General features: G+C 39.5%; 2 protein-coding genes and 1 long non-coding RNA gene across 4 annotated transcripts; 2 read left to right on the forward strand and 1 right to left on the reverse strand.

Annotated features, from left to right (window-relative positions):
• Positions 1-4,248: 4,248 nt before the first annotated feature.
• On the forward strand, positions 4,249-37,719 carry LOC143029707 (uncharacterized). Its single transcript, XR_012966867.1, has 3 exons — positions 4,249-5,133; positions 36,147-36,257; positions 36,684-37,719. It is a non-coding gene; the product is annotated as an uncharacterized LOC143029707 (long non-coding RNA).
• LOC143029706 (mitochondrial proton/calcium exchanger protein-like) lies at positions 24,534-98,265 on the reverse strand. Of its 2 annotated transcripts, none has more exons than XM_076192555.1 (12): positions 98,118-98,265; positions 82,873-83,408; positions 78,719-78,862; positions 72,323-72,460; positions 71,471-71,674; positions 68,530-68,778; positions 68,250-68,426; positions 62,929-63,045; positions 44,864-44,992; positions 43,888-44,034; positions 31,594-31,769; positions 24,534-25,420 (listed from the first exon to the last, which is right to left on the reverse strand). In XM_076192555.1, exons 1-12 carry the CDS (start codon positions 98,176-98,178, stop codon positions 24,937-24,939), a joined length of 2,562 nt encoding a protein of 853 aa, XP_076048670.1. In that variant the 5' UTR covers positions 98,179-98,265; the 3' UTR covers positions 24,534-24,936. The 2 variants fall into 2 exon arrangements, with proteins under 2 accessions (XP_076048670.1, XP_076048669.1); XM_076192554.1 differs by having other exon boundaries at positions 62,884-63,045.
• LOC143029473 (uncharacterized) lies at positions 79,390-81,222 on the forward strand. The gene is made up of 2 exons (XM_076192121.1): positions 79,390-80,504; positions 80,864-81,222. Exons 1-2 carry the CDS (start codon positions 79,917-79,919, stop codon positions 81,032-81,034), a joined length of 759 nt encoding a protein of 252 aa, XP_076048236.1. The 5' UTR covers positions 79,390-79,916; the 3' UTR covers positions 81,035-81,222.
• Positions 98,266-112,500: the final 14,235 nt, after the last annotated feature.

Genomic DNA, 112,500 nt, shown 5'->3' on the forward strand with positions numbered 1-112,500 from the left:
AACTTGGGCTTGGCGGTACTAAAACAATAACTCTAGTTAAGACAACAATTTCGTTTACTAAAAAACTACAAATCACATATAAATATGACAACTAAACCATCACAACCCTAATTCGTGGCACATAACTCTTAAAAAATAATGTATCTAATTTCTAAGTAAACGTGAATTAGCTCAACACTTAATCAATCAATCAACCAATCAATCAAATCAGCCATCCTGAGTCCACTGCTGAACAAAGGCCTCTTTCGTAGCATTCCAGGAAGACCGTGACAATTCGGCGAAACGGAAAGCGTGACCACATTTCCATTGATCGGGTCAAACCGGCCTACCTTTTTGACCCCACGGACACTCCCGTCAACAGCACTCCCATTCCTACTCCTCCCAAGCGCCCCCGGACCTCCAAGACTGTCTCGTTTCACCAGTCATTCGGGGAAGTAATGTGGCAACACGCCACTACTGCAGTGTCCCCTTAACGCATATAGCATTTTTGTAAAATAAAATTACTAATCTTAGTCAAACCATTATATGTGTCCATTATAATCAAATTATATATTGTAAATAATATTGCCACATGCAAGGATAGCCCTTATAATGTGAAAAGCATCTAAATGTAACATTGTTCTATAAATTGTACAAAGTAATAAAATATTGATTGTATATAATTTATGTCATGGCGGACGGGAAATTCAGTAAGTTAAAAAAAGAAATCTAAAAACTAGTTATATCCTTCTCTTATGGGCAATATCCATTTACCATGATATGGTAACTGATTTCCTCACTACCTATGTCGACTTTATTTATTACCGTATCATTGCTAACGCTCTTGCTCTCATCTCCTAATATGAACTCCACTTCGTTCTTTGTTGTTCCATTTGGACTTCTCCAGGTTCATTTACGACCTACACGCCTTTGGAAGAAAGTATTAATTTTCCTCATGTTGTAGTTCTCTGCAAAATTTACTAACATCTCGTCTCTGTCATTTCTTTCACCTACTCCAAACTTACCAATGCACGACTCATCTCCCATCTTCTTCCCAACTTTAGCGTTAAAGTCGCCTATTACCAATGTGTACTTGCCTTTTTCTTGATCCATTACCTGCCTTAAATCATCATAGAACGACTCAATTTCATCTTCTGAACTCTGTGAAGTTGGTGCATATACCTAAACTATTTTTAGAGTGTACCTCTTACATAGCGTAATCACAATCCAAGCTACCCTGTCTGATAAACTACTGAACTTGACTACGTTACCAACAACCTCTCAGTTTATCAAGAATCCTACTGCACTAGATCTTTCTTTGTCCTTACCTCTATAGTAGAACAGGCGGTGACAATTTTGTAATTGTATCAGCTTTTCTTCCGCTCTTCGGGCTTCGCTTAGTCCTACAATGTCCCACTAGATGTTGTGTAGTTCTTCCATTAAACTCTTCAGCCTGTGGTCTTCTGAGAGAGTTCTTATGCTGTAAGTATAGATTTTAATTTTCTTCATATTGTTTAATGTCCAAGACTTGGATCTGCTTGGACAGTGCTTACTCACATTCGATGGCACACTGCCCGTAAGCACACGAGGCAATGCGGTTGGATCTTCAAGAGACGATGATCCAACGGGAACGCCCGGTTTTGTTTTGGTTCTGCGATTCATTGTGCTATGAAGGGATTTTGGCACCTCACTTTCGTGCTAACTGGTTTCTAGTGAGATATTTTCCTGGTGTCACCTTATTCTTTATATTCGGTGAAGCCCTATATATCTATAGGGTACCCAATGGTCCACGCCTTCCAGGGTATCCCATAATATCTATGAGGAATTTCCCTGTTCGCCATCAAAGACGTGTTAGTAGTGAGGCCTGCGACTGTGTGTATTTACCTAGTTGTATTTTACGGGAAGGGGAGCTATGCTCGTGGTGTCCCGTCTGTGTGTGTGTGTGTGTGTGTATTCACCTCGAATCTGCTGCAGTCTCTGTCGAGACAGCCAGACACCACCCTACGGCAGTGAGCTCAGAGCTCATTATTTGCCGATCTCTGGGTAGGTCTGAGACCACTCACACACCACACACCGGGACAGCAAGGTCACAACTCCTTGACTAACGTCCCGTACCTACTCACTGCTAGGTGAACAGGGGTTACACGTGAAAGGAGACAAACCCAACTTATCTCCGCCCGGCCGGGGAATCGAACCTCGGTTCTCTGGCTTGTGAGGCCAGTGCTTTACCAATCCGCCACCGAGCCGTGTATGTGTGTGTGTGTGTGTGTGTGTGTGTGTGTGTGTGTGTGTGTGTGTGTATTCACTTGGTCTTTGGATCACGTGTTGGACTCGTGATCGACAGCTATTTCCCTCCTGGAAGAGAGCTCAGAGCTCGTAGGTCCGATCTATGGGTAATGCTATGACCTTGCACCCCCCCCCCCAACTCCCCGCCCACGAGAGTCAGAGTAACGACCCGAGGCACAGCGATACCGAAAAAAAATTCGGCCCTGGGCAGGATTCGAACTGGTTACTGGGAGCCCTTCTGCTTCCCAGTTCAGCGCTCTACCAACTGTGCCACCGAGTCGGTATGTGTGTGTGTGTGTGTGTGTGTGTGTGTGTGTGTGTGTGTGTGTGTGTGTGTGTGTGTGTGTGTGTGTGTGTGTGTGTGTGTGTGTGTGTGTGTGTGTGTGTGTGTGTGTGTGTGTGTGTGTGTGTGTGTGTGTGTGTGTGTGCGAGTTGCTCTTTGTCTCATCTTTCATACAAAAACTGTTCGATATGGGTGACCCTGCAGAGATTTCCTCTCTATCGACATAGCTTTTATAATCATTAAGATTCTCAAGCCTATCCACCTCGTCAAGGTGTCAACTCTTGGATAGGTGATACATATATAAGGAATAAATATCATAGAAAAATATATTTGAAATAAGCAGCTACATACACACAGTTACTCCTTTTAGTAATCGTACGTAATCTACTACCACTTGAAATTTAATACAGTTTCAGGATAATTTTGATGATTACGCAATCACCTAAGTGTCAAAACCACGCTTGAAACCTTGCTTATCCCAGCTCAATCTTTTGAAAATCTATTCCAGGCAAGCTGTAAATAGTTTGGGTGAAATTCTATCGTCTTGCCGTACTCCTTACTCGATCTTTTTCTTGTCTGTATCTATGTGTAGTTGAATTCAAACACATTTCGCATAATGTCCATAAGAACACTTACAATGAATTCGTTTGCCTAGCGAGTCATTGCTAGATATATAGTATTCTGTCGTTTCCTCATTTAATTGATTCATCATCTGCAAATGGTTTATGGACAAACAGCCGCTTCTAAAACCTTGTAGTTGCCTAGGGGCGTGCATCTGATTGCGGTGCAACGCGTCGTATCACGTTGCCCTTTCCCATCAACATCGTTGCCTGGTGGCTGGACTGTCTCTACCATGGATTCCATATCAACTCTTCCATGTTGAATGAGACTTAACTTTTCATACAGGATGCTCCGAGGCAACTAAATTCATCTTTATGGCTCCTTCCGGTAAAGAAGAGGTTGTCGTCACTGACTGGAGCAAGAAGGATGAGTGTGGGTGGGTGTTTACTTGTTGTCAGTTCACATTGATCGATGAAACACACTAAGGTCGTTGCTGTAATAATATCCGGGAGTTAATAGAACTGATTTTCCTGATGTACCTTACCTGTCTATGCATTTGTTATTGACTGGTAAAATGCAAAACGGAACAAGGGAAATAGTGGGCCCCCCTTTTTTCAAATTTTCCATTAGTCTAAATAAAATGTTTGCTTTGACTCAGCCACCCCCCTTGAACGGAAGATTAAAGCTTTTGTATGTGCATGGTATGTACCGTGCCAGTGCCACCATTACAAATATTACTGTTCCCGATATGTTCAATCACCTGCCATTTCGTGTAGACTATTTTACAGTATAGTATTGTCATCCGGTACCACGAAAGAATCTAACCATGTATTAGTAAAATGATGACATGTTAGTGAGTCCCAGTTGCCGATGGCATAGTTTGACGTTCTGGCACGTAACTCAAACGGTAACATCACGACATGTATTTACATGCCGATGACGTGGTAATATGAAGACCCTAACCCGCAGACCGTAGACAGTGTAGCTGCCTAGCAGACGCAAACAAAACCCTCCTCCTGCCCACTCTGCCGCCTATAACTGCTGAGTATTGAGCGGCGGTGTACTGCATGACCAGCCCGAGAGGGTACTCCGGCTGCCTGCTGCAGACAGTACAGCACGCCGCGCCATGCTGTGTGCATGATTGATCTCCTATACGTCGCGGTCTGGTCTCGGGGCCACAGCGTGGGTTCGACTGTATCTTTTTGGAGATCAGCGTTTAGTCTGAAACTGGTGTGTGTCGCTACTGGGTCTCGCACGTCTTTGAAGGAATGACTTGGCTAGCACACTACATTCTGACTCCAAGCTCTGCAGAATTTCAAAATAGACATTCTAAGTGATGTATGTATCTATCGCTCACTCTGTAGCGATGTTAATCACGAACTGTGTTACTAGTCACGGCCGCTCTACGCCACATGCTACGCTATACGCTGCATGATGCACTGCTACTTGCTATGAAACACGGACTTCAACACAGACCTACGCAATATTCTACATCCCTGTGATATCCCCCACCCATGAATCAATCTTCCATTTCTAACATTGATTATAATTCCTTTATTCCAATGAATCCGGATAAGGAAAAAAGTATTAAGGTTTTGGTAGGATAAAAATATACACCTATGCACTACCTGCAATCTGATCGAGTCTTCCACTGATCCTCACGTATTATGCAGTCGTGAAAACGCACTTTTGGGTGGAAACAAAATGGAGACTTAAAATGAAAGAATAACTAGTATAATCACAGGTAAAGATAATGGGGTCTCGGGCGTATGGCGTGTGAAATGTGAAAATAAAAAGAAATCGGAAATTAAACTAAAAGTCACCGGAAACGGCCACCGGGTTGGTCTCACAAGTGAAAGAGGAGATATTGCATTGCAGTCTGGGTAAATTTAGAGTGGGGCAGTGTAAGATGAAGTGTTCGGTGTCCTCTGCGTGATGATTGCATCTAGGACATTGTTTCTGTGGCCAAGCCTATTCTGTGTTGGCACCAACCCCTCTCCACAACGGCGGACATCTGAGATCCGGTAAATCAGTGTCGCATATATGCATTAGCCTCTAATCAGTATGGTCGAGCTGATTATATTGATTTCAGACTTCATTCACAACCACACAGTGGCGGATCAAGGATCAAAATTTGTGTGTGTGTTTGGGGGGGGAGCTAACCTGAATTATGTAGATATAGATGACTCCTTGGGGGCGGGGCTAACTTGAATTTTGTAAATATAGATGACGCTATTAAATAGATACTATGTAGAGCAAATATGATAATTTTGAATATAAACTGAAGTATATGTTTTCACTTTATTTTTTCAGAATATTGGGCAAAAGTAATACTTAATCTTACAATTTAAAGATTTACCCTCAATAATGTATTGAATATATTTTCCACTGTAATACTGCTCTCTGTTATGTACCGGTGTACACGTGGCAGGTCATTCGACCACTACCATAAGGTAATGAAAGAACAAATTTAGGGAGGGGGGCTTCAGCCCCCTCCCCTGGATCCACCACAGCCATTCCAACGTACCAAAACTCCACACTCGCTTCTCACCATACATACAACTTTACCAAGTCGGATTAAGCCATCGTGGTGAGGTACAGAAGCTGTATCGTTGCTCAGGGGAGTTTGGTCATGTAATAGACCAAAGGCCGACCTACTGTTTTTAAGGTGCTGAACTCAGTCGTGCCAGTGTGGCTCCCGTTTGTCTTGAGAAGAACCCCTTTTTTGGTTCCATGTCTTGGGGAGTTGGGTAGAGGTAGGACAATAATTCTCTGTCAGCTATGTGGCTTGATCGAATGTTTTTACCAATTCATTTATTGCTTGAAGAGTAGTTTTGGCAGCATTATCAGATGTTAATGTCAAATAGCACCGATTAAAAAGACCATCACTGTCATATTTGAGACGGAAACGGAGAACTGTCGAAAGGCTTAAAAGCAGAGTGGATGGCACGGTACAAGGATGTATATATATATATATATATATATATATATATATATATATATATATATATATATATATATATATATATATTATATATATATATATATATATATATATATATATATATATATATATATATATATATATATATATATATGTATATATATATATATATATATATATATTATATATATATGAATATATTATATATATATATATATATATATATATATATATATATATATATTATATATATATACAGTATATTATATATATATATATATATGTATTATATATATATATATTATATATAATATATATATATAACTTCAGTGTCAATATGACTCCACAGGTGAACTGCAAAGTCTTCCAGTATGAGAAACAGCAACAGGGGGAGTACAAACTCCAGTCTACACATTCGTAGCATCATCATTACAACCAGAGGTTGACCTCTTGAGGGCCTGGTCGACCGCCCCTCGAGGACCAGAGTTTTTATGTGTATCCATAAAGATATAATAAATAAATAAATGGCTCCAGGTAGCGAGCGCTGGTCTCCGCGAGCAGGATACCTCGTCCCCATGTGAGTCACTCACGATTCGAAAGTTTGTCCACGACGGATCTAAGGCATCCCACCACAACGAATCTTATCCCAGACACAGGAACCATTTCGTTTGACCCCTCTCCCCCTTGGATAGAACTCGGGCCGAAGCCCCTTCTAACCTCGCTCGCCACGTCATAACGATACACAAGACCACCTACCTCCCCCATACACCATGGCATGGTGGTTCCTGTTAGGAGGGAAAAACGGAGGAAAATGCGCAGAGACAGGAGAAAGCGAGAGGGGAGGGTGGAAAAAGAGGGAGAGGGAGGAAGGAGACAGTCGAAGGAGAAAGAGGGAGAGAGACGAAGGAGAGGAGAAAAAGGAGAGACAGGAGAGGAAAGAGAGTGGGAGAAATTGTGAGAGTTGGAGAGACAGATAAATAGACAAGCAAAAAGAGTGCAAAAGAGGGAGTCAGGACTAGTTTAACAGTATCTTCAAGATATTCTAGTTAAGTGCACTGCAATTTTCCTATTCTGTATTATAGTTATACAAATTTAAGGATAAATAAAATTATTATAAATGTCTATAATATGTAATTTGGCAATGACTAAGTTCTTTTATTTCATTTTTGGTAGTTACTAAAAGTGTCTTTTTATATAATAACAACAAAATATATATAGGCAAAATGATGCTCACAAAACTTTCATAGAATTATATGGCAGCCATGGAGCACTTATTACTTTTGAATGTATGTAACAGTTTACACTTGAAAGTAATTTAATGCTGCTCACATATTCTTTCTTACATGAGAGAAGGAAAACAGAACAGAGTTATTAGTCATGAATAAATAGTTTCACTGGTTATGTTATGTTTTCAACTGCTGTCACCTAAATGCTAACAAAAATAGGTTATACTACATAAGTTTGCAAATATTTACAATTTCATACATTTAACCTAAAGAAATACATTAGAACTTTATAAATACAAATCATGCATAAAATGAAAATAAATATAATACACATTCTTCTGGTGCAACTATGTGTTCACATATTCTATTTACATACAAAAAGGTCTGTCTGGAAAGTATCCACCAATGTAATATTGAAAAACAGCCTATGGACAACAGCTATTTAATTGCCCTTGAATTACTCTTCTGAGAACATCACACATTTTCTCTTTTCACAACAGGCTGTGAAGTCCTCTTTTAGGATTGCCATCAAATGCTTCATTGTGTTAATTTCATTTATGGTCAAATTTATTTCCTCCTAACGAAGGGAAAGCCAGAATTTGCAGGTAATGCTATGTCTTGCTTTTCTCTCTCTCTAACACATCACAGAGCCAAGTTCGACATGGCAGACAATAACAATCATAACCAGCGGCAGCTCGTAGCTAAAATTACTGGCGGTGCTGCTTCAGAAAAAAATGTAACCATTGTTTTAATACTGTATAAAACTAAACAAATGAAAATAAATTTTATACATAACCTTGACAATTCTGATTTTTTCTTTTGCTTACTAATAGACTAAACATACATAAAGTCAAAGAGAGGCACTACCTTACTCTTGCACAATTGGGATCCCACTGCATGAGCAACAATACTCTATCTAAAGTGCAGCTTCTTATCTCAGACATGTGTGCATGCACACAACAGCCAAACACCATGTAGCTGTGTAATGCACAGTTCCATACCAGGATTTGTGTATATATATATTTAATGAACTAGGGGATGGCTACTGACATTTAACTTTAAGTATCATATAATGTACAAGTATAAGGAAAGATTGAAAGAAAAACCTCATTATGTTGAATGTTATCAATAATATCAAGTCAAAATAATGGGTGTTGATGTTCCACGGTGCCTAAACACGAGCCACCACTGATGATAACAGAAAACTCCAGACTGTTTTGAAAAGTGGATAGGATGTACGCGGTCCTACGGGATATGGAACTAAGGCACCATTCCCCTAAGAAAGCTACACCTTTCTTATCCTCTGGCTGGACACTTCCAGAACATACCTTGAATCCATATGTTTGTGTGTGTGTGATGTTATTTCAAAATATGTGTTCTTTTCATTATCTGCACTTCATGTATATTGATTCATTGCTGAATACAACAGACGCTCATTTACTTACGTTTATTCGTTTTACGTTTTTTTTCGATTTTACGTTTGAACTGACTGTAAAAAAAATGCAAAAAAGTGAAATTTTGAGTTTAGCGCGCTCTCCGTAGTACGAGACGTTCAAACGATACTTACGCATGACGCTGCGTCCATTGTTTACATCGCACAAACGACAGACTGAATGTGCCTTGCCTTCTCCTTCTCCTCCTCCCCCTCCTCCTTCTCCACCATCTCACTTTATGTTGCTTGAATTTAATCTATTTGAAATTAATGTTATTATTTTACAATGTTATGTTTATGATTAATGATTTAGAGGTGTTTTATAAGATACGGTAATAGAATTTGTGGATGTATAGTACAGTATGAACGGTCATACATTACTGGAACGTACAGTAACAACTTACGTTCATTTTCACGTTACGTTCGGCCGTTCGGAACGTAACTAAAACGTAAGTTGAGGAGCGTCTGTATATATATATATATATATATATATATATATATAATGTATATATATACTGTATATATGTATATATATACACACATACATATACACATGTACACACACACACGTCGGACTAACAGCGAAGATTGAAACTTCGGAAAGAAACAATTTTCGTGGATTACAGCGACGAGGGAGTACCTATGTTCTATTAGTGGGGAAGGGAAAAGCTCGTGGTGTAGTGGGCAGGTGAAGATAAAGGAGAAGAGGAGACATTATTGAGGAAAATGGAAGGAAATGAGGAAGGGGACGAATGGGCCCCGGACATCACAAGGGGTGTCACCAAAAGGTGTGCAGAACACACAGACGAGGTAGAACAGGGGAGCAGAGGTATCAAAAGCAGAAATATAGATAATAACAGCTCAATGGAAAGAGAAGATAACTGCTTTTATGGATTTAATGAGGGAGATGACAACCTCCTCCGACTAGTAAATCTAAAGGAGAAAAAAAAAATGAATGAAGCATAGGAGGTTAGGTTTAATCAATTAACACTAGTTACACAGAATTGATAAACTGGAATAACTAAAGGAGAATCAAAACCTAACTAAAGAAATAGAATTAAAAAGACAGTTAAGAGAAGTAAAGGATGAGAATGAGGAATTAAAGAGGAATAATAAAGAGAATAAAGAGTTCATAGCAAAAGAGGTAAGTGGTTGGAAAAAAGTACAAGAGAACAATAAAATTTAATTTAGAGATATAGTGAAACAACAGATGAAAGATCAAACTAAGGACACAGTTATTAAAGTGATGAGAGAGAAGTAGAATATATTAAGAGACTTAGTGGATAAAAAGAAATATATTAGGGATGGAAGAGAAGCATAGTCCAAAGAGGACTACTAGAGTAAAGGAGAAGGAAAGAGTAAGATATTAGAAGTAGTTCAAGAAGATGAACCAGAAACAGGGAAAGAAATAGAAGAAATATATAGACTAGGGAAATACAATACAGATAAGACCAGACCAATTAAGGTTAAATTCAGGTCACAAACGGCAGCAGAGAAAATCTTAGCAAAAACAGGGAAACCAACAAAAAGTGATCAATATAAACAGGTATGGATAAAAAGAGAGATGAATAAAGAGGAAAGAGAGAATGAGAGAGCAAAAAGACTAGAAGCTAAAAAAAATTCTATTGGAGAGTAGGGGATATGAAAGTGAGGAAATAGTTCATACCAGAGAAAAATGGAAGGGAAACAGAAAACAGGATGGAAGTAGCAGAAATTTAAAAGTGTCCTGCACAAATATAGATGGCTTAATAACAGGCTTGAATGAACTGAATGATTACCTGACGGAAAAAAACGGACATAATGGGAATTGTAGAGACAAAATTGAAAGGTCCACTACCACCCAACAGTGTAGGACATGGTGCATATAATTGTTGGATTAAATACAGAGAAGTAAAACAAGGGGGTGGAGTTGCGTTCCTGACTAAGGATATAAATGTGAGGAATGTCACATATGGAAAGAATAGAGATGATTATGATGGAAGTGGAGGACAGGGATGGAAAGAGCAGGAAGTTTGTGGTAAATTAGGTGCCTCCTAAGACGGCTTCATGGGAAGAGAGAGAACACAAAAGTATGTTAGAAGACACAAGGATAACACTAAATAAGATAATGGAAGATGGAGGAAGAATAGTTATAATGGGTGACTTTAATTGTAAAGAAATCTGCTGGGAAGAGATGATAGTGAAGGGTGGAGACGACCTATGGGGAAATGTACTACTTGATATGATTATAGAACATACAATGACGCAATGGATACAAGAGAATACCAAGTATAGAAATGAAGAAGAACCATCGAGACTGGACTTAATAATCACATCAGAACCCGAAATAGTGGACAAGAATGAATATAAGACACTACTAAGTAAAAGTGACCACATATTGGTTGATCTGGAACTAAATGAAGAAAAATACATGGAGAAAAAACGAACAATATAGAAAGGGAACATTGATGTATGGATTTTTTATTTATTTTTTTATATAAAATAAATGAAATCTTTCAAAAAGAAGATTGGGAAAGAATGCACAAAGAGGAAACAACAGAAGAGAAATGGAATATTTTGACAAAAATTTATGAAGGAGTGGAAAAGTATGTTCCAAGACAAAAACAAGAAAAAGGATATGTAAAGTGCTGGTACAACAAAATATGTAGGGAGTTAAAAGACAAAAGGGATAAAGCTTGGATAAAATGGAAAAAAGACAAAAAACCTGAAAAATGGAAAATATATAGTAGTTATAGAAATGAATATGTACAAGTGTGCAGAGAAGAAAAGAGAAAATACGAAAAAGATGTCATAGAAAAATGTAAAGATCAACCAAAACTATTTTATAGATTTGTAAACAACTAAAAAACAAACAAGAATTAGAGAAACTACGACAAGGTGTTGAATACACAGAGGAAATAGAAATGGGAGAAATTATGAACAAACATTTTAAATCGGTGTTTACGAGGGAGAACATACAACCTAGAGATGTTGAGTGGGAGGAGGAAGTTCCCCCTATGAAAGAGATAGAAGTAACAAGGAAAGAAATAATGAACAACTTGAGTAATCTCGATGGTAGAAAATCGTATGGACGGACCAGATGAAATGGCAAACTGGATTTTGAGAGAATGTAGGAAAGAACTAACAGACAAAATACATACATAGTCTAATAAGCAGTTCATTGAAAGAAGGAAAAGTTCCAGAAGATTGGAAATGAGCAAATATAGTACCAATATATAAAGGGGGAAACAAGGAAGACCCTACTAACTATAGATCGGTCTCTCTTACAAGTACGATAGCTAAAATTTGTGAAAGGATGATAAAAATCAAATGGGTAAGGCATTTGGAAAAAACAACGTACTAAATCCAAGACAATTTGGATTTAGACAATGATAATGCGTCACAAACTTAATGTGTTTCTATTCAAGGCTAATAGATGTAATACAAGAGATAAATGGGCTGATTGTGCATTTCTAGACCTGAAAAAAGCTTTTGATAAGGTACCACATAAGAAATTTATAAAGAAATTAGAAACTGCAGGAGGAATACAGGGCAAACTGCTTAAGTGGATGGAAGATTTCTTGCATGAAAGAAAAATGAGAGTGGTGATAAGAGACAAACATTCTAATTGGGATGAAGTGATAAGTGGAGTTCCACAAGGAACAGTTCTGGCCCCAATAATGTTTGCTATATATATTAATGATTTAGATAAAGGAATTGAAGGTTGTATGAGCTTCTTTGCAGACGATGCAAAATTATTGAAAAAAGTGAACACTGAAGAAGATTGTGAGTCGCTGCAGAGTGATCTCAATAAAGTATGGGAATGGAGTAGGAAGTGGGAGATGGAATTCAATATTAAGAAGTGTAGTATAATGGAATTTGGAAGAAGCAAATAAAGAATAGTGGGATCATATAAATTGGGAGAGGAAGAAATTAAAAAAGTAGAAAATGAGAAGGACATGGGAGTCATTATTATGAATATGTCCCCTGAGAAACATATAAACAAGATTTTTTTTGGAGAAACTTATAATATAATAAGATCAATCAAAGTGGCATTTACATACCTGGATGAAGAAATGGTGAAGAAAATACTAGTCACTTTGATAAGACCAAGATTGGAGTATGCAGCAACGACGTGGTCACCAAGTACAAAAAATGTATAACAAAACTTTAAAGAATACAAAGAGCAATTAAGAAATTGGCACCAACACACTCAGAAATATCATATGAGAAGAGACTAGCAAAACTTGAGCTACAGACATTAGAGTAAAGAAGAGAGGAGACTTAATAACTATTCAAAGAATCATGAAAGGCATAGAAACTATTGATAGAGAGGATCTAATAAAATGGAATAGTAGAGATACAAGAGGACACAGAAAGAAAATCAAGAAAGACCGTTATAGAAGAGACCTGAAAAAGAACAGCTTTCCCCACAGGGTAATAGATGTTTGGAACAAGTTAGATGAAAATGTGGTGTGTGCAAAAACGATACATGAATTTAAAAACAGTCTAAATAAAATGAGATATGAAGACGGGACACCACGAGCATAGCTCCCCTTCCCGTAAAATACAACTAGGTAAATACACACACACACACATATGTATACATATATATATATATATATATATATACACACACATATATATATGGTTCTAATAAAAATAATAATAATGGAAAAAAAAAAAAAAAAAAATCTGGTACTCAACCAAAACAGAGAAACATGGAAAATGGGGGAAAATCAAAATTTTTGTGGAAATATATCACCCTGATAAACCTGGATCCTGCAGATCAGTAAACTTATTTTGATCCTCAACCAAATTGGTTCTAGAACACTTTTCTAGGACTGATTGTGGTCAAGAACAGAGGTTCTACTATATATATATATATATGCATGTGTATTTTACCTAGTTGTATTTTACAGGAAGAGAGTTATGCCCATAGTGACTTGTTTTTGTATGTTTCATTATAAATTTTGTTCTTAAATTCTTGTATAGTTTTTGCACTGTTTCCTCATCCAATTTATTCCAGATATCCACCACTCTGTGTGGGAAACTATTCTTTTTCAGATCTCTTCTATAACTATCCTTTTTAAGTTTTTCATGTCCTCGTTTTTCTTTTATTGCACTTTAGTAAATCATATCTATCGAGGACTTCCATCCCTTTCATAATTCTGTAGATGGTCAGTAGATCTCCTTTTTCTCTCCTTTGTTCCAGGGTTGGTAGTTTGAATGTGGACAATCTTTATTCATACATCAGTTTGGAGTGTGTTGGTGCCATCTTTGTCAGTGCTCTTTAAATTCTTTCTAATTTCTTTATATTCTTTTTACTACTAGGTGTCCATAGTGTTGCAGCATACTCCAATCTTGGTTTTATCAATGTAACTAATATTTTCTTTACCATTTCTTCATCCAAGTAGTCAAAGGCCACTTTCATTGATCTTAGCAAATTGAAAGTTTCACCATATATTTTGTTGATATGTTTGTCTAGTGCCATGTCATTGCTGATAATTACTCCTAGGTCCCTTTCGGAGTTATTTATTTATTTATTTTTTCTTTGTACAGTACCAATTCTATATTTACTTTTTCCAAGTTCCATTATACATTTCTTAATGTTAAAGTTCATTTCACACTTTTGACTCCATTTCCAGACTTTATCCAGGTCTTTTTGCAGTGATTTACAATCTTTCTCTGTACTTATTCTCTTTAGTTGTTTTGCATCATCTGCAAAGAATTTCATATAACATTCCACACCATCATCCATGGCATTTATATATATGGCAAATATTATCGGAGCCAATACAGAACCTTGTGGGACTCCACTTACCATTTCTTCCCAGGTAGATTTTTTGTCCCCAGGTACCACTCTAATTTTTCTACCGTTCAAGAAATCTTCCATTCGTTCCAATAATTTTTATTGTACTCCGCCTATTATTTCAATTTTTCTTCGTAGCTTTTTGTGTGGTACTTTATCAAATACTATTTGTAGATCTAAGAAGGCACAATCTGCCCATCCGTCCCTTTCTTGCATTATTTTTTATTAGCCTCTAGTAAAAGCAAATAAAGTTTGTGGCACATGATCTTCCATGTCTAAATCCAAATTGTTTTGTATTTAGTATATTATTCTCTTCCAAATGTTTAATCCATTTATTTTGATAACTTTTCCACATATTTTTGCTATTGTGCTTTTAAGGGAGACCGGTCTATAGTTAGTTGGATTTTCTTTGTCTTCTCCTTTGTAAATTATATTGGTACAATATTTACATTTTTCCAATCTTGTGGTACTTTTCCTTCTTTGAGTGAGAAATCAATTATCCTGAGTAATTTGTCCACTAGTTCATCTATACATTCTTTTAATATCCAATTTGCAATTCCATTGGGCCAGGTGATTTTCTAATGTCAAGGTCTCTTAATTGGTCCCTTGTTTCCTTCTGTGTCAGTTATTTCTTTCATTGGGGGGGATCTTTCTGTCTTTCCTCCTAATTTTGTGTACTTGAGTACTTCAGCTATCATTCGATACCTTACTTTGATTTTTAGTGGTGAATACGGTTTTTCTCTAGAGTACCGTCTCACTCTATGTACTTCTATCTCTTTCACCATTACCTGTCCCTCCTCTTGTATTTCTTTCAGAATTGCTTTCTCTTTTTCTTTTTGGTATCTGTGTACATTGTTCTTTAATATCATAAACTACAATGCACTTTTTTATCCACTGTGTCCTTTAATTACTTTACCATTTCTTTAGCATTTTCCTCTACCTGATGTACTATTTTCTAATTTTCTTGTTCTAGCTTCCATTGATTCTTTATTTCTAGATCTGTCTCCTTAATTGTTTCTCCTACCTTCTTGGTTGTATTTGTTCTGACTTTTTTCAATGCCTCATTTTTACTTTTCTCTTCATTTTTCATTCTTTCATTGTCACTTCTGACCATATATAATTCGTTTTTTAGACCATTAAGGTCTCTCTAGTTGGTGTACCTCTCTGAACGTTGCCCTATATTCATCTTTCAAATCTATTAATTCCTCCATCAAATCAGCAATATCCCAATTTCTTAGTACATTTTTATACCTAGTTTCTCTTTCCACATCCAAACCTCTGCCTAATAATCCTCTTTCTTTTGGATTTTGGGGTATCAATCATACACAAATTTTTTTGTATTACCCCCTGCAGTGACTCGACTCTGCTCATATCCAAACCTCTCTTCCTTGGTTCACTTTTTCTTTCTCCATTTTGTGTATTTAACACTACACTATTTACTTGAAACTTAATTTACCATTTCAGTCACTCGATAAACACAACTGCTTCTCTTTCGTAATTACAACTAGGTGTTTCCTTTTGTTGTTAGAGAAAAAGCACTGTACAAGAGCTCGTTTTCTAGCCATTCGCCCATGTCCGTTCACGTCTGTGTGTATGTGTAATAATATATATATATATATATGGCTACCTCCCTTGTAAGGGAGAGGAAGCCCTTGGTACATACATGATATACATATATACAAATATATATTTAAACATATATATATCCAAGTGAGTTTAAATGTTCTAACACATTTGTAAAACAAATTATAAATCCCACTTTTGGAGAAAAGAATATTGTAAGATGATGCATACTGTATATTGCAATCACTGATCCTTTTCAGCATGGCTGTACTTACAGTATAGATTTGTGAGTTTATATACTTGTTAGGGGAACAGAATGGTGAAGTAGAAAGGCAAGCATGCTAACATGTGGTCCTTAATTATGGTAGCAAGAGAAATTAAGGTATGCAGAAAGACTATATGCTGCTGAACGGTTCTAATTGAAATGCCTTTCAATAGTTCCGAGTGTTTTTCCTTCACTGCAGAAACTGTCACAGTTGGATTATCAGTTTTCTCTTGAAAATCTTGTCGGTCCTTGGTGTAATCCTCTGTGCTGCTCCTGATCCCTATTTCCTTGCTGGAACTGCACTGGCTGATAATGCTGCCTCTGTGTTTCAGCTTGTAGTCTTTCTGCGTACTTTAATTTCTCTTGCTACACAAATGACCGACATTCCCTGTTCTATGAGCTAAAGCACATTTTTTTTCTGTAATATAAGCCTTGTCTAATCCATTTTGATGAGGTGAAAGCAGTTACAAGATGACATACTTTTCATATCTGTGAGAATGACAGCTGGCAGAGAGGTACAACAACCTCTCCTAATCAGAGCATGCTACTCAGTGATGCACATCTCCCATTGTGTCAGTCATCCAAACACAGGTACCAACCACACAGTCATCACTAGCTCCTACTCCTTTTGGGTGCAATGAACTACGGTTAATGGATTTAGCCAAAATGCTATGTAGATTTTTTTTATTACATTTTGCATGTAGACTTTTCAATTGTGGCCTTATCTATATATATATATTATATATATATGTACAACACTGAATGGGTCCCAGTGAATAGTGATACATTTTTATCAACCACAATGCACATTAATTCTAAGCCATCAACATCGGGAGACCCGATGGAGGTCAACATGCAGAAATTGAAACACAGTACGACCAAGGACTCAAACCCTGGCTAGCATGTGACATTGATGGAGCAATCGGTTAAGTCCCTAGCACTTGTCACATGCTAGCCAGGGTTCGAGTCCTTGGCCGTACTGCGTTTCAATTTCTGCATGCTGACCTCCATCAGGTCTCCCGATGTTGATGGCTTATAATTAAAGTGCATTGTGGTTGATAAAAATGTATATTATATATATATATATACACATATGTATATATATATATATATACACATATGTATATATATACACACACATACATATATACACAAATATATAATATATATATATATACATATATATATATACACATACATATATATACTTATGTATATATATATATACACACATACACATATATATACACACACACACATATATATATATATATGTACATGTATATATAATATATATATATATTTTTTTCATCATCTCTTCATACAATTAATCAACTGTTCCCTTAAGTTTCATAGTAGAAAACCCACGAACCCACAGTGGTTGCAACGGTTCTTGGAACCTACCACAGATCTCTTTGGGAAGAAACTTTGGATTTATCTGTGTTGTATCAGTGTGGGACAGCTTAACCTCTTGATTGCAATGACGCCTACAAAGGCGTCATGAGGCATGATTGAGTACATGAGGATACCAGCATTGGCTTCCTGACTATATTTTGTAGTTGTAGCTGAGTGACCCTTTTATTTTGTGAACTGGCTTGATCACTTTTTCAGTGGTTACATTCTGGGTGAAAGAGAATGAGTATAACAGCTGTAACTTTATATTTTATGATGCACATATTGTGATGCATCATCATATGTCAGGCAGCTAATGTGTGCATGAATATTTGACTTGTATTGAAGAGGTTAAAGTGGTGGGGAGGGAAGATCTTTAGCCTGTTGTCAGCCCTCTAAGTGTGGAAAAGTTTAAGAAACACAACTGAAGTTGATAAAGAAAGATCTTGGGCCCAGTCCAGGGACTGAGTGCCATCCCCTCAGGGCTATTCCTCCTGGTAGACATAAAGGAATTGACTGGTTTTGAAAATGGGCAGCTTTGCTTTGTAGGTACCTGTCTTGGTCCTGACTGAATCTTATTATAGATGATCTATTGCCAGAAAGTCATAAGGAGAAAATCATGTAGGGGACCTATAATATTGTAAAAAATATAAGAGTGGCATTTCACTAAATTGAAGAGAACATGAAAATTATTCCAGACCTCATATTCCACAACTAGGTCACTACATAGTCCAAGAACTTCCTACATAAACCACTACATCCCACTTGCTAGCATCACTAGGACTCACAACTCAATCACACCAACCCATCTGAAGTACAAGAAGGAAAGGGTTAAAAGGATTGGAACCTGCTAAAATCTATAGGCTAGGAAGCTATGCTAACTGCACCTACACCTCATTCATCTGAACTTTTACCCGACCCCCAATCCTATCTTATGTAGCATGATGCTAGAGGACTGGACTCTTAATGTTGAGGTCATGTGGTCGAGGCACTGTAACTGCTGGATTTTATTATTTGAAAGACTTCACTGCAACTAGTGATCTGTTCTATAATAGTGACCACAGCAAAGTGAATAAAAGTCTCATTTAAGTGCTACCATGCCCACTGATGGGATTGGCGATAATGTAAATGTTCAGGTGGATAAACCACAGATGCAGGCAGCACCACTTCCTAACCTACAGTTTGTAGTAGATTTTGATCCTTTTATTCCTTCCTGTAGCAAGATGAAACAATGTAATTTCTTCTGACCCAGGGCAGTGGACAGGATACAGGTATGACTAATCATCCATTAAGAGCTAAGATGGGTCAGAAGTAGTGTTGAAAAGAAAAAGAAAGAAAAAAGAAAAAATTCATACTACTCATATAATTTTGGAATGCTAGTTTTTGTAATCTGAGTGTCAATGTGTATGTAAGAATGTGTTGTATGGTGCAGATGGTAGGTTATTGGAGGTGTATTGTACAATTAGGTAAATAAATACGCACTGACATTCTGAATGCAAAAAGCTAGCACTTCAAAACTGACCACCAAACATTGCATCAAATCCCTGCAGGCATTAGTTCTACAGAAAAACTCTCCAAAGAGAAAGAGGAACAGAAAAGAAGTGCCCCAAATTCAATAATCACACAGAATACAGTGAATACATCATCCTACATTGATCCACTCTAGACATACCCAGAAAAGACAATGTTTCTTCCTTGAGTGACTTATGGGCCAACCTGGTGGATGACGCCAGTTGCCTAGGAGCCATGGGTCTCCTACAAAGGACTTCGGGCAACAGACCAATAATTAGACCTTCCATCTATGTTCTCATCCCTTACCTATACACAGTGAAACTATTCTTGCTCTTTCTTTAGTTTTCTGGAACTTTACTTGCCCTCGCATATATCTCGAAAACCTTCAGCAACCAAAATCACATGCTATCCAGTTATATTCATTATACATTAACATGAATGCATAAGAAATGCCAATAAATTATACATATCTAATTTTACTACTCTGTATTTCTAGAAATTTCCTACGTGGCAGCAAAAATGACTGATTAAATACATATGAAGTGCTGCCTTGAATCTGCCTTGCATGAGACCTACTTTAGGATCTGTTGGTGTGTCTGACTGAGGAAGACCCATAATAAAGAAGAAAAGAAGGTGGGACAGGAATGCATAACAAAGGGTTGCCAATCATCACTTTTTTGTCCATATGTTTGGCAAATACTAAACCCTCACCCATAGGTGTGGCCCTGAGTGATCTACAGATGTATTTCATGCAGTATATTTTTAGAGGTGGGTGTCCAAGATGAATGCAGGAGGTAGAACTGTCCAGGAAGGTTGTGCTGGCAGCACTGTGAAGGGCAGAGGGTTTGAATTTAAGGAAGGCAGGAGTTTAAATGCACTTGAGATGAAGTGGGGTTTAAGAGGATGTATAAAGTAAGAAATGAGGTGAGGTGAGGTGTGTGGTATAGTGTAATACAGTGTTGACATAATCACAAATTCATGGTGTGGTATTAGTTACTATGGTGCAGTACATAGCAAGATGCGTAATCCATGCAAGAGAACAATGGCACCCTTGCAACATGCATACTCAGGGTAGTGACACATGAATTCATACCATCATGCTGAAGAGATACACCTAGTAGGATAATGACATTTGTAGGGGTATGGGAGGGTCAGGGAGTGGTTATGTGTGAATGATATTTTGATGCAGCCCAAACTGATTTCTCCCCATCTTCTCTTTTTCTGCATGAAGGGACGGAAAGGGGGGGTCACTAATTAATTGAAGTGGCTTTGCTGTGGATGTGCTGTATCTTGCTGCATTGCTTCTGACCCAGGGCGGTGGGCGAGATGCAGGGATGACCTGTCATCCAGGAAGAGCCAAAAAAAGAGGGAGGGAGGGGTGGTGAATGGGAGTGGAGTGGGTGGGGATGAAATGGGTAGGAGTGGAATTATGTCTTTTGACTTTGACTATCTCCCTAGTAAGGGGGAAAAACCCCATGGAGTGCAGACATTGAAGTATGCTGATGTCACATGCATATAATTACAGCCAGAGCAGAGATACTAGGTATATTTGTAAATGAACTAATTAATACCTGGCGACGTCACACTCCCTGCGGGCCTGGGCACACCCCACAGCCACCCATATTGCCAGATTCCCATTAACCTTCTCACACACCACATGCGCCCTTGCATTGATCGCTGAATAAATTAGCCACTCTAAAATAACACGTGCCCTTTAACTGTCATTCCAACACATCATGGCATAGTGATGTAGAATCCAGGAATACATGACAGTAACAGTAACAAGTGATGATATATTATTTGGTAGGCACCACAAGAACGAGGTGATGATGGTGCCATGCATCAGAGTGCTTGCTAGACTGTAAGCACAGTGCCATCCAACAATGTGTGCAACACCACACCATGCTAGTTCAGTGAAGTGCTATGTAAGCATGGTGACACTGTAGGATCTTGCAAAAGTACTGATGCATGACCCTATTGACCCTCTTGCCAGGCATCACCTTCCCAATGTCATGATCTACATACAGTGACCCTGATTCACACACCCAGGAAGATACCATTTGCATTTCAGGATTAAGTGGAGGAAGAATTTGACTCAATGGTATCATCATGGCTGTCCATGACTTTGTATGGTACTAACCAACGGTCTTTGTGGCCATGAAGAACAGCGTACACATCATGGTGGACCTGACCAAACTCCCAGGTGTCATGCCCCACCCATTCCTCACCCTTGTAACATGCATACCCAGGGTAGTGCCACATGGACCCATACCATCACACTAAAGAGACACACCTAGTAGGATAATGACATTTGTATGCAGTACAGACATTGAAGGATGCTGATGTCACATGCATGTAATTACGGCCAGACCACAGGGTTACTAGGTATATTTATGACCTAATTAAAACCTGATAACACTGCATACTGTGTGGAGCTGGGCACACCCTACAGATGCCCACATTGCCAAGGTCCCATTAGCCTCCTCATGCGCCACACATACCCTTGTAATGATCACTGAATAAATTAGCTACTCTAAAATAACACGTGCCCTTTAATTGTCACCCCAACAACATGGTACAGTGATGTTGGTTCCGAGATGCTGTGACACTGACAGTAACAAGAGATGATATATTATTTGGTAGGCGCAGCATGAATGAGGTGTTGACAGAAATGTTCACAGTGCCATACATCAGTGTGTGTACTAGACTGTGAGCAGTGTCATTCAACAATGTGTGCAACACCACACCACGAGAGTTCAATGAAGTGCTATGTAGACATAGCAGCACCATTAGATATTACAAAGATACTCATGCATAATCCTATTGAGCTTCTCACCAGGGCATCGCCCGCCCCATGCCATGACCTATATATGGAGTGACACTGATTTGCACACTCAGGCTGATACCAATCACATTTCAGAATCAAGTGAAAGAAGAACTTGATTCAATGGTGCAGGAAGGTATCATCATGCCTTTCAGTGAGGATCCTTCAGTGGTACCACCTGATGGTCTTTCTGGCCAAGAATAATGGTGTAAGGATCACAGTGGTCCTAACCAAACTCAACTCCCACATGTCAAAACCACACCCATCCCTCACTCGAGGTGTAATATAATGTAATGTAGTGTTGATGTAATCAAAGAATCATACTGCAGTATTAGTTGCTATGGTGCACTATGTAGCAAGATGTGTAATCCATGCAAGAGTACAATGGCACCCTTGTAACATGTATACCCAGGGTGCCACATGAATCCATACCATCGTGTCAAAGAGACGCACCTAATAGGATAATGACATTTGTATGTAGGAATACAGACATTGAAGCATACTGATGTCATACATACGTATACATATACCAAAGGCTCTTCCCCCCAAACAAGGGAGGTAGCCAAAAAACAAAGGCATAAAATCCACTCCCACCTATTCCATCCCCACATATTCCACTCCTATTCACACCCCTCCCTCCCTCTCATCTTGGCTCCTCCCTGATGATGGTCCATCCCTGCATCTTTAATCAACCCTATCTCCCAATTCCCTTTCCACCCCTGTTCTCCTCCTCACCTTCTCATTTCTCACTCTTTCTAGCCTAGTAACCCCTATTATACTTCTCAGACATTTCATCTCAAACACATTCAAACTCCTCCTCTCTTCCTCTTGTGTTCCATGTTTCTGCCCATTCCCAGATGTCTATTTCTCATTACATTTTTAAATCCACCAAGGCTTTTACTCGCTTCTCTCAATCTACGTTCTACCTCCACCCCCACTCCTCCCTTTCCTGCCACATTCACACCCAAGTATTTAAAACTATCCACTTCCTCCAGTCTCTCTCCCTTAATGCTCATTTCCAGTCTGGTGTCACTTTCTCCCCTTGTACATCTCATCACTTACTTTAGCCCACATTTATCTTCAGCTTCCTTCTTTCACACACCTTCTCAAACTAACTTCCTCAATCCCTCCTCTGATCCTGCTACAAGCGCAGTGTTGCCAGCAAACAACTACTGGCTTATTTCCCACTTTTCTCCATTTTCTTTAACCATCTCCAACCCCTGACCCATTACCCTTGCATTCACCTCTCGCACCACCCCATCCATGTATAGATTGAACAGCCAGAGACATAACACATCCCTGACGAAGTCCCACCTTTACCTCAAACCATTCACTCTCTTCATTTCTAATCCTAACACAAGCTCCACTACTCTTGCAAAAACTCTTGACTGCTCTTAACAGTTTTCCTTCTATCCCATATATCTGCAATACCTCCCACAGTGCCTTCCTGTCTACCCTGTCGCAAGCTTTTCCAAATCCATAAAAGCCCAAAAAACATCCTTACCTTTTCCCATAGCTTTCTCATATATCTGTCTTACCACTAGTGCTACTAGGTGTATTTGTAAACAACCTAATTAACACCTGGTAACATCACACCCTGTGGGGCTGAGGACACCCCAGAGGTGCCTGTATCTTCAGAGTCCTGTTATTTCCCTCACACGCCACATGTGCCCTTGTATTGATCACTGAATAAATTGGCTACTCTAAAATAACACTTGCCCTTTAACTGTCACATCAAGGTGGAAAGCAGATAAGACTGATCAAAGAATACTGAGATGGCTAGAGCATATGTAAAGAATGAGTGAAGAAAGATTAGCAAGAAGAGTGAGGAAAGCAAAGGTGGGTGAAGTCAACTTGAGGGGAAAACTGAGAATAGGATGGATGAATGGGGTGAAGTGGGCCTTGGCTAGAAAGGGAATGTCATGCAAGGAAGGGAGAGGACAAGAGATCGGTGTGGATGGAGAGTAGTTGTAAATGAATGATAAACTGATGTAGCCCAAAGGGATTTCTTATTGTCTGCTCAATAAATTCTTGAGTGAATCAGGATGGAAGGCTGCCAAGTAATAGAACAGAGGGGATAAATCAGCTTTGGTTGTTGGGCCCTGCTGTGGAGGTGCTGTGTCTTGCTGCATTGCATCTAACCCAGGCAGTGGGAGATGGGTAGGGATGATTCTTCATCCATAAGAGTCATATGAATGGGAAAACAAGTAGGTGTTGGATAGGTGTGAGATGGGTGAAGGCAGGGCACATGCCTTGGCTTGCTACCCTCCTTATAAGGGGGAAAGGACATTTGGGCATATGTATATATGAATGTAAGTATATTTTCAAGTTCACTCTACAGCAAAGGTTGGGCTTGAATGTAATCACCCATTTAAGACATTATAATCACAAGCATATCCATGCATTCACATCTAATCACAGATACAATTCCCCTTCATATCAGAGAGAAAGGTCAATGCAAGATGAACACTTGCAAATAATTTACCCCTTTATTTCCAAAACTATTTACCTGTGTATAGATGTACATATGATGGGCATCTTCATTTTTACACAAAAGGGGGAACGGTTACATATCTGAATTACCTGTCGAATACACATACACGTCACAATATCAAGACTTCTCTGTATTTTAGAGATACTTTGCAGCTTGACATAACTACGTTACCTGGCACCTAGGTTTTGCAAGGAGAGAACCTCTCCCCATAACCTTATATACACATGATGTTACTTGCTTATAATCAAGAAATGAAAAATAAAATAGACATCAATCCTTCTTTATATAAGCTTTCTATATATATTCCATTAACAACAAATACAACAATAAAACAAATCACACAAAATGAGCCTTAATTTATTGTACTTGTTTCTACTGTTTTGGTCATTGAGTTTGAGATGCCTTTTTCTTATCCTCTTTAGTGTCATGGAGGGATTTGTTCTTTTCCATGACCTTGCTGCTGTCACACAATTTGTCTCCCAAAATGGGAGCAGTATCAACCAAAACCTCAGCATCTCTGATCTTGCTCTCAGCTGTGGCCTTGACTGCTTCCTCCTCCTTGCTGGCTGCTTGTGCATGATCCAAAGAGGATTTAAGAGCCCTCTGAATCAATGTTGCAGTTTCCAACTTTTCCTCTTTAGAAACCATATCAATAACATCTTCTACTAAATGTTGTGATACTCCAACAACCTGTTCTTCTGTAATAAGCTCAAGAACCTTAAGCACATGTTCAATCTTGACAGCTCCATCCTGATCATCATCCATTTTGTCCAGCACTGCACGGATCATTTCTACCTTGGATATATCTGGGGTGTGGCAGATATATGACAGTGACTTGACGAGATCATCAATGCTCACCAGCTCTTCCCTGTAATTGAACAACTACGTATAAAAATGTGATACATTACAAAGGAAACCAAAAGATAATAGGATAATCTAAAAAAATTGAGATGGTCTCAAGTAATTTGGAATACCTCAAAAAAATTGGAAAATAGTTTTGTCAGTACAGGTAACCTGCCTATAATGCGGGTCTTCTTATCACAGTTTTCATGGCATTAATGATTTTATCATGCGAGCTGACTGGCTGATAATATATTATTTTGTCAATAACACAAATACATCTGAATTCTCATCAATTCCACATTCCTGCCAATCACATTAGTACTTCTATGAGGCATCTAGAGAAGAAAGGGGGAAATGCCACACCTCCACAGTACAAAAAAATGGATCTTTGAGCATTTCATGTTAAGAGGCAATATAGATTATGCATGACATCAGCATTTTTCCCTCTCTAGTCTAGATGCCTCATATGTCAAGTATGGGGATGGGGGGTGAGGAAGTATGTATGAGAAATTTGATGCAGCTCGAAGGGATTTCTCCTCGTCTTCTCCTTTTCTGCATGAGTGGACGGCGAGGGGGGGGGGGGCGCCAAATTAATGAAGTGGCCTTGCTGTGGATGTGCTGTGTCTTGTGACACTGCTTCTGACCCAGGGCAGTGGACAGGATGCAGGGATGAACTGTCATCCAGGAGGTGCCAAGATAAGAGGGAGGGAGGGTGGAGGGGAGTGGAATATGTACAGAATGGAATGGGTGGGAATGGTTTCTATGCCTTTTTCTTTTTGGCTACCCCCCGTGTAAGGGGGAAAAAGCCTTTGGTATATGTATGTACATATACCAAGGGCTTTTTTCCCCTTGCAAGGGAGGTGGCCAAAGTCAAAAGCAACCCACTCCCACCCATTTCATCCCCACATACTTCACTCCCATTCACCTCTCCTCCTTCCCTCTTCTCTTGGCTCCTCCAGGATGATGGGTCATCCTTACATCTTGCCTTCTGCCCTGGATCAGAACCAATGCAACAAGACACAGCACATCCACAGCAAGGTTGTTTCATTTAATCAGCAACCCCCATCTCTGTCCCTTCATGTAGAAAAAGAGATGGGGAGAAATCCGTTTGGGCTGTGTCAAAATATCTTTTACACATACTCCCTAACCCTCCACCTCCATCCATGCATCACAGCGTCATCCATATATAACCATTCTCCTCTCATCTTTACCTTCTGTATTCTCCCTTCTTCAAAAGACATCCCCCTCTTTTCAAATACCCCTTTAACTCCATCCATCTTGTAATGATACCATTAAACATTCCTTGTATATTATGAATACATACTTGTAGTATTGTATATTTACTATTGTATACTGACAACTTCTCTTTGAAGGATCTGGCCACAGCTCAGCATGAGAACCCTGTTTAGTCTGCTGTTATCTATGCTTTGGAGTATGGTGATGATACCAGATTTACCTGTTCCCCTGTCCCAATTTTCCTTGCAGGACAAGGTTCTCATTTGTAATGTGGAAGTGTTTGAGCAGGATGTGGCACAACTAGTGATCCCTGACTCCCTGGTTCCTGTTGTTTTGTCCCTTGCTTATGATGTCCCTCAGGCTGGTCACCCAAGTGATGACAAAACTCTGGCTATGGCAAGTAAGAAGTATTACTGGCCAAAAATACAACTGGACATTACCTCTCATGTAGCCCAGTGTAGCTCTTGTGCCTAGAACAAAGGTTCTACGCACACTGCTCCCATCTTTTTGTAGGAGAACCAAGATGAATTGTGTATGATTTCCCATGCTAAGTAAGCTTGGCATCAGTTAGTCTTGGTCTCATCTCTAACGTGAGCGCACGTATTGTCTTTGTAGTGCAGTACAATTACTAATTTATTCATATTCAGCGTTTCATTGGCCACCCTTATTACAATCCATCTCATCCATGTTTACCTCTTCATGTTCACTTCATCCACCTCTGCCTTCCACACTTCTTTCACTAATTTTTCTTCACTCACTTTCAGTGTCCAAACCATCCCAATATTCTTTCATCAACCCTATCTCTCAACTCCTTTTTCCACCCGTTTTACAGTGCTGTCAGCACAATCAACTCTTCATACAATCTCCTCTTAACATCCATTCCCAAATGTCTATTTCTCATTACACTTTTCAATCCCCCAAGGCATTTACTTGCTTCTGTCAATCTACATTCCACCTCAGTAAAATAATACTTACATATATATACCCACAGCTTTTTCCCTCTTATCAGGGAGGCACCCAAAGTCAAAGCCATAAATTCATTCCTACCCATTTCATCCCTCTATATTCCACTCCCATTCACCACCTTCACTCCCTCTTTCCTTGGCTCCTCCTGGATAACAGGTCATCTTTGCATCTTGCCCACTGCACTGCACATCCACAGCAAGGCTGTTTCATTTAATCAGTGACCCCCCCTCTCTGTCCCTTCATGTAAAAAAAGAAAGACAGGGAGAAATCCTATCAGGCTGCATCAAGATATCATTCCTACTCCCTCACCCCTTCCATCCCCCATCCACTCCCATGCATCACAGCATCATCCATACACAACCATTCTCTACTAACCCCTATCTTTTGCTTTCTCCCTTCCTTCCTCAAGACATTCCCCCTTTCCCAATGCCCCTTTTACACCATCCATCCATCTCATCCTTTGTCACTCCCTCCACCTCTGTCTTCCAGACTTCTTTTACTAATCTTTCTTCACTCATTCTTTCCATAAATCCAAACATCTCAGTACTCTTTCATCAACTCTACCTTGCAACTCCCTTTCCAACCCCGCTCTCCTCCTCACCTCCTTTTGTTTCTCTCTCTATCTAGCCTAGTAACCCATCATACTTCTAAGACATTTCACCTCAAACACATTTAAACTCTTCCTCTCTTATGTTCCATTCCATGTTTCTGCCACATACAGTGCTATCAGCACAATCACTCCTTCATACAATATCCTCCTAACATCCATTCCCAAATGTCTATTTCTCATTGCACTTTTTAATCGCCCTAGTCATTTACTTGCTTCTCTCAATCTACGTTCTACCTCCACATCCACTCCTCAATTTAACGTCACATTTGCACCCAATTATCCAAAACTATCCACTTCCTCCTGTCTCTCTCCCTTAATACTCACTTCCAATTTGATGCCACCTTCTCCCCTTGTACATCTTATCACCTTACAGTTACCCACATTTATTTTCAACTTCTTTCTTTCACACACCTTCCCAAACTCTGTCACTAACTTCCTTAATCCCTCCTCTGATCCTCCTGGATGACTTATCATCCCTGCTTCTCACCCATTGTCCTAGGTCAGAATCAATGCAGCAAAACACAGCACATCCACAGCAAGGCAGCTTCATTTAATTGGCAACCCCCCTCCTCTTTGTCCCCTCATGCAGAAAAAGGGAAGATGGGAAGAAATCAGTTCAGGTTGCATCAAAATATCATTCACACTTAACCATCCTATAACCCCCATCCCCCACCCACTCTTTTCCATGCATTACAGCATCATCCATATATAACCATTCTCCAATCCCCCTATCTTCTATCTTCTCCCTTCCTCAACAAACATACTCCCTCTTTCTCAACACCCCTTTACACCATCCATCTACCTCATCCTCCCTCACCCCTCATGTTCACTCCATCCACCTTTGCCTTCCACACACCTTTTACTAATCTTTCTTCACTCATTCTTTCTGTGTGTCCAAACCATTCCATTACTCTTTCATCAACCCTATCTCCCATCTCCTTTTCCACCTTTCTCCTCTTCACCTCCTTGTTTCTCATTCTATCCATTCTAGTAACCCCTACCATACTTCTCAGACATTTCATCTCAAACACATTTAAACTACTCTCTTATGTTCCATGTTTCTGCCCCATACAGTGCTGTCGGCACAATCACTCCTTCATGCAATCTCCTCTTCGCATCTATTCCCAAATGTCTATTTCTCATTACACTTTTTAATCCCTCAAGGCACTTACAGTCGACGCCATGGGTATTGGCGCGAAAAATGTGCGCCAATACCTGTGACAAATTATTAACCTCTTCAGTACGGGCCTTAAATCTCGCGGGCAGCAACCAATGCCAGCCATACGACGTGTCATAATAATACCGCATCATAAAATATAGTCACCGCTTATATCGATCGTTCTCTCTTTCACCTGTGAATTTTGATAACCATAGAAAATGTGATTACATTCAGTTTAGAAAGTATGTCATTACGGAGGGGCAACTACAATAAATATAATCAAGACGCCGATATGGCAGCCTTGCGTGTCCACTTGCTCCTCATGACGCCTACGTATGCGGCACTGTATGGAAGGGGTTAAGGACCCCCATTATACACCTAAGAAAACCGACACAGGTATTGGCGTGAAAGCACATGGTAGAGTAGGCGGAGCTTAAGTCCCACATGCAGACAATAAAGATTTCAATTGCCTATTGAATAACTCAGTTGCTTTTTGTGATTAGTCGTGACCGCATCAATTGTTTTTTTCCGCTCTGACATGCTGTGTTTTTGTGGAATTTTTGTAATAATGCCACGAGGCCCAGAGCTCACAAGGGAGAAAATTGCAGCAATAAGCTCACTTTATAAGGCAGGAAAGTCTAACAAGGATATATCAATCCAGACCAGATTATTGTTGCGCAGTGTCCAGAGATGGACAAAGAAATGCAAGACAGCGGGAGGTGATTATCCCCGACTCCAAGTCAAGAGGACTGGACCAGCTAAAAAGACATCAAAAAGGACTCTGAAGGTTATCCAAAGACAGGTGGAAGCTGAACCAAGGATAACAGCTAAAGTATTGAAAGAAAAAAATCCAAAACTCCTGCAAGATGTGTCTGTTAGGACAATACAACGCTGCCTCAGGGACGATTTGTCTTATGAGCATCGGGCACCACGATGCAAACCTCTTCTGACGGAGAAACAGAAACACAATTGTGTGAAATTTTGTAAGAAATATCTGAATTGGGACAATGAAAAGTGGGAGAAGGTTTTGTGGACTGATGAGGCTACATTTAATGTTACTGGGAACCGAGGAGGTAAGGTTAGGCTCCATACGGGCACCTTGATAGTGTCATGGTATGGGGTGCGTTTGGGTACTATGGTGTGGGCAAGCTAGTTATATTACCTAAAAACACAACAGTGAACAAGGAATTGTATTTGGAACTGTTGTGTGACCATCTCGAGAATTGCTTTGATGCCTGTAAGAGTGAGGTGTTCATGCAGGATGGTGCCCCTGCACACACAGCAAAACTAGTCAAAGAATGGTTTGAAGTTGTAGGAGTGGATTACATTAACGATTGGCCTGGTAATAGTCCAGATTTCAATCCAATTGAAAATGTGTGGGCACTGATAAAATGAAGACTACGAGGACGTAACACAGCAACTATGGAAAAGCTTGTGAAGGAGATTAAGGACATTTGGGACAACTTAGAACCCTCAATGCTCCAAAGACTGGCTGAATCTGTTCCTCGACGCCTTGAGAGCTGTCTGAAAAGGAAAGGACTACCCACAAAGTATTAGAGGCTGGTAGGTTCTACATATATGTTAGTATTGCACTTGTTTTAGTGCTACAGATGAAAAAAAAAAAGCATCGCGCCAATACCCGTGGCGCCGACTGTAGTTGCTTCTCTCAATCTACTTTCTACATCCACCTCACACTCCTTCCTTTCCTGCCACATGTGCTCCCAAGCATCTAAAGTGCTATCCATCTACTTCCTCCAGCCTCTCTCCCTTAATACTCACTTCCAATTTGCTGCCATCCTCAACCTTTGTATATCTCATCATCTTACTTTTACCCACATTTAACCTTCAACTTTCTCCTTCCACACATTTTCACAAACTCCATCGCTAACTTCCTTAATCCTTCCTCTGATCCTGCTACAAGTGTAAGGTCATCAGGAAACAACAACTGGCCTATCTCCCATTTTCTCCATTTTCTTTAACCATCACCAATCCTTGCATTTACCTCCAGCACCTTCACATACAAGTAAAGAATTTTATTAAAGAGCAGTTCATCAGAGTAAGAAAGAAAACAAGCAAACACACACTAACACCATACAAAGAGAGAGATTTCCAGCCTTCACTGCCCTGTATCCCTTCTATTAGGATTCTAATGGCAACAATCCCAAAAGTAGAAGTGGAATAATGCAGCAAAGAAATTGAAGTAAATTCACAATAGATACAGACTTACTTTTCTTTGCCCTTGTCTTCTCCAGCATCAACAATCTTCTGTTTTTTAGCTTTCTCTTCTTTCAGTGAAGTCATGATACCATCCAAGCGGTTAATCATCTTGTTTACGCGAGAGAACAAGCGCCGAGCTGCCTTGCTTTCACGCAATTCTTTCTCTTGTTTGGTGCCCTCAATGACCTGTAAGCAGATTCAGTAAATACATAAGCATTTTCACTATTGGAATTCCATCAACAATCAGAAAATAATGTGCAATGCCTCTTAGATAATAAAAATTTTGAGTTATAGTTAATTTTCAACACCCAGTTATGGCGTCAACATCTTAAACAACAAAATTAACCATGTGCATAGCAAACTTAGCCTATGTATGCCAAATTAAGTTCTATCTGTTCTGTTCAGCAGGACCTCCACTTTTTATTAATGATGATAATGATTTGGTTTAACATCACAAACTCCCCCCTATCAGGAGGCTAGGATGGTGCCCTTTACAGTGGATTTTGTAGTTTATTATTAAATGTTTAAAACTGGTCAACTTTCAATCATTGTGTGTTTACCATTCATGATTTGGTTTAATGTTGCAGATTCTCTCCTATCAGGGGGCTAGGATGGTGCACCTTAAAGTGGACTTTGTAGCAACTCACTGGCACCTGGTTTAAACTGCTATCACCTCAAACTCTAACCCCTTGGCCAGCAAGCTTCTGTTTACCATTCATAGCTTCATCTAATTATGGGACCAACCCCCCAGTACTTTATCAAGCATCCCTTAAATATTCACCTATAATTCACTCCAAAGACATACTGTATGAAGATGACACTAGTATGCTTATGATCAGGTACCCAGCATAAACACAATACCAATACAACTGATCTGGTACACTTACGAATTAACATCCTACAACAAGTGACCTTTCTGCACCTAAAAAGATAGGTGTTTAACAATTTAGCTACAAGGTAATGTACTCATGGATCCAGAAGATCTTCTAAATATATGGGAGGAATATATAACAGCATTATATGGTGACATTTGAAGAAATAGATAGAACCTGGAGGGAAAAATGAAGATGGAATGACCTGTAATTTTGAAGGAAGAAGTAGAAAGAGCGATTAAAGACATGTAGAAGGGAAAGGCTGTTGGGGATAAAATCTCAGTCGAGCTCTTGGAGTGGAGAGCATGACTACATACATAAATGGCTTTTTCTCCCTTATAAGGGAGGTAGCCATAGTCAAAGGAATAAATCCACACCCATCCATTTCATCCCCACTTCCTCTTTTCTTGGCTCCTCCTGGATAATTAGTCATCCCTGCATCTTGCCCACTGCCCTGGGTCAGAAGCAATGTGGCAAGAAACAGCACATCCAAAGCAAGGCTGCTTTATCTAATCGGTAATCCCCCCCTCTCTGTCCCCTCATGCAGAAAGAGAAATGACAGGGAGAAACCTTTTTGGGCTGCATCAAAATATCATTCACACATACTCCCTCACCCTCCCCATCCCCTGCCCACTCCTTTCCATGCATAACATCATCATCCATACACAACCATTCTCCACTCACCCCTATCTTCAGTCTTCTCCCTTCCTTACTCACTAGACATTCCTCTCTTTCCCAGTGCCCCTTTTACCCCATCCATCCATCTCATCCTTGGTCTTCCTTACCATACTTCTCAGTCATTTCATCTCAAACACATTTAAACACTTTCTTATGTTCCATGTTTCTGCCCCATACAGTGGTGTCGGCACAATCACTCCTTCACTACAAAAAGACCTAGATAAAATCTGGAAATGGATTCAAAAGTGGGAAGTGAACTTTAAAATCAAGAAACATATTATAATGGAGTTTAGAAAAAGTAAAAATAGAATATAAAGGAATTATAAAATTGGTGAAGTAGTCAAAAAAGTGAGCTCGGAAAGGGGCCTAGAAGTAATTATCAGCAAAGAAATGTCACCAGACAAACATCAATAAAATAGTTGGAGAAACCTTCAACTTACTAAGGTTGATAGAAGTGACTTTTGACTATATGGATGAGGAAATGGTAAAAAACATATTAGTTACACTGGTAACACCAAAATTGGAGTATGCTGTGACACTATGGACACCCAGTACTTAAAAAAATATAAAGAACTTAGAAAGACGACACTGCGCTTGTGGCAGGGTCGGAGGAGGGATTGAGGAAGCTGGTGGCAGAGTTTGGGAGAGTATGTGATAGAAGAAAGCTAAAGATAAATGTGGGTAAAAGTAAGGTGATGAGATGTACAAGGGGTGAAAGTGGCAGTAGACTGGAAGTGAACATTAAGGGAGAGCGACTGGTGGAAGTGGATAGTTTTAGATACTTGGGTGCAAGTGTAGCAGGAAAAGGTGGAGTGAAGGTGGAGGTAGAATGTAGATTGAGAGAAGCGAGTAAATGCCTTGGTGGATTAAAGAGTGTAATGAGGAATAGACATTTAGGAATGGATGCGAAGAGGAGACTGTATGAAGGAGTGATTGTGCCAACAGCACTGTATGGGGCAGAAACGTGGAACATAAGAGAAGAAGAGAGAAGGAGTTTGAATGTGTTTGAGATGAGGTGTCTGAGAAGTATGGTGGGGGTTACTAGGCTGGATAGAGTGAGAAATGAGGAGGTGAGGAGGAGAACAGGGGTGAAAAAGGAGCTGGGAGATAGGGTTGATGAAAGAATATTAGGATGGTTTGGACACATGGAAAGAATGAGTGAAGAAAGACTAGTAAAAGAGGTATGGAAGGCAGATGTGGAGGGAGTGAACATGAGGGGACGTCCTAGGATGAGGTGGATGGATGGGGTGAAGGGGGCTTTGGGGAAGAGGGGAATGTCTGTTGAGGAAGGAAGGGAGAGGACGGAAGACAGAGGTGAGTGGAGAATGGTTGTATATGGATAATGTTGTGATTGCATGAGGAGGAATGGGGGGGTGGGGGGTGGGGGGGGTAGTATGTGCGAGTAAATTTTGACGCAGCCCGAAGGGATTTCTCCCCGTCCTCTCCTTATATGCAAGGGGGGACGGAGAGGGGGGGTCGCCGATTAAATGAAGCGGCCTTGCTGTGGATGTGCTGTGTCTTGCGACACTGCTTCTGACCCAGGGCGGTGGGCAAGGTGCAGGGATGACCCGTCATCCAGGAGGTGCTCAGATGAGAGGGAGGGTGGGAGGGGTGTGGAGTGTATTTAGGGATGAAATGGGTGGAAGTGTTTTTATGCCTTTCCCTTTTTGGCTACCTCCCTTGAAAGGGGGAAAAAGCCTTGGTATATGTATGTATGTATGTAGAAAGAATACAAAGAGCAAAGACAAAGATGGCACCAACCCTCTCCAAATTGACATACAAACAAAGATTGTCCAAATTGGAACTACCAACTCTTGAACAAAGAAGAGAAAGAGGAGATCTACTGACATTTTTATAGAATCATGAAATGAATGGAAGTCCTAGATAGAGATGATTTATTAAAGTGGGACAAGAGAAAAAGAAGAGGACATGAAAAGAAACTCAAAAAGGATAATCATAGCAGATATCTGAAAAAGAATAGCTTCCCACAGTGGTGGTGGATATCTGGAATAAATTAGATAAGGCAACAGTGTGTGCAAATACTATTCAAGAATTTAAGAACAAACTTGATGCTGACATACAAAGATGGGTCACTACGAGCATAGCTCCCTTCCCGTATAATACAATTAGGTAAATACAATCTCCTCTTCGCATCCATTCCCAACTGTCCATTTCTCATTACATTTTTAATTCCCCTAGTCATTTACTTGCTTCTCTCAATCTATATTCTACTTCCACCTCCACCCAAATATCTAAAGTATCTCCCTCCAATCTGTCTCCCTTAACCCCTTCCATACGGTGCCGCACACGTAGGCGTCATGAGGAGCAAGTGGATTCGCGACGCTGCCATATCGGCGTCTTGATTATATTTATTGTAGTCGCCCCTGTGTTTTTACATTCTCCCAAATGCGCCCTTAATCCCATTCTCTGTGGTTTTCAAAATTCGCGGGTGAAAGAGAGAATGATCGATATAAGCGGCGACTATATTTTATGATGCGAATATTATTTCGTTACGTCGTACGGCTGGCATTGGCTGCTGCCCGCGAGATTTAAGTCCCGTATTGAAGTGGTTAATACTCACTCCTAATTTGATGCCATCCTCTCCCATTGTACATTTCTTCACCTTACTTTTACATACATACATGTACCAAAGGCTCCTTCCCCCTTACAAGGGAGATAGCCAAAAAACAAAGGCATAAAATCTATTCCCACCCATTCCATCCCCACATACTCCACTCCCATCCACCCCCCTCCCTTCCTCATATCTTGGCTCCTCCTGGATGACTGTTCATCCCTGCATCTCGTCCACTGCCCTGGGTCAGAAACAGTGTCACAAGACACAGCACATCCACAGCAAGACCACTTCATTAACCCTATTTCATGTTTCTCATCAATATTGGTACATTTCATGGCTACAAGTGTTAGCCATAGAAAATTGTTTTCCCTCGTGAAGTATGTTAATTTTCTTTGTTTATGTCCTGGTAACTGAAAAATTTAAAGTATTTCTCAATAGATGGTGTTCGCTTCAACTCTACGGATCTTGAATATCAGTGCATGGTGTTGTGCTACTGGGGCCGAGTGCATTGCACATCCTTCCACAATATGGTTCAACCCTCAACCTCAGGTAAGTTGTATTGATACCAAATATTTTTTTATTTGCTAGTGCATGATGAATTATTCAATTAATGTACTGGCATTTTAGTGAAGATATTCAGGAAATGATACATCAATTATTAAATGTTACAATATCAGTGACTTGTGTACACAATCCACATTGATGTGATTTTCGAACGCTCTAATGTCGATGCTGTTTTGAGTAAAGTGTGGCAAAGTGTGGCACTCACCAAAAGCATCTCCAATAATAACAACTCTGAAATGTGACGATATCTGTGACTTGTGTATAAGACACATTATTACCTTCTGATGTGTGTTGATATCAATGAGGAGTGTAATATGTTGCTATAAGATTCCTGACTAATCTTGTTTATCACTACGATAATTTTAGTGAAATAGTATGCTGTTGTTTTAATTTCATGTCTATTTCTTCCAGGTGGCATGAAACCTAGACATTTTTATGGGGACAGTTTTCCAGTGTGCCTTAAGCCTTGTCCACACGGAGCATCATGCATCAGCGACTTGATGCAGTAGTGGTGTTGAAAACTTGACACTAGCATCCAGACGGGCTGCATCACTGCGAATACCTTGCACGAGCAACCAGATCTCAGTCATCATTTGGCTTTCACGGGAGGAGGATGTCTGCCAACGCTCTACTCGTTAAATCATTAAACCACCACAGCTTTGGAGTGTATATATCTTTCATGCCAGCACCAGACTTCTTCGATGCATTGATGGCAGTCATTTCCCTGTGAAACTGTTTTCAGTGTATGAAGTTTTTGGTAATGTCTTCATTCCACACATTACATTTTGTTAAAGAATATAAGTCAGCTTTCAATGCTTGTACTTTTTATATTTCTCATCTTAAATTCTTTGCACTTGATATTCCAAATGGCTGGGTGCTGCTTTAGTAGCTCAATGAAATGTAATAGTCTTCGTCCACTCAAATGGCTTTGCGGAAGTTGCTTGTGCCATTGCATGAAAATGGAAGAGTGAAGCAGAGCGCGCGCGTCCTCTCCCTTCAACTGTCATTGACACACTGCTCAGCGATTTGAAATGGCTTCGCCCCATAACTGCTTTCATGATGCTGTGACGAATTGAAAGTCATGTTTTTCAACTCATTGCTTCAATACATTGCGCATCAAAATGCTCCATGTGGACAGGGCCTTAGGTGCATAGATTATACCTGTAGAGAGGAGCCCTGGTCTGACTCAGAATATTCACATAATGAGGATGTGGAAGATAGTGCTGATGGAAAAAATATATATATATATATATATATATTGCTGTTGTTTTAAGAAATGATTAGACAAATTTATGGATGGGGATGACAGGTGGTGATGGATACAGAGCTGCCTAGTGTAGGCCTTATGGTCTCTTGCATTCTCCTTCATTCTTATGTTCTTATGTTGAGGTCTAACATGTTAATGTTTTAAGTTGCAGATGACTGTAATACACTACATGTACATGTCCTGTGCCAGGTGGGAAAGAATAAAGTCATGTATTCACTTTGCAGATAATTCAGTATCCAGCCAAAGGAACGCCAGAATGACAAATTGTACAAAGTTAAGTCACTTTTGATCCATCTAAAGTCCAAGTCCAAGTACAATATGATTCCTATGGATATGAAAGTCAGTGTGGATGAACAAATGATACCATATATAGGAACAAGAGGTCCAAGATACATCAAAGGAAAGTCCAACCCTTGGGGTTTCAAAGTATGGACTCTTGCTGATAGCCATGGCATTATACACAATTTTGAAGTACGTGTTGGATCAACTCCTAAAATTGATGGATTCCCTTACTTGAAATCCAGTGCTAATACTGTCAGTAAATTAGCATAAATTATTCCTACCCACAAGAACCATAGACTTCACATGGATAACTTGTTCTCAACAATTCCTTTGTTTTTTGAGATGTATAAAATAAGAAGGAGGGTAGAGGGTGGAGGGGAGGGGAGTATATTAGGGATGGAATGGGTGGGAATGGTTTTTATGCCTTTGTTTATTGGCTACCTCCCTTGTAAGGGGGAAAAAGCCTTTGGTATGTGTATGCATGTATAAAAGAAGAATACTATGCATGGAAATCGTTCACACCAATAGGCTTTCTGGATTGAAAATGATACCTGATAAAGATTTGAAAGCAAAAGGAAAATCTGCTTTTGTAGAATATGATGGAAAAGTAGAAACCTGTCCAGAGAGTGTAAGAGTTGTTTGCTGGAATGAGAGCAACTTAGGTACCATCATAATTACATGGGATCTGTTCAACCAGTCACAAAATTACCTTGATGGGATAAATCTGTTTCCACAACAGAAAAAACTCAGGTAAACTACCCTACTCTCATCAAGCACTACAATACAAACATGGGGGGAGTAGATAAAATGGATGCACTCATTGCATTTCACAGCACTTTAACTGCTCACCAGGAAAAATGCCTTGTTGGTATTGTGGAGAGTATCAATATGTATTTGTGGGACTGCCGGGGTTTGTATCCGATCCAGTTCTTGAGTGAATAGTTTAATACAAAATGGAAAATAATAAATAAGAAGGAAGAATCAATGAATCAATGAAAAAGAGGACTAGTCGAATCCAGGATTGAGTCCCTGTGGGGGGGTAATACGCAGGAAAAAACATGCCTGAATGACACTCCCAAAGCAACCAGCAGGTACGTAAGTGATGAATATTTCTCGGGCTTTAACCCCTTCCATACGGTGCCGCACACGTAGGCGTCATGGGGAGCGAGTGTATTCGCGAGGCTGCCATATCGGCGTCTTGATTATATTTATTGTAGTCGCCCCTCCATAATGACATTCTTTCTAATTCTTTTGTAATCGCATTTTCTATGGTTATCAAAATTCACGGGTGAAGAGAGAACGATTGATATAAGCGGTGACTATATTTTATGATGCGAGTATTATTATGACACGTCGAACGGCTGGCATTGGCTGCTGCCACCGAGATCTAAGTCCATGACGCCTACGTGTGCGGCACCGTATGGAAGGGTTTAGGAGGCAAGGGGAAACAATGGAGAAAACCTTGGACACAGAGAGATTTTAGGATTAGCAGAGCAATACGAAACAGAGAAATTAACAACTTAGCAGATGAAGTGATCGATTTAAGATTAGACTACAAAGCTTTGCAACTAGAAGTAACCAACCTACATACAACGAACGAGGTAATACTAAGGGAATTAAACAAACTAAAAACTGAACTAAGTGTGATAAAAAGAGAAAATCAAAGAAAGGAAAACGAGGTTAAGATTGCAAATGATGAACTGAAAAAAAAAGAGGTAAAAGAACAAATGAAAGCAGTAACAGAAAAAATGGAAGAATCAATCAAAGAGACTGACCGAAACGAAATAAAAAATCAGTGGAAAAAGGAATGCAAAAGTCAAAAACTATCATTCAAATAAATAGTACAGTAGTAGGTAGAAGAGAATGCAAAGGAAACAGTGATCAAAGAGAAGGAAAATTGGGTGAGAGACACAGTAGACAAAAAGAAATACATTGTGGTTTATAGTATAAATAAAATACACAATGTACACAAATACCAAAGGGAAAAGGAAGAGAAAGAAATTGTGAAGGCAATTCTAAAAGTGGTCCAAGAAGAAGGACAAAGTTTAGATACAGAAATTGATGACGTACACAGGATGGGTACATACTCAAAAGAAAAGGATCACAGACCAATGAAAATCAAACAAAGAACACAAATGATAGCAGAAGTACTATCAAAAGTGGCAAAACTAGCAAACAGTGAAAATTATAAAAATGTATGGATAAAAAAGGAAATGAATCCCGAGGAATTAGAAAAAGATAGGGAACTGAGAAGTGAGGCTAAGAAAAAAAAAAAAAAAAGACCACTATCAAAGATGGCACCAACACTCAGTATGTAGACATATGAACAAAGATAAGACAAACTAAACTTATTAACTCTGGAGCAAAGAAGAGAAAGAGGTGATTTGGTATTCATATACAGAATTATGAAAGGGATGGAAATCCTTGACAGGGATGATCTATTTAAATGGAACAGAAGAAATACAAGGGACACAAGAAGAAACTTAAGAAGGACAGTTACAGAAGAGATCTGAAAAAGAATAGCTTTCCATATAGAATAAATATATACACATAGAATAAATTGGAAGAGAAAACAGTGAGTGCTAAAACTATACATGATTTTAAGAAAGAACTGGATGCGGAAAGATACAACTGCGGGTCCCTACAAGCATAGCTCTTCTCCCGCAAAATACAACTAGGTAAATACAGAAAAAACTTAGGACAAAGGAAGTGAAGTGCAATCTCCCCCCATGAGCGAAAATAATAACACAAACAGAAATAATGGAGCATTTAACAAACCTTGATGTTAGGAAATCGCATGGCCCGGACGGAATTGCAAATTGGATACTAAAAGAATGCAAAGAACTAATGGACAATATATATAACATAATAAGTTGCTCACTTAAAGAAGGAAAAAGACCAAAAAACTGGAAAAATGCCAACATTGTACCAATATATAAAGGAGGAAACAAGGAAGAACCAACTAATTACAGACCAGTCTCACTAACAAGCATTGTAACCAAAATTTGTGAGAAAATTATCAAGAACAGATGGGTTAAACTGCTGGAAGAAAATAATATACTAAACCCAAGACAATTTGGGTTCAGACAGGGAAGATCATGTACCACAAATTTTATCTTGTTTTTACTCAAGACTAAGAGATATAATACAAGAAAGGGATGGATGGGCCGATTGTGCTTTCTTGGACTTACAAAAAATCTTTCAACAAGGTACCACACAAAAAATTATTTAATTGAAAAATATAGGTGGGATACAAGGCAACCTGCTAAACTGGATGGAGGACTTCCTGAATGGTAGAAAGATGAGAGTAGTACTCATAGAAAAATATTCAGGTTGGAAGGAGGTGATTAGTGGAGTTCCGCATGGACCTGTACTGGCTCAAATAATGGTCGCTATTTATGTGAATGACATGGATGATGATGTAGAATTACATGAGCTTCTTTGCAGATGACGCTAAATTGTTGAGGAAAGTAAATACTGAAACGGATTATGAATCACTACAGGAAGACCTGAATAAGGTTTGGAAGTGGAGTCAGAAGTGGGAAGTGGACTTCAACATTAAGAAGTGTAGCATAATGGAGTTCAGAAAAAGTAAAAAGAGAATATCAGGACAATATAAAATTGAAAGTAAGGAGGTATAGAAAGTGGGATCTAAAAAAGATCTGGGAGGAATTATCTCAAATGACTTGTCCTATGATAAACAAATAAACACAATTGTCGGAGAATCCTATAACTTACTAAGACCAATGAAAGTGGCATTCACCTATTTGGATGAAGAAATGATTAGAAAAATATTAGTCACACTGATAAGGCCAAGACTATAATGTGTGGTGACATTGTAGTCACCCAGTACCAAAAAGAATATAAAGAAAATTGAAAGAATACAGAGAGCAGCCACAAAAATGGCTCTAGCACTTTCAAACTTGTCATATGAAGGGAGACTGGCTAAATTGGAGTTACAAATTTTGGAGCAAAGAAGAGAGAGAGGCTACTTACTAACCATCTATAGAATCATGAGGGGCACAGAAATACTCAATAAAGAGGACTTGTTAAATTAGGACAAGAGAAACACGAGAGGACATGGAAAGAAACTCAAAAAAAGATAGTTATAGAAGAGATCTGAAGAAAAACATTTTCCACACAGTGCTGGACACTTGGAACAAACTGGACAAAACAGAAGTGTGTGCAAAAACCATTCACGAATTTAAGAGCAAACTAGACACTGAGATACAAAGGTGGGACACCACAAGCGTAACCCCCTTCCCATAGAATACAACTGGGTAAATACAGAATGTTTTTCAGATCTTAAAATTGGTACCACAGAATATTCTTTCATTTTGTAGATCTTAGCATTTGTAATGCTGGGCTAGTATACAGAAGGGACATCCAGACTTGGGATACACATGCAAAATATTTAAACCTCCATGATTTCAAAGTGTGTCTTCATGTCTGAGCATGCAAGACAAACCTTTATTAGGCAAGTGAAGAGGTCGGCCATCAAGTGCATCAGTTGATGAAAGCCTGACAGAAAAAAAAGCAAAAGGGCTACAACACAAAACCAATTCCACCAAAGCCAGTAAGAGATTGGACATTTCCCAATCAATCTTCCTAGAAGAGGTGAGATGCAAGAACCCATCCTGCAAATCACATGACATGGTGTCTAAAGTGCCAAGTACCTTTGCAGCACCAGTGATAAGAGATGCTTTCTCGAGTTTCATGGAGTTCAGTATGATTTGAAAGATCTGCCATAGTAGCAATGCACCAGAATCTCAGTTTTAGCTTGCTTTTGTGGAATTATCATTTTTATTTATTTATTCATTTTTTTGGTTGAACAAAATAAATCATTGATTTGCATGATTGAAAAAATATATATCTATGTTTCCAACAATGAAGAGATTTGAAATATTTACCTGTGAACTAAGGCATTTCTATTTCATATTATGCAAAACAAGGAATATAGTGTAATTGAGTTGAACAATTATTTATTATTACTAACTGAAAATTTTGAAGGTAATAAAAAAACGATTTGCAAAGAAATTAAGAGAGGAAGAGGAGGTGATTCAAGTAGAGAAGAAAAGGTAAAAGGTGGTGATGGAGAGATGATAATGGAAGAGAAGGCAGTGAGAGGAAGGTGGGCAGAGTATTTTAGAGAACTGCTAAATGTGAAGGAGGATAGGGAGGGAAAGGTAATTGCGGTGGGAAATGCTAAGAAAATGACTGTGATGAGTGAGGAAAATGGAGAAATAAAGAAAGATGAAGTGAAAGCAGCTGCTAAGATGATGAGAGCAGGTAAGGCACCTGGGTTGGATGGATGCCATGAAGAATGTCTGAAAAAAGGAGGTACAGTGATGGTGGACTGGTTGGTGAGGTTATTTAATGTTTGTTTAAGAGAGGGTAGAGTGCCGGAGGACTGGAGGAGTGCCTGTATAGTTCCATTTTACAAGGGAAAAGGGGACAAGTGTGAGTGTAGTAGTCTCAGAGAGATTAGCTTGTTATGTGTAGTTGGGAAGGCTTATGGGAGGGTCTTGATTGAGAGGATTAGGAGAGGAACAGAGTGAGTAATTGGTGAGGAACAGTGCGAGTTTAGGACAGGTAGGGGTTGCGTAGATCAGATTTTTGTGGTACGACATATGTGAGAAAGCTATAGGTAAAGGCAAGGATGTTTTTTGGTCTTTTATGGATCTGGAAAAGGCTTATGACAGGGTAGACAGGAAGGGACTGTGGGAGGTATTGCAGATATATGGGATAGGAGGAAAGCTGTTAAGAGCAGTCATGAGTTTTTACAAAAGTAGTAAAGCTTGGGTTAGGATTAGAAATGGAGAGAGTGAGTGGTTCAAGGTAAAGGTGGGACTTTGTCAGGGATGTGTTATGTCACCATAGCTGTTCAATCTATACATGGATGGGGTGGTGTGAGGGGTGAATGCATGAGTAGTGGGTCAGACTTAATGCTTGTATTTTTTTTCTTGTTTTACTTCTTACCTCTATTTATCATCAGATAATTTCTATCAGCTACTGAGGGACATACCTTCACAGGGAACTAGGGGAACAAGAAGATTTCATAAATACCTTTTTGAAAACTTGTATATCTTCTTCATATTCAGCCATATCTGACTTCAGATCTTGCAGTTCTTGTTCTTCAATAAGAAGACGTTTTGTTTCCACTCCCAAGGTTTCAAGCGCTTCTTCAACCTCTTGAAGATCCTTGCGAGACAACTGAAAAGATTTTATCTTTCACAATTTCTATCATTATAATTTTTATGATATAAATAAAAAAAATATAAACATATAAAGATATTATTCTAATTTCTACAGGATACAAGGGACCAATGACAGGTACCTGCATGTGGTGGTGCCCAGTTTCAAAACCTGTCAACATCCTCCACCTGGTGGTGCAACTCTGGGACTGACACTATCTAAAAACTTGGCTCATGATCTATCAACCTCAACTATTTTTCCCTTCGAGTACAAGTCACTCATGCTACCACTTTACTACTTACAGTAGGCAAAGCGAATAAAAGCCTTGTTACTGCCATACTGTCTCATGATGTCTGGCTTAGTACAAAACGGGCTTCATGGCACCACCCTACTTACGGACATTCTGAGATTCAAACAGAAAAGGCAGCAAATTCAAGTGGTAAGACATGCTCTGTTATACTCCAAGTTACTACTATTACTAAATTTATTTAGACTTTATGTATAATTGGTACTGTCTTTTATAATAAAAAATCTTATTGACTTTATATCTTACTTATGTAGGCAAATACAGTACAGTATCCCTAAAATGACATTGAAAAATAACTTATGAACAATTCATGAACTACTAATCAGAATATAACTCATTACCAAGTTCAATAGTGTCCAAGAGGCTGCACCTCAGTGAAGGTGATGGTTGTAATGGACTGAAGAGAGATGGCAATATGACAATCTTCTCAAATGCCTATCTCATTTAGATGCCCATAAATGATCTCTTCATAATGCATACATAACTTCCTGCCCCATGATATCCTCATACCTATATTCACTTTGACATCAATTTACTTACAACGCCTGGTGCAGTTTTTGAAGCAGCTTCTACGATAATCTTGGGCTTCTCTTCTGTGAGCACTTCAGCTGTTTCAATGACAGGTGCTTTGTCTTCAATACTGGGAGTTTTGTCCTGTAACTCCTTTACCTGAAAAATTATATTCTTTCATTGTTCTGGTTAGACATGATATGGGTAACTGTGGTGAAACCTTATGAAAAGTTACAATTTATACTGAAAATTGCACAAACCGAGAACTAGGGGTGTGCTGATTAATCAGCATCTGTGAGAATACTTTTTTTTTTTTTAGAATCTCCATTGTCGACAATGCAGATTCTAAAAAAAAAAAAAAAACTCGCTTATGCCAATTCACCAAAAAAGTGTCAATTCTTGCTGATGCCAATTAATTGGCACACCCCTACCAAGAACACGGTCCATATTTTTTCAACACCTTCACATAGATATGGACAGATTTTATACCGAATTATCCTAGACAATTTCATGTAGCTGAAATGGTGAATAATGAACTTTGTGGAGACCCAACTCAAGCCAGGTTTCCCAGTACCTATAGTGAAAATCAACAAGATCAGTCATCAGAACCACACTCAACCATGCCTCCCCAGCATGCATTCACAGGTTTTGGTCAGCAGAAAGCAACTGTTATTACAATTTACAAGAAGTTCATAACAACCACACTTGACCGTGTTTCTATGGCAAGGTTCCCAACAATCATGAAAGGAAACCTAACATCCTAAATACTGCTCAAAACGGAACTCTAAGAATAATAGAGGAATGCACTAACATCGTCATAATATGTATACCCAAAATCTGGTCTATCCTTGTTGAGCTCTGTGGTAGGTGGGGGCATGGGAGGGCGAATCACAGGCTTATGTTTAAGGTAACTATATTGGACACATACAGGCTTGCAACCTGTCCACATCAAAATCACCAAGTCTGCTGTGTGGGGTGCCAGGATGCTGCAAACAAGGCACAAAGTATCAAGCTAGTCCTAGGATGAACCTCTGACAGGTTCTTTGTGTGGGTGCCCAGAACATTCATTCTTTCTCCCAGTGCGACTGACTATCCTTTTAATCAGTGGAGTTCTGGATGGTTAGAGGTGAGAAGACCATGCAGTGGTAAGATCAGTAGTGAGAGTTACACCTACTTCTGGTCAGGCCAAACTAATGGGACCCACCTCACAGGAGTAGCTGTAAAGGTTACTCCGGTTGATGAGTGTATGATGCTGACAAGGCTGAGGTGCACCTTGGGTTTAATCTCTCTTATTTCAGTACATGTTCCTACTGGGGCATATAATTTTGAAGAGAAGGATATGTCTTATGCCAAACTTGAATCTATAGTTGACCAGTGCCTGCCACAAGACACACTTATTGTTTAGGGCGATTTTAATAAAGTTATTGGCACCGACAGAGCAAGTATGTATTGGCCCCCATGTTTCTGAATTGGGAAAATCAACAGTTCTCTCCTTCTGAACTATGCAAAGTCCAGAAGACTGAGGATTTGTGGTTCATGGTTACACAGATAAGAGCCACACCAATGGACATGTATAGTAATGCTACAGGAGTGGCCAAGGAGATTGATCACATATTAGCACTCACTGGAAGATCCTACAGAGCTGCAGGGTTTATCAAAGTGGTGAAATCTTTAGGGCCAATCATTGACTTGTGGTTGCAACACTCATAATGCGAATCAAATCCAAGCGAATCCTGAGATGTAACCCAGATGGGTTTCATTTGGAGAAACTCAGGGATGATGCATGTGTCAAGGAGTATGAGGTAGCAATCTCTAATCAGTTTCAAGTACCTGGCTCTCGAGAATTCTGAAGAACTGTGGGACATTTTTAAACATGAAACCGAAAGCTACTTAGGAGTGTGCTGAAGAGTGCTCAATGTTGAGGAGTGGTGTGAAGTCATGGGAGACACTGGAGAGTATAGAGTGGGACTGTGATAGAATGGTTGGAGACCTGGACCAATACAGGATTCAGAAACAGCAGGCTGTAGCTCTTATGAGAATGGATAAGGAGAGGTATTTCAGGGGAATTGCTGAGGATGTTGAGGGCCTCCTTACCGAGCCCTTAAACTAAACCACTCAAAGTCTGTGACCCAGAGAAACACAATCCAAAGAGCTAATAGTGAGCTAGTGTCTGGTGTGGAGGGGTGTAGCCCCTTTGTTGAGTACTTTGAGCAGGTATTGGACAGAGTTGTCAATGTCATTGTAGAACATCTATTGGCAACACCAACATCACTGACTTGGGTTTGCTGATGATGATGCAGCCCTCAATTCAATGCATAGGGAGGCGAGACTGCAGGACTTAAAGTCTCCAAGGTCCAGGAGTTTGGGGGCTTACTGGTTGATAGTTCATTCTGTCCATGCATGTGGCAAAGGCATTGAGGTTTGGAAAGCTTTATGAACCATGGTAATGTAGTGCATAACAGTAGTGAGTCATGTCTTTGGCACTAAGTGCCTTCAAAGAATCATGGGCTATCACTGGAATGACTTAATATCAAACCAGAGATTGTACTATGAGACTTAGTCTAGGCCAGTTACTATCATAATTCGTGAACATCAATTTTGGCTATATGGGCACGTGGCACATTTACCTGATGTTGATCTTGCTCATAGGGTTGTCTCCGCAAGAGACAACTTTCACTGGAGGAGACAAAGGGCATGCCCACAGAATTTATGGATGCCGCAAGTTGATAGAATGTCTAGAATAATTTGGAGCAGGAAGGGTGGCTGCAGGGGAGCTTGCTTGGAGTAACCATGGGAACTGGTGCCAACATGTAAGTGAAACAATGCACTCCCTGGCATGTGCCCCCGACTGATACATCAACTGCTTCATGGGTAAGTGGGTGCAATTTAGTTTCTCATGAGTTTTACTCTCCACATTTTGCCATTATCAGTTTTTCCATCTATTCTTTTAAATTTTTTTCCAATTTTCTTTCTATTAGTTGTTAATTAGATTTGTGATGCCTCTAGTTAATTGCTTTACATGTTCTTTTTTTTTTTTTCTTCTTTTTTTTTTTTGTAGCTGCAAAACATATTTTTTACTTGCCTTATGGGTAGCATTTTCTACTCTTTCTTTTATTACTTTATCCTGGGATGAGTATTGATCCATTTCAAAATATTCAAGCTTTTTTTTTTTTTATATCTTCTAGGTACTTTTCCCATTTGTTTTTTGATATTTTATAAATGCTATCTTGATTCAAAGGTTGTATTTTCTCTTCTAGCTCTATGGTAATCTTTACTGTGAAGTGATCAAGTAAAATATCTTGAATGGCCATGTTATTTGTGTTTGTAGGGAGGGTGAAAATACTGTTATATCAGGGGATGTTGTTGTTGTTGTTGTTGTTGTTGTCGTTCCCTAGACTGTCTGTCCGAGCAGTCCCGTCTCCCCAAGGAATGCTACAGCCGAAACTGGGTTTTCCCACAAATCCTTTATAGAGTGTATGTTGTGTTGTTTGCGTACATGATTGTGTATAATGCAGTCTTCCATTATGTGTTGTATGGTATGGGGTGAAGTGTTACATCCTGGGCAGCTGTTCACAATGCGGTCATCCAGCCTCTTCTGGTAGCTTAGAAGTGCTGGGTGGTGGCCACACTGCAGTCTGGCCAAGTGGACTCTGTCCTTTCGTGGGAGAGAGGATTCAGAAGGGTGGATATCAGGGGGTCTGGCATGCAGCAGTGTGTTGTCTTTCAGTGTGCTAATGGAGCGGTGAGTGATATGATTATGAATATGTTCCGGAGGCTGGTATTTGGTGGTTGTGGAGGAAGAGAAGAGAGTATTTGTGCATAATAAAGGTCTTTGGGTGTTGTTTTAATGTTTCTTGGTGTGTGTGGGTGTTCTGCTATGTAGTGTAGCGGGTGTGATGTGTTTGTGGTGGCTGCGGCAAGTGTTTGTGTGCCTCTCATGTCGAGGTGGTCCTTGACTTTGAGGACTTTTGTTTCATGGTGTAAATGGTCTGTAGGTGTTGTATTTGTGCAGCCTGTAATTGTTTTTAGGGCTTTGTTTTGTATGATTTGAAGGGTGTTGTGGTGTGTCTCACTGAGATTAGGAGCCCATGCAGGACTCGCATAATTCAACACTGAGCGTATGCATTGTTTGTATATTGTTATATTAGTTTCTTTGTTTTGTCCAAATGTCGTTCCAGTGATTGACTTAAGTGCGTTAAGTCTAGGTGTGCATTTGTTTTTTATGTTTGTGATGTGTTGTTTGAAAGACATGGATGTATCGTATGTTACACCAAGAATTTTCGGTGTGTTTGTGTGTGGTATTAGAGTGTTGTTGATGTAGAGATGAGGTATGTATTTGTGTTCTATTGTCCAGTTGGTGAGAAGTGTTGCTGTAGATTTGGTTGGAGCTATTTTGAGTCTGTTTGTGATGAACCATGTGTTGAGTGTATCAAGGTATGGCTGGATTATTTCTGCAGCTTTGTCTGTGTTACGATGTGTGCATGTGATTATGTCGTCTGCGTAGGAAGAGATTTGTATTTCTGAGTTGTCTGGTGTGGGTAAGTCATGCATGTATAAATTAGTGTGGGGGATAGAACTGAGCCATGTGGTACTCCATTCTTAATGTTTCTGATGTGCGATGATTGGCCATTATATGACACGTAAGCATTCCTACCTGCCAGATAATTGGCCAGCCATTTTTTGGTGTTATTGTGCATGTCTGTGTTATATATTTTATTTGTTAGGTTGTGGCAGGGGATAGCATCAAAAGCTTTACTAATGTCTAATGTTATGAGAAGTGTTCTGTGGTGGGGCCTATCTGAATGGATGCCATCTAAAATTCTTTGTGTGAGGTTTATCAGAAGAGTGTTTGTGGAGTGTAGTGGCCTAAAACCGTGTTGTGAGTCAGCAAGGGGAATATGTGGTGTGACAAGTTTAAGTATTAGGCGTTCAATGACTTTAGAGGGGGGTGCAGAGAAGTGTGATTGGGCGGTGCGATGTTGGGATTGTTTGGTCTTTGTTCGGTTTTGGAATGGTGATATTGGTTGTTATGATGGCGAGGCTTTCTAGTGGGGTTGTTGCTAGAGCTAATTATGTTTAGGTTGGGGAATTGTTCTTGTAATAATGTCCACTTTCATCTGGTGTTTGTGTGTTTAGCTAGATTGGATGATGAGGATTCAGATCACCTGCCAGTTGTGGTTTGTTATAGAGCTGAGAGTCTGGAGTTGTGGTTTATTATGGAGTTGAGTGGCTGGAGTTGTGGAATGAAGCCACATGAGTTTCTGGACTCCATCTGGAGACCAGATACTGCACCTCCTTGGGGAGGTAGGGTTCTTGTGTCCACTTGCACATAAGTAGCATCCAACTGGATAAGATGATGTTTTCTTCTTTGGACCTTCTTTCTTACTTCTTTGGTAGAAATACTATGGGCGGGCTGGACACAGTATCTCAACCTGATCTCTGAATCAATTAATCCATTGCCCCAGGTCTCTGCAGGATATCGATGGCTTCCAGGTAATATGTTACAATGACTAAGTGGGCCCATAAGACAGTATTTATCCATATACCAAAGGCCTCCCTTGTAAGGGAGATCCCCACCCAAGGCATGAACCCACTCCTATTCTTCAACCATTTGTTTCCATTTCATATTAGCTCGTGAATGAAGGTTCACCCTTGTCTCCCACCAACTACCCAGGTCAAAAGCAATGCAACAAGACATATCCACAACAGGGCCATTTCACTTACACAGCAACCCTCCCTCCTTGCCCCCTCATGTGAAATTAGAGATGAGGAGAAATCACTGGCAATGTCAATCTATAGTACATTCACAACCATTTTCAACTCATACTTTGTCATTGGCTACCTCCCTTGTAAGGGGGAAAAAGCCCTTGGTATTTGTATATATGTATTTATCCTTTCTCTTCTTCCCTCCCTGCTCATGAGATATCTGCTCTCCTCTATCTCCCTCACCTTACATATTGCTTCTCCTCTCTTCTTGTACCTCTCATATACTTCCTTTGTCATATCTAGCCACCAATCCACACATACTTAATTCTTCTTTTCTACAACTGCCTTCATCACTTCATCCCACCATTTACTGACCTTCCTTCTATTCCCTCCCATCATCTTCATCCTATGTACCATCTTTCCACACATTGTTACTTCCTCCTTAAAACATACCCATTCTTCTTCTACTCCTACCTCCCGTCTCTCCCTCGCAACCTACCATACTTCTCTTAGCTTCTCCTGGTATTCCTTCCCCTTTTCTTCTCATTCAATTTATTAACTCTAAGCACCTCTCCATCTCCCACCCTTTTCCTCAACCTTCACTCTTAATTTCCCTTCAACCAAAAAATTTGATGCTCCCAACTCTTTCCCCTGAAAACATGAAATGTCCAGAACACTTCCTAAATTTCTTTTGATAACCCTACATAGTCCATTAATGCCCTATCAACCACTCTTGTGTCCACTACCTTTATCCATATATACTTATGCTTGGTTCTCTTCTTAAACACTGTATTTGCTATCACCAACTCCCTTTCTAAAAAATTCTCATACATCATCTCTCTACTAAGATTCTTCCTTGGCACCCCAAACTTCCCTACTACTATTAGTTCATCCCCTGTTCTAGTATTGAAGCAATTATGTTTAGGTTGGGAGGTTGTTCTAGTATTTTGTGTCCTCTTTGATCTGCTATTTGTATGTCAAGCCAGATTGGATAATGTACATTCAGATCACCTGCCAGTAAGTGGTTTGTTAACAAGTTGAATGCTTACAGTTGAGGGATGAAGGCTCATAGGGTTGATGTAAATAGTGGGATTATTTATTTTTGATAGTGTAGGTTGTCTTCTTTGTGTTTGAATTGTGATGATTATGATCAATACCAAAAGCTGTTAAGTATTGTAAATGACCAATAGCTGCAAAAAGACCATCTTTGGACTATTCCTTGGGGATCGAATCCATCACAATATCAAAAGATGAGAAAGATACAAGTGTTGATAAAAGACAACCTGTCATCTAACAAACATATCAAAAAGATTGTAGGAAAGACATATGGACTGTTGCAAAACATTAAATTGGCTTTTTACTACATGGGTGAAGAGATGATGAAAAAACTCCTAGAAACACTGATCTGTCCAGGACTAGAATATGCATTAGATATGACCCCCACACAGTATGAAGGATATTAGCTAGATTCAAGGAATATATAGGGCAGCAACTAAACTAGTTATCATTTTGGCAGATAAACTATATAAACAGACTAAAGGCATTAGATCTGCCAATATTGAAAGATCAAAGAGAAAGAGGTGATACAATCACAATATTCAGATCGCTAAGGGGGATAGACTACAATGACAGAAGAAATTTCTTGATTAGGGTTGGGAGGGCATTAAGAGGTCATGAAAACAAACTTAGAAAGACTAAATGTCTAAAGTATATAAAGAAATAGTTTTCTAAACAGATGCTTTAATTAATACTTCAGATGGCTTGGGTGATAAAGTCCAAGATAAAACAATTCAGGAGTTCAAATCTAAAGTATGACAAATGGAAAATAAGGATAGACCAAGCTGGCCAATTATACAAGCCTGTAATTCAGTTGTCTCCTTACTTCCTCCTTCATGAATTGCACCATATTTGCCCTCTTCCAATCCTGTGGGACTATTCCTTCTTTTAACCTCTTCACTCTGGGGCACATCGCACGTCTGGCAGCATTAGCTGCCCGACGTGCGATGTTGCGTTATAATAATCGCATTATAAAAAATAAAGTCAGTGCTCAATCATTCGTTCTCTTTCACCCGTGTATTTTGATAACCATAGAAAATTGATGAAGCCAGTTTAGAGAGAATGGAAATTACGTAGGCACGACTACAATAAATATAATCAAGATGCCGACATCGGCATCATCGAATACCTACTTGCTCCTCATGCCACCTACGTAGGCGTCACCGTATGGAAGTGGTTAATGAACATACAATAAGACTATGAACCTTGTCCACAGGTCAAGTGGTTGGTGAAGGTAATACTACAACTGGCAGTTCCATTTTTTACTATCTAATCAATTATTAAATCTGTTTGATATTTGTATATATAGTTGTATATTGCTGTATCTATATACCCATAGACTGGATATACCATAAGCTGGATAGAGTGAGAAATGAGGAGGTGAGAAGGTGACGGGGTAGAAACGGAGTTCAGAGATAGGGTTGATGAGAATATTGGGATGGTTTGGACACATGGAAAGAATGAGTGAAGAAAGATTAACGAGGTGTGGAAGGCAGAGGTGGAAGGAGTGAGCATGAGGGGGCAACCAAGGATGAGATGGATGAATGGGGTAAAAGGGGCATTCGGAAATAGAGGAATGTCTATTGAGGAAGGAAAGGAGAAGACCGAAGATAGGGGTGAGTGGAGAATGGTTGTGTATGGATGATGTTGTGATGCAAGGAAAGGAGTGGGTGGGGATTGGGGGTTGAGGGAATATATATATGAATGAGATTTTGATGCAGCCCAAAGGGATTTCTCCCCATCTTCTCTTTTACTTCATGAGGGGACAGAGGAGGGTCACTGATAAAATGAAGCAGCCTTGCTGTGGATGTGCTGTCTTGCTACATTGCTACTGACAAAGGTGGACACGGAGGAGGAGGAGGAGGAGGAGGAGGAGGAGGAGGAGGAGGAGTAAGAGGAAGAACGAAGTGGAGAGAGAGAACGGAGGATCCTTCTTAAGACACAGGTAGGCGGCTTGGATCCCCCTATCAAGGAGGAGTCAAGATAAGAGGGAGAGGGGTGAATGGGAGTAGAGTATGTGGGGATGGAATGGGTGAGAGTGCTACACATAATTTTGTCTATGTTAAAATTAAATCTCTACTCCTAAAAGAATGATAAACCAATGGATTGAGTGGTAGGAAAGTTTGGAGTGACAGTTAAAAATTGTTGTAGATGTGTTTTGAAAAAGGGTTGATGATAGTTAACACAGTGTTTAAGAAGGAAGTCAAGCATAAGGTTAGCTGATAGAAAGGTTGTTAACAAGTCTTTAATGGACTATGTAATATTCAAAGGAAGGATAGGAAGGGTTCTGGAGGTCCATTTTTTAGGGGAGAGAGCAGGGGAATGTCATCAGTTTTTGGTGGGGGGAAAGATGAAAACGGAGGATAGGTGGAGAAAGAGGAAAAGGGCAGAAGGTAGAGGGGTGTGGAAAGAAAAAATTAAACGAGAAGGAATACCAGATGATGAGAAAAATGTGGGAGGTGGCCAAAAAGGTAGCCAAAAAGGAAAAGGCATAAAATCATTCTCACCCATTCCATCCCTGAATACACTCCACACCCCTCCACCCACCCTCTCATCTTAGCACCTCCTGAATGATGGATGACGGGTCATCCCTGCACCTTGTCCACTGCCATGGGTCAGAAGCAGTGTTGCAAGACACAGCACATCCACAGCAAGGGCGCTTCATTAAATCGGCGACCCCCCCCTCTCCGTCCCCCCATGCATAAAGGAGAAGACGGGGAGAAATCCCTTCGGGCTGCGTCAAATTTTGTTCACACATACTACATCACCCCCCATCCCCCCACCCATTCCACCTCATGCATCACAACATCATCCATATACAACCATTCTCCATTCACCCCTGTCGTCTGTCCTCTCCCCTCCTTCCTCAACAGACATTCCTCTCTTCCCCAAAGCCCCCTTCACCCCATCCATCCACCTCATCCTAGGACGTCCCCTCATGTTCACTCCCTCCACATCTGCCTTCCATACCTCTTTTACTAGTCTTTCTTCACTCATTCTTTCCATGTGTCCAAACCATCCTAAAACTCTTTCATCAACCCTATCTCCCAACCCCTTTTCCACCCCTGTTCTCCTCCTCACCTCATTTCTCACTCTATCCAGCCTAGTAACCCCCATCATACTTCTCAGACACCTCATCTCACACACATTCAAACTCCTTCTCTCTTCCTCTCTTATGTTCCATGTTTGTGCCCCATACAGTGCTGTTGGCACAATCACTCCTTCATACAGTCTCCTCTTAGCATCCATTCCCAAATGTCTATTCCTCATTACACTTTTTAATCCACCAAGGCACTTACTCGCTTCTCTCAATCTACATTCTACCTTCACCTTCACTCCACCTTTTCCTGCCACATTTGCACCCAAGTATCTAAAACTATCCACTTCCTCCAGTCGCTCTCCCTTAATGCTCACTTCCAGTCTACTGCCACTTTCACCCCTTGTACATCTCATCACCTTACTTTTACCCACATTTATCTTCAACTTTCTTCTATCACACACTCTCCCAAACTCTGTCACCAACTTCCTCAATCCCTCCTCCGATCCTGCCACAGGCGCAGTGTCGTCCGCATACAACAGCTGGCTCACCTCCCACTTTTCTCCATTTTCTTTAACCAACTCCAATCCCTGACCCATTACCCTTGCATTTGCCTCTCGCACAACCCCATCCATGTATAAGTTGAACAGCCAGGGCAACATAATGCATCCCTGACGAAGTCCCACCTTTACCTCGAACCACTCACTCTCTCCATTTCTAATCCTGACACAAGCTCTACTACTCTCATAAAAACTCTTGACAGCTCCTAGAAACTTTCCTCCTATCCCGTATATCCACAAAACCTCCCACAGTGCCCTTCTATCTACCCTGTTTTAAGCCTTTTCCAGGTCCATGAAGGCCCAAAAAACATCCTTCCCCTTCCTATAGCTTTCTCACATATTTGTCTTACCACAAGAATCTGATCTACAAAACCTTTACCCGTCCTAAATCCACACTGTTCCTCACCAATTACTCCCTCTGTTCCTGTCCTAATCCTCTCAATCAAGATCCTCCCATAAGCCTTCCCAACTACACTTAACAAGCTAATCCCTCTGAAACTACTACATTCACACTTGTCCCCTTTTCCCTTGTAAAGTGGAATTATACAGGCACTCCTCCAGTCCTCTGGCACTCTACCCTCTCTCCAGCAAACATTAAATAACCTCACCAGCCAGTCCACCATCACTGTACCTCCTTTCTTCAGACATTCTGCATGGCATCCATCCACACCAGGTGCCTTACCTGCTTACATCATCTTAACAACTGCCTTCACTTTATCCTTCCTTATTTCTCCTCCATTCTCCTCACTCATCATGCTCATTTTCTTAGCATTTCCCACTGCAGCTATCTTTCCTTCCCTATCCTCCTTCACATTTAGCAACTCCCTAAAATATTCTGCCCATCTTCCCCTTACTGCCTTCTCTTCCATTATCATCTCTCCATCTGCACCTTTTACCTTTTCTTCTCTACTTGATTCACCTCCTCTTCCTCTCTTAATTTCTTTCCAAAACATCTTTTTATTACTTTCAAAATTTTCTGTCATATTCTTACCCCATTTCACATCTGCTCTCCTCTTTGCCTCCTTTACCGTTTGCTTTACTTCTCTTTTCTTTGTACCTCTCATATGACTCCCTCGTCCTATTTTGTAACCATTCTATGAAAGCATGCCTCTTCTCTTCTACAACCTTCTTTGTTTCCTCATCCCACCATTCACTACCCTTCCCTCTATTTCCTCCTGTCCTTCTTGTTCTGCACACCATCTTTGCACACTTTGTGACTTCCTCCTTCAACCATCCTCATTCCTCCACTCCTAGCTCTACTCTATCCTTCACTCCCTCCTACTCCTCCCTCAGCTTCTTCTTGTACTCCTTCTCCTTTTCCTTTAAAGAGTTCACTCTAAGCACCTCCCTACCTTTTGTCCTTTTCCTCTTTCTCCATCTAACCTCCACTCTCAATTTACCTTCCACCAAAAAATTATCTGATATTCCCCCACCCTCTCCCCTTAGCACATGTACATCCTTAACTCTTCCTATCATACTCCTATCTACCACTACACAATCCATTAGTGCTCTATCTACCACCCTTCCATCCACCACCCTCTCCCATGTGTACTTATGCTTGACTTTCTTCCAAAACACTGTATTGGCTATCATCAACTCTCTTTCTAGACACATCTCCATCAACTCTCCACTATGATTCTTTCCTGGAACTCCACATTTCCCAACCACTCCATCAATTGGATCATTTCCTACCCTAGCATTAAGGTCTTCCAGTACTATTACATTGACATTTCTCCCCAAATCCTCTATGCACTCATTCAAATCTATCCAAAAAGCCTCTCTTTCTTCTACGCTCTTCTCACTGCCAGGCCCATATGCACTTACAAAGACCCACATCTCCTTTCCCAGTTTCTCCTTCATCCACATTATCCTTGAGGAAACCTCCTTCCACTCCACTACACGTTTACCTATCTCTTCACTTACTAGTATAGCCACCCCTTCCCTCCCTCACCCTCTCTTCACTCCTGATAACCTCCCAGTTACACTCCCAAACTTACACTCGCCCTTCCCTTTCAGCTTAGTTTCACTCAAAGCCAACACATCCATCTTTCTTCTCACAAACATACTACCTATCTCTTCCCTTTTACTCTCATCTGTACCACATCCATGCACATTAAAAGACCCAAACCTTAGGGTGCCGGTCGGAAAACTCCCAGACCCTCTCATGCCTTTGCTTTTTCTTTTAGGAATGTCTCCTGTGGGGCTAGAAGGAGAAGGATGCCTAGTCCCAATCCCTGTCCCTTTCTTCTCGCCTCTTACGATCCAAGTGGAAATACTTGCTGGCAGTATTCTTCTCCCCCACCACAGGGACGGTAGGCAAAAAAGGAATTGAATATTCAGAGAAATTGTACAGGACAGTAACAAGGGATTGGGGGACAGCATAACGGAGGGACAGTCATAGTATAAAAGTGTCATCATTTCTCTATGAACAGAGTTTTCCTCTATCACAGCCAAAATGATGTGTGGCTCTGGTCCGTAGGGGCGCCCCATATAGACCCTAAAGTATCAACTGCATGCCACTTTGCCACAATAACATGCAGCCAATACCCCAGACGGTAGTAGGAAAAAAAGTGAGCACACAAGGATTGGTTGCAATGTAGGACTTGGGAAGCATATGAGAGGTACAAGGAAAAGAGAGGGCAAGCAAAACATAAGATAAAGGATGCAAAGAGATGCCATGTTAAATAGGGTAGGATTATGACAAAAAATACTGAAAAGAATAAAAAGAGATTTTGGAAAGAATATAAGAGATTGATGGGGGGGGTTGTGTCAGGTAGACAGGAAAATGTAAACTGTGCAAATGGACATGTTAATGGAAATGAAGGCAGTACGGGGAAGATGGGTAGATAATTTTAAGGATGTTGTTAAATGTGGAGGAGGATAGGGGAGGATTGATTGTGGCAATAGAAGCACTTAGAAAATGACTGATAAGAGAGGAAAACTGAAGATATATAGAAAAAGTTGAGGTACAAGGAACTTTGAAATTGATGTGATCTGGTAAGGCACCTAGGTTGGATGGGTGTCATGTAGTGTCTGAAAAAGGGAGGTACAGATATAATGGACTGGTTAGTGAAGCCATTTAATGTGTCTAAGAGAGGGGAGATTGCCAGAGGCCTGGAGGAGTGTCTATAGAGCTCCACTTTATAAAGAAAATGGGGACAAACATGATTGTAGTAGTTTTAGAGGGATCAGTTCATTGAGTGTAGTTGGGAAGGCTAATGGGAGGGTTTTAATTGAGAGCATTAGGAGAGGAACAGAGGAAATAACTGGTGAGTAAAGTGTGTTTAGAAAAGGCGGAGGATGCTTTGGATTAAATTTTTGTGGTAAGGTAGATTTGTAAGGCTTTGGCAAAAGCTAAGGATATTTTTTTTACCTTTATGGATTAGAAGATGGCTTATGGCAGGGAAGACAGATAGACACTGAGATGTACTGCAGGTATATGGGATTAAGAGAAAGCTGTTAATGGCAGTCAAAAGTTTTATGAGAAAGGTAGTACAGCTTTTGTTTGGACTGAAAAAGGAGATAGTGGTTTGAGGTAAAGGTGGGGCAGCATCAGAGCTGTGTCATGTTGCCATAGCTGTTCAATATGTACATGGATGGGGAACAGGAGGTAAAAGCAAGGGTGATGGGCAGGGGCTTAAAATAGTGGAGGGAAGTGGGAGGTGAGCCATTTGTTGTTTGTGGATGACACTCCGCTTGTGGCAGGGTCAAAGAAGGGATTAAAGTGATGGAGTTTGGAAAGGCATGTGATGGGAGAAAGTTCAAGGTAAATATGGGCAAAAAGTAAGGTGATGAGATGTACATGGGGAGAGGATAACAGCAAGTTGCAAGCAAGTCTTAAAGGATTGAGGCTGGACCAAGTGGATAGTTTCAAGTATTTGGGGTTGCATGTGGCAGGAAATGTACAATGAGAGGATGTAAATGTCTTTGGGCTTTGAAAAGTGGGTGGGAGGGAAATGGGTGGGAGGGAAATGGGTGGGAGTGGGTATATGCCTCCTGACTTGGCTACCTCCCTTATACAAGGGAAAAAAAAGACGATGTATAGATCAATACATTCTCTATTTTTCGCATAAGGGGACAAGGAGGGAGGGTCACTGTGCAAGTGAAGCAGACCTGCTGTGGAATAGCTGTGTCTTGTTCCATTGCTTATGACCCAGGCAGTAGGCAGGAGACAGGGATAACCTTTCATCCACATGGAGCTAAGATGAGAGTGAAACAAGGGTGACAGATGGGACTGGAGTGGATGAGTGGGTAAGTACCATGATTGACTCCCTCCCTTATAAGGGAGAAGCACTTGGTAGATAGACAAATAGACATTTTCCCTTCAAAGGATTATGAAGTATGTAATCTATTGTGAGAAGGTATTTCAAGAAGTGCATGTGAAGTGCAGCCTGAAGGGATTTCTCCCCTTTTCTTTTCTTTCTCTGCATGAGAGGATGGAGAGGGGCGTCACTGATTAAATGAAGAGGCCTTGCTGTGGATGTGTTGTGTCTTGGTATATTGCTTCTGACCCAGGACAGTAGGCAAGATGCGGGGATGACCCGTCATCCAGGTGAAGCCAAGAAAAGAGGGAAGGAGGGAGGGGTGGTGAATGGGAGTGGAATATGTGGGGATGAAATGGGTGGGAGTGGATTCATGCCTTTTGACTTTGGTCATCTCCCCTGTAAGGGGGAAAAAGCCCTTGGTATAAGTATATATAAGAAGCGAGCTTTCACAGATTGGTTACAAAATAGGATGAGGGGGACATATGAGAGGTACAAAGAAAAGAAAAGAGAAGTAAAGCACAAGGTAAAAGAGGCAAAGATGAGAGCAGATGTGAAATGGGGTAAGAGTATGACAGAAAATTTTGAAAGTAATAAAAAGATGTTTTGGAAAGAAATTAAGAGAGGAAGAGGAGGCGACTCAAGAAAAGAAGAAAAGGTAAAAGGTGCAGATGGAGAGATGATAATGGAAGAGAAGGCAGTAAGGGGAAGATGGGCAGAATATTTTAGGGAGTTGCTAAATGTGAAGGAGGATAGGGAGGGAAAGATAGTTGCAGTGGGAAATGCTAAGAAAATGAGCATGATGAGTGAGGAAAATGGAGGAGAAATAAGGAAGGATGAAGTGAAGGCAGTTGTTAAGATGATGAGAGCAGGTAAGGTACCTGGTCTGGATGGATGCCATGCAGAATGTCTAAAAAAAGGAGGTACAGATTTTTGTGGTAAGACAGGTATGTGAGAAAGCTATAGGAAAAGGTAAGGAAGTTTTTTTTTTTTTTGCTTTTATGGATCTGGAAAAGGCTTATGACAGGGTAGACAGGAAGGCACTGTGGGAGGTTTTGCAGATATACGGGATTGGAAGAAAGCTTCTAGGAGCTGTCAAGAGTTTTTATGAGAGTAGTAGAGCATGTGTCAAGATTACAAGAGGGAGTGGTTTGAGGTAAAGGTGGGACTTCATCAGGGATGTGCTATGTCGCCCTGGCTGTTCAACTTATACATGGATGGAGTGGTACGAGAGGTAAATGCAAGGGTAGTGGGTCAGGGAATGGAGATGTTTAAAGAAAATGGAGAAAAGTGGGAGGTGAGCCAGCTGATGTTTGCAAACGACACTGCGCTTGTAGCAGGATCAGAGGAGGGATTGAGGAAGTTGGTGACAGAGTTTGGGAGAGTGTGTGATAGAAGAAAGTTGAAGATAAATGTGGGTAAAAGTAAGATGATGAGATGTACAAGGGGTGAAAGTGGCAGCAGACTGGAAGTGAGCATTAAGGGAGAGCAACTGGAGGAAGTGGACAGTTTTAGATACTTGGGTGCAAATGTGGCAGGAAAGGGTGGAGTGGAGGTGGAGGTAGAATGTAGATTGAAAGAAGCGAGTAAATGCCTTGGATTAAAAAGTGTAATGAGGAATAGACATTTGGGAATGGAGGCTAAGAGGAGATTGTATGAAGGAGTGATTGTGCCAACAGCACTGTATGGGGCAGAAACATGGAACATATGAGAGGAAGAGAGGAATTTGAATGTGTTTGAGATGAGATGTCTGAGAAGTATGATAGTGGTTACTAGGCTAGATAGAGTGAGAAATGAGGAGGTGAGGAGGAGAACAGGGGTGGTAAGGGAGTTGGGAGATAGGGTGGATGAAAGAGTATTGGGATGGTTTGGACACATGAAAAGAATGAGTGAAGAAAGACTAGTAAAAGAGGTATGGAAGGCAGATATGGAGGGAGTAAACATCAGGGGGGGACCTAGGATGAGATGGATAGATGGTGGTGAAAGGGGCTTTGGGGAAGAGGGGAATGTCTGTTGAGGAAGGACAGGAGAGGACAGAAGACAGGGGTAAATGGAGAATGGTTGTATATGGATGATGTTGTGATGCATGAGGTGAAATGGGTGGGGGAATGGGGGGTGAGGTAGTATGTGTGAGCAAAATTTGATGCAGCCCAAATGGATTTCTCCACGTCTTCTCCTTTTCTGCATGAGGGGATGGAGAAGGGGGGGGGTCGTCGATTTAATGAAGCAGCCTTGCTGTGGATGTGCTGTGTCTTGCAACACTGCCTCTGACCCAGGGCAGTGGACAAGATGCAGGGATGACCAGTCATCCAGGAGGTGCCAAGATAAGAGGGAGGGTAGAGGGTGGAGGGGAGTGGAGTGTATTTAGGGATGGAATGGGTGGGAATGGTTTTTATGACTTTCTTTTAGGCTACCTTCCTTGTAAGGAGAAAAAAAAACTTTGGTATATGTATGTATGTATATGTATGTATGTATAAGTATGCATGAGATTGAAGACACATCTGAAGAACAGTGTGAACACAAGTACAGCAAGATACAAATATAAAAGTAAATGTGATTTTGGGTTTCACAAGAATTAAATGACTATAACATATACTAATGAAAATGATGTTCTACAGACTAACAACTTTTCAGTAATAAAGCTAATTACATTAATTGTCCATTGCAAGAAAAATTAATCGGCTGTGCAGTGGTGGAAAAGAACATTCACAACTGTGTTATAATAAAGTAAGCAGAGAACTACAAACAATAGACTGCAAGTTCTTCATTGGCCTGTTTTCTTAAAGTATAAATGGCTTTGCCTTATCTACTGGTCCTATTTATAATATTCTCATGAAGGAAGTACAGAATTTTTAAAGAAGGATTTTTGTTAAACGAGCCCTACAAACTCAGCAAAGAAGAGAGGCTCATGTTTGTAGTTGGTCATGTTACATTAGAAGGAACCTTTCAGACCAAGGTTGACACTAAGTAAAAAGAAGATGTACTTGTACAAAATAAGTCAAAATTATCAATCATTATAAAATGAAAAATTAAAATATTAACTTGTCATTACTAAATATAAGCCCGAGTTATTCTATACTTCAGTATAGCAAATGTAATTTGAAAGCCAATTTTGAAAACTTATCCAACTAAAATCTTAATGAAAGCCCATCAATAGCATAGAAATATCTATGCTCCTCAAGCTTAATTAGAAGTCATTCTACAAGCTTTGAATTTTATATTTAGAACTATACAGACACCATTCTGCTAGTGGGCTCAGTTACTGAAAGATTCCCTTAATTTTCAAGTACTTCAAGAGAACCAATATGACTTTATCATTACATTTTTTCAAGGTTAGCTTCAGGATAGAATTTACACCACAAACTTACAGATGTACTAGGACCCAACTAGCACAGTGACTATGAGCTTATATTCAGTAATGTACAATACCTCAATTTCTCCTTCAGTAGATACAGTAGCCTTAGCAACTTGTACCTCTTCTGTAAGAATCTTGCCAATTGTTGGGGGAGGTTCAGGTACTACTGAAGAAAGCATCTCAGCCTGAGCTTCTACCACAGCCCTACGCATACTTTCTTCCTTTAATCTAGTCTCCTGTTTAAAGAAAAATAAATAAATAAATAAATAAACAAACTAAATAAATGCATACATATACATACATACACCAAGGCTTTTTCCCCCTTACAAGGGAGGTAGCCAAAAAGGAAAAGGCATAAAATCATTCCCACCCATTCCATCCCTGAATACACTCCACACCCCTCCACCCTCCCTCTTATCTTAGCACCTCCTGGATGACGGGTCGTCCCTGTACCTTGTCCACTGCCCTGGGTCAGAAGCAGTGTCGCAAGACACATACATATACCAAGGGCTTTTTCTCCCTTGTGAGGGAGGTAGCCAAAGTCAAAGGCATCCACTACCACCCAATTTAACCCTATATATTCCACTCCCATTCACCACCCCTCCCTACCTCCCTCTTTTCTTGGCTCCTCCTGGATGACAAGTCATCCTTGCATCTCACCCAGAACCAATGCAGCAAGACATAGTATATCCACAATGCCATTTTATTTAATCGGCAACTCCTCTCTGTCTCCTCATGCAGAAAAAGAGAAGGGGAGAAATCCTTTTGGGCTGCATCAAAATATTTTTCACACATACTCCCTCACCCCCTATCCCCCACCCACTCCCTTCCATGGATCACAGCATCATTCATACACAACCATTTTCCAATCTCCCCTATTTTTTTGTCTAAAATAAATAAAATATATTAAATAAATAAATTAATTAATACACACATATACCAAAGAGCTCCTTCCCCCTTTCAAAAGTGGCCTGCCAAAACATGGACCCTACTTCCACCTATTACACATAAACAAAAAAAATTCACCATATACATAAATACCAACATACCAAAAGACCTTTAACCCTTTCTAAATGAGATGGCAAACCAAGGCATACATCCACCCTTCACCCAACCATATATACAGGATCCACTAGGGATACTCGTATACATTCTATCCATGCGCCCATGCCTCCCGACTTGGCTACCTTCCTTATACAGGGGAAAAGACTTTGATGTATAGGTCTACATATTCTCTGTTTTTCGCATGAGGGGACAAGTCCCCTGCCCATTACCCTTGCATTAACTCCTGCACTACCCCATCCATGCACATATTGAACAGCCATGGTGACATGACACATCCCTGGCTAAGTCCCACCTTTACTTCAAACCACTCACTCTCTCCATTTCTAATCCTAACACAGGCTCAATACTCTCATAAAATATCTTGACTGCTCTTAACAGCTTTCCTCCAATCCCATATACCTGCAAATCCTCCCACAGTGCCTTCCTGTCTACCCTATTGTAAGTCTTTTCCAAATCCACACACCCACAAAAAACATCCTTACCATTTGCTAAAGGTTTCTTACATATCTGTCTTACCACAAAAATCTAATCCATGCAACCCCTACCTTTCCTAAACCTACACTGTTCCTCACCAATTACTCCCTCTGTTCCTCTCCTAATCCTTTCAATCAATTCCCTACCATAATCCTTCCCTGCACAAAACAAATTGATCCCTCTGAAACTACAACACTCACATTTGTCCCTTGTAAAGCAGAACTATACAAACACTTTTCCAGTCCTTCAGCACTCTACCCTCTTTCAGACAAACATTTAAAACCTCACCAACCAGTCCACTTTCACTGTACCTCAATTTTTTTTTGACATTTTGCATGACACCCATCTAACCCAGGTGCTTTGCCTCTTCTCATCATTTTAATGACTGCTTTCACCTCTTTTCTTATTTCTCCCCATTTTCCTCATTCACTGTCATTTTCTTAGCACCTCCCACTAAACCACCTTTCCCTCCCTATCCTCCTTCACATTTAGCAATTCCCTAAAATACTCTGCCCATCTTCCTCTTACTGATGCCTCTTCCATTATCAACTCTCCATCTGCACCTTTTACCTTGATTTGCCTCCCCCTTCTCTTGATTTCCTTCCAAAACATCTTTTTATTACTTTCAAAATTTTCTGTCACACTTTAACCCCCATTTTATATCTGCACTCCTTTTTGACCCCTGTGGTGGGGTATTAGCTGCATGTTATTGTGGGGTTAAAAGCAGCTACATGGGGTGCTCCTATGGACCAGAGCCACACATTATTTTCTCTGTGGTAGAGGAAATCTCTATTCATAGAGAAATGATTATCCTTTATTATACTGCAACTGTCCCTCCATTATGCTGTCCCCCTACTCTTGTTACTGTCCTGTACCATTTCTCTGAATATTCATTTTCTCATTTTGCCAAACCCTGTGGTGGGGGAAAAGAATACTGCCACCAAGTATTTCCACTTGAGTCATACAAGGCGAAAAAATGGGATGGGAATAGGACTAGGAATCCTTCTCCCTGTATCCCCAAAGGGGACATTCATAAAAAAAGTAAAGGCATAAGAGGGTTTGGGATGAGATTTCCAACCAGTACCCTATGTTTTAGGTCTTTTAATGTGCATAGATGTGGTACAGATGAAAGTAAAAGGGAAGAAATAGGCAGTATGTTTGTGAGAAGAAAGATGGCTGTGTTGGCATTGAGTGAAACCAAGTTGAAAGGGAGGGGCAAGTTTGAGTTTGGGAGTGTAGTTGGGAGGATCTCAGGAGTGAAGAGAGGACAAGGGAGAGAAGGGGTGGCTATACTAGTAAGTGAAGAGACAGGTAAACGTGTGGTGGAGTGGAAGGTTTCTTCAAAGTTAATGTGGGTGAAGGTGAAACTGGGAATGAGATGTAAGTGCATATGGGCCTGGTAATGAGAAGAGTGTAGAGGAAAGGGAGGCTTTTTGGATAGATTTAAATGAGTGCACAGTAGGTTTAGGGAGAAATGTCAACGTAGTGGTATTGGGAGACCTTAATTCTAGGTTAGGATATGAGTCAATAGATGGAGTGGTTGGGGAGTGTAGAGTTCCAGGAAAAAATCTTGGCTGCTCAGTTTATACATGGATGGGATGGTGCAAGAGGTAAATACAAGGGTAATGGGTCAGGGATTGGAGATAGTTAAAGAAAATGGAGAAAAGTAGGAGATAAGCCAGCTGTTGTTTGCTGCCGACACTGCACTTGTAGCAGGATCAGAGGAGGGATTGAGGAAGTTAGTGGCAGAGTTTGGGAAGGTGTGTGAAAGAAGGAAGTTGAAGATAAATGTGGGTAAAAGTAAGGTGATGAGATGTACATAGGGAGAAAGTGGCAGTAGACAGGAAGTGAGTATTAAGGGAGAGAGACTGGAGGAAGTGGACAGTTTTAGATACTTGGGTGCAAATGTAGCAGGAAAGGGAGGAGTGGAGGTGGAGGTAGAATGTAGATCAAGAGAAGCAAGTGAATGCCTTGGGGGATTAAAAAGTGTAATGAGAAATAGACATTTGGGAATGGATGCTAAGGGAGATTGTATGAAGGAGTGATTGTGCCAACAGCACTGTATGGGGGCAGAAACATGGAACATAAAGACGAACAGAGGAAGAGTTTGAATGTGTTTAAGATGAGGTGTCTGGGAAGTGTGACAGAGGTTACTTAGATGGATAGAGTGAGAAACAAGGTGAGGAGGAGAACGGAGGGTGGAAAGGGAGTTGGGAGATATGAAAGAGTACTGAGATGGGTTGGAGACATGGAAGAATGAGTGAAGAAAAATTGGTAAAATAGGTGTGGAAGGCAGAGGTTGAAGGAGTGAACATGAGGGAGCTACCAAGGATGAGATGAATGGATGGGGTAAAAGGGGCATTGGGAAAGAGGGTAATGTCTGTTGAGAAAAGATGGGAGAAGACAGAAAATAGGGTTGAATGGAGTGGTTGTGTATGGATGATGCTGTGATGCATGAAAGGGAGTGGGTGGGGGATGGGGGGTGAGGGAGTATGTGAGAAAAATAAATTGATGCAGCCTGAAGGGATTTCTACCCATCTTTTCTGCATGAAGAGGTGGAGGGGAGTGTCGCTGATTTAATGAAGCAGCCTTGCTGTGGATGCACTGTGTCTTGTGACAATGCTTCTGACCCAGGGCAGTGGGTGAGATGCAGGGATGAACCATCATTAAGGAGGAGCAAGATAAGAGGGACTCCCTCCTTGAAACATCTCCATTCCTCTTCCACTCCTATGTCTACTCTATCCTTCACTTCCTCCCACTCTTCTCTTAGCTTCTACTTGTACTCCTTCTCCTTCAAGCAGTTTACTCTAAGCACCTCCCAACCTTCTGTTCTTTTTCTCTTTCTCCATCTATCCTTCACTCTCTCCCCTAAGAACATGTACATCCAAAACTCTTACTACTCTTCTCCTGGGTACCACTATATAGTCCATTAACCCCTTCCATACGGTGCCGCACACGTAGGCGTCATGGGGAGCGAGTGTATTCGCGAGGCTGCCATATCGGCGTCTTGATTATATTTATTGTAGTCGCCCCTCCATAATGACATTCTTTCTAATTCTTTTGTACTCGCATTTTCTATGGTTATCAAAATTCACGGGTGAAGAGAGAACGATCGATATAAGCGGTGACTATATTTTATGATGCGAGTATTATTACGACACGTCGTACGGCTGGCATTGGCTAATGCCACCGAGATCTAAGTCCATGACGCCTACGTGTGCGGCACCGTATGGAAGGGGTTAAAGCCCTGTCTACTACCCTTCCATCCACCACCCTCTCCCATATATAATTATGCTTGACTTTGTTCCTAAACACTGTATTAGCTATTATCAACTCTCTAAATACATCTCCACCATCAACTGCACTACAATTTTTCCTTGGCATTCCATATTTCCCAACCACTCCGTCTAATGGTTCAAATTCTATACTTCAACTAATTGATCAATCACCAGATCTCTTATGGGAGACCCAGAACCCCCTGAGGAGCTCACCCAACCCCCTTAGAAATAAACCAAGCAGTGAAATCACTCCCATGGGAAGTAAGCTTTGCAGTGGATTAGCATAGCAACCCTAGTTACCCCATATGCAATCACCACCAAAAAGTCACAGAGCACTTTATACTCCATCCAACCCTCAACACCTCCAGAGAACAATACAATCTCTTGAATGATTTATGGGGTGAACCAGTAATCCTGGTCAATTTTCAGGGGTCTATAAGTCTTCTAAAAGATAGCCAGGACAATTTATTTACTTGTTGACATGTACATTTAAAGAATGAAGCAAGAATAAAACTATTCATATCCCCATAACATCCAAAGCCAGAAGTTTGACAGTCCAGGTTTATTTACTCATTTAATCATTCTTTTTCTTTTTTTACTTTTATGTGCTAACTTTAACATACCTGTTCACTTTTAAGTCTTGCAGCTTCTTCCTTCTGTTGCTTCTCTGCAAGTAATCTGTCTTTCTCTTTCTTCTCTTCAGCAATCTTGGCCTCTTCCACTTTAATTATCTCCAAGAGGGTGAAATTGTCAATTTTGCCTTCACGTTTTCCAATAGCCGCCTTTGTTCGGGTGGCAACCTGAAGAATAAGAAGATGAAGGAATGAGAGAATAAAATTCAACGCGTGGTATATATCATACCTATGCACATCTGTTGTCTTTTAATACAAACAAATTTCTTACCTCTTCTGGCAATTCTGAAATAGTCTTAGCCAGTGTGTCAGCAGCCTGAATGTTGGGTGGAAGGTAAAGTGTTCGAGACAAGAGGAGCAGGGATGGTGGTACTCTTTCATCCAAGCTCAGTGCCAACCACTGCTTTAGCTGATTTTGTAGACGTTCTTCAGACATACCATAGGCCCTCATGCCACGTGTCCTGCAGGCCTGTTGTAACTCCCATACAGCCAAGGACTCTACTCCTTCTCTCTGAATAATCTGCAACAAGAACCTTATTTCAATTGTAATTCTTTTTTCTCTAAGCATTTAGGTCTATTACCTTGATATGCAACAAAATATATAGATATACAGTAAAAGTTGTAAACTCTGGATGTCAATAATCCAGATTTTAGGATAGTAGACTTCTTCATGACCAGCATTCAAGTTCAACAAGTAAATAAAGTCACTCCTAGAATTGTTGTACAGTAAATTCGTACTTACCCAGCATTACTAGGATTAAAAAATTTCAGATAAGTGAATTTTACATTCCTATGAGTTATCCCTAAAGAATAAAAGATACACACAATGGTACCAATGAACCTTAGTCACCTGAAATCCCCTCCACCATCAACCACTCACCCAACTCTCCCATCCATACAATGTTTGTGTATATTCTATCAATATATCTATATACAAGGGGGCTTCTACCTCTTAAGGAAGATAGCCAAGGCAAAGGCATGTACCCACTCATTCCACTCCCTTGTTTCCCTCTAATCATACCTCCTCATGAATAAAGGGTCATCCCTGTCTCCTGCCCACTGCCCAGCTCATAAGCAATGCAACAAGACACAGCTATTCCACAGCAGGGCTGCTTCACATACATGGTAACCCCCATCCCCTCATATGGGAAACAGAGAGGACGGGAAAAAATCCCTTCAGGTTGCATCAAAATATCATCAATACAGGACCATACTCCACTCACCCCTTCTTCTTTTCTTGTTAACACACATTTCCCTTTTACTCAATGCCCCTTTCACCCCATCCATCCATTTCATCCTTGGTCATCACCTGAAGTTTACTCTCTCCTCTGCTTTCCACACTTTTTGCTAATCTTTCTTCACTCATTCTTTCCATATGCCCAAACCATCCCAATTATCTTTTACTAGCCCTATCTGCCAGGTCCCTATCCACCCCTACTCTCCTAACCTCTTCATTTCTCACTTTATCAACCTTGTAACACCTACCATACTTCTCAGATACTTCACCTCAATCACATTTATACTTCCCTCTGCCTTTCTTATATTCCAAGTCTCCACCCTATACAGTGTCATAGGCAGTATCAACCCCTTCATGCAATCTTTTTGCATCCCTTCCCAGATACATATTCCTCATGACACTTTTCAATCCCCAAAGATATTCACTTGCTTCCCTCAATCTACAGTTTACCTCCACCCCAACTCCTCCATTTCCTTCCACGAATCATTAATATTAATATCTGAAAACTCCATATTAGGCTGCCAGAGTAAATTCCTCTGATGAACTCAGCCAAGGTTATCATGCATATATAATTCCAGATATTGGGTGGAGTAATTGGTTTGAATTTCACACTTTTTTCAGATTCCCAGAAGTGACTGTTACCTGCCCCAACAGTCCAAGTACATAGAGAAAAGGTGACTGGAGGAAGTGGATAGTTTTTGATACTTGGGTGCGAATGTGGCAGGAAAGGGAGGAGTGGAGGCAGAGGTAAAATGTAGATTGAGAAAAGCAAGTAAATGCCTTGGTGGATTAAAAAGTGTAATGAGAAATAGACATTTGGGAATGAATGCTAAGAGGGAATTGTATGAAGTAGTGATTGTGCCAACAGCACTGTTTGGGGCAGAAACATGGAACGTAAGAGAGGAAGAGAGGAGGAGTTTGAATGGGTTTGAGATGAGGTGCCTGAGAAGTATGATAGGGGTTACTAGGCTAGAGTGAGAAATGAGGATGTGAAGAGGAGAATGGGGTTGGAAAGGGAGTTGGGTGATAGGGTTGATGAAAGAGTACTGAGACAGTTTGGACACATGGAAAAAATGAGTGAAGACTAATAAAAGAGGTATAGAAGGCTGAGGTGGATGGAGTGAACATGAGGGGTCGACCTAGGATGAGATGGATGAATGGGGTAAAAGAGGCTTTGGGAAAGAGGCGAATGCCTGTTGAGGAAGGACAGGACAGGACAGAAGATAGGGGTGAATGGAGAATGGTTGTATATGGATGATGCTGTGATGCATGAGGTGGAATGGGTGGGGGATGGGGGTTAAGGGAGTATGCATGAGAAATAATTTGACACAGCCCGAAGGGATTCCTCCCCGTCTTCTCCTTTTCTGCATAAGGGGACGGAGAGGGGTGGTCACTGAATTAATGAAGCAGCCTTGCTGTGGATGTGCTGTGTCTTGTGACATTGCTTCTGACCCAGGGCAGTGGGCAAGATGCAGGGATGACCCATCATCCAGGAGGTGCCAAGATGAGAGGGAGGGAGGAGGATGGAGGGGAGTGGAATGTAATAGGGATGGAATGGGTGTGAGTGGATTTTATGCCTTTGTTTTTTTGCTACCTCCCTTATCAGGGGGGAAAAAAGCCTTTGGTATATGTATGTTTACAAGAGTTTCAGAGATATATAGAAACAAATATTCCTCATCCAAATTACCCATGCTACTAATGCCTTTACTATTTTTTCTGCATACAGCCTTTATCTAAAATAACATTCTGCCCCCCTTTACTAATTCTAACCATAAAATTCATCATCTTGAAAAGAATATATAAGCAGCCAAACTCACAGTTTCAGGTTCAATTACATTTGAAATTGATTCATTGTTTCAGGTTAAATTAAATCCAAAAGAAATTGACTATTTACCTACAGACCATGGGCTTCTTCCCCCTTATGCACTCTATGAAAATTCAGGTTTCAAATATAACATTAAACAACACATCTCACCTTGTCATCTGCAACCAAGGAACGGAGCTTCATTCTAAGCTGGAATCTAAGGAAGTTATTGGTACCAAAGGCCTGCATCTCCAAAAGCCGACATAGTGCAACAAGCTGTGGTCTCGTCATGGAATCCAGAGTGATCTCATCTTCAAACAATTTGCTGAATTTGAGGATTTCCTCATTGCTTACTTGCTCACCTGTCTTGTGAATCTGTCATATTGAAAGGCCATGAATAAAGTGAAATAACCAAGTTTGAAGGCTTGAGCAGTGTGGTGAGGGACAGGGACAACCCTTCATTTATGTGGAACTAAGATATGTGTGTCTGGGTTGGGGGGTACAGTGAATGGATTTTTGGCTGGGTGTAGAATAGGTGCAAAGTGGGTGTATACTTTGATCTGCTACCCCCTTACCACCTTGTGTGTGTGTGTGTGTGTGTGTGTGTGTGTGTGATAGAGAGAGAGAGAGAGAGAGAGAGAGAGAGAGAGAGAGAGAGAAAATATTTGGTATACACAAGTGTACATAAAATCATAAGGCTTCAGCCAGAATAAAAACTGATGAAGATGTCTAAATCCCTTACCTACAATCACATTCCTTACTTCCTTACATATAAATGCTTGGTGTTTACCTGAATAAATTCTGTAGCACATTTTTGTACCAAGGGGTTAAACAGGAGCAACAACAGAAGCTAGGAATTTATGCTACTTTCTCTTTTCAAACTAGAAACACATTTTGTTGATGTTGTTGTGGTTGATGGACACCAATCAGACAGTTAATTGTTAAAATATCTGAGTGTTTCCTACAAACTATACAAGTTAAGTCATTTTTCTTCAAACTTCTGCACAAAGTGATATCTCTTACCTTTTCATAAAACTGTACAAATTCCTTTGCACTCTCAGATCGACGTCCCTTAGCCTGTACTGCCATATTGTCTAGTGTCTGCTGTAAGAACTTGGCCATTTCAAGTTTGATTTTGAGAGTTTTCTTCATTTTGGCTTCCTATTAGATAAAAAAGACCAATTACCTTCATATAATTCAAGAAAAATAAGATTCTTTCATCTTTCGCCCCTTTGGCTTTTGAATATTGAAACTCAATCAAAAGCCCGGATACACTTCATCAATGACAAAAGTACTAAATATAATATATTTATATATATATATATATATATATATATATACAATAAGTCCTCGTTATACGGTACATATGCGTTCCTGAAGAATTTTTAGAAGACGAACTAGATCACCTTCATCCACATTAACCTTGAAGAAACCTTCCATTCCACCAGATGCTTACCTTTCTCTTCACTTAATAGTATGGTCACCCCTTCTCTCTCAAGTCCCTCCCAATTACATTTCCAAACTCAAACTCACCCCTCTGTTTCAACTTTGTTTTACTCAATGCAAACATATCCATCTTTATTCTCACAAACATACTACCTATCTCTTTCCTTTTACTGTTATCTGCACCACAACCACACACATTAAAAAAGCCAAACCTTAGGGTTCTGGGTGGAAAACTCCTCCCAGACCCTCTTATGCCTTTGCTTTTTTTTTTAGGAATGTCCCCTGTGGGGCTATTGGGAGAAGGATGCCTAGTCCTATCCCAGTCCTGTTTTTGTCACCTTTTATGACTCAAGTGGAAATACTTGCTCTCCTCTTTGCCTCCTTTATCTTATGCTTTACTTCTCTTTTCTTTGTACCTCTCATATGATTCTCTTGTCCTATTTTGTAACCAATCTGCAAATGCTCACTTCTCTTCCTCATCCTACCACTCACTACCCTCCTTCTATTTCCTCCCGTCCTCCTTGTTCCACACACCATCATTGCACACCTTGTGACTCCCTCCTTGAACCATCCCCATTCCTACTCCACTCCTAGTTTTTCTCTATCCTTCACTCTCTCCCACTCCTCTCTCAGCTTCTATTATTCCTTGTCCTTTGCTTTCTCATTTAAGCAATTTACTTTATGCACCTCCCTACTTTCTGTCCTTTTCCTCTTTCTCCATCTATTCTCCATTCTCAACTTGCCTTCCACCAAAAAATTATCTGAAATTCCCCCCTCTCCCCCCTTAGAACATGTACAGTAGACCCTCGTTTTACGCGGATTTTTTATGCGCGGTTTTGAATTTACGCGGATTTTTGGGTGAAGGATTTTTGGCGGTGAAGGATTTGCAGATATGGAGGAAGAAGAGGTTCGGGAACTGGTTCGTGGCCATGCAGTTGAGCTGTCTGAGGAGGAACTGGTGGAACTCGTCCAGTCGGCCAGTGAGGAGGAGGAGGAGGAGAAGGGCAATGTTGAAGAAGAAAGCCAGCCACAGGAAGGATTAACTTTGGACTCATTGGCAGCCTTGATACGACAGGCCTCCGCTCTCAAGGCTGCCATTTATGAGACTGACACATCCATGGTGAGGGCAATTGCGGCGCAGAATGGCATCGACAGTGTTATGGCACCCTACAAAGCCGTTTTGCAGGACATGAAAAAGCGCCGAGTACAATTGCCCATCACCATGTTTTTACAGAAACGTGGTGGTCCAGCTAATTCTGATGCCGAGTCCGACTAGACTGCTACCTAGACTACTACCCCTTCTACATATATTCATTTCATGCACTGTTTTTTCTTGTTCTTTTGTTTGTATTGTATTGTTTTCCTATTTTTCTATTGTATTATTTTGTTCAATATGGCAATTCATTGTGGAAATAAAATTATTAGGGTTCTAATGATTGTTTTGGTATATCTCCTTCAGTGGCGGAATTTTACGCGGATTTTCGTTTTACGCGGGGGTTCCCGGTCCCTAACCCCCGCGTAAAACGAGGGTCTACTGTATATCCATAACTCTACCATTCTCCTGGTTACTACTATTTAGTCCATTAACCCCTTCGATACGATGACGCCTACATCGGCGTCATGAGGAGTGAGTGGGTACGCAAGGATGCCGATGTCGGTGTCTTGATTATATATATTGTAGTTGTACCTGCGTGACCCCCATACTCTGTAAACTGGCTTCATCATATTTTCTACGGTCATCAAAATTCACGGGTGAAAGAGAATGAGCAATACAGTGGTAACTATATTTTTTATAATGCGAGTATTATGATGCAACATCACACATCTGGCAGCCAATGCTGCCCGCGGGATTTTGGCCCGTAGTGAAGGGGTTAATGCCCTTTCTACCACCCTCTCCCATGTGTACTTGTGCTTGAATTTCTTCCTAAACACTGTATCTACTATCATCAACTCTAGACATTTCATCACAAACACATTTAAACTTTTCCTCTCTTATATTCGATGTTTCTGCCCCATGTAGTGCTGTCAGCACAATCACCCCTTCATACAGTCTCCTCTTAGCATCCATTCCCAAGTGTCTATTTCTCATAACATTTTTTATCCCCCAAGGCATATACTTGCTTGTCTCAATCTACATTCTACCTCCATTCCTCCCTTTACTGCCACATGTACCCCCAAGTACTAAAGCTATCCACTTTCTCCAGCCTCTCTCCCTTAATACTCACTTCCAATTTGCAGCCATCCTCTCCCATTGTACATCTCATCACCTTACTTTTACCCACATCTAATTTAAACTTCCTCCTTTTGCACACCTTCACATACTGTCACTAACTTCTTTAATCCTTCTTATGATCCTGCTACAAGCAGTGTCATCAACAAACAGTGTCATCAGACAAGACCGGACTGACGACTATGGCGGTGGACTCATCACCCTGATCCACCACTCCATCTGTTTTGTGGACACAAGTGCCACAACCAAAATTCTCCTCCCTACCAAAGATAACACAACAGAAATCCAATCCATTCGAATCTGCACAGGCAATAAATCAACACTGACAATAGTTAACATGTACATTCCCCCCCAATCATCCCCCACAGTTCCAGACACCTTCAGGCCTCATTTTAGCCAACTAGCCTCAATCCCCAACCTGATCATGGGTGGAGACTTCAACGCCAAGTCGTCTGCCTGGTATGTCGACAACCCTGACACAGACAGAGGGCTTGATATACAGACTCAGTTTGACTCATTGACTATCATGAACAACACACATAATCATACACATATCCCACACCAAGCCCTCTACACTCCCTCCTCTCCTGATATCACCTTTTGCTCCCCCTGCCTAACCCCAACAACATCATGGAGAGTGGTCGGAACCCTTGGCTCTGACCACCTTCCAATCATCATCACCACCAAAACAAGATGCACCCCAGTTGGCCACAGACACACTTACACCAATTACAAGAGAGCTAACTGGGAAGCTTTTACTGAAGAGACAGAACAACATTTTGAAACACTTAACAGTACACCAATCAAACATAAACAATGCTGTGCACACTTTTAATACAATCATACAAAATGCAGACAAGAGATACATCCCTAGAGGCAACAGAAAATCACACAACCCCAACTTCACACCAGAAATCCAAAGCCTCATCAGACAACGTGACACACTTAAACACGGTACCCCCACACCTATCCCTCAAAACATAGCAGACCAAATACAAACACTAAACACTGTGATTGCCAATAAAATACATGAACAAAAAACACAAAATTGGCAAAACTTTATCAATACACTTGATCACAAAACAAACACCAGCAAATTGTACAAAACACTCAACAGCATTACACTATCCAACAGTAACACTACACGCTCTCACGCAGCAATAATCACAACAACAGATAATCTACCCTCAAACAGACAACAGGCAAACGCACTCATACGTCATTTTGCACAGACAAGCCATCTCACTTCTCACCCTGACGACCGACGCACCATTCGACGTAAGAAAGACTTTCCCACAGACTCAGACTATATACCCTTCATAGACAGTCAGACAAAACTCATAATACATAGTCTCAAGCACTCATCTGCCTGTGACCCTGATAACATAAGCAACATCCACCTGAAACACATTGGACCACAAGGTATACATGCACTCACAAACATTGCAAACTACAGCTATTCACACAACACTATACCCGACATCTGGAAGCATGGTAAAATAATCACCATTCCAAAACCGAACAAAGACCCAACAATCCCAACATCGCACCGCCCAATCACACTTCTCTGCACCCACTCTAGTCATTGAACGCCTAATACTTAACCTTGTCACACCACATATTCCCCTTGCTGACTCACAACACGGTTTTAGGCCACTACACTCCACAAACACTCTTCTGACAAACCTCACACAAAGAATTTTAGATGGCATCAATTCAGATAGGCCCCACCAAAGAACACTTCTTATAACATTTGACATTAGTAAAGCTTTTGATGCTATCCCTCACCACAACCTAACAAATAAAATATATAACACAGACATGCACAATAACACCAAAAGATGGCTGGCCAATTATCTGGCAGGTAGGAATGCTTACGTGTCATATAATGGCCAATCATCGCACATCAGAAACATTAAGAACGGAGTACCACAGGGCTCAGTTCTATCCCCCACACTATTTAATCTATACATGCATGACTTACCCACACCAGACACCTCAGAAATACAAATCTCTTCCTACGCAGACGACATAACAATCACATGCACACATCGTAACACAAAGCTGCAGAAATAATCCAGCCATACCTTGACACACTCAACACATGGTTCATCACAAACAGACTCAAAATAGCTCCAACCAAATCTACAGCAACACTTCTCACCAACTGGACAAAAGAACACAAATACATACCTCATCTCTACATCAACAACACTCTAATACCACACACAAACACACCAAAAATTCTTGGTGTAACATATGATACATCCATGTCTTTCAAACAACACATCACAAACATAAAAAACAAATGCACACCCAGACTTAACGCACTTAAGTCAATCACTGGAACAACATTTGGACAAAACAAAGAAACTAATACAACAATATACAAACAATGCATACGCTCAGTGTTGAATTATGCGAGTCCTGCATGGGCTCCTAATCTCAGTGAGACACACCACAACACCCTTCAAATCATACAAAACAAAGCCCTAAAAACAATTACAGGCTGCACAAATACAACACCTACAGACCATTTACACCATGAAACAAAAGTCCTCAAAGTCAAGGACCACCTCGACATGAGAGGCACACAAACACTTGCTGCAGCCACCACAAACACATTACACCCGCTACACTACATAGCAGAACACCCACACACACCAAGAAACATTAAAACAACACCCAAAGACCTGTATCACGCACAGATACTCTCTTCTCTTCCTCCACAACCACCAAATACCAGCCTCCGGAAACATATTCATAATCATATCACTCACCGCTCCATTAACACACTGAAAGACAACACACTGCTGCATGCCAGACCCCCTGATATCCACCCTTCTGAATCCTCTCTCCCACAAAAGGAGAGAGTCCACTTGGCCAGACTGCGGTGCGGTCACCACCCAGCACTTCTAAGCTACCAGAAGAGGCTGGATGACCGCGTTGTGAACAGCTGCCCAGGATGTAACACTTCACCCCATACCATACAACACATAATGGAAGACTGCATTATACACAATCATGCACGCAAACAACACAACATACGCTCTATAAAGGATTTGTGGGAAAACCCAGTTTCGGCTATGGCATTCCTTGGGGAGACGGGACTGCTCGGACAGACAGTCTAGGGAACGACAACAACAACAACAAACTGGCTTATCTCCCATTTTCTTTATTCCACCATTCACTACCTTTGTCACTTCTTTGAAATGTACCCACTCTTCTACTCCTACTTCTTTATCCCTCACCACCTCTCACATTTCTCTGTATTTTTCCTGGTATTCTTTCTTCTTTACCTACTCCAATTTGTTTATACTCAGAACCTCTTTACCTACAACCTATTTCTTCCTCCTCCATTCTCAATTTTCCTACTACCAAGAAATGATCCGACACTCCCAACTCTCTCTCCTGAAAACAAACATCCAGAACTCTTCCTTTCCTCCCTGTAGATACTATTACATAGTCCTTCATACCTTACCAACCACCCTGTCCCTTATATATCTATGCTTGGCTCTTCTTAAACAGAGAGAGAGAGAGAGAGAGAATATGTGTGTGTTTCTAAACACATGACTTATTTTTTTTTTTTTTTTTTTTTTTTTCAGACTGAGCATCTCTGGACATGTTAGTAAAGGGAAGATGAAAGGACTTGACTTTCATCACACATATCAAAATCTTTTGTACCTCTGTGGAGTACATATTTATGACAAACTGATAAAATCTTAAGGTTAATTAATTTGTACCTTTTCATTTGCTGTTTCAAATGTGGATGGCAGCATTCCTGGGAAGAGCTTCAATGCTACAGGGAGTAGGAACTCCATAAATGGGATGATGACGAACACAGAGAAGGGCAGGAGACGGAAGAGGTCACTAGTAGTTCTAACCAGCTGTAAAAGAGATTGTCTTCTGTTTCAAGCATACAAGAAATATCTACAGATATTACATAATAACAATTGTTGCATTGAGTTTTACCAACTAGAAACCTAAGGTCTCACAGTGGACTATTGTCTGTTATTAGTGGGAATGTTTTTTCATCAGCTTATAGATGTAGTAAGAGGGAGTCAGTTGGTTGTTGTCAATTCTCCTTTTATGAAAAGGGAAGAAATACAGTAATGATACAGAGACCCTGAGCTCAACCCAGACACCAAGTGTCACCCTCATGCAGCTGTACCTAAAAACAAAAGTGGAGGGTTTGACAGGTTTGAAAAATGGGTAGCATCCCAGAGGACCACCACTAGTCCCTAATAATATACAACAGAAAGGACACTACACAATCTCCCACTCATGTGGTAAATGAAAAATTAAAAACTACTGAGAAAAAGAGAGAAAGGGATAGGTGAGAGAGACACACACACATACACAGAGAGAGAGAGAGAGAATATGTGTGTGTATTTACCTAGTTGTATTTTGCGGGAGAAGAGCTATGCTCATAGGGACCCACAGTTGTATCTTTCCACATCCAGTCGTGTATAGTTTTAGCACTCACTGTTTTCTCTTTCAATTTATTCCATGTATCTATCACTATGTGGAAAGCTATTCTTCTTTAGATCTCTTATGTAACTGTCCTTAAGTTTCTCCTTGTGTCCCCTTGTATTTCTTCTGTCCCATTTAACCCTGGACAGGTAGCGTTGTGTCAGATCCGCACCAAGGCGCTGCGCAAAACGCGTTTTTTTGTTTCTGCGCATAGACGCCTAGCATGATCTCGCTTGTATTTCGGGGACCATTAGTTATTCACCGGCCTCAGTGGAAGCAACACATGTCACCTCTGCTCCGTCGCCTTCACCGGCTATTGCCCTCCAAAGATGTAAATGGTGCATATCTAACACCACGCTACCGTAACTCGGGTAAGTCACGCAATTGCAAAAGTTGTGCATTTTACATTACTGCATTATTACTTAGTGAAATAATTTTGAGGCTAATTTCTAATTTTCAAATTTCAGCATGGCAAAGAGAAGCCTGATGGAGGAGGAGTATTTGCAGGCCCTTTTCGTGAGTAGCAATGAAGAAGAGCCTTCTACAGTGACTTTTGAGGCACACAATGTCCGTGACAACCTGCACGATGCCCTAACTTGGCAGCAGGAGGAGGATGAGGCCCAATGTGTGGGTGCTGAACCTGAGGAAGAATCAGCTGATGAGATGCAAGATTTGGCTGTCTCGCACGCAGTCCATTTGCATTTCCTTGCTCCTGGGCCTTCTTCAGCTGCTCCTGCGCCTCCTTCACTGTCTCCTGTGCCTCCTTCACCGTCTCCTGTGCCTCCTTCACCGTCTCCTGTGTCTTCTGCAGCGTCTCCTGTGCCCCCTGCAGCGTCTCCTGTGCCTCCTTCAGCGTCTCCTGCGGTTACAGCAGCTGTTCCTGTTCCTGCCCTTAGTCCCGTGGAGCTCAGGAGTAGGAAAAGGAGGAGAGGCCCTCTTCGCCCTGCAGAAGGTGTGGCATTGAAGAGATTGCCAGATAACTCCTACAAGGCTAAGGACAACACAAAGTGGCACTCAGAGCCAAACCCAACAATGCCACCCATCATGAAGATCGTGGTAAGTTTCACAATTTTTTTTTTTTTACCAGTTTATACTTACTACATATAATTTTTAACATTTTTGCCCTCATCTAGGGCCATTGTAGATTACTTTTGCAAAATTTCATCCATATTCATCAATTATTAGTACTCTAAATATGCCTTTCTTTTACGTAAATTGCGCACGGTAAGGGTTACATTAAAACTATGCCCTTTTCTTTTTTTTTAGTTTATAGTCACTAGATATAATTTTCTAAGGTTTTGTCATCATCTAGGATAATTGTAGATGACTTCTGGAAAATTTCATTCAGATATAGATATAGCCTTCCTTTCACACCAAAAATTTGAGTAATTTTGTGTTTTTTCTTTTCTTTACAGATTTTGCAGTTTTGCTCCAATCAACAATGTTTTTACATCAATCAACTCAGGAACTCTTCTACTTTCAAGAAAACACTCGTTATTTGTGGAATTTGGTATTCTAAAGTGTACAGTGCCTGTTATTTGAGCAAATGTCTATTTCTATACATTTTTTCATTATCATGTAAGTAGTGTTATTTTTATATTCAGCGTTTTTTTCTTCTTCACCAGTAGAAAGTAGAGTCTCTATATTAGTAAACTTAAAAAAAAATAAATAAAGAAGGGCATAATGGTAACTGGGTATAAGCGCCCAAAGTGAAAGTAACAGATATGACTCCATGCTACCCATAGCGGGAGAGTTTGTCCACGCTACCTGTCCAGGGTTATGTAGATCATCACTGTCAAGGATTTCCATCCCTTTCATAATTCTATATATGGATATCAAATTTTTTTTTGTACTGGGTGTCCATAGTGACGCTGCATACTCTTCATTTTGGTCTTATCAGTGTAACTAGGATTTTCCTCACCATTTCTTTGACCATGTAGTCAAAGGCCACTTTCATTGATCTTATTAAGTTGTAGGTTTCTCCAACTATTTTGTTTACATGTTTGTCTGGTGTCATTTGAAATGATCACTCCTAGGTCTCTTTCCGAGTTTACTTTTGTAACTTCTTTTGTTCCAATTTTGTATTTACCAGATATTCTATTTTTGCTTTTTCCAAATTCCATTATACTACATTTTTTAATGTTGAAATTCACTTCGTTCTTTTTACTCCAATTCCAGACTTTGTCCAGATCTCCCTGAAAAGATTTACAGTCTTCTTCGTTACTCACTCTCTTCAATAGTTTTGCATCATCTGCAAAAAAGTTTATGTAGCATTTAATTCCTTCATCCATGTCATTTATATAAATAGCAAACATTATCGGAGCCAACACAGAGCCTTGGGGTACTCCACTTATCATGTTTACCCATTTTGAGTTCTTTTCTCTAAGTATCACTCATTTTTCTTCCTTCCAAGAAGTCTTCCATCCATTCCAATAATTTTCCTTGTATTCCGCCAATGATTTCAATTTTTCTTAGTAGTTTTTTGTGTGGTACTTTGTCAAAAGCCTTTTGTAGGTCCAGGAAGGCACAATCTGCCCTGCCATCTCTTTCTTGTATTATGTCTAGCAATCTTGAGTAAAAGCATAATAAGTTTGTAGTACATGATCTTCCCCTTCTAAATCCAAATTGGTTGGAGTTTAATATTTTGTTATTTTTCAAGTGTTTAGTCCATTTGTTTTTAATAACTCTTTCATATATCTTTGCAATTGTGCTTGTGTGTGTGTGTATGTGTATGTGAGAGAGAGAGAGAGTGAGAGGGGTGAAAGGGAGAAAGAAGATAGGGAGAGGGGGAAGAGAGAGAGACGGGAAAGGGAGAGAGAGAGAGAGGAGAGGGGTGAGAGAGAGAGAGAGAGAGAGAGAGAGAGAGAGAGAGAGAGAGAGAGAGAGAGAGAGAGAGAGAGAGAGAGAGAGAGAGAGAGAGAGAGAGAGAGAGAGAGAGAGAGAGAGAGAGAGAGAGAGAGAGAGAGAGGGAGAGAGAGTGGGAGGGAGAGGGAGTGGGAGGGAGAGAGAGAGAGAGAGAGAGAGAGAGAGAGAGAGAGAGAGAGAGAGAGATGGAGAGAGAGAGAGATGGAGAGAAAGGGAAAGGGAGAGAGAGGGAGAAGGGGAGAGAGAGGGAGAAGGGGAGAGAGGGGGAGAAGGGAAGTGGGAGAAGGGGGAAAGGAGGCGGGGAGGGAGGGAGAGAGGGGGGGGAGGGAGAGAGGGGGGGGGAGGAGGGAGAAAGAAATAATTTATGGATGGAACAGAGATGAATTAGCTTTTATAATAATGCAAAGCTACACAGCATAAGCCAGTCTGAAGTTGTAATAACTAGTGAGCCCTACTAAAATCTCACTGGGTAAGAAATCCCACAATACAGCTGTCATTATAAAAAATAAATAAAAATAAAATAAAAAGAAAGGAAGAAAAATATATTGTAACCACTCACCTGCCTGTGCTCCCTCCGAGAAAGGGTATCACCATTTAGTACACGCCAGATGTATTTGCACGATATCCTGGCATCAATGAAGAGTAGTTTGAAACCATGGTAGTAATGTAATAATTCGTCTTTAATTCTTTGCCCTAAAGACTTGCGTACAGCTAAAGCTGCCCTCTTCTCTGATGATAATGGGGAGCCAGCTGCTTTGGCTTTGTCCTTCAGAGCCTTTTTTGTCACCTCCACCTGTGAGGATGATTTTGAGGATTCTTTGCACCATTCATGCCTTGAAGTGTGAAAGAATCGGTACTGTGGTACATAAACAGTGGTGTATGAGACACGGAGAGCTGGTGATGTAAGAAGCCAATGAGGATTGACCTCACACTGGAGTTTGTATTTCCCTGCACAACTGTATGGCTCTCTTTCACATACAGCTACTGCACCAGCAAATGTTGGCCCTTTAGTGTCCTTAAGACTCCCAAAATGTCTTGGACAACCCAAGACTGAACGACCAACCACCAGGCCTCCATTCTTGGAAACCCTACAACCTGAAAGGAGCAATAAATACACTAAATCAAAAAAAGAAATGCCAAAGAACTAAAATAGTAATGCTAATAATTCTCTCACCAAGAATTTCAATCTTTTACAAATATGAGTGAATCTGTGATTTTATTTTGTCTAATGCTTGCAGACATTCAGTTGAGTCCCACAAGATGAAGGGACTGACTATGAATTCAAAAGTATTAGAGTATACTTTAATAATTCATTCCTGGTCAATGCCATTAGTTCCATTCAAAGTGAGTGTACACATACAAACTCTCAATTTTGACAAAAAAGCTACTTTGATCAGTAATATTGTATGCATATATCAAGATCTTACTTCTGTTTTACTTCCTCTTTTCTTCAAGAAAATTACACAAGGCCCTCTTCTATTCAACACTTTAGTTCTAATTTTTGGATGGACTCAGCCTTTGCTTCTTCCACTGGTACAGTAATTCATTTCTCACAACAACCATTGTCTATTCTCCAGATGGCACACCTTTTATTCCTCAAACTAAACTAAGCACATTTTTCTAACAATGTACACAACCCCACATGATGATACCCTAAAGATCCCCAGCCTAGTACAAGTTATGAGTGATCATGAACATTACCACCACCACCCAGTAAATTATGGTGGTGTAAAGATGGTCAATGTGGCGTTTGCATACAATGATGATGATGAGGTAATCACTAGAGTGGAGGTGGGGAGGCTTTTGATTTTGAAGGCAATGGATGGAAGAACTGGTTGATGGAGACTGTTTTTTATATATAATTATATTATGTTATTTATTACTTTGTACATGTTTAATGTCTGTAATATGTAATAAAATTGTACAAGATACACTTCAAACACTTTGGTCAAATAGTCACAAGATCTTTAATGGACATTTTCAACTACTGGTTACATAATGAAATCACAAACTTCTGCAAAGGAGTTCACATAGCTAATCATAGTCTTGATACTAAATAAACCTGCATCATACGGACCAATCTCACTTACATGGAAGGAAGAATTGGTTGATGGATAACTGGACTGTTTTTTATATATAATGATGTATATTATTTATTACTTTGCACATGTTTAATGTCTGTAACATGCAATAAAATTATACAAGATCCACTTCAAACACTTTAGTCAAACAGTCATAAGATCTTTAATGGACATTTTCAACTACTGGCTACATAATAAAATCCCAAACTTTTGCAAAATAGTTCACATAGCTAATCATAGTCTTGATACCAAATAAACCTGTATCATACAGACCAATCTCGCTACTTAAAAATTTCAATTAAATCACCATGCATTCTATGTCTGAATAAGCTAAGCAAATTAAGTTCACTTAGATGCTCTTCTTCGGGATTATTACCTAAAAGAGGGATCTTTTAGCGAGTCAACATTGAACCCTTTCTAATTTGTTAGTCTTTAATAAGATATGGGGACCAAAACTGAACAAAGAATTTGAGATGAGGCCTTACAAGAGAATGGTATAAAGTAAATTACTTTTTCATTCTTACATTCAAATGTAAGGGATTTTTCCCATTTTCTCTTTTTCTATACGAGGGGATGGAGAGGGGTGGGTTGGTGATAAAATGAAGAGGCCTTGCTGTGGTTTTGCTGTGTTATGCTGCATAGCTTCTGACCTAAGACAATGGGCAAGATGCTGGGATGACCCATGATCAAGAAAAGTGGGAGGGAGGAATGGTGAATGGGAGTGGAGTATGTGATGAAATGGGTGCAAGTGGATTTATGCCTTTGATTTTTGGCTATCTCCCTTGTAATGGGGGGAAAAGCTCTTGGTATATGTATGTATGTACATACATTCAAATGTTCTTCCAATAAATCCTGCTACTTGCTGAGCAGTTGTTGCAGCTTTGGTACACTGCATAGTTGGTTTTAGATCTTTATATACTATGACACCTAGGTCTTTTTTCTTTATCTGATTCCTGAAACTGATTATTGTTCATGGAAAAATCACTAGTTGTTTTTGTTGCCTATATGCAAAACTTTACATTTATCAATGTTAAATTCCATTTGTCATTTACTGCTCCACTCAAATAAACAACCTATATCAGACTGTAGCTGATCCCTATCTGCTGCATTACTGATTTCACTAGCCATTTTTGTGTTGTCTGCAAGTTTTGATATTTTATATACCATACCAATTCATACCAGAGAGCAGCCTGGAACATTAAATTAAAGACAACTCCCAGTAACTCCAATGTAGAAGTAAACAACAACTCTATATTCTGGTGGGCCAGCATGGGATAAAAAGCAACTACAAAAGTGGCTCCATTTGGACATAGCCATCTCCCAATGCTACCAATCTTCACCAAAATCCAGATTGCCACAAGGCACAGGCCCCTCTCCCCTGCATCACTAAGCATCATTACAAGGCAACCCCTCTTAGCGGCATTGCCCATCATCCTACTACGAAGTGAAGAGTCCTACATCTATGTTGTGCATCCTCCAGTATCTACGATAAGGAAATCTCACTCCAAGGCATTCCTCCAGCATCTACGATGAGGAAATTCCCCTCCGAGGCATTCTCTAGCATCCATGATGCCTGCTGCCTCCTCCACATCAACACCAAGATGTTAGACAACCTCCTACTCCACCATCACACGAGTTGGACAACCTCCCTTTCCCAACATCGAATAGCGCTTCGCACATTACTGCACCAACAGTCAATGATCATCGCGGCATCAACAGCCAATGACCCCTGACTCCATGCACCTAGCTGCGCAAGATCTCTGCCTTCATTTCTCTTATTTTATCATCTTATATATGCACACTTTGGTTTCACATATATATACTTTTTCTTAACTCACCAAAACAATACACTGCTAATCACTCCCCGTTTCCAGTAGTGCACCTTCCCACCAATCCACCCACTGCAGCACCTTCATCTACTAACATTATGATATCATAGATATTTTTCTGTTCTCATTATCACCTAGTAACAACACAGTCTCAACCCATTTGTCTCATAATTTTGTACATGAACATGTCCAAAGCCCTCTCTGACTCGACATACCAACCCTGTACACAAATCCTCTCTATGCTCAATTCAAATACACCAATTATGTCCCCTTCTCCTACTAGCAACTCTTCAGAACATTCGCCTGTTACTCAAAACACCATGACAACACAAAACCTTATCACCGTAGTCAAGGATGAGACAACATTACCTCTTCAATAGCAGGAACACTTATGTACATAATTTCTTCTCTGAGGCTGAATCAGAGATAACACAAAGAAACGTCACAGACAACAAGGGCAAAATAAACATCTTAACATCCAGAATAGATAAGAATAACACATTAGCTGGTGATGTCATTCAGTCTGATTTATTTGAGGAAACTGAGAACTATCAGGAATTCAAAGAAAACTTTAAAAAGTACTTTGCTACATTTGAGCCACTTGGAGCACTTTCCCCCCTATACTCTTTGGCAAAAACTTACAATCATGGGCCACAAAACACAAAAGAAAAAACAGGTCAAAAAAGTTAACTCGGAGAAAGACTCATAAACTAAGACTGGGTCTCAGACTACAAAATATCAATGGAACACGTAGTCAACTCCTGGCATACTTTCAACTACCCTCCCAATTACACCCAGACACACTCCAAAAAGCTAGCACAACTCCATTCACACCAAGTATCACACTAGGCAAATTCTCTGACATGGACAAAGCTATCCCTCAGATACAGAGCCAGTCAGTACCTACACAATAGCCCAGGTCACACAGTCCCCTTTACATAACACGAGATCAAGACATCTTGCACATGATATCACTCATGCCAACGCTCCCCTTCAAGAACACAAATGTTCTGTACATAATGCCACAAACCAGGACACCTCATTAACACGTTACCACAAGTGCCCCTCATAACCAGACAAACACTGTGATCATCACAGTACATCGTTTCACACAAGTGATTGTTGCTGTGTGCTGCTAGCATGGACGCAACACAGACAAGGCTCCCCAGATCGTTCTTTTCCTCACTCAAGTACAGACGCTCCTCAACTTACATTTTAGTTACGTTCTGAACGGCCGAACGTAAGTTGTTACTGTACTATACATCCGTAAATTCTATTACCGTATTTTACAAAACAACCCTAAATCATTAATTATACACATAACATTGTAAAATAATAACCTTAATTTCAAATAAATTAAATTCAAGCAACATAAATTGAGATGGTGGAGGAGGAGGAGGAGGCAAGGCACTTTCAATCTGTCGTTTGTGCAATGTAAACAATGGACGCAGCGTCATGCGTAAGTATCGTTTGAACTATGGAGAGCGCGCTAAACTAAAAAATTCACTCAAAATTTTTTTTTTTTTACAATTTTTTTTACAGTCAGTTCAAACGTAAAATCGAAAAAACGTAAAACGAATGAACATAAGTAGAGGAGCGTCTGTACCAGACTTCAGAAGAGCCAATTATGACAAGATGAGAGACTATACAAGACATTTGATCACTTATGGGACTGACCCAGGGGGTTGTGACAGGGTCAGATATAAGGTCAGTGTAGATGTTATTAGTATGGTCAGGGGTCAGGTCATGGAGGGTAGTGTACCTTGGGTAAGGTCACTTGCAGGTGTGAGGTCAACACATTTAATTCTAAATGCACAAAATAAATTTATTCCCCTCTAGTCAATATGGAAGAATAGTAATACTCCCAAATGGATGACAAACAGGATGAAACAGGATGAAAAGAGGACTTCATGTAAAAATAAAAATATAGAAATACACCTTATATCTAAATATAAAGATATGACAAAACTGGTTAAAAAGAACAAGTGCACAGCAAAACATAACTGTGAAGGTTGCCAAACAAGCGAGATCCAACCCAAAGGGCTTCTTTCATCTCTAAAGAACAAAAAATAAGGAAAGGATAGGCCCAAGTCAAAATGGCAAAACTGTCATGATAGAATCGGAGGAAAAAATGAGTGAGGCGTTTAACAAATATTTTCTCTCAGTGTTTACTAAGGAGAAGTTATACAAGGTACTTGACTGTGATCCAATTTTCAGTGGGGATGAAGAAATTAGATTATCTAATATCAGCATTAATAAGGTAGAAATAGTCAAGCAGGTTGAAAGACTTAAAGCTACAAAATCCCCAGGTCATGACGAAATTTTTCCGAGTACTTAAAGTGTAAATTTGAAATCTGTCACCAGTTAACAGAAATATTTAACAAGTTAGTAGGTATTGGTTTTGTGGCTATTGCTTGGGAGTGGGCAAACATTGTTCTTGTTTTCAAAAAAGGAGATAAATCATCTATACGCAACTACAGGCCAATCAGTTTTACATCAGTTATAGGTAAAATGCTTGAATCAATAATAGTGAATAGACTCAGACAACACATTGAGAGACATGATTTGATTTGACACAGAGCATGGTTTCTCCATGGGTAAGTCATGTATGACTAATATTCTATCCTTTTATACTAAAGTATATAAGGCATCAGATAACAATGATTGTTACGATATTATTTACCTTGACTTAAGCAAAGCATTCAACAAGGTGTCCCACCAGAGACTACTAAATAAAATCAAAGCCTGACATAGGAAGGAAAGTGTTAGAATGGAATAAAGCTTGGATCAGTGACAGAAAATAGTGAGTCACCATAAATGGTGTAAAATCTAGGTAGGGGTGTGTTTCTAGTGGGGTCTTCCAGGGCTCAGTTTTGGGTCCCTTATTGTTCATTATGTACATAAACGACTTGGACAATGGGATTAATAGTAAGTTTGCGGATGACACTAAAATAGGATGCCGAATTAGGTCAGGAGACGACGCTGAGATTCTGCAACAAGATTTTAACAAATTGTTCACATGGTCAGTGAAATGGCAAATGAACTTCAATATCTAAAAGTGCAGCGTGTTAAACATAGGGCTACACAACCCCAAAAATAGATATAGCTTGGATAACACGTTTTTAGAAAAAACTGAGTACATGAGAGACTTGGGAGTTCTAGAGAGTCTTGATCTTAAATCCAGTAAACAGTGCATTAGCATCAGGAATAAAGCAAACAGAGTATTAGGTTTCATTGTTAGGACAGTTATAAATGGAAATGCTGAGATAATTATTAAACTATCTAGCGTTAGTTAGACCCACCCTTGACTATGCAATATAGTTTTGGTCTCCGTCTTATAGAATGGACATCAATTCACTGGAATCAGTACAGAGAAGAATGACCAAAATGATACATGGGCTCAGAAATTTACTTTATGGTGAGAGACTTAGGCACCTTAATTTGCACTCTCTGGAAAGATGCCAAGTGCAGGGTTACCTAATAGAGGTGTTTAAGTGTATCAAAGGCTTTAACAAGGGTGACACAAACAGGGTCATCATACTATGACAATAGGGCAGGACTCACGGTAATGGATTTAAACTGGACATATTTAAATCTAAGAAGGAAATAGGCAAGAATTAGTTTACTAATAGGGTGGTCAATGAATGGAACAGACTTAGTAACCATGTAGTGAGTGTTGAAACTATCAGTTGTTTTAAGAAACAGTTAGACAACTTTATGGATGGGGATGACAGGTGGTAATGGGCATGGAATTGCCTAGTGTAGGCCTCATGGTCTCTTGCAGTCTCCTTCAGTCTTACGTTTACATTCACATAACACATCTCCTGCAAAGCATTCATGTAACACATCCCCTGCAAGGTATTCATGTAACTTATCTCATTTGTGACTATATAATACAAAGACTCAGTGTACACCAAGGGCAGTTACTCCATACCCAGATATTCCATCATCAACTCTACTGGTACATTTCCTGGATATCCCAGACGTATCTTCCCGTTCCTTAACTTTCAAAGTGACAATCTTTCTCAAGGAGGGTTCCCTAGTTAACATCATGTCAGTACACAGTTTCCACAAATTATACACTGAAACAAAACATGTCACCATTTTGGAACCCCTTACGTCAACCTTTGCAATGTTGATGACGTACCATTCCCTATCATTGGTAAATTCTCCCTAGACATTAACTTCAAAGATGAGTGCCCTTCCATTCCAGTTACCACCTACATAGCTGATGTTTATTTTCCTGCTGATATCCTTGTAGGCCTAACATTGATGAAGCAACATATCATTTACCCTACTCAAAATGGCATCATTTATGCAAACCATTTTCTCCCTGCATTGCCATCAGCAACTTCCCACGAAGTCAACCACATCAACATGGCTGAGCAGGCGGAACATGATTTAATGTCAGTTAAGACTAACCCACCTCATTCAAATTCACTCTGATTCATCACCCGAGGATGCACCAGCTGCTAATATAAATGACACCGCCACCCAAACACCCCACAACTCTAACTCTGCTACTTTATTGACAGCTGTGTATTTGCATTCCAAACATAAGAGACACACTAACTCCTCACACATGTCCAAATCAGCAAAAGTAAGGACAAAATACCCAGTAAATATCATTGTTTACATCCTCAACCACACCCTCACCTTGACACACCTCTAAATTCTCTGGACCCTATCATATCATTGGATGCGAGTCAAAGAACAAAGTGCACTCAGTTTGCATGATCTTATGGAGACAGTCTTGCACAAAGATCATATCAAGAGTCCCCCATGGCCTCGACATACAGTCTATTCCTTCACAAACTCACACTACCCCTGCAATAGAGGACCATCACCAATCCTCTCAACCAAAACCCCCAATTCCCCTTCCCACTATAATCTTCTAAATTGATTTACAACTTCATAAATGTATATGTTTGCCTAGGTGAAAGTAATAATATCTACTTCTGCATGCTCATACAATTAAGTCTATATTCATAAGTATTTCCCAATACCATCATTATTCCAACACTGTGTATCTTCATGCCAAGATTCTGCAAAAGGCCTTATTTTGTTTCTTATCTTTCATGAGTACCAATCTCACTGAGGACTATGAGTAGTAGCTGGCTGAGCATCTGTTATCACCACTTCAATGTCCAGTTTTGATACGATTAGCGCTCCGAATGAGCACTTTACTGCTCACCAGGAAAAACGCCTAGTTGGTATTGTGGTATTGTTTATATCCGATCCAGTTCTTGAGTGATTAGTTTAATACAAAATGTAAAGTAATAAAGAAGGAAGAATTAATGAACCAACGGAGAGAGGACTAGACATCCATGATCGAGTCCCCGTGAGGCGTAATACACAGAAAAAACTTGCTTAAACGACACTCCTAAAGCGACCAGCAGGTGGTACGAAGTGATGAGCATTTCTCGGGGTTTACGAGGCAAGGGGAAACAATAAAGAAAACCTTGGACACAGAGAGATTTTAGGATTAGCAGAGCAATAAGAAGCAGAAAAATTAACAACTTAGCAGACGAAGTGATCGATTTAAGATTAGACTACAAAGCTTTGCAACTAGAAGTAAACAATCTACGTACAATGAACGAGGTAATACTAAGGGAATTAAACAAACTAAAAACTGAACTAAGTGCAATAAAAAGAGAAAATCAAAGAAAGGAAAACAAGGTTAAGATTGCAAATGATGAACTGAAAAAAAGAGGTAAAAGAACAATTGAAAGCAGTAAGGGAAAAAAATGGAAGAATCAATCAAAGAGACTGACCTAAACGAAATAAAAAACCAGTGGAAAAAGGAATGCGAAAGTCAAAAACTATCATTCATAGCAAGAGCACAGCAGCAGGTAGAAGAGAAAGCAAAGGAAACAGTGATCAAGGTGATCAAAGAGAAGGAAAATTGGGTGAGAGACACAGTAGCCAAAAAGAAATGCATTGTGGTTTATGGTATAAATGAAAAACACAATGTATACAAATACCAAAGGGAAAAGGAAGAGAAAGAAATTGCGAAGTAGATTCTAAAAGTGGTTCAATAAGGACAAAGTCTAGATACAGAAATTGATGACGTACACAGGATGAGTACATACTCAAAAGAAAACAATCACAGACTAATGAAAATCAAACTAAGAACACAAATGATAGCAGAAGTACTATCAAAATCAGCAAAACTAACAGTGAAAAATACAAAAATGTATGGATAAAAAAGGAAATAAATGCTGAGGAATTAGAGAAAGATAGGGAACTGAGAAATGAGGTTAAGGAAAAAAACAAGAAAAGAACGGAGCCGGAAAAAACGAGTTTTTTGGAGTGTGTTAGATCTGAGACTGAGAAAATGATACATCAGCAAAATGGAAACTTAAACCAAAAAAAGTGGAGAAGAAAAAAATTAGTGGCGGCATATACAAATATGGATAGTATGATATCAGGATTAAATTAATTGAATGACTATCAATTGAGAAACCTGACAATGGGAATTACAGACAAAACTGAAAGGTCCTATACAATCAAATATGGTGGGACAAGGGTTATACAACATTTGGTCGAAAAATAGGACAGACAAACAGGGGGGAGTCGTCATGCTATTGACTAAAAAGGACCTAAATGTAATCAAGGCAACAGAAGGAAAAGATAATGTGGAATTAATCACAGTTAAAGTCAAAAGCAGCAGTATGAAAAGTAGAAGGTTTATAGTTGTTTATGTGCCACTAAAAACTAAGACCTGTGAACACTCTAAATTACTAGAAGCCACAAAGAATGAATTAACTGAGACACTGAAATATGGAGAAAATATAGTAATTATGGGTGACTTTAAAGCATAGGAAATAAAGTGGGAAGAACTGACAATGGAAGGTGGAGACAAACTCTGGGGAAACGTCCTACTGGATATGAACCATAGATTACACATTGACGCAATGGGTTAAAGAAAATACTAGATTTAGACAAAACAAAAAACCATTGAGACTAGGTTTGATAATTACCTCTGAACCAGAAATAGTGAAAGAAAGAAATTATAAAACACCAATTGGGAAGTGACCACATACTAATAGAGATCGAACTTAAGGAACAAAATGTGGTAAGAAGGAACGAGAAACATAAAGAAGGAAGATTGATGTACAACAAAACTGATTTTGTAAAACTTAGAAAAAAAATTCAATATACCTGTTGGGAAAAATTTGCAAATGATGAAACAAAGACAAAAGAGAAATGGAACATTTTCAAAGATATATATAGAGGGAACAGACAAATATGTGCCTAAGCAGAAATAGAAAAGGGAGTACATAAAGTGCTGGTATAATAAAAAGTGTAGCGATGATAAAGATAGAAGAGACAAAGCTTGGAAAGGATGTAAAAAGAGACAAAAAAGAGACTACATGGCAAACATACATTAAACTGAGAAATGAATACATAGACACATGATGAGAGGAAAAAAGAAACTATGAAAAAGATATATTAGCAAAATGCAAAGATCAACCTAAACTGTTCTACAGATATGTAAACGACAAACTATAAGACAAACACGAAATAATAAAACATTGTGAATGTGTAGAAATGGCCAAAGTAATGACCAGACACTTTAAGTCTGTTTTTACAATTGAAAGCTCACACTTGTGGGATGATAATCACCAGGAAGAATCCCCTAAAATGAAAGAAATAATTGTGACACAGAAAGAAACAAGGGACCAAATAAAGAAACTCGATGTCAGAAAGTTACATGGGCCAGACGGAATAGCGAACTGGATATTAAAAGAATGCATGGACAAACTCAGAGAAAATACACAAGATAATTGACTTCTCACTCAAAGAAGGAAAAGTACCACAAGACTGGAAGAATGCTAATATTGTACCAATATATAAGGGAGGAAATAAAGAAAATCCAACAAATTATAGACCAGTATCCTTTACAAGCACAATTGCAAAAATATGCAAAAAAGTTATTAATAACAAATGGACTAAACATTTGGAAAAGAAGTGGAAGATCTGTACTACAAACTTATCATGCATTTACTCAAGATTGCTAGACATAATACAAGAAAGAGATGGCAGGGCAGATTGTGCCTTCCTAGACCTACAAAAGGCTTTTGACAAAGTACCACACAAAAAACTAAGAAAAATTTAAATAATAGGTGGAATAAAAGGAAAATTATTGGAATGGATGGAAGACTTCTTGAAAGGAAGAAAAATGAGTGGTACTTAGAGAAAAGAACTTCCTGCACAGGTAGTGCAATGTAGTTCAGTTCAAAGCTTTAAGAATCATTTAGATAAATACCTAAGTAAGATGCTGTAATGATTATGATTTATCTTATATTATTTGTTTTTGTTTTGTTATCATTTGTCTGTCTGATTTTCATTTATTATTAGTTATATATCAATTTATTATTATTTACTATTTACCTGTTTGTTTATTATTTAACTATACCTATGCATTTATTTATGTATTTTGTTTTTTACATTGTTATAGTTTTTAATTATTATTTTATTATTAATATTTTTTTTTCCGCATCCGACCTAGATATGGATCAAAAGGTCTCCTGTCGGCATGCTCCGCCTTTGTAATCCTTTGTAAATGGTGGACATGATAAGGAGTTCCCCAAGGCTCTGTGTTGGCTCCGATAATGTTTGCTATTTATATAAACGACATGGATGAAGGAATTAAATGCTATATAAACTTCTTTGCAGATGATGCAAAACTATTGAAGAGAGTGAGTAACAAAGAAGACTGTAAATCTTTTGAGGGAGATCTGGACAAAGTCTGGAATTGGAGTAAAAAAGAACGAAGTGAATTTCAACATTAAAAAATTTAGTATAATGGAATTTGGAAAAAGCAAAAATAGAATATCTGGTAAATACAAAATTGGAACAAAAGAAGTTACAAAAGTAAATTCAGAAAGAGACATAGGAGTGATCATTTCAAATGACATGGACACCAGACAAACATGTAAACAAAATAGTTGGAGAAACCTACAACTTAATAAGATCAATGAAAGTGGCCTTAGACTACATGGATGAGGAAATGGTGAGGAAAATCCTAGTTACACTGATAAGACCAAAATTAGAGTATGCAGTGTCACTATGGACACCCACTAAAGAAGAAGAGAAAAAAAAAAAAATTCAAAGAGCACTAACAAAGATGGCACCAACACTCGGCATGTTGACATACTAACAAAGATTGGACAAACTATACTCATTAATTCTGGAGAAAATAAGAGAAAGAGACAATTTGATATCCATATATAGAATTATGAAAAGGATGGAAATCCTTGACAGGGATGATCTACTTAAATGGGACAGAAGAAATACAAGGGGACACAAAAAAAAAAAAAACTTAAGAAGGACAGTTACAGAAGAGATCTGAAAAAGAATAGCTTTCCATGGAGTGATAGATACATGGAATAAATTGAAAGAGAAAACAATGAGTGCTAAAACTATACATGACTTTAAGAAAGAACTGGATGTGGAAAGATACAACTGCAGGTCTCTATGAGCATAGCTCTTCTCCCGCAAAATACAACTAGGTAAATACACATGCATGTAGAGCAAGCAGAACTCCAAAATGTCTTCACACCAAGCAAACAACAACTACAGAAATAGTGTGAGCAAAAACCATTCATGAGTTTAAGAGCAAACTAGACACTGCGAGATACAAAGGCGGGACACCACGAGCGTAGCTCCCCTTCCCACAAAATACAACTAGGTAAATACACCAACTCTCAAGATATCCTCCATTGTCACAGTCTATTGTCCCCAAGTGACCAGAGGACCCGACTTTCCAGCCAACACCCCCAAACCAAACAATAGGCCTCATGGAATTTCAGGTTAGATGCCCGAAACATCTGCTTGAACAAAAGAAGCTGCCAGTGTGTCACCGACACTTCTAGACACCTGCACCTCACGCCTCTTCTGTCTCAACCGAACACTTTCCTTTATGTAGCAATAAGCATATGGTACCACTGTAAATTTTGTGTATTTGTATAGATGCCAACCTTAGTAGATATGGCAACCTGTAATCTTTGTAAATCTGGCAACCCCCCCCCCACAAGTTTCCCTCAGAGGTTGCATTGTATATGTAGACCAGAGAGCAGTCTGGAACATTAAAGTAAAGACAACTCCCAGACTTTAATTCACCAATACAGAAGTAAACAACAACTACAGGATTTCTAGGACATGAATTGTCAGTTGAGGTCAATAGATCTGATTTCTAGGACATGAATTGTCAGTTGAAGTCAATGGATCTAAATCATGTCAGAAATCACTAGTTTAGCAAGAGCTTTGTTTGCTTATTGAATAGCCTTCCTTAGTACATTATTCTTTCACCAGTATCAATTTTTTTGTATTTTTTTTTTAAAGTTCACACCTACACAATATAGCATTAGAAAATTAAATGTTAATTTTGTAATAGATATTTTTCTTGGTGGAAATCTATATCAGAAAACGTTGCTAAAAGCTATACAGAAACGAAGTTGTGTCAACTCCTTTAGATGCCATCTTTATTTTGATAGATTTGGAGGATGGAGACAATGACAGTGACAAAATGACCTCTAGAATTTACTAAATGCAGGTTAGATTGAGTAAGTAGGTTAGGTTAGAATAGACAAATTTTTCATATTTTAATTTCTTTGACCTCCGCCTCTCCCAAAGCAAAGATGGTGTCTCAAGTAGTCAAAGTGGCTACATTTGTTTATAGCTTTCAGCAACTTTTTCCATTATTGATTTCTGCCGAGAATTTACAATATATATTCCAGAATCATGCAAACATGGATATTAAACACAAAACTTATGTCCAATAGCTCATAATATAACCTAACCTACCTGGTATTAATCCAGAATTACACAAATGCAGTTTTTCACTTCTTTACTTTTTTACATTTGAAAATACCTTCTTTTATTTGGAAATGTCACATCAGGCTACATTAGGTTAAGTTAGTAGCTATTGGACAATGTAAACTTTGTTGAATATTCGTGTTTCCACAATTCTGGAATTTTACCACCTAACCATTCCATAATATATATTTTAAATGCAAAAAATGAAGAGATGAAATGTGTGTTAGCATGATCCTGTTCTGGATCACCTGTGCAATGTATTGAATGTGCACATTCATGATTTTTTTCCTTGGTGTGTGCTTATATATTTATTCTATCTAATGTTTTTACACTTTGTATTGTATTCATATATTCTTTTGTAATATCTTATGGAGTTTACTTGTTTGCATACTGAAATGAACAAATGAATGATTATTGTGGCACTGCTGGTTAATCTAAATCTGTTGATTTTGAGCATCTGTGCAATGTGTATTTCATATACTTGTATTTTCTTCTGTATATATGATGTGTGCACTTTATAAACTTTTGTACTTTTTCTTACACACTGACAAAATAATTCATAATGAATGGTTTTGGGCATACCACAAAGACGAGGGCCAATTCTGAAGGTTAATTGCATATATCGATGCTGATGACAACCCACAACACCAGAGGTCCTTTAATATTCCAGGGTTAAATACCTCTCCCGCAAACTTGTGGATTCACATTTTAGGCATGTGGACATCATAATCACACCAACAAAATAATTTCCAAAACATAAGTTTATTTATGTGAAAGCCGTGGATTTCTTACGGCGAATATTATGAAACATTTTGGAGTCATAAAAAAAATTTAACTGCCCCGTCAATAAGGGCAAATTAACCTCCTCCGCACTCTTATATTGAGTGTCAATATGTAACAGGATTATGTCAGTGACTAGAATAGCAATGTCACATTTAATCTCATTATCAACATTTCACAGCTAGACATTTGCACTCGGATTCCGAACACATGATCAGATTTTCCTCGTAATCATTAACAATAGACAACTTCAAAATGTTCCCACAAATATATATATGTTAACAACATACCTCTTCTAGCACATTTTGTGACATTCAATAAGGCCACAGATACACCCGATAAAGGATTCATCGCTCAAAACATTACACAACCACACTCCATCTCCCCAACGTCTTCACTGTATGCTGAGTGATGACTACTTACTGCCTACGGTAGAGGGGATTGTGGCAGTGTTGCAGCATTCACCAAGTTTCTCTTTGATAAAGGTCGTACAAATATGTTAACTGTCTTGTATACTTAATAAATTGCCAATTTGAATTTATTTGTTGCAAATACGATTTTATTTGCTTATATATATACAAAGATTATGTATGTATGTATACATACATACATACACACCTACAATGAAGGTGTAAACAGGCATGTACCAAGACAAAAGCGAGAGAGAGAGTACATTAAATGTTGGTTCAACAAAAGATGCAGTGAGGCAAAAGACAGAAGGGACAAAGCTTGGAAAAAGTGGAGAAAAGACAAAAAACAAAGCAAATGGCAAATTTATGTTAACTGTAGAAATGAGTATGTTAATGTGAGAAGAGAGGAAAAAAGGAACCATGAGAAGGATATTATAGACAAATGCAAAGAGCAACCCAAACTATTCTATCGGTATGTGAATGGTAAACTTAAAAACAAACAGGAAATGGTGAAACTATGCCAAGGAAACATAGAATACACAGAAGATTTAGAGATGGCCGAAGTCATGAACAATCACTTTAAATCTGTTTTCACCAGAGAGAAAATACCAAATTGTGACATAGATAAAAACAAGAAATCTCCCCTCATGAATGAGTTTACAGCATCACTAAAGGAAATATCAGAACATCTATCAAGGCTGGATGTCAGAAAATCACATGGCCCGGATGGTATTGCAAATTGGATTCTAAAGGAGTGCAAAGAAGAACTAACAGACAAAATACACATCTTAATAAACAGCTCACTCAAAGAAGGAAAGATACCCGAGGACTGGAAAAACGCTAACATTGTACCAATATACAAAGGAGGAAACAAGGAAGAACCCACCAACTATAGGCCAGTATCACTAACAAGCACCATAGCCAAAATTTGTGAGAAAATAATCAAGAATAGATGGGTAAAACATCTGGAAGACAATGACATATTAAACCCAAGACAATTCGGATTCAGACAAGGAAGATCATGCTCCACAAACTTAATATGCTTTTACTCAAGACTAATAGACATAGTGCAAGAAAGAAATGGATGGGCTGATTGTGCATTCCTAGACTTGCAAAAAGCCTTTGACAAAGTACCACACAGAAAACTACTAAAAAAAACTGGAACACATAGGAGGAATACAAGGAAACCTACTAAAATGGATAGAGGACTTTCTGACTGGTAGAAAGATGAGAGTAGTGCTCAGAGAAAAATATTCAGATTGGAAAGAGGTGATCAGTGGAGTACCGCAAGGATCTGTGCTGGCACCAATAATGTTTGCTATCTATATGAATGAGACGGCCGAGGACGTGAACTGCTACATGAGCTTCTTTGCTGATGACGCCAAACTGCTAAGGAAAATAGAAACTGATGAGGACTGTGAAGCACTGCAAGAAGACCTAAATAGGGTATGGAACTGGAGTCAGAAATGGGAAGTGGACTTTAATACTAAGAAGTGTAGCATAATGGAGTTTAGAAAAAGCAAAAACAGAATATCAGGAAAATATACAATTGGAACCAAAGAAGTAAAGAAAGTAGGATCCGAAAAAGATTTGGGAGTAATTATCACGAACGACTTGTCCTATGATATACAGATTAACAAAATTGTCGGGGAGACTTACAACTTGCTAAGATCAATAAAAGTGGCGTTTACATACTTGGACGAAGACATGATAAAAAAATATTGGTTACATTGATAAGGCCTAGATTAGAGTATGCGGCGACATTGTGGTCCCCCAGTACCAAAAAGAATATAAAGAAAATAGAAAGAATCCAAAGAGCAGCTACAAAAATGGCACCTGCACTTGCAAACCTATCATACGAGGAGAGATTGGCTAAACTGGAGTTACCGACACTGGAGCAAAGAAGAGAGAGAGGTGACCTATTGACCATCTACAGAATCATGAGAGGCACAGAGGTACTCGATAGAGAGAACTTACTTAACTGGGACAAAAGAAACACAAGAGGACATGGAAAGAAAATAAAAAAAACATAGCTATAGAAGAGAACTGAAGAAAAACAGTTTTCCTCATAGAGTTTTGGACACTTGGACAATGAAATAGTATGCGCAAAAACCATTCATGAGTTTAAAAACAAACTAGACACTGCGAGATACAAAGGCGGGACATCACGAGCATAGCTCCCCTTCCCGCAAAATACAACTAGGTAAATACACACACACACACAAACACACACACACTGTCTCGAACAGAGGCTGCAGCAGATCCGAGGTGAATACACACACACAGCTATAGAATAGATCTAAAAAAGAATAGCTTTCCTCACAGAGTAATAGACATTTGGAACAAGTTAGATGAGAAAGTAGTGTGTGCAAAAACAATACATGAATTTAAAAATAGTTTAGATAAGATGAGATATGAAGACGGTACACACGAGCATAGCTCCCCTTCCCGTAAAATACAACTAGGTAAATACAACTAGGTAAATACACACACACACACACACATATATTCTGTTGAATAATACTGCATATTCGGCAATAGTAATCTTTTTTTTTAATACTTTCAATCCTTCTTGTTATCTTTCTTTCTGTAGGGGGAGGGGAGATCACTACATTACCAAATGAATCCATGGTATACTGTATATGGAAATAAAAACAAATACATAACTTACAACGTTTCGCCTATACTTTAGGCATCTTCTGGTAATCTATTTTCAGAATTTGCAAACTGTGATTATATATGACACTACATGAAATGAGAGAAGTGCTCTTAGTTTCCCCTTGGCGCGCCGTGGGGTGCCCCATATAGCTCCAAGGCTCTACACATAATTTGTTGTATACTTATTTCTGGCCGGATATGTCTTATCAGTACTGCTTCCATACATTTCATTTACTTATTTATTTTTTCTTTTGCCAGTATTATCGCGTTTTCATTCAGGTCCTCCCGCGAAATGCTAGTTTTATGTACTTTTGTGGTGTGGGATTTTATTGCCCCGTTTTGCCTATGGTATGTGAGTTGTTGTGATAGTGTGGGGAAGTGTGGCCAATATACTCTTCATTACCAAGTGCACCGTCTTTGTTAAGTTTACATGAGTATTTGTACACTACATTACTATGTTTTAATTTTTCCTTGACTCCTGCTTAGTTGTTTTTCATGACTAGAGATGAAGTTCTGGGGTTACGATAATAGATAATTAATTTCAAGGTGTCCTCTTGTTTCTTCGGTTCACAATTCTTATGTATGATTTCTTTCAGTATTTTCTCATCTTTTTTGTATGCTGAAGACATTGTGTTTTAATAAAATAAAAATGTTGATGTAATTTTTTGAAGCTTTTCTATTACCCTGACCAGTGTGGAATTTCTCTATTTTATCTTTAATTTCTCCATCAATTCCTCTCATCGGAAAGCCGTTATTTGTTACAATTTGTCTTATTCTATTCAACTCTTGATGGAGAAATTGCCAATTTGAACATATTTTGAAAGCTCTTGAAATGTACGCGCGTACCACACTGGGACATTCACTTAACCCATTTAGACATCTACCAGAGTTACTGGGTTTTCTGTACACGCTTGTAGTGAATGTTCCATCTGAAGCACCTATCAATACATCTAAAAAGGGGTAAAATTGACATGAACCCAAATGTGAAGGAACAATTGCGAGCTGAATGTACCAAGATAGATGTTACAGAAGATCTATCGATATACCATATTCCCCTGGAGCTTTTCTTTGTGTCATAATTTTTAGAACAAACTATTATTCCTTTGTAACCTCCGGCACACTACCAACCTCTTCAGGTTAATTTACTAACTTTGACGAGAAAAGCTCCAGGTAAATTTCTTCTACTCTTCCCACCAATCTGTCTCTGCGTTATGATCTCTCCATTTCTATCCTTCATTTGCTGCCTTCCGAAAGCATGTCTGCGTTCGGACCCCTTAATAATATTACCTGTCCAAGCAACCTCCTCCACCAAATCCACGCTTCTCCTTTACTTCTCCAACCTCCGGCCCCCGCTGACTCACTTGATTAGTTTCACCCTTAGGTCACCCTTGTGCTCATATGTCCACCGAACATCAGACGCCTTGGTGGTTCGTGCGGAGAAATACGGACATTTACCTAACTGGGATGGAGTGGAAATATTAAAACAAGGGTTAGACAAGAAAAAACGAAAAATAGTCGAGGCAGCTTTCATAACATCCCAGCCCTGCTATAAAATCGGGATGGTTTTATTAAGCTGTCCAAAACCTCCGGCTGGATGGTCCTACAGGAGTTGAAGGGTACGAGAGGGAGGGATGGGGTGGGTTAAGGAAGGAACGCGGAATGATGTGAGGTATAAATTGTTGATTTCCTGACCATGTTTGTACACTTTGAGGAAGCTCTATTAAGAGCGACACGTCAGTAATTAAAAACTTCAAACGATTCTCGGTGTTTATCTCACCACCCTGCCACTCATTTTGTCGTCCATTCTTCAACATATATATATATATATATATATATATATATATATATATATATATATATATATATATATATATTATGGGTGAAAATGTAATCACACATTTGTCAATCACGTGAAAACCACTGTTTGAGTGAAAAAGACTGGAGATTCCCCGTCTCCAGTCTTTTTTACTCCAACAGTGGTTTTCACGTTATATATACATACATACGGGCGGAGACAAGTTGGGTTTGTCTCCTTTCACGTGTAGCCCCTGTTCACCTAGCAGCGAGTAGGTACGGGACGTTAGTCAAGGAGTTGTGACCTTGCATTCCCGGTGTGTGGAGTGTGAGTGGTCTCAGACCTACCCAGATATCTGCTAATAATGAGCTCTGAGCTCACTGCCGTAGGGTGGTGTCTGGCTGTCTTGAAAAGAGGCTGCAGCAGATCCGAGGTCTGTATATATATATATATAAATATATATATATATATATATATATATATATATATATATATATATATATATATATATATATGAGAAATTGTGGTATGAGACATAGGCATCTGGGAATGAGAGGAGACTGTATGAAGGGATGATAATGCAGACGGCTTTGTATGGGGCAGAGACTTGAATTTTAAGATAGGCAGAGAGGATTTTTTTTTTAATTTGTTTGAAATTAAATGTATAAGAAATATGCTGGGATTACAAGGTTGGATAGGGTGAGAAACAAGGAGGTGAGTGGAGAAGGAGATGGCAGATAGGGCTGATGAAAGAATATTGGGATGGTTTGGACACATGGGAAGAATGAGCGATGAAAGATTAGCAAAAGAGGTGTGGGAAGCAGAGGTGGATGGACTGAACTTCAGGGGACGACCATGGGTGAGATGGATGAATGGGGTGAAGTGGGCGTTGAGTAAGAGGGGAATGTCTGTTGAGCAAAGAAGGGAGAAGGCAGGAGCTAGGGATGAGTAGAGTGTGAGTGTGTATAGATGATATTGTTATGCAAGGAAGGGAGGGGCGGGGGAAGGGGTTAAGGGGTGCTTACGTGTAAATTATATTTTGATGCAGCCCGAAGGGATTTCTCCTCGTTTTCTTTTGTTCTGTATGAGGGGACGGAGAGATGGGGAGGTCGCCTACTAAGTGAAGCGGCCTTGCTGTGGATGTACTGAATCTTGTTACATTGCTTCTGACTCAGGGTAGTGGGCGGGACACAGGGATGACCCGTCATCCACAAAGAGAAAGCTGTGTCAGTCTGTATATTAATGACTGAGGTGTATTGTGAGCAGGAGACTTACAATGCACGTCCACGAATGAAGCACACGCAAACACATGGCACAAACACACAATAAAAAAAACCTACCAGGCTAGAATTAGTTAACAACTCAAAAATACTTAAACAGAGTAACAATAACAAGAAACTACATATTCTAAAAAGTCGACATCGCACAATATACCCCACAGCATTTTACAGCTACACAACCAGGTTGCGTGGCAACAGCGACTTCCCAGCACTAATAGTTTAGCTTCTTCAGTGACCAAAAGTCCGGCTACCTTCAGCTAATGCGAAGCCCGCCCACCCCCCCACCCCGTAAATAGAATTCTAATGTCAACCTACCTCTCCTAGTGCACTGATCTTCATCATGATTTATGATTAAAGCCTGTTTTGTGTGTTCATTATATCTGCATTTCTTACCTGAAGTCAACCGAAAGCTTGTATATTATATTTTCGGGTAATGTTCGTCTTTCAAATAACACCATGAATCTCGGAAGCCCTGTGATTAACCTCCCTTCGAGTTATAAACAATCTATTCGGAATATTGAGAAAATCACAAAGGTAGTGGATACGGAAATATCTCTGGTCTTTAAACATGTCTACAAGAGAACTTACTCCCCATTTATACCAATATATGAACACACACACACACACACACACTTTCGTCGGATGGAAGGCGAAGATTGGAGTTCTGAAGAAAAAGTGAAAATTTCGTGGATCTCAACGCAAAGGAAGTACCTTATTGTATTTACAGGGAAGGGGAAAGCTCGTGGTGTAGTGGGAAAGTGAGGAAAAAGGAGAAGGGGAGGGATTACTGAGGGAAATGGAAGGAGATGAGGAAGGGGAAGACTTGGTCCAGGAGGCCAGGCGTCTTGTAAACAAGAGAAGGACCGATGATTTTGGTGAAGGTATTAACAAAAATGTAAAGATTAGAAATATAGATAAGAGCAGCACAATGGAAGGTGGGGATAATAATTTCCATGGATTTAATGAGGGGGGAGCAGATACCAACCTACCCTGATTAGCAAGACTAGAGGAAAAACTTGAACAAATGACCGAACATTGCGAGAATAGGTTCGGTAACATAGCAAAGATTGCGCAGAGAGTTAAAAAATTGGAACACCTAGAGAAGGTGAACAAAAACTTAACTAAAGAAATAGAAGAATTAAAAAGACAATTAAAGGAAGTAAAAGAGGAGAATGAAGAATTAAAGAGGAATAATAAAGACAACAAAGAGGCCATAGCAAAAGAAGCACAGGGTTGTAAAAAAAAATCAAAGAAAACAGTAAAGTTGCATTTACTGACATAATTAAACAGCAAATGAAAGAACAAACTGAAGACTCAGTTATTAAAGTGATGAGACAGAAGAAAAAATATAGTAAGAGACTTAGCAGATAAAAAGAAATGTACAATTATATTAGGAATGGAAGAAAAACATAACCTAAATTTAACCACAAGAATCAATGAGGAAAAACAAAAAGTAAGCAGTTTACTACAATTAGTTCAGGAAGATGAACCTGAAATCATAAAACAAATTGAAAAGATGTATATACTCGGAAAATATAGTACAAATAAGACCAAACCAATTAAGATTAAATTCAGGTCACAAACGACGGCAGAGAATATCTTAGCAAAAACAGGGAAACTAGCAGCAAATGAACAATATAAAAAAGGTATGGATAAAAAGAGAAATGAATAAAGAGGAAAGAGAGGAGGAAAAAATGAAAAGACATGAAGCTAAGAAAAAACGAGAACAGAACAGAGTCAGAAAAAGAGAAATTCTATTGGAGAGTAGTGAATATGAAAGGAGATGCGACATACTTGGGAAAAACAAAAGGGAAACAGAGAATACAATGGAAGTGGCAGAAAACTAAGAGTGTCTTACACAAATATAGATGGATTAATAACAGGATTGAATGAGCTGAATCATTATCTGAAGGAAAAAAAAACGGGCATAATGGGAGTTGTAGAAGCGAAATTAAAAGGTCCACTACCACCCAACAGTGTAGGACATGATGCATATAATTATTGGATTAGAAACAGAGAGACAAAACAAGGGGGTGGAGTTATGTTCCTGACTAAGAAGGATATAAACGTGAGGTGTGTCACATATGGAAAAAATACAGTAGAGATGATTATGATCAAAGTGGAAGACAGAGATAAGAAGAGCAGAAAGTTTGTGATAAATTATGTGCCTCCAAAAACAGCTTCGTGGGAAGAGAGTGAACATAAAAGTATGTTAGAGGACACAAGGATAACATTAGATAAGACAATGGAAGATGGAGGAAGAATAGTTATGATGGGCGACTTTAATTGCAAAGAAGTCTGCTGGGAAGAGATGACAGTAAAGGGTGGAGACGGCTCATGGGGAAATGTTCTACTCGAGATGATTAGTGACCATACAATGACTAGACCTAATAATCACATCTGAACCTAGAATAGTGGAAAAGATTGAATATAAAACACCAATAAGTAAAAGTGACCACATATTGATTGAACTGGAACTAAATGAGGAAAAATACATGAAAAGAAATTAACAATATAGAAAAGGAAGAATGATGTATGAAAAAAACAAACTTTGATCAAATAAGAGAATTCTTTCATAAGGAAAACTGGGAAAGAATATACAAAGAAGAAACAACAGTGGAAGAGAAATGGAATATTTTGACACAAATTTATAAAAAAAGGAGTGGAAAAGTATGTCCCAAGACAAAAACAAGAAAAAGAATATGTAAAGTGCTGGTACAACAAAAGTTGTAGGGAGTTAAAAGACAAAAAAGATAAAGCTTGGACCAAATGGAAGAAAGACAAAAGACCTGAAAAATGGAAAATATATACTTGTTATAGAAATGAATATGTACAAACGTGCAGAGAGGAAAAGAGAAAATATGAAAAAGATGTCATAGAAAAATGTAAAGATCAACCAAAACTATTTTACAGATTTGTAAACAACAAACTGAAAAACAAACAAGATTTGGAGAAATTAAGACAAGGAGGAGTTGAATACACAGAGGAAATAGAAATGGCGGAAATTATGAACAAGCATTTTAAATCAGTGTTTACAAGGGAGAACATACAACCTGAAGAGATCGAATGGAAAGAGAAAGTCCCCCCTATGAAAGAAATAGAAGTAACAAAGAATGAAATAATGAAACACTTGAGTAATCTTGATGTCAGAAAATCGCATGGACCAGATCAAATAGCAGACTGGATTATGAAAGAATGCAGGAATGAACTGGCAGACAAAATACATAGCATAATAAACAGTTCCTTGAAAGAAGGAAAAGTTCCAAAAGATTGGAAAAAAGCAAATATAGTACCTATATATAAAGGGGGAAATAAAGAAGACCCTACCAACTATAGACCAGTCTCTCTAACAAGTACAATAGCAAAATGTTGTGAAAGAATTGTTAAAAGTAGATGGGTAAAATATTTAGAAAAAAAGTGCTAAATCCAAGACAATTTGGATTTAGACAAGGACGATCATGCGTCACCAATTTAATATGTTTCTATTCAAGGCTAATAGATATAATACAAGAAAGAGATGGATGGGCTGATTGTGCATATCTAGACCTAAAAAAATGCTTTTGACAAGGTACCACATAAGAAGTTGCTTAAGAAAATAGAAACCGAAGGAGGAATACAGGGCAAAATGCTTAAATGGATGGAAGACTTTTTGCAAGAAAGAAAAATGAGAGTAGTGATAAGAGACAAACACTCAAAATGGGATGAAGTAATAAGTGGTGTTCCACAAGGAACAGTTCTGGTCCCAATAATGTTTGCTATATATATTAATTATATGGATGAAGAAATTGAAAGTTATATGAGCTTCTTTGCACATGATGCAAAACTATTAAAAGAAGTGAACACGGAAGAAGATTGTGAGTCACTACAGAGTGATCTAAATAAAGTATGGGAATGGAGTAGGAAGTGGGAGATGGAGTTCAATACAAAAAAGTGTAGTATAATGGAATTTGGAAAATGCAAAAACAGAATAACAGGATCATATAAATTGGGAGAAGAAAGAATAAAAAAAGTAGAAAATGAGAAGGACCTGGGAGTCATTGTTATGAATAGTATGTCACATGAGAAACAAATAAATAAGATGTTTGGTGAAACTTATAATTTAATAAGAACAATCAAAGTGGCATTTACATACCTGGATGAAGAAATGGTGAAGAAAATACTAATCACTCTGATAAGACCAAGATTGGAATATGCAACAACGATGTGGTCACCAAGTACAAACAAAATGTATAGAAAACTTGAAAGAATACAAAGAGCAATTACAAAATTGGCACCAACACTCTCAAAACTATCATATGAAGAGAGACTAGCAAAACTTGAGCTACAGACACTAGAGCAAAGAAGAGAGAGAGGAGGTTTGATAGCTATTTACAGAATCATGAAAGGCATAGAAATTATTGATAGAGAGGATCTAATAAAATGGGATGATAGAAACACAAGAGGACATGGAAAGAAAATCAAGAATGACAGCTATAGAAGAGATCTGAAAAAGGAACAGCTTTTCTCACAGAGTAATAGATGGTTGGAACAAGTTAGATGAGAAAGTAGTGTGTGCAAAAACAATACATGAATCTAAAAATAGTTTAGATAAAATGAGATATGAAGACGGGACACTACGAGCATAGCTCCCCTTCCCGTAAAATACAACTAGGTAAATCCACACACACACACACACACACACCCGCATGGATCAGTACTGGCCTCGATCATGTTTGCTATATACATAAATGACATGGGCGACGCAAAAATACCAAAGAAAGTAAGAACGGAGGAGGATTGCTACTCATTACAACAAGACTTGGACAAGATCTGGAAATGGACTCAAAAGTGGGAATTGAAATTCAATATCAAGAAATGTAGTTTAATGGAACTTGAAAAAAAGTAAAAACAGAATATCGAGAGATTATAAAATTGGTGATGAAGAGGTCAAAAAAGTAAACACGGAAAAAGACCATGGAGTGATGATCAGCAAAGACATGACACCGGATAAGCATATTAATAACATAGTCGGAGAAACCTATCATTTATTAAGGTCAATAAAAGTGGCATTTGCCTATTTGGACGAGGAAACGATAAGATAATAATAATAATAAAAATAACTACACTAATAAGACCAAAACTCGAGTACGCAGCAACACTATGGACACCCAGTACCAAAAACGAATATAGAGAAGTTAGAAAGAATACAATTAGGAGCAACAACAATGCTGGCACCAACTCTTTCCAAAATTACATATGAACAAAGACTGTCCAAATTAGAATTACCAACTTTGGAACAAATAAGAGGAGACCTACTATCTATAGATTTATGAAGGGAATGGAAATCTTAGATAAGAATGACTTATTGAAATGGGACGGTGGAAAAACAAAACACGAAAAAAAAAAGATAATTACACAAGAGATCTGAACAAATATCTTCCCACACAGAGTGATAGATACTTGGAACAATTTGACAAAGAAACTGTGTGCAAACACTATTCAAGATTTTAAGAAAAAACTTGATGCTGAGAGATACAAAAACGGGTCACCACAAGCATAGCTCCTTTCCCGTGTAATACAACTAGGTAAACACACACACACACACACACACACACACACACACACACACACACACACACACACACACACACACACAAACACACACACACACACACATACACACATAAACACACAAACACACACACACACACACACACACACACACACACACACACACACACACACACACACACACACACACACACACACACACACACACACACACACACTTCAACGAATGAACGGCTTAGAAGACGTTCTGAAGAAAATTGAAGTTTGTGGATCCCAACGCAAAGAGAAGTGCCTATTGTATTTACAGGGTGGGGGGAAATTGCTCGTGGAGTAGTAGGAAAGTAGGGAAAGAGGAAAGGGGGAGGGATTATTGAGGGAAATGGAAGGAAATGAGGAAGGAGTAGACTTGGCCCAGGCAGACAGGCGAAAGGTAAATAAAAGGCCCCCGATCAGCTGAGCGACGATGAAATGTCTAATAAAAATGTAAAGATTAGAAGTATAGATAAGAGCAATACAGTAGAAAGTGATGAGAATATTTTCCAGGGATTTAAAGAGGATGGGGGGAACACAACCCCCCCCCCCCGACTGACAAGACTAGAAGAGAAGGTCGATAAGATGATCGAGGACTTGGAGCGTAGGTTCGGTCATGTTGACAATATTATACGAAGAGTTGAAAAATTGGAAGAACTAGAGAAGGCGAACAAAAACTTAACTAAGGAAATTGAAGAATTAAAAAAACAGTTAAAAGAAGTAAAAGATGAGAATAAAGTCTTAAAGGAGAATAATAAGGAGAACAAGGAGGGTTGGAAAAAAATTCAAGAAAATAGGAAAGTTGCATTCACTGACATAATCAGACAGCAAATGAATGAACAAACTGAAAACTCAGTTATTAAAGTGATGAGACAGAAGGAGAATATAGTAAGAGACTTAGCAGACAAAAAGAAATGTATAATTATATTAGGAATGGAAGAGAAACATAACCCAGATAGAACCACAAGAATCAAAGAGGAAAATGAAAAAGTAAGAAATTTACTAGAATTAGTTCAGGAAGATGAACCAGAAATAATGAAACAAATCGAAGAGAAATTCAGGCTAGGGAAATATAGTGCAGACAAGACCAGACCAATCAAGATTAAATTCAGGTCACAAACTACGGCTGAGAATATCTTATCCAAAACAGGGAAACTAGCAACAAGTGAACAATATAAAAAGGTATGGATAAAAAGGGAAATGAATAAAGAGGAAAGAGAGGAAGAAAAACAGAAAAGACTGGAAGCAAAGGAAAAAAACGAGATAAGAACGGAGTCAGAAAAAAAGAGATTCTATTGGAGAGTAGTGAATATGAAACTAAAGAAAGTCGACATACAAGAGAAAAACAAAAGGGAAACAGAGAACACAATGGAAGTGGCAGAAAACTAAGAGTGTCTTACACAAATATAGATGGATTAATAACAGGATTGAATGAGCTGAATGATTATTTGAAAGAAAAAGAACCAGACATAATGGGAATTGTAGAAACAAAATTAAAAGGTCCACAACCACTCAACAGTGTACGACATGATGCATATAATTATTGGATTAGAAACAGAGTGATAAAAAGGAAGGGGGTGAAGTTATGTTCCTGACTAAGAAGGATATAAACGTGAAGGGTGTCACATATGGAAAGAATACAGTAGAGATGATAATGATGGAAGTAGAAGACAGAGATGTGAAGAACAGAAAGTTTGTGATAAATTATGTGCCCCCAAAAACAGCCTCATGGGAAGAGAGTGAACATAAAAGTATGTTAGAGGACACAAAGATAACATTAAACAAGATAATGGAAGAGGGAGGAAGAATAGTTATGATGAGCGACTTTAATTGCAAAGAAATCTGCTGGGAAGAAATGACAGTAAAGGGTGGAGACGGCTCATGGGGAAACGCTCTACTCGAGATGGTTACTGACCATACAATGACACAATGGATACAGGAGAACACTAGGTATAGAAATGAAGAAGAGCCATCGAAACTAGACCTAGTAATTACATCCGAACCTAGAATAGTGGACAAAATTGAATATAAAACACCAATAAGTAAAAGTGACCACATATTGATTGAACTGGAACTTAATGAAGAAAAATATGTGAAAAGAAATGAACAATACAGAAAAGGAAGAATGATGTATGAAAAAACAAACTTTGATAAAATAAGAGAATTCTTTCAAAAGGAAAACTGGGAAGAAATATACAAAGAAGAAACAACAGTAGAAGAGAAATGGAATATTTTGACAAAAATTTACAAAAAAGGAGTGGAAAAGTATGTCCCAAGACAAAAACAAGAAAAAGAATATGTAAAATGCTGGTACAACAAAAGTTGTAGGGAGTTAAAAGACAAAAGAGACAAAGCCTGGACCAGATGGAAAAAAGACAGACCTGAAAAATGGAAAATATATACCTGTTATAGAAATGAATATGTACAAATGTGCAGAGAGGAAAAGAGAAAATATGAAAAAGATATCATAGAAAAGTGTAAAGATCAACCGAAACTATTCTACAGATTTGTAAACAATAAACTGAAAAACAAACAAGACTTGGAGAAATTAAGACAGGAGGGAGTTGAATACACTGAGGAAATGGAAATGGCGGAAATTATGAACAAACATTTTAAATCAGTGTTTACAAGGGAGAACATACAACCTGAAGAGAACGAATGGAAAGAGAAAGTCCCCCCTATGGAAGAAATAGAAGTAACAATGAATGAAATATTAACACACTTGAGTAATCTTGATGTCAGAAAATCGCATGGACCAGATCAAATAGTAAACTGGATACTGAAAGAATGCAGGAATGAACTGGCAGACAAAATACATAGCATACTAAATAGCTCCTTGAAAGAAGGAAAAGTTCCAGAAGATTGGAAAACAGCAAATATAGTACCTATATACAAAGGAGGAAATAAAGAAGAACCTACCAACTATAGACCAGTCTCTCTAACAAGTACA

This window comes from Oratosquilla oratoria, chromosome 11 (assembly GCF_046742065.1).
Source record: "Oratosquilla oratoria isolate Oo_2021 chromosome 11, ASM4674206v1, whole genome shotgun sequence".
Classification (NCBI taxonomy): domain Eukaryota; kingdom Metazoa; phylum Arthropoda; class Malacostraca; order Stomatopoda; family Squillidae; genus Oratosquilla; species Oratosquilla oratoria.

Bases quoted from the DNA above. Each gene is read 5' to 3' on its own strand.
- LOC143029706 (XM_076192554.1), bottom strand. From the start codon at position 98,178: ATGAATCCTTTATCGGGTGTATCTGTGGCCTTATTGAATGTCACAAAA. The intron at 71,675-72,322 runs GTAAGAGATATC...TCAATATGACAG, and splicing joins TTGTACAGTTTTATGAAAAG to ATTCACAAGACAGGTGAGCA. The intron at 25,421-31,593 runs GTAAGTCTGTAT...GTTCAATTACAG, and splicing joins GAAGACAAGGGCAAAGAAAA to GGAAGAGCTGGTGAGCATTG.
- LOC143029473 (XM_076192121.1), top strand. From the start codon at position 79,917: ATGGCAAAGAGAAGCCTGATGGAGGAGGAGTATTTGCAGGCCCTTTTC. The intron at 80,505-80,863 runs GTAAGTTTCACA...TTTTCTTTACAG, and splicing joins CACCCATCATGAAGATCGTG to ATTTTGCAGTTTTGCTCCAA.